The sequence below is a fragment of the Pinus tabuliformis genome, chromosome 4_1, assembly GCF_031772625.1.
Source record: "Pinus tabuliformis cultivar Carrire ecotype Pingquan chromosome 4_1, CPIR1, whole genome shotgun sequence".
Lineage (NCBI taxonomy): Eukaryota > Viridiplantae > Streptophyta > Pinopsida > Pinales > Pinaceae > Pinus > Pinus tabuliformis.
Window position 1 is genome coordinate 464,534,641 of NC_142303.1, and position 144,179 is coordinate 464,678,819.

A 144,179-nucleotide genomic window follows, 5' to 3' on the forward strand; every position below is an offset into this window, starting at 1 on the left:
TATAAACTGCACCTCTTTTTCCATGTTCACCAACATGTCTGGTCCAATCAACACCCTTTTAACTAGATCGCTCCAACTAATGGGAGTATTACAACTTCACTGATACAATGCCTCGAAAGGACTCATCCCCAATTACTCATGATAACCATTTTTGTATGCGAATTCAACCAAGGGAAGATACTCCTCCCACTTCCATTGCTGATGCATCACATACATTCTCAACATGTCCTCCAATATACTGTTGACCCTCTCTGTCTATCCATCAGTCTGCGGATGCTAAGTTGTATTGAAAGCCAACTTTGTGCCCAAACCTACAAACATCTCCTTCCAAAACTTGGAAGTGAACTTTTCATCCCTGTTAGACACAATCTTCTTTGGAACACCATGCAATTTGACCACATCTCTGATGAATGCATGTTGTCCTCAACAACCCTGTGATGAGTTCCATGGAAATTACCTCTCATTTCGATTCTAGAATCACAATCGGCTGTAGCAGTCCACCTGGGTGCTTACACTCTGCTTTCACACGTTAACAACCAAAACACCTAGCCACAAACTCTACTACATCCCTCTTCAGGTTCAACCAATAATAAAATCTTTCACTAATGTCAGTGTCTTCTGATAACCTAGGTGACCCGAATATGGTTTCGCATGAAACTCCCTCAAAATCACCCTCTTGAGCTCACTGTTGTATGGCACATATATCCTATCTCTAAATCTAACCAGTCCATTTGCTGTAAGGCAATAGTCCACATTCCATGCACCTGCACTTGTACCTGTACCACTAACTGTACCTATACTATCACTTGTACATGTACATGTATATGTACCTGTACTATCACCTATACATGTACTTGTACTATCACATGTACATGTACCAGTACCTGTTATCACTCCAGGAAACTCTCCGAGGTTGTAAATCGGAGATGCCTGGTAACATATGATCTTTAATATTGTTCTCTGAACTATTGGAATAAATGATGGTTTAGATCAAGCTAGATAACCATTTCAACTATGTTTTTACCCAAGACATGCATGAACACCCCCAATAACATAAGGCTTTAGACTGCTAATGCTCAATAGCTGGTAGATTTAATGGATAGATGGAGAACACTGACTATGTCAGCAGATTGCATACATGAACCTATATGAATGGCTAGCTACAGGCAGCAAATGGACTTATTGACTATACTGGCATATGCATATATAATCACACATATAAATGGCTAGCCATAGGCAGCAGAGAAGCTTGCAAATCTAATGTATCAAAGCAGAGATAAGATGACAGTTATCTGGCCTTAAGCACGCAGAAAACTTGAACAAATTGTTCGAGTGCAAGCATAGAATAGGAGAGAAATGGACATTAAACATGTAACATCAAAAGAAACTTGTATTACTAAAAATGAAGATGAGAAGCTTGACTAGCAAAGTCTCATGAGTCTCCAGAAGTTGAACCCTTGTTACATGTAGTTTTCTACCTTTTATAGGCCCTTTACAATGCTCCTGAGCTTTCTAGAAGGCTCAGAGTCTTAGACTTGTCTGATCTGTCCCTTAACTGTTTGATTCCCTCAATAGGTAGGCATGGCTCGGAGGTTTTCCTCTTCTGATAGAGGAATGACCATATTCAGATATTTTGGGCAGCCTGTTGTGATGCCTGGGAGCTCTCTCGTGCCAAATATGCCCCATTATGTTTGTTAGGATGATTGCTGCACTGGCACGACTGTTAATGTTCCATGATTTTGTTTGATTTGGGTTGAGGCATGCAGTGGCCCTTCTCCTTCCCTTTCCGGGCTCTATTTGCCGGTCGCTGTCTTTTTGTCGAATCCTTCTTCTAGTATGTAACATGATTGCAAGACTCCTCTAAGGATGGCTTGTCACCTGAACCCGCAATGGAGTGGCTATCGTGCCTTTGAAATCCCTGTATTGGTCCCTTTTAGATGATAGTCGTGAATGTTTTGCTGTTGTTGTGGCTGTTCGGGTCATAAACAGCGAAAAACACTGCAGTACTGCTGAATCCCGCCCATCGTTGTCCTTTTTAGACTTCAAAGGTCCATAAACATGACCAATTCCTTTATCGAGTCTGCCCTTCACGTCGTTGTCGCATGTCACACTACCCTAAGGTTCCTTCGTATTTTGTTTATATAACGAAAATGCACCGAAAACCATTGAAAACGGCTTTAGCGCGAACCTGAAATAACATGCAATAGAGTGTTATATAACCGTCAGGTCCGGCTATCGCATCGCAAATACGTATGTGCCCTCTAGCCCTTGGTGAAGCACTGCATGCGATCCGTCAATTTGCGATCCTCCGATGCAAGTGGGTGCTCTGAAAGTGATCCTTCATCGTTGATCGCAAATCACAGTCACACTTGATCGATGTTTACCCTGCTAGCTTACCTTTGCCGATGCGATCTGATCGCAATCGCATATCACTATATGTAAAGGGCCTGCCCCCTGGCCTTCTCGATCTGCGATCCGTCGATTAGATCTGGGCCATTGATCGGTGAGATCGAACGACTATCGTGCATCCATTGTTTAAGCCTACGCCTGTGGGTTTTTTTGTGGTTTTAGAGTGTTTTAGGCCTCCCGATAGTGTATTTCCGCCCTTCCAAGGGTTCTCCTCTTGTGATGGTTTTGACTTTGAATGATCCTCAAGAGGATTTTGAAGACTTTTTGGGCATACTTGGATCCTTTTTTATCCCTTTTTCAGCAGAGCTAATACTAGCTCCTTTTGGGGATGAAAGCCTCCCCGTGAGGTTTCAAGAATCACAGATCAATGCCTTTCCTGTGAAAAAAAAATTAAATCTTCACCCTAGTGTTCCATTGGGCATGGAGTCTATTTTGCAAAAGAAAGAGAAAAAATAAAAACTGGAAAAACATATTTACAATGACAAGGCTTTAAAGCCTTAAACGAAAAAAGGTTTTAAGAACCGCCCATTTACTAGGCCATCAAAAATTGCTTCTCCTTCCATGCTCTTCAGCATGAAGGTATTGTTCCCTTGGACCTGAGAAATGATAAAAGGCCCTATCCAGAAAGCATCAAACTTCCCATGGTTTCCTTTCTTTTCTTTTAGTGCATCCCACTTCAGAGCCAAGTCTCCAACCTGAAAATTATCTGTTTTTGTCCTTTTGTCAAAAACTTCTTTGATCTTTTTCTGATGTACTGCAGCCTTCTCAACCAGCTGTTCTCTGATTTGATGTACCTCTGCCAAATCAGTGATCCTTTTTTCCATGTCTTCTTCCTCATTCTGTTCTTGTTGCAGGAACTTTGCCACATGGAGAGTCAACTAAATTGGGAACACGGCCTCAATGCCATATACCAACTTGAATGGAGAATTTCCTGTGGATCTTTTAATGGTCACTCTATCAACCCAAAGTGCATATTTGAGATTAGAATCCCAATTCTTTTAGTTGTCCTCCAACAGCTTCTTAATTATCCTTATAAGACTTTTGTTGGAAGATTCTGCTAGACCATTTCCTTGAGGGTAGTATGAGGTGGAATGAACAATTTTAATGCCCACTGAGTTACACATTTCCACCAATTCTTTTGCTTTGAAGGCTGCTACATTATCTGTGACTAATTTATGTAGACAACCAAATCTGGTGAAGATATGCTCAACAAAAAAACTTCATGACCACATTATGATCAACCTTTCTAGTAGGGATTGCTTCAATCCACTTAGTAAAATAATCAGTGGCTACTAATATCCATCTGTGCTGGCCACTGGAATGTGGATTGATTTCTCCAATGAAATCCAAGCCCCACTGCTGAAAAGGTCCTTTTTCATGTACTGGTTTTAAGGGCAGGGACTTCAATTGCTATTTCCCTTCGAATCTTTGGCACCTGTCACAAGATTTAACAAATGAAAAGACATTATAAAATAAGGTGGGCCAATAGTACCCAGCTCTGAGGATCTTGTGGGCTATAGTTTTCCAGTAATGATGTCCTCCACACATGCTGGAATGAAACTGCTGCATAACTTCCATTGATTGTTCTTTGTCCAGACACCTCAAAAGCATTCCAGATGGGTCCCTCCAATAGAGTAGATTTTCATGGATGCAATATTTCATTGCCCTGAGTTTAACAGTTCTGGCCTGACTTTGAGTAAGGCCTGGACGGATTTCTAGCTTCAGCAAGAAATTAATTATTGTAGAATACCAATCACAAGAAGCTAGATTCTCTATCAATGACTGCTTTTCTTTTGGTTCAGCTGCTTCCTCTTCTTCTGTTTGGCCATTCTCTGAATTCGAACACATGAGGTTCATGTCCAATGTTTTGCAATTTTCTTCAGCTAATAATCTGGCAAGACCCTGACCTCTGACAAGCTTAGTGGGCTTCAGTTCTATATTAAATTCGATTAACTTCGCGATCCATTTAGCCCTTCTTCCATCAGCATCATGTTGTGTCAAGACATCTTTTATTGCAGCAGAGGGTACATATGCAACTATTTTGGAATGCAGAATATAAACTCTGAAAGCTTTCAAAGACTTGATAAGAGCGTATGCTTGTTTCTCAATAATATCATACCTCAGCGCAACATCCCTTAAGGTTTTACTGAAAAATGCCACTGGATGCTCTGAGCCTTCTTCATCTGCTTGCAATAAGACTGCTGCAAGGGTGTCGTCAGAGGCAAAAGAAAATATGTGGAATTCCTTGCTGTAATATGGACTGATTAAAGTGGGAGCCTCCATAATTGCCTTTTTAATGGACTCAAATGATTTTCTTGCTACACCATTCCATTTGATCTCTGACCCCTTCTTCAACATAGAGGTAATATGCTTCACAAGTTCTGCAAAATTTTGGATAAACCTCCTTACAAAATTAATCTTGCCTAGAAAGGACTGGATGTCCTTCTTCGATCTTGGGACAAACAAGGTCTGTATCGCTTTTACTTTTTCTGGGTCAATTCGGACACCTGCTGCAGAAAAAATATGTCCCAACAACATGCCTTCTTCTAAAGCAAACTGTGACTTCTTAGGATTTACTAATATCCCAAACCTTTTGCACTTCAAAAACACTTTCTTCAAATGTTGCACATGGTCTTGATGGCTGCTGGAGTATACTGTTATATCATCAAGGTAGATAAGGACAAATTTATCCTTCTCTCCCACAAATGCTATATCCATAGCTCTCTGAAAGGTGGCTCTACCATTCATCAACCCAAAAGGCATCTTGGAATACATAAAGGTGCCCCAAGAAGTGGTAAATGCAGTCTTCTCCTGATCATCTAGATGCACATCAACCTGATTATACCCTGAAAATCCATCCAGGAAAGACATCACTTTGGCTCCTGAGAGCTTCTGCAGCAAGTGCTCCATCTTGGGTAGAAGATAATCGTTTTTCTTGGAGCATTTATTTAAGTTTCTGAAATCAACGCAAAGTCTGATTTCTCCACTTTTCTTCCTTACCACTACTAGGTTGGCTACCCACTTGGAATATCTGAGAGGGACTATGATTTTGGTAGCTAGCAACTTTTTTATTTCTTTTTCAATCAGAGGGAGGAGCATAGGATTTATTGGTCTCGGCTTCTGTTTGAAAGGTTTGGTGTCTTTCTCTAGAGGGATTTTATGTTGGATGATCTTCTTGTCATATGTTTTCATGTCGCCATATTCCCAGGAAAAGACGTCAGCAAATTGCTTCATTAAATTACAATACTCAGCACTTTGGTCAGCAGACAGATGGGCAGACAGATTTATGTATCTTGGCTGACCTGGACTCCCTACATCATGCTTACAGACTGCAGACTGATCTTCATTTTGGGCAGCCTTATAGGGTACATCGTTTTGGTCAAACAGTGTTTCTAGAGGAATTAGACCCTTAGGAATATGATTGCTGGGAAGCTGGACAATGCTATCTTTGCCAATTTTGTTTCTAAGTCGGGATTGGGGGGTCTCTTGCAAGGCTTCATTTTCTTGGTCAATTTTCATTTTGGAAAATTCATCAATGACTTGCAGAAACCTATTTATCTCATCATCATCATCAAAAACTTTCCAATGCTGGACATTATTAGGCAAGGATGGTCTATATTTCATATGGACTTCATAAACTAGTCTGGGAGGCATGGGGGGGATAAATAGACTAGCAGACACAGCAAGGGAATCAACAAGCTAATTTTTGGCTCTAGGAATATATGAAATACAGAAATAATCAAAAGAATCTCTGATCCTCCATACCTCATCTTTGTATGCTTTCAGCCTTGGGTGCTTTGCTTGAAATGTTTTATTTACTTGCTGAATGATCAAATCAGCATCTCCAAATACCTTCAGATTCTAGATTCATCTGTCTTTTCTTGCATTAAGGCCCAGTATCAGAGCTTCATACTCTGCTATATTATTGGTGACTTGGAAGGCCAGCTTAAAAAATATTTGTGTGCTTTCTTGTTTTGGAGATATCAGCACCACCCCTGCTCCTGCAGTCTCCCTGGAACATGCTCCATCAAAGGACATCTTCCAAACCTGATTTGCTTGCTCCCCCTCAGCCTGAACAATTTGTTTCTTGAGTTGCAACGAGGCCTTCTGAGATTCTTCAATTTGGAGGATACATGCTCCAAAATCAGTGTCCACCGCATAAATGGGATGATTAGAAGGATTCTTTTCATCACTGATGATATATGCCAGTTGTGCTTCTCTATACAATCTCCTACTTTCTCCTCCGAAAACTGGGACAGTGGCATAAGATAAGCCATTCTGCAACTAGTCTCTTAATCCACCCTCTGGACAACAACATGCCAAACATAGGAGGGACATATGCCACCACAATATCCATCATTATGCTCTTCATGGGCAGCTGGGTTAGGGTAATGGATAAATCTTTAATCGATCCCAGACATTTCACCTTTCTTGAATAAAATGAGAATAGGTCATGATATGGTCTGGTGATGTCAAGGCCTAACTCTTCCATGACAGTTTTAGGCATTAGATTGTGACTGGCACCTGTATCTAGCAGGCAGTTGTGGAGAATTTTGTCATGAATGGTCAAGGAGACATAAAAAGATGGAGAATTATCATTGGTAGGTTCAGTCATTGGACTTAGCACAATTGCAGGCCTATTGTCTTGCAAATTGAAAAAGTCAGTGGAGGTTTCTGTGGCTTTCAGCTCAAGAGCTTCGAGGACAGGCTTTCTAAACACTTCACTCTTTACAAGTTCTAACAAAGGTACATATATTTTCAACTTTTGGACTTCTGATTCAAAACTAAAAGGAGAAGGGGACTTGTCAGGACCTCTAACCTCTTGAGCTGGTGCTTTGAGGATGAGTGGGTCGATTGTTGTTCTTTTCTGTCTGGTATTCAGTGACTCAGTTTGGACAACAACTTTTTGGGCAGGATTCTCCTTGGCATTGTTTGCTTGTGACCTTAAATTATATCTTTGTTGTTCACCAGTTTGCAGAATAGCTTCCCTATCCCACTCTAAATTGTCTTGGTCCTGCAGCAATGATTCTTCATATGCGGCCAATGTCAAAAATGCAGCACTGCCTTTATCTTCCATGCAATGAATTTCATCCTCATCTTCGAACTGCTCCGCCTCCATGACTAAATTTTGGAAAGGAGCCTTAACCTTTTGATCTTCATTTGTTTCTTTACCTCTCTGAATGATTTGCAATTGTTCGTTTTTTCTTCTAAATGGATTCGGATTTCTTGGAGCAAATGTGCCTGGGAGCCTTGTCTTCCCAGAGTTCTGCTCGACCTCCAGCTTAGATAATTTAGTAGCCAATGACTCGATCATCCTAGTCATTTTATCAAATTTGGGATCGGAAGATGAGGCAGAGGAAGAAGAAGCCTCACCTCTCTGCCTCCTTCTGTCAGCATGACTTCTGAGTTTTTCTGCAGCCATAATATTAGATTCTACTTCTAGGGCTGCATCCTGCATGTCAGCCAGAGTAGCGCATCTTCTTTCTCTCAATAGCAAACATAAATCAGAGTCAAAGGCACTGGCATAAGCAAGTTTTGCAGAGGTGGGGGTAGGCTTTACCTCAGCTGGTATCTTACTATACATACGATTGAATCTTTTATTAAAATCAGGCAGTGATTCCCCATTTTCCCTCTTCAGGTTTCCAAACTCAGTATGGTAGTATAGCAAGTCTTTTTTATCTCCCCAGTGTTTCAAAAATGCATCATCTAGGGCTTCAATATCAGCAATAGATCTAGGTGCCAGTTCTCTGAACCATTTTCTAGCCTCTCCATCGAGGCTCTGGACAAAAACTCTCATCCACACATCATTTTCACTAATATCCAGGTTATCAGCATAACTGTAAAAAGATTCAAGGTGTTCTTCAGCTGTTACCCCCTCTGTACCAGTGAACTTAGGCATGTATTTCTGGTACTCTCCTGCAGGCATGGCGTTCAAAGGAACAGGCAAGACCAGGGGTCCATACCTAGCAGCTATGATTCTTTCCATCTTTGTGGGTGCTTGCTGGCCCGCCATGACTGGGGTAGGTGGAAGGATACTGGTAGATTGAATAGTGGGGAACAATGAAATGGATGACAGAGACAAGGGAATATGATGGACTGTATGGGAGACTCTCTTTGGATTGAGATCCAAAGGGGAACTAAAAGATAAAGGAGCTTTATGAATCTCTGAAGGTGATTCTTCACTAGCAATACTAGGCTCTAATTCTTCAAACTGCGTATTCTCGACTATAACCTTCTCTTGCAGAGATGCATAAGATTTCTTAGGCTTACCTGATCCTGATGCTCCTTTCTGTGATGTTTTCTTCGACTTGAAAATCTTCTCAGGGTCAGGCACTGGTTCGGCTGGTGATTTCTGAGGATTTCTTCGAGTATGCCTCACAAACTGAGCCAGGACTATGATGTGGAGTCACCAAAGGTTGGTCTTCCTCCAGTTGAGTCGCCAGATAGATGATTACAATCAGAAATGTACCCAGACTTTGTCTATCATCAAAATCTGGAACTGTGTCATTCTCCCAGGGAAGCTAAGCTTCAATATCGATCCCCGGCAACGGCGCCAATTTTGTTATCACTCTAGGAAACTCTCCGAGGTTGTAAATCAGAGATGCCCGGTAACATATGATCTTTAATATTGTTCTCTGAACTATTGGAATAAATGATGGTTTGGATCAAGCCAGATAACCATTTCAACTATGTTTTTACCCAAGACATGCATGAACACCCCCAATAACACAAGGATTTAGACTGCTAATGCTCAATAGTTGGTAGATTTAATGGATAGATGGAGAACACTGACTATGCCAGCAGATTGCATACATGAACCTATATGAATGGCTAGCTATATGCAGTAATGAACTTACTGACTATACTGGCAGATGCATATATAATCACACATATAAATGGCTAGCCATAGGCAGCAGAGAAGCTTGCAAATCTAATGTATCAAAGCAGAGATAAGATGACAGTTATCTAGCCTTAAGCACGCAGAAAACCCAAACAAATTGTTCAAGTGCAAGCATAGAACAGGAGAGAAATGGGCATTAAACATGTAACAACAAAAGAAGCTTGTATTACTAAAAATGAAGATGAGAATCTTGAGTAGCAAAGTCTCATGAGTCTCTAGAAGTTGAACCCTTGTTACATGTAGTTTTCTACCTTTTATAGGCCCTTTACAATGCTCCTGAGATTTCTAGAAGGCTTGGAGTCTTAGACTTGTCTGATCTGTCCCTTAACCGTTTGATTCACTCAATAGGTAGGCATGGCTCTGAGGTTTTCCTCTTCTGACAGAGGAATGACCATATTCAGATATTTTGGGCAGTCTGTTGTGATGCCTGGGAGCTCTCTCGTGCCAAAGATGCCCCATTGTGTTTGTTAGGATGACTGCTGCACTGGCAAGACTGTTAATGTTCCATGATTTCGTTTGATTTGGGTTGAGGTGTGCAGTGGCCCTTCTCCTTCCCTTTCCGGGCTCTGTTTGCCGGCCACTGTCTTTCTGTTGAATCCTTCTTCTGGTATGTAACATGACTGCAAGACTCCTCTAAGGATGGCTTGCAACCTGAACCTGCAATGGAGTGGCTATCGTGCCTATGAAATCCTTGTACCAGTCCCTTTTAGATGATAGCCGTGAATGTTTTTCTGTTGTTGTGGTTGTTCGGGTCATAAACAACGAAAACGCTGCAGTATTGCTGAATCCCGCCCATTGTTGTCCTTTTCGGACTTCAAAGGTCCATAAACATGACCCATTCCTTATCGGGTCCACCTTTCACGTCGGTGTCGCATGTCGCACTTCCCCAAGGTTCCTTCTTATTTTGTTTATACAACAAAAATGCACCGAAAACCATTGAAAACGGCTTTAGCGCAGACCTGAAATAACATGCAATAGAGTGTTATATAACCGTCGGGTTTGGCTATCACATTGCAAATATGTATGTGCCCTCTAGCCCTTGGTGAAGCGCCACATGAGATCCGCTGATTTGCGATCCTGCGATGCGAAGTGGGCGCTCCGATAGCGATCCTTCATTGCTGGTTGCAAATCGTAGTTGCACTTGATCCATGTTTACCCTGCCAGCTTACCTCTGTCGATGCGATATTGCGATGTGATCTGATCGCAATCGCATATCACTATATGTAAAGGCCGTGCCCCCTGGCCTTCCTGATCTGCGATCCGCCAATTAGATCTGGGCCATTGATCGGTGAGATTGAACAACTGTCGTGCATCCATTGTTTAAGCCTACGCCTGTGGGTTTTTTTGTGGTTTTAGAGTGTTTTAGGCCTCCCGATAGTGTATTTCCGCCCTTCCAAGGGCTATCCTCTTGCGATGGTTTTGACTTTGAATGATCCTCAAGAGGATTTTTAAGACTTTTGGGGCATACTTGGATCCTTTTTTATCCCTTTGTCAGCAGAGCTAACAGCACCCTGCTGCAACCTGTGCATAATCTCCATATATCTGACATCCTACTCACCTGCCTGCAATATCCTATCTTCTAAATATGTCCCATAGGAGCTCATATCTACTAAGTGATTTACCTGTATCTTCCTGCTAAGAGCATCTGCCACCTTGTTCTCCTTTTCTTTGGTGTACCTGATCTCGAAATCAAACTCACTGATCATGGCCAACCATCTAGCCTGCCTGGCATTCAGATTCAACTGATCAAACAAATACCTCATCCCAATATGATCACTCATCGGTACAAACCTCCTGCCAAGAAGATAGTGCCTCCACATCTTCAAGGCATGTATGATCGTTGCTTACTCAAGACCATGCGTCAAGTAGTTATGCTCGTGCTCTTTCAGTTTCCGCGACTCATAGGACACCACCTGTCCATCCTGCATCAGGACCCCACCAAGTCCCCTCTTGCAAGCATTTGTACAAAATACAAACTCCTTGTCTGGATCTGTAATCTTTAACATTGGAGCATGTGTCAACAATTGCTTAAGTTGCTCAAAACTAGCCTCACACTCCTCTGTCCATTCAAACTTCTTACCTTTCCTTTGTAGTGATGTGATAGGATAAGCAATCTGTGAGAAGTTCCTGATGAACTTCCTATAATAGCCTGCCAACCCCATGAAAGATCTCACCTCATCCACATTCTTAAGAGATACCCACTCCATGATGGTCCTTATCTTTTCTTGATCTAGTGCAACTCCCTCCTTGGAAACAACATGTCCCAAGTAGTGCACCTCAGTATGAAAGAAACTACACTTGATGAGCTTAGCATACAACTGATGGTCTCTCAACAACCTCAACGCTGCTGCTAAATACTCGACATACTCTTCCTTATTTTTAGAATATGACAATATGTCATCCATGAACACAATAACAAACTTATCCAAATACGGACGCAACACACTATTCATCAAGCACATAAATGTAGTTGGAGCATTAGTCAAACCGAATGGAACTACAACAAACTCATAATGCCCATATGTGGTTCAGAAAGTTGTCTTGTAAATGTCCTCCTCTTTTATGCGTACCTGATGATATCCGAATACTAGATCAATCTTCAAGAGCACTAATGCTCCCTTCAATTGATCAACCAAGTCATCAATCCTCGGCAAAGGATACCTGTTCTTGATGGTCACTTTGTTCAACTACCTGTAATCAATGCACAATCTGAGAGTACCCTATTTCTTCTTTATAAACAATATCGGTGCGCCCAAGGTGATACACTTAGCCTAATGTATCCCATGTCCAACATTTCCTTTAACTACAACTTCAACTCAACCAAATATGGTGTGTTCATCCTGTAAGGTGCCTTTGATGCTGGAGCTACCCCTGGCACTAACTCAATAGAAAATTCTACCTCCTAATGAGGTGGAAACTCAGTAATGTCCTCAGGAAATACATCCTGGAACTGTTGTAGAACTAGGTACCTTCTCAACAAATCCTCAACTTCCTTAATCTTGTCACTAGAAATGTGTACTATAAATAACATACACCCTTTCCTACAACTACACTTTTCCTGCATAGTTGTCACCATCCTAACTGATGTGGATTATTCTTACCCTGTGTTGACAGCACTGGAAATACTTCAACCAAGGGGATCTCCCTGATATGAAATCCCAACTAGACCTCACAACGTTTGGTGTAGGAGTCCCATCTAGTATAAAGGTCCAGTTTCCATTTACTTAGAGATCTGCCTTGGCTCTGGTTGTCAACACATGAGAGTGTTATGTTGGTATCTTCAAAAATTAAGGTAAGTGTGCTTTGTGACTGCATAATGTAACTTGTGTCTAGGTTCTCTTACTACAAAGGGGGAGAGTAAAGTGAGCCTCTAAATGAGAGGTAGTAGTACCACCCACGAAAAGACACAAGTGAACTAGAAAGGTTTGTCTAGCACCCAGCAGAATAGTCAACAACGGATGCGATGGTCATTAAAACCGAATTGAAGGTGACAAAACATACACCATCCAATAGAGTAGTCCACACAGATGTGACAGTCGTTAAAACTGAAGTGAAGGGGACAACACATACACCACCCAATAGAGTAGTCCACACAGATGTGATGGTCGTTATACCTAGAAAACAAAGATGGTTGACGAGTATCCCGCGGAGTAGTCCACAAGGATGTGACAACGGTGATAACCAATACACAAAGGTGGTATGTCTAGTATCCCACGGAGTAGTCCACAGGGATGAGACAACGGTGATAACCAATACAACACATTCCCAAAAATGTAAGTACTAAAACAACCGAAGTAGTTCAACTATATTAGTATAGGTGAAACAAACATGCATTAAAAATGTCGAAAGAATAGATTTACAAACATCTACAAAACATGCATGAAAATGTGTTGGCCTTAACAGGCTTCTGAGTGAAGAAAAAGTTGCAAGACACAACTGTACACCATACATCACTAGTCCTAGTAGTGGGACATTGGAGCCACTCCTCGCTCCTCAAAGAATTGATTGTCTACTCTCAAGGCTATGTGGGAGGAGCCAAGGTGAAAAGTCCTTGCTCATACAATGGGAGGGGTATATATAGCCAAGGGTGATGCTTGACCCTTGTGACTCTTGGACTACCCTCATGACCGTTGAACTTCCTATGACTTTTCAACTAACATGACTCTTCAACTTCTTGTGTGCATCCATTGGAATTTCACTTTACATTACATTCAGTTACAACAGATATGGCCCATAGTGGTGATGTGGCCTTGACAACTCATGACACAACTTGACACGACACTGTTGACATGTACTAGTTGGCTGTGGTGTCCATGTCAAGTTGTTGTGCTGCTAAGTGATGGATGTACTCTCGGGTGTGCTTTATCTTCTCCTCTGTATGGCTTGAGGCTATGGGGTATTGATGGTCTTGGTATTTCAATATGGTTCCATGCATGTGTTCCTTTCACCTGCTGCTTCTTTCGTTCATCTAGATGTAGGTAAGTCTTATAGCATGTGCGCTCCTTCTTCATATCGTTCGTCATCTTACCATGATCTATCAGTGTACCCGTTCCTGCGATTCACTCATGATGGGACGACATCAAATCCAAAACCTCATAGTCTAACATGATGCATAGTATTTTCTGTGTTCCAAGCCCAAGACAGATAACAAGTTGGGAAGAGGGCCCAATAACCACGCACTGTGCAGTTCCAGGTGACAAGGAAGGGGGACTAGTCACTGAGACTGCGTAGAGCATAACTTAGGCTTGCACGGTCTTCATTGTTCGGGAAAACTGTGCAGAGGCCATTGGGAGGCATAATTGTGCAGTTAAGGACACCAATGGCAGTTGTAAGGTGGGAACTTGAGAGACACCTCTGCATAGTTTCCAGAGGGAAGACAAGGCAGGACAACAAAGGGACCAGAGGACAGTTCTACGCATTTTTTGAGAGCAGTGAGTCCCAACTTAAGGAAGTCACTAGGAGGACATCTTTGCACAATTTTTGGGATCAGTGCAGGCTCAAGTCTCTGTGCAATGCGGGGTTCCAACAAGCATGAGGGAGGCTCGATGACTTCTCATGCGAGTGCGTAGTTCAGATAGGTAATGAGGCAGCTTCTGCACAGTTTTGGGAAGGAAGACAAGTTGCTCACCTCTGGGATTGCACAGTGCAACTGACTGGGAGGACAAATTCAATAATTTCGCAGTTCCATACAATAGACCAGCACCATTTAGGGCTAATACTACACAGTGTAGCTTAGTCAAGGTTCGGGGAAGTGAAGTTGTTCCGTCGATATATTTTCAAGAAAATGGCTAAGTGTGAGAGACAAGTGAACTTGTGATGACTCGACATTGTGATCACACACTTAGTGTACTTCGACAACATGACAACACTGACCACCATGAAAACATGGCAAAGCATGACCCTCTGTGGGACTGTCTAGATCTGAAAGCGACAAGTGCCAGTCTTGAGATAGACCTTTGAACGACTATGACAACACTTGTGTGACAGTGCTTACAACTTTGTGTGTGAGTGCGACGGGTCTTCACATAGCTAAGACAACCCAAACACACAAAGGCAAACCTTAGAAATCACTAGAACAAGATCGTAAGCATGGAAAAGCAATCAACATGCCAAAAGACAACAGTTGGTTAAGCAAGCAACAGGGAGCAAGACATGTAGAGGAAACACATGGAATGACATCTAGTGCTTGAAACTATGCACAACATTGAAGACATAATGATATGAAGGTGATAATAAGTCCTTCAAGCTACACTAAGAGGTGTATTTCAAAATATGTGCTTTGTTTTTCATACCTGCCCTCCAAGGGTTGTGCATCAGATGGAGTCTTCATGCGATCCTAATATTCTATCATAACTTGGGTTCCTTGGTCTTCTTATCTTCCCCCTCAGCTCGTTAAGAGTCCTCTAGCATTTCATCCTTCTTATGATCACTGAAAGACACATCTGCGTATTTTCAGTGGGCAGTGACTACTGCGGGATGAGGCCCTGGGAGGAAACATCTGCACAGTTTTAAGATGCAAGGCAAACTAGGCAGTTGAGATGTCTGAGGGAAAAAATGTGTAGTTCATGGAGACAATGGGTTCTGGATGAGGGAAGGACACTGGAGGAAACCACTGCGTAGTTTTGAATGATAAGGGAGGTTGGGCAGATTTCCCCTTGAAGCAAAACAAACTTCCCTTTGCATGACAAGCAATAACCCCCATGCCCGAATATGACACATACTATGTAAAGATAAAAGTGTGAGTGACTCTTAAGATCGAAAAGGGGAGCTTGAGATCATCAGCTTACCAAATAAGTGACTAAGGAGCGAAAGATAACAAGATCCACAGTAGGTTCTAAAATTTGAGTACATACCAAAATTTTGGAGGGTGTTGCAGCCACTACAACACCCTATAAGACTCTTGGTTCCCCATTGCCATCAACACACTCAATGGCTTTGTCATAACAATCCACTTTGGTCCTATGAAGATACAACTAATCAATGCCCAAAAACATATTGTATGATCCCAATGGTAATACCTTCAGATGTGTTGCGATAGGAATACCATTCAAATCAAATGTATAATCTCTTACCCAATGATGAAGTAGCTTTTTTGTACCTGTAGCCAATTGCACTAACCGAGATTCCGCATGTAATTCCTTACTCAAGCCACACTTATCCACCAATTTAGGACTAAAATAGATATAAATAGATCCAAGGTCAATCAAAATAGGAAAAACTTGATCACAAAACTTACTGTCCCTCTCAATGATAGATGCATGATGCTCTGCCCGTCTGTTGTCCACAACTGCATAAATACAAGGAATACTCTGCCCCACATCGCCAACAATTTGTGCCTCCTGTGCACTGTACATCTTAGGCCTACCACCTTGATTCCGCGGACAATCTCTCCTAAGGTGTTCCTCACCACATTTCCAACACTCCAACTTTCTAGTACCATTACCTCTATGTTGTTGCTGTGATCCATGTCCTAGTCTAGCTACATTAAACTTCTTTTGAGGTGCCACATTTTCCTTCTCCTCTATATTTTGAGGTCTTGCTCTCTTTGGCTACCATTTACCTTTACCTTTTTCTTTTACTTTCCATACTTGCTGAGATTCATTCTTACACTTTGACTGTTCATAACAATGCTTCAATTTCCCAATAACTTCCTCAAGTGATCGAGGCTCATCGTACTCAATCTGATCTCTAAATGCTAATGGAAAACCACTGATAAATCGCTGAAATTTAGCCTTCTCATCTGTGAGATACGATGCATACCTCAATAGCTCCAAAAACTTGGTTGTGTACTCTTCATCTGTCATTGACCCCATCTTGAGCTCAAATAACTCTTTGGCCTTACTGTCGTAGTACCTTTTTGACAAGTATTTCTTCCTGAAAATACTCTTGAACTCATGACAACTCAAGTCATCCATCCTGATGTCTCTGAAGCGCTTCATGTCTTCCCACCAAATGTCGGCTTTACCTTTCAAGCTGAAGATAACGATTCTGACCTTCATGTTATTTGTGTACTCATGCAAATCAAAGAATTTTTTCATCCCAAGTATCAAGGCCTCTACATCTTCCAACTTCTTCACATCTCCATCAAAATTAGGTGGTTTTGATTTCTTAAATTCATCTGGAAAGTATCCCCTATCACTCATCCTGTAAGGATGATAACGACGACGATCATGATGCCTGTCAGAAACAGAACTAGAATAGTACCTGTACTCATCACCCCTCCGATCCGGAGTGTCCAACAACCTACCATCTCTCAGTGTGTTACCTCTATTCAACCTATGTCTACTAGGAGACCTACTGCCATATGCCCCATTAGTTCTATCCTCCGTCCCATGGATGATTTGAAGTGGCCCTTTTCACTGCAGTTCTGAAAAACTTTGAAGGAGTATTGCATTAACCTCTACTTGTTTCTCTTGTGCTTGTATGATCCTGTCATTGTCTACCTTACAACTCATTATCCCTTCCTTCAGACTTCTCAACATGTCTTCCAAATCAAAAGAGTGCCTACCACACTGCTCATCTGATTCATAAGGATATTCTTTGTAGTCTACCATCTTGCGTTTAATTTTGACCTTTTTCCTACAAAGCTTAATGTGTCAGATAAACGAAATCATAACAAACCAACTTACCTTAGTATAATTTGGGGAGGTTACCTCATCTGCAAGATCATTCAAATCAGTGTGATACATGTATAACATAATCATGACAACATATATACATATACAAAAAAGTGCATCAACATATAAACATCATTCTAGTTAGAGTCTAGTCATCAATGCATGACCATATCGACTACACATACCATGACCTCATGCATGACAATAAAAACCATTGCGCCATTGCACACATGGCCACATGCAAACATCAACATGCATAAGCAATGCATAATCAACCATACACATGCATGAATGCATGTAATCAAGCATAAGCGAACAATACTTGTAGCCAAACCTACAGGCTACAAGAATGATACATGTAAACAAACATATGAGAATGTAACCAAGCATGCAAAATGATACATGTAAGCAACATCTAGCAACATGTAACCATTCATACACTCATGATGATGCACTTCACAATGAAAACATCAACTTCCACATGACTACATCACCACAACCATGATTAACATTATGCAATGCAACAAGCTCATGGAATGCAAGTGTAAGAGACACACATGCAACTGACATGCATGCATGACCAACACACAACCCATGCAGTCTGAGGGGTGAACCATGCTCTGATACCACTCTCTAACACCATCCTCCCACATCTACCTAAGTAACCGGCCAACCGGGGTAAACATGTGATGATAGGCTTCTGTGATTGGATTAAACCTCCTATGTGACCTTAAGGAAATGGAATAGATCAAAACGCAACATAAAAAATTTCCACATCAACTATAAGGCCCCTAAGAACCATGCCAACACTTCAGGCAGCTTGCCCTTGGGTCCCACTGAATTTTTTGATCACTTGAGCTCTGAACACTCTCATGTTATGGGCATGCCAGTGTCTGGGGACCTTTGGACGCTCTCATGCTATGGGCATGCCAACATCTAGGGACCTATGGATGCTCTCATAGGCTTACAATCCAATGTCCAGGGACATTTTTGTCTAGTTTTGTGCCAGTGTCCCCGGGATTTGAGCCACTTTTTCAGACCCAAATCCCAGTCACTGACCATAATGAAATGACATCTTCAAAGTAGTAGAATAACATGGAAACAGTGATGCAAAATAAATTAGTTGAACAAGCCCTGAACCGGACCCCTACTAACCATGACAGGCATTTTTTCAAACATATCACAAATATGTAATCTACAGGTGTAAATAAAAAATTTAAGCATAGGGATCTCGTACTTATCTTAGAATCGCTAAGAACCATTGTTCCCTCATGTCATTTGTTGCATTATCATCTAATAGGTCATAGATACATTTTCCATTCATTTAAAAGTAAAAACATGATGAGATCCATATATAGTTGTGGTCATAAAACATATACATAACCAACATAGTAACAACATAAATACCATAAATATATCAGCCATAGAATCCACATATAAACCAATACATTTACACATGAAAACCAAAGGGATGAATTTCTCATTAATGAATGTAGAAACCAATTGGGGATGGGACTACCACGTTCCACTCGACCATAGATTGGCTAAGCCAAATCTCTCTTCAGCCAATCACCCCCGTGCCATATTCCAAGCATGAATGTGGGACTCATAACCAACTGAAAAGAACCAAACAAGCATGGATGCTACCAGAGTTCTCCACCTACATTGTGAGGAATTTGAGTGCCTCCTAGTCTCTCAGGCTTTACCGTAATCCATAGTCTGATCCAGGGATCAGTAGGCCCTCGAGATCCACTCTCTAGGCTTTACCATACATCCCATCCCCAGATTACTAGGCCCAACAGAGAGAAATCCACCTCTTGGATTTACCGTATATCCTGTCATTCACAAGAAAGGATTATTAGGCTCACTGAGGCACACAATCCTGGATTTACAGCAACCCACAATATGGCTCAGGGGTTACTAGGCCAGTGGCTTTACCATGATCCATAGTCCGGTTTAGGGACCACTAGGCCGTGTGTTTATCATTTCGAAGATCCACCACACTCGACTTCGAATCCATCTGACAATACAACTCAACCGAAGTATGAGGACCTATCTCATCAAGGCTATCAGGAAATGGCAAGGTTAGGCTGAAAAACATTGTCACACTTGGCAAAACCCATTCCATGACAAAAAAAAAACCACATGCAACGCCATGCATGCCAAATCTAGCAAGGAAAATACACATGCAAATCAATACCTGCAAAGAATCATGTTGTAGCTGCTTGATCATGCTTTCCTTGCTTGATCTTCACTTCCTCTTGCCTTCTTTACCTTTCTTGATCCAATGCCCAAGTGCACCAAGAAAACTCTAAGTGTCTAAGAGAGAGAGAGAGAGAGAGAGAGAGAGAGAGAGAGAGAGCTCCAAAATTGAACTAACAAAAGGTTCCTAATTGATCTAGAGAAGTATTTTCATTAATGAGGCCTATGTTTCCTTCATTTTACATTATGTTCCTTCATTTTCCTCCTCACATGCAACCTGTGACCTTTCACCTCCCTTTTCTCATAATTTCCATTATTCTCATAAATAAATGTGCCAAAAATGCCATTTTTCCTTTCCAAAGTCTTATCCATTAGTTTTGCATTCTGAGGAATGGAAGCCTATGTAATTACATATTTGAGCACATAATTGAAGAGGCCCAACATTGGAAGATGGACCCAGAGACATAGCCCACGAGGGGTGAACTTCGTTATCAATTATTGTTCTGTGTTGTTGTGTATGGTTTATTTGTCTCTATTTATTTTCTACAAATTGAGTATTGAACACTAAAATTTATGTACTTTTGCAACTTGAATAAATTTACTTGCAAATTTTCAATAAACCTTCAAAATTTTAAATTCAAATCAATATTTGTTTAGGGCCTAGTGATCTAGTGGGAATTGTGATATCTCTTGAAGAAACCTGGTTTGGTTTGATTTTGAGTCCCACATTCATGCTTGGAATATGGCACGGGGGTGATTGATTGAAAGAAATATTTGGTTTAGCTAATCTATGGTTGGGTGGTTCTTGGAAGTCCAAAACCTGGTTGGTTTTTGTACTCATTAGTAAGAGCTCCTTCTCTTTGGTATTTCATGTGTTAATGTACTGGCTTATATGTGGATTATATGATTGTGATATCCTTGTTATTTTTGTTGGTTATATGCAAGTTATGAGTATGTTTTATGACAAACTTGATATACGACTCTCCTCATGTTTTGATTAGTAATTGAAATTACAATGAATATATGACCTAATAGATGATAATGTAGCTATTGTGATATGACAACAATGCTCCTTTGCGAATCTCGGATAAGTATGAGACCCCAATGCTTAGATATGTTGTTATGACCTATAGATTGCATATTTGTGACATGTTTGATGAAATGTCTATCATGGCTAGTAGGGGTCTAGTCAAATCATTGATCAAGTGTTTGCATTAGTACATTTTCTCCAATGTTAGTTATCATTTCTAAAATTTTCATGAAGTTCTGGGCAGTGGCCTCAGTCTTGGCCTAGAAAACGTGGCACATAATTCGGGGTCGATGGCATGCCCTTGCTATGGTAGTGACTGGAAGGCTTTGGTTGCATGCATGCCTTTCCATGGGAGCATCTGAGGCTCTAAGACAATGAAAAGCTAAGTTGTCTCAAGGGTTAAGCACCTTGAGGGGTTGGTTACTTCCTGAAGGGTTTGTAGCTCCCGAGAAAGGTCGGTTTGGTTGTGTTTGTTGGTTCCACCTCCTTAACTATACTTGGGGAGTTGAATCACATAATAGTAGCCTCTCGTCACATGTTTACCCCAGTGGACCGGTTAGCTTAGGTAAATGTGGGAGGAGGGTGTTACACTTGGTTATCCAGATTTTCTTCCAAAGGGGCTCGTGAGGTATTCCTAAGAAATGCCTACTGATTTATAAACCCACCTTAATTTGCCATCATCTTCAGTAAATGAGATTCTTTTATCTTGCAAATGTTGTTGAAGAGTAGGTCAGTTACGAGTCGTGCTATCTGTAGGCTAATTATTCTTAGTTTTCCATTATTGCCACTAGGATTGAGGATTGGTTTCTCTCCAAAAATCTGCAACTATCACCGCTCCTTTATATGTGGTATAATCTCTAAGGTAATGAATCCCTACTTCCCGGTCTAAACGTGGCAGTTGTTGTTGTGATTCATCCCAAATTCTAGCAGTGTTTCCATTCTGGATCTCCCAAAAAATATGATTTTGCACTAAAGCCTTGTTTTCCTTGGCCAAATTCCAAATGGATGAGCATGTGGGGAACATAGATGAATGGATTATCACCACTTGAAAGTTGCCATCGCCATACTTTTGGTCCCAAATTTTCTTCCAAAGTTCTGGTCGTCCTTGCACCCATCTCTACCAAAGCATTAATCCCATTACTTTGTTTTTAAAGTTTTATTGCAATTTTTATTTTTTTTTATAATTTTTCTATTTTATAGGCTATTTTTGTTTTTTTTTTCAAATCTTTATGCTTGGTTTTTCTTTTTTGCTTTATGTTTTTATAATTATTTTATGTTTGAATTTTTTTATTTTTTTTTAATTTCTTTGCCCTTTTTTATTTTACAATTTTTTAATGATTTGTTTTATTTTATTTTCTATTTAATTTTAATTCTTTTAATTCTTGTTTTGTTTTGCTTTAATTTTTATTTATTTTGTTATTTTTTTATTTTTTTGTTGTTGCACGGGTTGTGTCGATGGTTGACTAGTAACCCGACCCCACTATGTGTCAATTTGGTAGTTAATTTTTAAGTGTTTGTTACAAAGATTGAGTCCGCCCGCATTGTACATCAATTTGATGGTTGATTTTTAAGTTTTCATTGCAACGGGTCAAGTTTGCCCCCACTGCGTGTCAATTTATTGGTTGATTTTTACGTTTTTTTGCAATTTGTCAAGTTTTATTTGATTAAGATTTTAAAAGAACTATATGTTTAACATTTAAAAAAATTACTCTTGGTATAACAACTATTTGATTAATATATTCATTTTAAAGATTTTTTTTAATCATGATATTTGGTTTTGAAATATGTTGAAAATTTAAGGTTTTTTATGATCATGATATTCGTTTTTAATTCCATGGTTGAAAATTGTTGAAATTTTAAGGTTTTTCAAAGTCATGATAATTTATCTTTAACGCCACGGTTGAAAAATATTAAAATTTTAAGGTTTTCCGGAGTCATGATATATATATATATATATATATATATATATATTTTAACTCTATGGTTGAAAATTGTTGGAATTTTTTGGTTTTCTGGAGTCATGATATTTTTTCTTCGTTACCATAAAAAACTATTAGAACTTTAAGGTTTTTCGATGTCATGATAATTTACTTTTAATGTCAATGCTTAAAAATTTGGAATTTTAACAGACAAAAAAATCCGTTGATGCAACATCAACACTTTTCAATTTCAGGGTGCTTTTTCATGTTTATTACTAAAAAAATTAAATTTTAATGCCATTATAAAAAAAATGAATTTTAATCCAGGAAAAAATAAGTGTTGATGCAACATCAACACTTTTAGTTTTTGGGGTATTTTTTCATATTTATTGCACAAAAGATTTGGTTTTTAATGTCATTGCTAAAAAAAGTTTGGAATTTTAATCGGGAGAAAAAGTACTGATGCAACATTAACACTTTTTATTTTTGGGGTATTCTCTTATGTTTTTTGTGCAAAAATAGGGATATTTTGGGCTGGAGTTCTCGTTTTGAGGTTACAATCCTCATTAATTTGGTAACTTTGCTTTCAATATTCACATTCTCAACTTCACACCTCATTGCTACAAGGTGGTAACATATATTGTATGAACGTTTTAAGCACTCATATATTCTCCACATTTTGAGATTCAGATCTCATTGCTACAAAGTTGTAACATATATTGTGTAAATAATCTAAACACTCACATACATAAAGGAGGCACCACTTACCTAACAAATATTTTACACATTTTGCGCCTGCATTCAAAATGAGCTTATCTGCCAACACCTTATGCTCACACCTAGTACATAGTTGGTAGAAGCTTCTACACCATCCTCGCTCTAGGAGACACCGTGAACAAACTGTGTAATATGCCACCATACAACTCCGAGAAAAAATCACACACATCATGCAACTAGTAGAACGACCACTGTATAGCTTAGAGAAGAAGTTGTTGACATGATGCAAATAACAAAACGATCACCCAAGACAACAATATGAACAAAATTGTTTTATAACGAGCTCCCCCAAAAAGTAATCAAACATGCATTGACAATGTGCATGGTAAACACTGTAATGCCCCACTTAAATCTTATCCTACAAATTTTGTTAATATTTACATTATCTGAAGATATTGAGAAATATTGGTTTAATATAAATTTATGATTTCCATTATTCAAATTCCCCACTTACCTTCTCAAATTGAATATTATGTAGGATATGGTCTCCTTCCATTATTTCAAAATATATGTAATCATGTCACATTCCCCAATGTACCCTCACATTTACTTGGGAGAAGACATAGTCCTCTCCATCTTATCATCAATATATATTTATTCATTTCACATTCCCCAATGTACCCTCACATTTACTAAGGAGAAGACATAGTCCTCTCCATGTAAGTACATTTCACATTCCCCAATGTACCCTCACATTTACTTGGGAGAAGACATAGTCCTCTCCATCTTATCATCAATATATATTTATTCATTTCACATTCCCCAATGTACCCTCACATTTACTAAGGAGAAGACATGGTCCTCTCCATGTAATTACACTTCACATTCCCAAATGTACTTTTCAGGTTTACTTGGGAGAAGACATGATCATTTCCCATTAAATTCTCAATTTTATATTCATGTCACAATTCCAAATGTACTCCTAACTTACTTGGGAGAAGAGAAGTCAACTAAGGATGGATGAGAAGTTAATAACATTAATGAGAGGTGGTTGAGGAAAGAGGGTATAAAAGGGAAGGGGGAAGGAAGAAAAGGGGGGGTTGGAGTCTTGCTTAGGATTGTGGGGGGTTGGTTGTGATTGTTTGGCCTTGTTATGATTTTGGGAGACCTTGGAAACCTGTGGAGGTTTCTTGGGTTTGAGAGGAGGAAAGTATCATTATCTAGTTTTGCACATTCTTATTGAGGACACACTATATCTGGTTGGACTTGGGCACGGAGGGCTAGGGAACCTGTGGAGGTTTCCTGGGCTAGGAATTTGTTTCCTAGTTGGCTGGGAGGCAAATCCGGTTGGGTCGGTCAGAAGGAGCGTTCAACTGGAGCTATAAGACAAAGGTATCATCATCAACCGTCGGAACAGGTATTTTTCATGGACTACTCTTGTCAAGTTGATATCAATGGAATGCTCACCTTAACCTATGTTGCTTACGATAAAATGATAAGATGTTAAATGTTTAAAGCTATGTGAGAAGACCAACAAGTTCTTTTATTTTTAACTTTTAAACCAGCGGGAAAATAGATATATTAGTGTATAATAGGTTGAGGCTCTCATAATAGAAAACATGCCTTTACACATGGTATCAGAGCTTTGGTTCAAAATCTGGACCCAAAGCCCACTAAACCCCAATTAAGAGTGTTGTTAAGTATTGCTCCAATATAAATTTCTCTAATTTTACCATTCTCCTCTCCTTGTAAGAAGAAAAACTCTAGCTATTCTCGCTTCCAATGTAACATTTCTGAAATTTTATGTATTCTCCTCTCCCGATAAAAATAAAAACTCTAGCTATTCTCGCTTTCTACATGTAACATTTCTTGCATTAAGGGTTCCCTGTATTATGAGTGCAAATAAGTTTACCGTATAATAATTACTAATTTGGAAATAAATACATGGGGTGTCTTTCTCGTCCCCTCAGTTGAAGAATGGAATTGGCATAGACAATCCTACCTTGTGCAACCTCCAACTTAGCAGAATTTCATCACATACTTAAAAAGGAAGAGCATGTAAATATTCATGCACACTCTAACATCAACATCAATGGCGATGCCTATCTCATCCATTGTCGTAGCCCAACTGTAGCTTCCACTACCATTAAATGCAAAACCACTGACAAACAGAAACAGAAACAGAAGCCAAACGCCGTTATTGATACTTACGAAGGTGTGGCTTCATATTTGCAAGCTTGTACACATATTCAGATTTGGGTTTCATGGAAATATTTTCTTGCTAAGCAAACTAATAAACCTCTATACAAAGTCGACCGCATGAATTATGCACGACTGGTTTTTGAAAATTCCCCTAAACGGGACTGTGTTTTATGGAATGTGCCCATCAGAGGGTACGCCATGAATGGACCCTGTGAGGAAGCCCTCCTACTCTATTCCCAAATGCGGCAGAAAGGCATACAACCCGATGAACTCATTCTTCCCTTTATTCTGAAGGGGATGAAGGTTCATCATTTTATAATAAGAGCCGGATTGGATTGCAATCTATTTGTGGGGAATGCCCTTCTTGCTCTATATGCAAAATGTGGAAGTATAGAGAACGCACGCCAAGTGTTTAACAAAATGTGTGAGAGAGATTTGGTGTCATGGAACTCTATGATTGTTGGATATTCTCAGAATGGACATGCCTATGAGGCATTGACGCTTTTCCATCAAATGCTGCTAGAGGAGGTGGTACCGTGTCCCGTTACTATGGTTAGTGTTCTCCGAGCATGTACATAGGTCGAAGCTCTTCAACGAGGTAAGTGTGTGCATAGTTACATGATTAGAAATGAGATTGAGATCAACATCTTTGTAGATACCTCCCTCACAGATCTCTATTCAAAATGTGGTCATATTGCTTCACATGTTAAATCCTGAAATGCTTCAAGGAAATTATACTCTAGGTGCTTTTTTTAATATTTACATTTAGCATAGGCTAAACTATACTGATTGTCAGCTTTGACATTGCAGAAAGCATTACTTTGTTTGACTCCTTCCCACAGATTACTTTTATTTTTTTCTTGCAACTGTTCTCCCCATCTTTCAGCTGCCAAAGATGGTTCCTTCTGTCCTGTTATCATGCCATGTAAATCTGTAAGGTTGAGGACTTTATTCAGGATATAATACAAAAGAATTCAAGTTTCACTCCAGCCGCTGGACATCGGAAATATTCAACAGAAAGGTTTAGGATTGTTACCAAAATTAGTATAAAAACAATGATGGATATCTCCTGCTTTAAATCTGATAGACATCATTCCGAAATTACAGCTTTGGAAAAACTTTAGAGTGTTTTGTTTCATAGCAGTGAAATCAATTTTCTGTTTTCACAATAATCCTCATATTTTTCCTTTACCTTTCATGTTATTATCATATCTTGTTATCGAGTACCGTTTGTATCTTGGGTAGTTTGATAAGATTCATGGGTCAACCAAGCTTAGGTATTCTGTTCTTAGCTTTGTAAAAAATTGCAATATGTTATGCCATTCACCCTTTATTTGATTTGTCCTAAAAATGGGCAAAACTTGATATTTTGAATCCATATTACGATTGATTCGGGAGGTAACTTTAAATATAGCCAATACATATTCAGTTCTTTTCATTTGTCATTTACAGTGGATATAAACTTTCCCATTTGTTTGAGGGTAAGTGCACATATGTATCAGAAAATACCCATTGTTGCATTTTCCAGGGGAAAAGGGTTCTAGGCTTCATATTTATCTTAACCAAGATTTTGCCATCCCATATTTTGATTTCTGAGGGTTTCCTCCAAACGCTTTTATGAAATTTATTGTTTATGTGCTACAGAATCTCCTCTGCATTACTCGGTTTATTTCATGCTTTTGTGTCTCTGCAGCTTGTCTGAATCTCTTCATTAACATTTCTGCTTTAGTTGAGAATTCCTGTTATGTTATCACTTATAACTACTTCTGTAATTCCATTCAAAATTAAATGCCATACATTTTACAATTTAGAATTTAAATGCCTTCATTATTGCCTGGGTCTCTGCCCAACATTTAAGATGTTTACATTACGAAATCTTTTCTAACACTTTTTGAAACGTGATTTTTGACAGCTAATGAACATAATTTTTGCTGCTAAGAGTTGAGCCTTGTGACATTTTTTTGAAAAAAAATTGAGATTACTAAATATGTTTTCTAACCACACTGGTAATCTGACAACCATCAAAAGGATACTCATGATGTCATCTACCTATATGTTTATACTGATAGGCTTTATAGTATCAATTTTGTCAAAATATATTATGTTCAAGATATGCCTGTTTTGTTGTTTTGGTAAAGGGGAGGATTTCAGTTACTTCATTGTAAGATAGGACAATTTCAGTGTTGTCAGTTCAGTTATTGATTTCCTTAGTCTGACAGATTGGCAGTCTTGCTCCTCATGTTATTTCAGGGTGCTGCATTTTTTAATTCAACAGGACATGTAAGGTCCAATTTTTTTTACTAATCTATTGTCCAGGACTTATTGAGGATGTGTGACTACCACATAGCTTGGTTTCCCTCTGTGGATAGATAGCATTTGAGCGATATGGTTTATAATTTTTGTTTGATTATGTGATATCATCGGATTAGGGATGGTAGTACTTTAAAGTGAAAAATGATATTCTTCCAATTTTGAATCTAATGTAGTTGACAAAGACAAGTGAAAGATGCAATGGTTGATTTCCATTTGACACGAGGGGTAGTCTTTCCAAGTTAATTTTTTCAAAGCTACCATGGCCACGACTGGGGTCAGAGTATTATCAGTTCTATTGAAGTGGGGTCCTGTAGTGGTTTTATTAGAATTGAACTGGTATCCTGACAATATTTTCTTCGTGCAACAATGGAGACATCTGACTAAACCACATCTGTTTCTTTAGGATTTGAATTGTAACATCATTTTGATTGGCATGCTTGTGAGTGCTGTAAGCAGTACCTTGCAGATTCACAACATGAATGGACAACTAAACATATAATGGTGTGTGCACTTTTTGTTGTCGTGAGTACTAAATTACATGGTGGAACATGGAGTAAAAGGGAAAGGAGAAAAATAAAAAAATTATTCTTGTTTTTTTTTATCCTGCTAGCATGTCAGTGACTTGTGGGGATTAGCCTGTCTAAGAAACCAAACCCAAGGGCATCTAAGCTGTCAAAATCACCCAGGGATTGCACATGATCTGGTTGATGCCAACTTTTGACATGACTAGATTTTAGGTGTCTCCTCCCAGCTACCGCAGAGTTTTGAACCTGAGTCACGTTACAAAATTTCTAAAATTGTCTATGGACATTTGGCAGCATTTGTGGCAAGAAAAGGTTTAGAGGGAATTCTCGGTACTGCATTTTTCAGGCCATTTTATCTTTTCTTAAACTAATGTAGAAGAATATAAAGTTGAAAATCCATATATTTTAAAGAAAGGTTCAAGTCTAGTTAGTGCATTGCTTTGCTTTTGTATAGTAAAAGGCTAAAAAGGGTATTGAATGCATCCCCAAGTAAGAAGCAAAGAAGGCAGAGGGACTACAGGTCACTTTCCTTGTTGCGCTGGGCAGTCTAGTAAGTTTTTGGAGTCCTAAAGCTTGTTTATGCACTATAGGCTGCCAGCTAATAGGACTTGATCTTTCTTGGCAGATACCAACACTTGGGCACAACCAGAATTCTCTGCATGTACCCAGAGTTTAAATTGGGTACCATAAAATAGCATAGACCTTTTTGCTTTGAGCTGGAGTTCAAACAGAATCTTTTATTCAGTGGGCAAACTTTAGGCAAAATTCTCTGTTGTGATATGTCGAGGTTATTATAACCTTAGCAATGGCAGCAGTAGTCTAAGTAATATTAATGATGGTTGAAAGTTCTTAGAGTGTTTGAAAATGAGTGTCTTAGTTTAATAAAATATGAAGATATTTATGTTGAAAGATTTAGTTCGTTATTCTGATGGGTTGGAAGCTACTTTTGAAAAATACATGGGGTATAAAGTTATAAACTACCTCTTAAGAAGGTAAAATTTACATTGGGCATGGAAAATTAATAGCATAATGGTTTCCCTCGGAAGAGGAAAGAAGAATGACCAAGCTGGAGAATGGAGCAAAGGAATCACTTTCTCTGAACATGAATTTCAACAAGTAAATATGGAATGGGGGCCATGCAAGTTAAGAGCACAGAGTAAACATTCATGATCGATTCCGGATAATTTGTATTTGTTCCTATGTAAATCTGGGCACAGTACGAATTAGGCTTCGGTAGGCATCCCTTAGTTATTTGGCATGTTGTCATGGAGATGTGGGGTAATGTGTGCTTATGAGATACTTCTTCTGGTTTTATGTGGAATGATAATATCACTTTTAGCATTCTTTATTAAATCATTTTTATTGGCAGGCAACCAATTCTGCGTATGAGAGGTTTATAGATTTAGGGTAAATATAATACGAGATGTGGCTCTGTGAAATGAACTATTTTGTCTCATAATCCCTTCATGATTCAACACCTTCATTTTGCTCTCTTATGGCTATTACAGTGGTCATTGCTCTCTTGCACTTTGGAAACTTCTAATTATAACTGGAGATTTGCCATGACGATTGAAGGATTGCAATGCCTTAAAGGTTGTTCCTAACATGTGGCACCATAGTATGGGAAATTTATTTTCTTTGGTTGTTAAAATATATCTGGTTCAAATATGGTAGGTGCCTAGATTTCAAGGGCTGGCAAATTGGTCAGTCTGTTTATACATTGTATATAGCCTAAGATATATGCTTCTCACGTAGTTTTCAAGAGGGGTGGCAAATCACTCAAGAAATCAATGGTGTTTCACTGTGAAAGACTATCTAGGATTTTATTTAGTTCTTTTGTGGGCAACCTGTGCTTTTGTTCAAATTTGAATGTATGTTGTGGCTTCAACATTAGAGCATATATGATCTAGTCACTAGGCTTCTTGGCTAACTTGATTTGGATAGAAGTATTATTTTCTTTTTAACGGAAATAAAGATTCATAACGATAATTTAAAAACAGCCTCAGCTTTAGGCATATAATTTACAGAGCGATATGGGTTACTCAAAATTCCTTGAGATTATTAAACAAATCCAAGTTGCAGGAAATGTGTAGTATAGGGTTGTATCATTCATTAAACACATGTCGTATAGCCCTGAAATGTGTTTTCAGCTGAACAAACATGACTAGGAAATGCATTTCGTACAATTGGAAATGCTCACTATCAGAAACGCATTTGCAGATTGTATTGGCATTATTATAACCAAAATGGTTTTGCTGATTTTTTTTTTACTCAATTTTCACCCTGATAACAAATAATTTTAAATTTTTAAAATAAAATTGATAGAAGGGAAAGAGAGAAAATGTCAATTTTTACTCAAATTTTTATCACTATTGTTCATTGAATCCCAGATTATTGGACAATTGAAGTTAGCACAACTTATTTATTGCATCGTAATTGAAATATATTAGCACTAAAAATTAAAATTATTAAACTAAGTCTCGGATTACTTTATGAAACTGTACAACTTAACCAAAGATGGTCAAATTTAGACTTACCAGAACCTTTAAAAATGACTGACATTGATTTGAAGGCAAATGCTTCCTCTATGAATTTTAAGCGATGAGCATCCACAACCTATCAAGAGTTGGGACAACATTTACAGTGTATATTGTTCGCATATACCACCCCTCCTAAGAGAATGACCTTGAGGCTCAACCACTGAACAAACAATTGCCTCCTTGTGGGGTGAACTGAACCCTTTGGGAAACAACCACATGATGTAGGAGGGATCTCGAGCCCAAGTCTCCACTGCCCCACTCTCAGTGTCCCAGCTCACCTCTCATGGTTATTGACGGAAACCTTAATACAATGCAGTTGGCGATAACTACAAACTTATGGATATATGATAAATTAGCTCCATTTTCATGGATATATGATAAGATCTAAATTTATTAGAGGATGAACCTGTGGGGAGCTATTTCTCTGTTGCCTATGTTAATGATTTTGTAATTGTCTAATAGTAGAGGCTAAATTTGCAATTAGACTTCTAATATTCACTCTTAAAGGTATTTTACTTGTCATCGAGGATATAAGGTTTGCCCTTCAAAACAAAAGAGTGCCATATTTAAGTTATGGAAATATTATTTCTTGATAAACACAGGGTTTGGTGATTAATGTATGTTTCTATCTGGCATAAGTTCATCTTTATAGTTCTCTAAGCACTAATGATATTGATGGTGGCGTTTGTGATGTTCTCTGTTTCGTATAGCTCAGATGTTATCTCTGAACTTTTGAATGTTGCATTAGATTGTAATGCTTGTAAAATTTGGAATTCTTATGGTGCCATTAGAATTTGATCTTGGACAAATTTTCATAGATGTTGAAATTAATGATATAGGATTTGGCTTTTATTTTCTTATATTGGGAATTAACCAATATAATTGGAATGGAAGTTTCTGTTCTGTTTTCCTACTGCTGTCCTACATTTTATATCTCTGTTGTTCCCATAATGCACCCATTTCAATGTTCCTAAACATCACTAGTTGGGTAGAGGAGCATTTTTCTATATGTGGATCTACGAAGACCAAGTTTGTGGATTTTTCTATTTGACAAATGCTGATGCAAAAAAAAAAAAAAAAAAGAGAAAAAAAAAAGAAAAACAAACAAACAAACAAACTCTTCATGCAGACGCAACTTCACATAGACCAATATATCTCTGATTTTTTTAAAAGAAAAATTATCTTATGTAAACTAGATTTTAATATCTCCCAAAAGAAAATAAAAAAATAAAAATCCTCTGGTGCCTAATAAGCTACTCCAAGAGTCATTCAGAAACCCTGGAATGCAGTCAATGAAACTTAAAGTTAGCCCTAACAAAAAATGTTAACGGGCTTCTTTGCCAATCCAGTCAATCTATAAATTTGATATTTGTTTTACATGTTGTAGCCGTCATTACAAAGTGGTATTAAGTTTAGATTCCATGCTATTCTTTTCCTTTATTTTTAAGAAAGGCCTGTTATTGCAACTCATTCCATAACAGTGCATCTCTATTTAGTAATAATTTTTTTTGTTTGTTTGTTGGACACCCTGGAAATCTGACACTACAAAGTGATGTTTATGAAATTGGAGTAGTTCTTCTCGAGCTACTAATCGGTCGCAGACCTCTAGACTTAAACCAATCCCTGACTAATAAGAACCTTGTATCATAGGTACATTGTTACAATTCTCTGTTTATAAGCAGTTTGTTTCCCTTCCCTGTTTGAACTGATGGAAGACATTGCCTATAGTGTCGAGAAACCCTAGATTATATGTATGCCTGTGGTGTTAGGAAAACCTAGATGGCCTAAAAGATCTTTTTATTTTGATCTTCCTATATTAACACATGTGCTCTTATAACAACTTGTGCAGACTTCCCAACCATTGGCAAGAATGTGGGTATCTAATAAGCGGAGTTACCTTTAAGCCTTGAGCATTGCCAACCCAAAATTAACATATTGAATCAGTAGATGAATGATGAATCCAATGCAGAGCATAGACACAAATTTTTAATGTATTGAAAAAAAAAAGTAGTCCTTGCTAATTATTGTGCAGTACTTCTTTGATTTAGGAATCTAGGATCTTTGTCATTAACAATAGCATAATCCTTCTCAATTATTTTGTTTTTGTTCATTTGATCTAGGATCTCTGCTAGTAACTTTCCTTAGTTTCCTACTCTCTGTATCCTAGCATTGCGACTAGCTAGCATAGCAAAATATCTCTTGGTCCATTCAAATTTAGATTATGTGATTTTCATTGGATGGCAATTTCTTAGGTCAGGAACAAATTGAAGGAAAAGAGAAAGCTAAAAAAAAAAAGTTATAGATTCAGGGGTGAATAAAGATTCATATAGCATGGAATCTATGTCATAGATCTTGACGTATTAAAGAAATTATATGCATGAAACTTATACTAGCGCCTTCTAGTGGAATTGATAGTGCACTAATCTGTTGCTTGCCAATATTTTGGTTGGTACCACCTTATAGCATATCTGAGTTCAAATGCTATTTTCCATGGTGGACAGTTGAATCTGTTTCAACTCTAAATGTTATCAAGGGGTTTCACAAGGTTGTCACATGATAATCTGTGATGCCCATTTTGACTTAGATAGCTACCCATGCTAGGGCTCTACTTTGTAGTTCCATGTTATCATTTATGAACATTATGTAATATTGATGCATTGGTTGGACACGTGAAACTACTTATATGAATTAGTTGATAGATTGATATTAATGATAGAAATGGTTGATGTATGGACTACATGTATGACTCACTTAGTGATGGACTATCTAGTGCGTAACTTATCAGAATTACTTTGGTTCATATATAGCTCAAGTGGATATGATTTATTTAAATGAATGACTTAGCGAGAATTCTTAGATTGACACATGGATACTAGACTTAGTAATGTGATGATTATATGTCTTGTTGTTATATAAATGCACGAATGAGAGGCTAACCCGCAGGGGAAAAGAACTATGTGATAGCCAAGAGGGAAGGATGAGACCTCTCATGAGGAAGGTATAATGTACATTATTTTACTTCATTGGTATCTACTTGATATGCACTTTTATGACACGAGAAAAAAAAATGCAAATGACAGGTGGCAAGACGACCTGACTAGATTATTCGATGACAAGTCCAACCAGCTCTGTAGTGTGGTCCATGCTCTGAAGGAGGGGTGGAGGTGTTTCCCACCGTGTATCCTCCGAAACCTGGAATCGTGGGGAGGACAGCTGAACGCTCCCCCTAGACGTGTGATGACGATTGCCAGATTCCTGCTGGGGAAAGTTTGGTCGAGGTATTCGACGCTTCCACCATGTCGGTTTTATCAGTGGTCAGTACGACTTTTGCCACTGATAAGGCAACAGAGGACGGATAGGGCGGGAACGGAAGTAGGCCAGGGTGGATAGGAAGATATAGATCAGTTGGAGACTCTTGATGGGAAGTAATGTCATTGTCTGACTTATCGAATTTTAATGCTATAACTCTCTCTGGTTTGCTATGCTTTCAAACTCCTTGTATCTTTTCATTCTAACTTCGGGACGAAGTTTTCTGAAGGAGGGGTGTATGTAATGCCCCACTTAAATCTTATCCTACAAATTTTGTTAATATTTACATTATCTGAAGATATTGAGGAATATTGGTTTAATATAAATTTATGATTTCCATTATTCAAATTCCCCACTTACCTTCTCAAATTGAATATTATGTAGGATATGGTCTCCTTCCATTATTTCAAAATATATGTAATCATGTCACATTCCCCAATGTACCCTCACATTTACTTGGGAGAAGACATAGTCCTCTCCATCTTATCATCAATATATATTTATTCATTTCACATTCCCCAATGTACCCTCACATTTACTAAGGAGAAGACATGGTCCTCTCCATGTAAGTACATTTCACATTCCCCAATGTACCCTCACATTTACTTGGGAGAAGACATAGTACTCTCCATCTTATCATCAATATATATTTATTCGTTTCACATTCCCCAATGTACCCTCACATTTACTAAGGAGAAGACATGGTCCTCTCCATGTAATTACACTTCACATTCCCAAATGCACTTTTCAGATTTACTTGGGAGAAGACATGATCCTTTCCCATTAAATTCTCAATTTTATATTCATGTCACAATTCCAAATGTACTCCTAGCTTACTTGGGAGAAGAGAAGTCAACTAAGGATGGATGAGAAGTTAATAACATTAATGAGAGGTGGTTGAGGAAAGAGGGTATAAAAGGGAAGGGGGAAGGAAGAAAAGGGGCGGTTGGAGCCTTGCTTAGGATTGTGGGGGGTTGGTTGTGATTGTTTGGCCTTGTTATGATTTTGGGAGACCTTGGAAACCTGTGGAGGTTTCTTGGGTTTGAGAGGAGGAAAGTATCATTATCTAGTTTTGCACATTCTTCTTGAGGACACACTATATCTGGTTGGACTTGGGCACGGAGGGCTAGGGAACATGTGGAGGTTTCCTGGGCTAGGAATTTGTTTCCTAGTTGGCTGGGAGGCAAATCCGGTTGGGTCGGTCAGAAGGAGCGTTCAGCTGGAGCTATAAGACAAAGGTATCATCATCAACCGCCAGAACATGTATTTTTCATGGACTACTCTTGTCAAGTTGATATCAATGGAATGCTCACCTTAACTTATGTTGCTTATGATAAAATGATAAGATGTTAAATGTTTAAAGCTATGTGAGAAGACCAACAAGTTCTTTTATTTTTAACTTTTAAACCAACGGGAAAATAGATCTATTAGTGTATAATAGGTTGAGGCTCTCATAATAGAAAACAGGCCCTTACAAACACTTGGCCAATGCACCTACGAGCAAAATAAGTAGAATTAATGGTTGCAATTATCACATTACCTTTTAAAATTTCATAATATGTATTACATACTAACTAACGATGATATCTTATTTTGAACACCTGACCAATGCACCTACAGAGAAAATAAATAAAATTAATGCTTACAATCATCACATTACCTTTTAAAATTTCATGATATGTTTTAGATACTAACTAATAACTATAGTTAATGATATGTTGTAAATAATAAGTAATCATGTATAATGATCACGATTATACTTTCCTTTTAAAAGTCCCGTACATTATAGCTATTGTCTACTTGTATCTTTTGTTAATGACATCTATATGTATTTCAAACAAAATGTACAATGAAATCATACAACATCGTCTGTAGATGTAATTCCAGTTCATGATAGATCATTCAAAAATCATGGGTCAAATTTTCAACTAATGTCGTTTCAAAAAGAAAAAAGTCACAAAAGCTTGACAAATTAATCCATAATCAAGGTCTATTGGCTGTGAGGCAATTGCTATAGTCTCTGACAAAGGCATGGACTATTTATTTTAATAGCCACTGCTAAGCAACCATGAGAAGTTATGATCCAAAGTTCCCGCTTAAAGTTCAAACACTTTCATGTATCCATTTTTTTTTTTTGTTATTGCTCCACAAACGCATTCCCTCTACACACCTGTTCTCCCGCGCATACCCCTTGTTCCACAAATCCTTTACTCCACACACATTCCTGACTCCATATACTTGTTGTTCTTCATAGCTGAATGTGTAAAAGTTTAAAATGAAAAAATATGTTAACTATTGCAACAACTTTTGATTTCCCAATTATTTGTGTAGTTTTTTATTTTAAAGTTTCTGACTAAAGTTAAAATAATTTCATGTGTGTGGGAACAAGTTTTCGTTCTTGCTCCGCACACACATACCCATTGTACATTTGTTCTCCTGCACATACCCCTTGTTCCACATATCCTGTACTCAACACACATCCATGGTGCCATACACCTATTATTCCGCATAGCTGAATGTGAAAGTTTAAAATGAAAAAAATTATGTTAACTCTTGCAACAAATTTGGATTTCCTAATTATTTGTGTAGTTTTATTTATTTATTTTAAAGTTAATATAATTTCATGTATGCATAAAAAAAATATGTTCTTGTTCCACACACACATTCTCTTGCACATACCCCGCCCCCCCACGTTCCACACATCCTTTACTATGCACGCATCGTTATCTTCATACACCTGTTGTTCCGCATAGCTACATGTGTAAAAGTTTAATTGAAAAAAAATGTTAACTATCACAACAATTTTTTGATTTCCCAATTATTTGTGTAGTTTTATATTTTAGAGTTTTAGCTTAGAGTTAAAATAATTTCTTGTGTGCAGAACAAAAGTTTATATTCTTGTTCCATATATGCATTCCCTCTACACACCCATTCTCCCACACATAGCCCCATGTTTCGCACACATCTTTGACTCCATACACATGTTGTTCCACATAACTGAATGTGTACAAGTTAAAATAAAAAAGAAGATGTTAATTGTTTCAACTTTTGATTTCCCAAATAATTATGCAATATTTTATTTTTAAGGTTCTGCATAAAGTTAAAATAATTTCATGTGTGTGGAAAAAGTTTTTTTTCTTGCTCCACATACACATTCCCTTTGCTCACCCGTTCTCCCGCACATATCCCTTGTTCCATATATCATTTACTTTGCACACATCACCAACTCCATACACTTGTTGTTCTACATAGTTGAATGTGTAAAAGTTTAAAATGAAAAAACATGTTAATTGTTACAACAAATTTTGATTTCCTAATTATTTGTAAGGCTTTTTATTTAAAACTTTCAGCTTAAAGTTAAAATAATTTCATGTGTGCGGAAAATAGTTTGTGTTCTTGCTCCGCACACGCATTCCCTCTACACATTCGTTCTCCTACACATCACCACCTCCATACATCTGTTGTTCCACAACTAAATGTGTAAAAGTTTAAAATGAAAAAATATGTTAACTGCAACAACAAATTTTGATTTTCCAATTATTTGTGCAGTTTTTTTTTTTTGCTTAAAATTAAAATAATTTCATGTGTGTGGAAAAAAAATATGTTCTTGTTCCACACAAGCATTCCCTCTATACACTCGTTCTCCCACACGTTCCGCATATCCTTTACTCCACACACATGTCCGACTCCATACACTTGTTCTTCCACATAGCTCAATGTGTAAAAGTTTAAAATGAAAATTAAAGTTTCTACTTAAAGTTGAAATAATTTCTTGTGTGCCTAAAAAAATATTTATTCTTGCTCAGTACACACATTTCGTTTGCACACTCATTCACTTGCATAACTAACCATGATTACAGAGGCCTGCTCCAACTTCCCTTCCCCCCTCGCTTGTGTTAGTGTGAGTGTCAGTGTCAGAGCACTCAAACAGAATGGCTATTTAGAAAATCATTTTTTTTTTAATTATTTGTCAAGCATTGAAAAGAACATAAATTAATCACCCTCCACCAAGGGAATTATGTCACATTAAGATTCTTTCAACCCATGGAAAGTTAGAAATAAAATTTTCAAAAACTAGGAAAATATTTTTTAATTTATAGAAAAATGCACATGTTCAACATTTTCCAAAAATTTTGATTAAAATTTCAAAAACTTAAAAAAGTAATCCACAATCAAGAGACTAATGACCACAAGGTGATCGCTGCACAAACACAACTAAAGACATAAGAATTATATTACAAACATACAAACCATCTTTGTAGCAATAATATTCCTTACTTCAACATTTCTTATAGCTTTAAGATTCTACAATTCTTCTTTATTTTAATTGTGTAACTTATCAAGTATAGTAATTTATAAGTTGATTAATCTTCAAGGTAATATAATAACATGTTTATTCACTTTAATATTAACATTAAAATAACATGTTTATTCACTTTAATATTAACATTATTGAATGTTTGTTGTGTAATATCACATTATTATAATTGGTTTTGGATATTTTTTTAATTATATTTTATTAAAAGTGTAATGTACATATTATCAAATTGCTAATTAACAATAATAACAAAATAAATAAAATAATAAAAAATAAAAATAAGAATATAACTAATTAATAAATAATAAAAATAAAATAATAAAGTAAAATTTATAATAAATACACAAAATTATCTAATAAAAGTAATAATAGCAAAAATAAATTTATGGAAGAAAATCAAAATAATAAAAAATTAAAAAATAAAATAATTAAAATATATTATATGAATAATAACAAAATAAATAAAATAATAAAAAATAAAAATAAGAATAATAACTAATTAATAAATAATAAAAATAAAATAATAAAGTAAAATTTATAATAAATACACAAAATTATCTAATAAAAGTAATAATAGCAAAAATAAATTTATGGAAGAAAATCAAAATAATTAAAAATTAAAAAATAAAATAATTAAAATATATGGTAGGAATAATAACAAAATAAATAAAATAATAAAAAATAAAAATAAGAATAATAACTAATTAATCAATAATAAAAATAAAATAATAAAGTAAAATTTATAATAAATACACAAAATTATCTAATAAAAGTAATAATAGCAAAAATAAATTTATGGAAGAAAATCAAAATAATAAAAAATTAAAAAATAAAATAATTAAAATATATTATAGGAAAAAAAACAGCCTAGTGAAGAAAAAGTAAAAAAAATATATATTATCAAATAAAAAATAATAACAATAGTAAAATAAATAAAACAATAGATAATATAAATGAGAATAATAATTAATTAATCAATAAAGTAATAAATAATAAAGTGAAATTAATGATAAATAAATTTTTAAAAAAACTATTTTATAAAAATAAATAAAAGAATAAAAATAATAAGAATAAATTTAGGAAAAAAAATCAAAATAATAAATAACAAAAAAATAAAATAAGCAAGAAAAAGGAAAATAATAGTTAAATTAGGAGAAACTTTACAAAAATAGAAATTGATGATGACATGGATTATGTGCATGAAAATTTCTTTTTAGAATAAGTTGTTCTATTCACTTAATGCATGATAAGGAAAATTAATGATAAAGAAATTAAAAAAACTATTTTATAAAAATAAATAAAAGAGTAAAAACAATAGGAATAAATTTAGGGACAACAATTAAAATAATAAGTAACAAAAAAGTAAAATAAGTAACAGTAAATTATGAGAACAAAAGCCAATAATGGTTAAATTAGGAGAAACTTTACATTAAATAGAAATTGATGATGACATGGATTATATGCATGAAAATTTCTTTTTAATTTTGGAATAAATTGTTCTATTTATTTAATGCATGATAAGGAGTCCCTCAAACATTATTTTCCTAAGATAATTCTAGGATAATTGAGATTTATTAGCAACAGTAGTTGATTAAAGGTTCAAGATGGTTAGTTGTAAAAACACAGTGCAACTTAACTTACTAGGCACAAAGTTATCCCCAACAAGTTATCCTAGTTGTAAAAAGACATAGGGCAACTCAACTTACTGTTATGCACAAAGTTATCCCAACACATTGGTTGAGCTCAAATAGATCAAAGTAACACAAGAATTTGGAAATTTCTGGTAAGCCAAATTCTTTATTATCAAGATAAGATTTTATTACTCATTACTCTAGTAAATTATATACTAATTAATTGGAAATTTTCTTATATTTAATATTTATTGGTCTTAAGCTTTTATAAATAATTTATTAAATGAAATTACTATTTTAATATTCGACTCTTACTAGCACAATCTGTTGAGAAAAAGTTTTGTTCGTAAAACAACTTGTGTTCAAATAAATACGGAAAATATATCTAACTTAAAAAAAAATTAATATTTTTAGGATTTAAAAAAATGTAATATCAATTTATTTTGAATTTATCACAAAATGGGTGGTATCAAAATAATCAAATAACTTCACATGAGTCCATGACGCGCTGGTGGGGGCGGTAGGCTTTCGCTCCCCCAGCCATGATGGATTCCTGCCGATGCCGATGCCGCGTGCTGCTGCAACATTTGATTCTATGATGACGTATATGTTCTGATGTGTTCCGATGTTAACGTATTCTGCTGGCTTCGGCGATATTGTATGATGAAATCTGTGTAATTGTTCAGCGAAAATTAGCTCCCCAAAGAGAAAAAAAAAAAAAAAAAAAAAACTATTTCTCAATATTATTTTGATTAAGATATTTACTCCCCTTTACTCAAATTTTTACACCAAATTAATTTACACTTTGGAAGTAATCTTACCAATATTATTTTGATTAAGATATTTACTCCCCTTTACTCAAATTTTTACACCAAATTAATTTACACTTTGGAAGTAATCTTACACGTAGACGCTACCACGTACATTGTCAACGTCAACGAGCTTTCCGGGTAACCTAACAAAATAATTTGATCGACACCATTCAACTTGCACAATAATATCCAACCTAAATAATAATATTCTTGAGGGGATATTCGTGTCCAAATTATGACAGGGTGAGGTTCGATCCGTGGTCCGCCCGATGCCAAATAACATGCTTCATCGGTTTTTCATCAGACAAAATAACTTCAAATTGAATTAAACACGTAGTTTCAAGCACAAGAATCACGTTCTTGGCTTATCAATATCTATAAGTGCAGTGTGGGCAGAGTGGGGAGTGTGCAAAGCAGATCCACTTCCGGAAAATCCACTTGCCTATTCTTTCAGTCTTTCAGGTAACCCATTGCTGTCTAGATTGGGCATTGCGTTATGATTTGAACTTATTAATTTGCACATTTAATTTGGAATTCGGTGCGTGACACTCAGATCTTAATGTACATTATGATTAGAACTTATTAGTATGCAATTTTGATATGGACTTCAGTGCATGACATTCAGATCTGAATGTACAATCTTGTGACTGCACAGTATCTGTATTAGATATGCCATTCAATGAAACAGACCAGAAAGGAAAACTATAGAAAGGGCCTATATGTATTATAATTGGAATGAAGCTATTTCAGCAGAGGATTTGCTGGTGTATTCTTGTATTGTGATGCTGCTTTAATTAATTTATCATCCATTTTGAGCTCTGACAATGCTTCTATTCGACACTTCTTCTGAGATTTTTTGAAGATGGGAGTTTGGCATAATAGGTGGCTTTTGCCAATTGATGTTTATAAGTTGAATTTTTGTATTCTTTTCTTCATAATAAAATAGATGTCTGGCACAAATGACTGGCACAAATGGCTAGTACAAGAATGTGTTTTTTGCTACTGGAAATGTATTCAGTTAACAAGGGGATACTTTTTATTTTTTAACCTAATTTTGATTTTGTGCTGACGAAGTTCAGGGCTCACAGCTTAATTCTGTGTTTATAAGGCTTTCCATTCTCACATTGGCTTAGGAGATCTGATCTGGAAGCTTATGAATCTCGCATCATGGTTATTCATTCGGTTATCCATTTAGACTTATACCTTGGCTTAGGAGTTCGGATCTGGAGGTTTATAAATTTGGCATCATGGTGATTCATTTAAATTTATAATATGCTTTGTTAGTAGATTTCTGGAGCTGAATTGTGTAAATAGGGTGAAAAATCCAACGTTTTGGACAGACGCTTTCTGTCCATCCTCAGAGACCAAAAAGCTTCACAATTCAGCTCTAGAAAACTATTTAAGCTTCTTTTGTCCTGAGAATGGGTAGAATGTTTGCAAGAAACTTAACACTTTTCAGCTCAGCTCCAAAAACCTATCTATAATATAAATAGCTGTGAATCTGCATTCAAACATTTTTCTTTCGTCTTCAGATAAGATAAGATAATTATATTTATGTCCAATTAATGACCACAAAGTAGGTCAAAGAGACTGTTGAGTACACTGATGTATATACAAAGTGGGAGAACTAAACAGTCTCCTATAAAAGATACAATGCATGAAGTAAATCAAAGATACAATGCATGAAGTAAATCAACATCTGGCCCTAGTGGAGAAGATCTGGGAGCTAATAGGTCTAATGATCAGATCCATCTCTCCTAACATCTGAGGCTGAATGAATAACACCGAAGAAACTCAACAAACTCTGTTGGCCTGATGAAGATCCGATGGCAAGTGCAGACTGTCCACTAAATCATATCTTGGAGGGGTTCACACGCTGCTGAACGCTGGAGGACCTAGTCTGTTTCCTAGGAACGGATCTGAGACGGAGCTGCAGCTGAGATCTCGTGTGGCAGGGTGAGGTGTCACGGATCCTCACTGATCTGGAGTCTGGATACGTACTGGTATCAATCGATCTCTTGGTGCCCCTGTCTGAAGGTAGTACCCTGAAAAATGTCGTGATCCTCTGTGTGGGGTCTGGTTTGATTGGACGCTGAAGAATATGCGCTCGGAACCTAAGAGCCCCTACATATATAGGGCCAAACATCTCAGATCCAGGTACCTAAAAAAGTCAGTGAGGGTTCGAGAATCTCTGAACAAGCAATGAAACCTTCCTCTGATCTTGTAGTACACAGGGCATCCAACGATGAAGTGCACCTTGGTCTCCACTTCCGGTAAATGACATCCCTCGCAGAGTCTGTCTAGTCTATCCACCTATTAGTCTGTCTCTACCCGAAGTCTATGAGAACCTACTCTGAACTGGCCTAGAAGAATGTGAAGAGCATGTATCGAGTGGTGAAACGTATACTAGGATCGAAAAATGAACCCGTCTCTCAACTCCAAAAAGTGCTCAGCATAGAAGGCCATCTTTGAGCGCAACCCTCGTGGAGGACTGAACCAGGGAATTGAGTTAGTGTAAATGTCAAACCCATTCTATGAGGCTATTATCCACTGAGATCGAGTTACTTCAGGGAAGCTGATGATACAATTAATACATGGTTCATTCTAAAAGGCAACGCCACTGAGATCGAGTTACTTCATGGGCGCTGATGATACAATTAATACATGGTTCATTCTAAAAGGCAACGCCACTGAGATCGAGTTACTTCATGGGCGCTGATGATACAATTAATACATGGTTCATTCTAAAAGGCAATGCCCTATGCTGGAGGATCTCTAATGAGATTTCTATTATTTGTTGGTATTTTGACTGCGTTAGCCTTTGGATGTTATCTCGTCACAGATGACGGATTTTTCTAATTAGCATGTAGTTCAACAATGCGTATGCATCATCTTTCAAATAATTGGTTTTTTGTTTTTTTAAATAGCATTTTCAAATCCTAACTTTTCATATAACTCGGAGGTTAGGCGTTGTTTTTAAGTAGTTTGTTTTGATTTTTAATTATTTAATTTTAAATTATCATGAGATTCTATGAAAATTTGTTTCATTTGTTTTAGTCATGATGCTTTTGACATTATTGAAATGATAAATTAAATTATAAATTTTGCTGTTTAAATTATCATAAAGACACATATTTTATATATAGACACACACAGAGGCACAGTCCTCTACCTTGGGCACACATCTTTTATATATATAGACACACAGAGGCACACGGAGGCACAGTCCTCTACCTTGGGCACAGTGACGCCCCTTGTGATTCCCCTGAAATTTGGGGCTCTCTCGATTCCCATGTCACAGCATCCACGAAACTTGGAGCATTGGTACATGGTATTTCCATACTCTCTTACTCTACTTGTATATTTTTCAACTTTAGAGGGAGATGGCTGAAGCATCATCTCCTCAGGTCAAGAATTCAAGGGCTTTGTGTAAGGACACAATTTTGCCTGGACTGTCAATTTATCGTTGGAATCTAGCCAGATTTTTTTTAAGAAATCTGACTGTGGGAGTGACTGTGGGAGTGTTTAAATCGTTTTTGACAGCGAAAATAGATTAGCACAATCAAGAAATCCTGAATTTGACAGATCTGACCTGGATTTTCAAAGATTTCTGCCCAATTTTCTCGAAATCAGGTAGGAATTTCTATTGTTTTCTGAACTAACAAAAACGTGGCCTGTTTAGACTACGCGTTTGTGAATGGGGTCAAATCTCAAGAACAATCACCCATAGCTTGGAGGGAGGAATGGGTGGTTTTTCCAGATTATGTAGGAGGAATGGGTTGTTTTTGCAGGTTATGTAGGGATGAACTCCTATATTTGACTAGTCAGTAGCATGCCCTAACGCGACTTGCTTCATTCCGGTTTTAAATATGATTGAAAATTCTATGTTGTCAATATGAAATTTTACTAAGTCATGCAGAATTTGTAGGGATCATTGTGGTTCTAGAGATAATTAAAAATTCTATGTTGTCAATATGAAATTTTACTAAGTCATGCAGAATTTGTAGGGATCACTGTGGTTCTAGAGATAATTAAAACTTCTATGTTGTCAATACGAAATTCTACATAAGTCATGAAGAGTTTGCAGGGTTCCCTATGAATATCGGAATATCCATGACAAAAATAGGAGGTTATTAAATAACACATCATTCTATTGATATCTCGCGGAAGCTTTAGTTTTCACTTTTCCCTCCCTGAAGTTTCCATTAAATGGACCTTTTTTAATAATAATAGTCGCTTTGAAGCCTGAAATGAAAATCGTTTTCTTCACATACAACAGACCCTGAGAGATAGAGCATTGCTTTGGTGTTTTCAATATCAAATCGAAAATGCTATCGCATGGCTTAGGTGTAAACAATCAAATGAGATAGCCGAATTACCGGATCGGACCCCTTTTTTGTACAGCTAGTTCAGGGTCAGTTCGGGTAAAATTGCCACAGATAAGTTATAACCATGTAAGTAAAGCTCCTTTTGTCCAGGTACTGTTTAGCCTTGGTGATAGGTTTTATGCCGTGTGTGCATGGTTGACGTTAGAGGTCTGGTCTCATTTCCATTGGTTGGTGAACATGATATACTTGGATCAACCCTGCTTTCTCATAGTTTATTTAGAATAAAGTTGTTGGGGTTTTCTTATCAGTGGCAGTGAGTTGTGTTCACAGTTGACATACTCACTTTGCAAAAATTGTTGATAAATTTAGGAGTGGCAACTACTTGCTGATTTTTGCTTCAGTTTGCAACTCAGGTTCCTTCAAGATCCTAACACCCGTTGTAACAGTGCAGGGTTTTTTAAACCTCTACTGAGATGGATTGTAGAAAGCCAGGCGTGCTTGCTTTGTTTGATGTTGATGGCACACTCACCCCTGCAAGAAAGGTATTTCTGTTTACAGTATTGTTTTATTATTTTAGTATGTGATTCAAGACTAAATTCGATGTAAAATATTGCTAGTTAAAGGGTGTCTACATCAACTAATTCAAATAATCAAATTCAACCAAATGGTAAAAGGTCGATGTTCAATCTTGATTACGTCTTGCAAAATAAATGTTTTATAACACAATTTGGCTAAGAATGTTTTTCACAGCCAGAGCTAGGGTCAGAATCCTCCAACTCAGAACTCTTCATAGATAATGACATCAAAGCATTCAAAATAAAAACAAAAAGCACACACGCAATCCTTAATATTTGGAATCTGATAATCTGAATAATAAACAGGCTTTGTAAGTTTATGCTGATTTAAGAACACCACAAAATCAGATATCTGGTTCGCAATTGTGCATACCCAAGGCCTTTGAAGTTATTTTGTCAAAATGTCTGCAACATATGAAGAATAACGAGACACTATGAAATGCCATACTAATTCTAATTATCTATTTACCTCAGAGCCTATTTCAAATTCACATATCTAGTATTTGATTGCGTTTCCACTATTGAGCAAATAGTAAGATGATTTGTTCAAAATGGTAAAGTTAAGGAATCATCAATGCTGGAAAAGTTTTATTGGGATTTGTCTTGTAGAATGCCAGTATTGAGATGCAGAAGGGAAACAAGCCTTTAATCCACATATTGCTGGCGTCAACCATCTTTTCATCATGTATGGATTTTGCATGGATGAATTTAAAATTGCAGAAAATCTTTTCCAATCATGATTAGAATTTTGCAGGTCATAGGAAATAACAGACATAAATAGGTGAAATTTCATATGCTGGTAACATCAAGTAGTGAAATTTCAAATGGTGATAAGAGAGCTCATTCATCATGCATTCATGAACCGTTGTGAAGGAGTTTTTTAATTATTTGAATGGGAGGTAGTGATACTGCCATCATTCCAAGTTCCAACTCTTGTTTGAGTTTCTTGAAGATAAACCAATTGACTGGCATAAACGGAAGAAAGGTTGAGAAATTTGCTTATTATCCTATTCTAGTATGCTATCTGCAAAGATTACATCCGGGTTGGTGTAAGACTTTCCTCTTCTGAGCACGTCTCTTGCACTTGATTTTATTTTGTTCTAGAGAGGCAGTCTTTCTAGCATTCTTTTTTTTTGAGAAACTGAATTCGGATATTCCACAGTGTTCATCTTTTATTTGTCGACGTTTCGAGTCTAGACCAAGACTCATCATCAGGACTCGAAACGTCGACAAATAAAAGATGAACACTGTGGAATATCCGAATTCAGTTTCTCAAAAACCACACCACAGAAATCTACAAACCATTCGTTTTTTTTATTGACTTGCATAATCTAATTTATGTCTTTCAGTTAAAATTACTCTCTGAGTTCTTGCTTTTACTGCTGAGGCAATTCTCTTCCCATCTATTCCATTTTTACACCTAATCCAGGCCTCCAATGCCTTTATCTCACGTGCTTGAAGCTTCTGAATTGTTGTGACTTGTTAGGGGAATCTTTATTCTTCAGTTTTTCCCACCCAATTAACTTTATGAATTACTGAATCTGCCAAGGGATTACATGAACTGATTTACTGAAATGTAGGCTCTGACTCCATAGTCTAGACATATGAAAGTGTACACACACACACATGCACATGAGAAAATGTGAAAAATGGCAGAAATTCTAAGCTACACTTTCCATGCATTTTATCATTGTTATATTTATTATGGTTCTAATTAGTCTTTGATGTATTCATTTTTTGAACAGGGTGTTTCCCAAGAAATGTTAGAATTTATGCAAGAATTACGTAAGGTACATCATTATAAATTTATAATTCGTTATTATGTTAAGCCTTCTCTTTTTGGCACTGGACCAACAAATATCGACGCATTGTAAATTTTCTGAAGTTGCAAAATCTAGAAGGCAATAACATGAGTATACTGACTACTGTTATAATTTAACATATATTGAACTATACTACACTTTTATGGTGATCAGGTTGTAGCAGTGGGAGTTGTAGGTGGCTCAGATCTTGCAAAAATAACTGAGCAGCTTGGAAAAACTGGTTTGTTTTGTTATTCCTGGATCTCTCAAAAATAAGAAAACAACGGGAAAAGAGATTATGGAGAATAAGAAGCATAAGAAATAAATGCAACTTCTTACCATATGAAAGAACACATTTATGAAAGCATTGACAATTTGCACTTTCTATGTTCATGTTTCTCTTATCCCGGCCAGGAGATAACAAATTTATATTTTTATTGGTTGAGACCGAAAGGGAGGACAGGAATTTCATTGTATCCAACACTTAAGGTTCCCTGTTCCCCGTCTGTAACAAATCTGCAAGACCAAAATGACTGTAGAACCACAAACATTACATTTTTATTAAGCTCATCCAACCGAAGCTCATGAACTAGAGCTGCAGATACGATTGAGAAAAGCATTCAGCATATTAACGTTGTGATATCATATGGATAGATATATCTCCTTGGTTAGATGGATAGTCGAAGATTAAGTGGATATTCATTATACTGTATGGAAAGATTAATCTTGATTGTTCAATTGAGCAGCCTGTTCTTAACATAGATGTATTTGTCTTCTTTAATTGTTAGTTTTTGAACTTTCCTGAGTCAAAGTATTCCCATTGTTAATTGATGTTGCCTATGACGACACCTAGGGTTTATTTTCTTCAGGAGATGTTTTCTGGAATATAATCGCTTTACAAGATTTATGGGTGCTATTTTGGCCTTGGCAGTTATCTCCGACTATGATTATGTATTTTCAGAGAATGGCCTTGTTGCTCACAAAGGTAGCAAAATGATTGGTAATCAGGTATTTTTCCTGTGGCCCACTATCAGGTTTATGTTATGACAGTACAAAAACATAATCGAAGAGTATATCTGTTATCGTTTATAAGTTTGAATTAGAAGATATCTGGAACATTAGACATCTATATTTATGTCTGTTCAAACTTCATCCTTCTTTCTTAGCACTGCAGATATTTTTAGTGTGAGATCATCAGTAGTTGTAAACTTTGGTGCTTTATTTCTCTATAGTCATTGACAAAGCATGTAAGTCTTTCTGTTTTCATATGATAGATTGCATCTCTGCAAAATTGCGCGATGCATATCTCTTCACAAACTTTTCCATGAATACTAATTTGTGTAGGAAATTTAGAGTCAAATGAACTAAAAGGCTGTAGCAATTTGTACTACAATGTTATGAAGACAAATTTGAGAGCTTCAAAGACTGAATGACATGATTTTTTTTTCTTTGTAGTTAATATGTCTTATCCTAATTAGAATATATGTAGAACAGCAAAATTATGAAAATATGTCAAAAACGAAAGTAAAGGTATCTTCCTTGGTGCTACTAAATCTGAGAGAAGATTCTGAGTATGCAAAGACATCAACATTCTTGGCCTAGTCCCTTAGCCTGAAGCTGAAGATTACTCCTTCCTGCCAAATCTAAGTAAGAAAGGAGCAGAGCTTGTGAAAGATACACTTACATCTTAGCTTCAGAGAGGGTACAAGGGAGAAACTCTGGAGGCAACTCCAAAAGTCCATGAAAACTGAAATAAATTGTTTAGAGTCACCCAAAAATGCAGCCCACCAGTGGATATTCCCCTCGAAGATAGAAGGAGCCTGTCGCCAAACCTGCTGCCAACAACCTCTGGCAACTCGGCACTCCCAAAAAATGTGCTTAGGAGACTCTATTTTGCCACATATTTGACACTGGTCAGAAACCTATACCTGTGCTGCAGAGTCAAAGATGATTCCAGTACTGTCTTTCTAGCACACTGTTGTAAATTGGTGGACCTTATAATAGTTATAAATAGGCAATGAATGTGGGTGGCTAAAATTACAATGGACTTAAGACAAGAGCATTAATGAAACTGAGAACAGATAAGATAAGCTAGTAAATGAGGGACTTATTTGAAGTTCAATTTATTGCAAGGCTTGACGAGACAGAATGTCTAGCCTAAACATATAAACATGTTGATGTGGTGTTCATTGTTAGCGGAAACAGAATACTCAGAGCAAAACATATGGAATGTAGCTGCAGAAGCAAATAAACAGAGCAATATAGATGAAAATATAGCTGCAAAAAGTAACTTAACCGAACCAGAATTGGAAATTAACAGCAGTAAACAAAACTTTAGTGATATTCAGAACTAGATGCAATGTCCACTAGCCTCTTCAAGGGGGAAACCTCCTACATGAGCAGAGCTCCAAATACAAAAATATTTACTTAACTGATGAGTGTTGAATCTTGATACATCAGCATCAGCAAAAACATGGCGAGGCTCCAGAAAACATCTTCTTGGAAACATCGGTGGAAAAATTCGCAAACTGCAACAAACATTGAAAAATACAAAATATATTCGTTAAAATAAAATTTAAACATATAAAGCAACAACAACATCATATAAACACATTGGCATTGAAATATGGAGAAAGGACTGATATAGTGGATGCCAAATTAAAATGATACATCAAAGTCGATATTGAATCATGAAACCTGATAGCTGTCATATCAAGGACTCAAAAGTGGAGAACCAATACAAAATGACATCACATATATAAATTGTTAAATTTCCATGAAACTTTGCAACTACTTAGATGAATAACTGAAAACTGAAAGTAGTTAACTTTCACCAAGATATAGAGCCTCTTAACAACTTATATGCAAAGGTTGCTTGGGAGTGGGAGCGGGGAGCGACATTTTCAAAAGCTCCCGGGTCGGGAGCGAATTTTATATAATATATATTTTATATATTTTGATGCATATATGTAAACAAAAGCATGTAGAATGATGAATTAGTTATGGAAAGCATAAAAATATGGATTAAACCATATAACATCAATCATCTGGTAGTTACAATTGTTGACACCTAATCTTCATGATTGGGGGAATTTTGTGTAAATAAATAAATTAGGAATGTGAACAGTCATCGGGAGATGAACTGAACAATCACTCCTATTGTATATAACAGTGACCTACCTATGGAATAATAGACGAATCAGTTTTACTGCATTTGGAGAGTTACTGCCTGGTCTGACATGGTATCAGAGCCAGCTCCATTTTTGGCATAGTCTTGTAACTCCCTTCTGCTAGTTTCATGTAGTCTGTCCACTGTTGGGCTCTCTGTCCCTCTGTTCCCTCCACAGTGACTGCCACTGTCTAAACGCTGCACATAGACCAGTCCGCCCAGTCCGCCCTCTAACAGTTCGCACGATTTTTTTTTTTGCATGATTGTAACGTCTCTCAGTCTTCCAGAAGTGGAGCAGGAGTCGCCCATTCGACTCTGAAATGTTTCTTTTGCAACTTCATCTTCTTACTTTTGAGATTTTTTCATATCCGCTGGTGCTTTCATAGCTGCTCTGTATCATAGACGCTGTGACAACTTTTGGAGGTATTGGAGCAGTTAGCCGGATTCAGCTCGCCTCTGTCTTACCAAGAAATTTTCTTTGCCCCGCGTTGTGGTATCGTGACCATCCCAGGCTTTCAACTGGGAGGAGGAACCCACGCAGGATCTTCAATACCGACCTGCTTTCTTATCTCCATAAGCCCTGCCGGCTCAAGCCAGTATTCCATGGCCCCTTCGGCATTATGACGCGCCTGATACCCACCACTGGAATACTCTGGGAGTAAGGGACGTCAAACATCGGAGGGCGTTTTCTTTTCCTTTGCGTGTTGAAGCTTACTGCCCGTCCTGCATTGAATACTCCCATGTCTCCAATATGCTTTCGAACTTCTTCTCTTAGCACAGGCCGTAAGATTGGCTTGCCCGGAGCTGCTTTCTTTTCATGACCAGTGCCTTATAATCCACGCTCACCACCCCTTATTGATCGTGAGAAGACTTGTCCATTGTTAATAGAGCCTATGGAGGCGTTTTATCTGGTTCAGCTGTACGTGACCGAATTATTAGAGCATTTTTGGTCGAAGAATAGAAGATTGTCAAGAAGGTTTTGAAGATGCAAAAGTCTAGAAGCTGTTCACATATTTACGCAGTTGTAATAAGGCTGTTTGGTGTGGTATTTACGCTGATTGTATTAATGCTATTTTGGAACGCTGATATGATTAATACCATATGTATTTTTAACGCTGTCCCATAAGTTTTTAAGGCTGTTCCATATTTTTTAAAGCTGCCATATGTTCTAACGCTGTCAAGCACTTTGGAAGGAAGTCTTGCTGTGTGGCCTAAGCAACAACTATAGAATATAGATGTTTAATGTTTTGTTTAAAACATTCTCAGATTACATGAGATGTCTGCCATCAGAGCTTGAAATTGTAATGCCGTTGCTGCTCCAACTTTGTAGAGCTCGTGGTGAATGATGGATTATTGACTGTGATATGAATTAAACAACCAAAATTGTTTCCCACAGAAATTTTTGAGTACAATTTCACTGTATATAAGCAGAAGTATTTTTTTTTTATCAGCAGAAGTATTTTTTTACAGAATGCATTCAATCATCTCTATGGTAGGAATAGTTCTTACTGGCAAGGAGAACTATCCTGAATGGTCCCGGATGATAAAACACACCCTCATCTTCAATGAATTGTGGAAAGGAGTGTGTGTCGAAGAAGGAGACAATGACCCAGTACAACCTACCTCAGACAAAGATCTCGTCATTTGGGAAAACAAGAACAGCAAAGCCTATGCATTAATCGCAACATCTGTGAATGAAGAGGTGAGTCGCCATATTTCATCATATTCAACTGCCTTTGAAGGTTTACAAAAGCTGAAAGAACTCTATGACTCACATTTTGCACTTGAAGTTGTTTAGCTCATGATTAAACTCTTCACTCTTGAACTGAAAAATAATGATCCTCTTGCTCTTGCATCTGAAGTAAAATCTATAATGCATGATATCAAATCCACTAAGGTTGAGCTGGATATCCCTCTTATTGCTTTTCTCAAGGCACTCTATCCTACTTACTCCAATTATCTTGAATCTTTACAAGCAAATGGAAATCTTAAAGATATAACCTTTGACTCTCTTGTGAAAAGGTTTGCTGAAAGAGAGAAAGCCTTTGGAAAGAAGACAACCCTTGAATCTTCTGAAGAGACTGTGTGCCTTGCTCATAAAGAAAAGCATCCTGCTCAAGATTCTACAAGAGGAAGAGGTGGACGAAGAGGAAGAGGAAGATACTTCAGAGGCAGGGGGGGCAGACATTCTCAAGGAGAAAAGGCAGACTTACATTGCATTCGCTGCAAAAGAAATGGATCACATGATGCCTCTACATGCAAGCTACCATGGGACAAAATTGAGCAGAAAAGAAACCAACAGAAAAGTAAAACTGATGATATAGACAAAGGTAAAGCACCTGAATCCGCTCACTATATTGAGGCACAATGTAACATTGGAGTAAATGAAGATTTGTTTAATGCTTCACTTGCTTCTTCGAAAAATGATTGGTTGCTTGATTCAGGAGCAACCTGTCATATGACTCATAGAAAAGAATTTTTTGAAGATTTCACTGATAATGTTGACGGAGCAGTATACTTTGCAGATCAGTCAAAAATCAAGCCATCAGGGCTTGGCAAAATCAGGCTTAAACTGCCTGGTCTTCCAGACTTTCTTCAGGATCATGTTCTATATCTCCCACAGCTCAAGAGAAACTTGTTGTCCTTGGTCCACATCCGCCAGCAAGGTCACTCCATTCATATGTTTGATGGCAAACTTGAGGTAAGAAAAGCTTCTGACCACTCACTTGTCATGAGGGGAATAGAAGAAGAAAGGCTTCTCAAACTGCAAGGAACCTCTGCTCATGCACAACATTTCTCATATATTTCTCATCATGAAGAAGGTACACTTCCATCAAGTTTATTATGGCATGTTAGATTTGGACATTTAAACTATGACAGTCTCTGCTTATTGAAGAAAAATGGTGTTGTTGGTTTGCCTACAATTCCTAGGAAACATAAGCAACGTGATGCTTGCATTCTAGGAAAGCATAGCAAACAGTCTTTTCATGATTCACATTCAAGAGCACATAGGAAGCTTGAACTCATTCATTCAGATTTATGTGGTCCAATGCCTGTTCCTTCTGCAAATGGAAATAAATATATCATGACATTTATTGATGATTACACCAGAATGTGTTGGGTTTATTTATTGAAGAACAAATCTGATGCTTTTCAAACATTCAAGAATTTTCATAAATGGATTGAAAATGATGCACAATCTCATATTGGGTCTATTTTCACTGATAATGGAAAAGAATATACATCAAATGAATTTGAAAACTATCTTCGCCAACATGGGATCAAACATCAAACAACTGTGCCTTATAATCCTCAACAGAATGGTGTAGCTGAAAGAATGAATAGAACAATCTTGAATATGGTACGATCCATGCTTTTCTTAAAAAATGTAAAGATAATGTTTTGGGCTGATGCTGTTCTATGTGCTGCATATATAAAGAATAGATGTCCATCTAATGCTATAAGAAACAAGACTCCTTATTAATTGTGGTATGGACATGTTCCTTCGGTAAAACATCTCAGGATCTTTGGTTCCACCTGTTATGCTTTAATACCAAAGGTACATAGAAACAAACTTGGTGCTAGAAGTCGTAAGTGTATCTTCCTGGGGTATTCAAACACCTCTAAAGCATACTGCCTTTACGATGAAGTAAATAAAAAGTTTGTTGTATCTAGAGATGTAATTTTTCTTGAATCATCCAAATCTGACAATGTTGTTGAGCGGCAACTTGATCACTTGGATAGATTTGCTAAAACAAAAATCATTTCAAGAATTTGATAATCAGATTCCACATCTTGAAGGGGGGATTCCTATTCTAGATCAACATATGGAATCTTCTTCTGAAGAACTCTCTCCCCCAGATGAAACTCCAACAATGGATGATGCTTTAAGTGATGTAATTGATAGAATTGGGAGACTCAATCTTGATTCAGTCCTAACTCAATCAACAGAGCAGCCTGGACCATCTCAGAAAGGTCCCCCAAAGTGGCTGACAAAGACACTTGAAAGTGTTCATCCTGATGAAATTGGAAAAACAGGAACCAGAAATTCAAACCGACAAAATGGAGGTGATGTAGATGACTCTAATTCACCTGTTGATATGGATGTTTCTTATGATTGTGAATTGAACTTGTCTACAGATTTTGAACCAACTTCCTTCAAAGAAGCTGCTTCTCATGATAAATGGAAAGAAGCGATGCAAAAGGAGTATGATGCCCTCATAAAGAACGACACTTGGAAGCTGGTTGATCCTCCATTTGGAACCAAACCAATTGGCTGCAAGTGGGTCTACAAGAACAAGTACAAAGCTGACGGCTCACTTGACAAACACAAAGCTAGGCTTGTGGCAAAAGGTTTTGCACAGAAGGAAGGGGTCGATTATGATGAAACTTTTGCCCCCACAACAAAATGGGCCACCATCCGGACACTCTTTGCACTAGCAGCTCAGAATGGTTGGAAAGTCCATCAAATGGATGTAAAAACTACCTTCTTGAATGGAGATCTAAAAGAGAATGTTTTTATGTCCCAGCCTGAAGGATTTGCTGTGAAAGGACATGAACATAAAGTATGCAAACTTGTGAAGTCCTTGTATGGCCTCAAACAAGCACCGCGAGCCTGGTATGAAAAACTAACTGAGCATCTTCTGAAACTCAACTTCAATCATTTTGATCTTGATGATGCAACTTTATTTGTCAAGAAAGTTGGAAAAACAGTTGTATATCTTGTGGTATATGTAGATGATCTTTTAATGACAGGGAACAATGAAAACTACATTGCATCCATAAAGAAGGAATCGGGGAAAAGTTTTGAAATGATTGATTTGGGCTATGTTCATTACTATCTTGGCATTGAAGTAACCCAACATCCAAAATCCATATTTCTTTCTCAAAAGAAATACATTGGAGATTTGTTAAACAGATTTGGCATGATAGAGTGCAATCCTCTTTCTACTCCAATGGAACAAAACTTAAAGCTCACATCTATTGAAGGAAAGGAATTTGAGGATGCAACAAAGTATAGACAACTTGTAGGAAGTCTCATCTACCTCACTACTACCAGACCAGACATTTCATTTGCTGTTGGAATCCTCTCCAAGTTTATGCAAAAGCCTTGTGAGGGACATTGGTCTGCTGCAAAAAGAGTTCTAAGGTACTTGAAGGGAACTCAAGACCTTGGAATCAAGCATACACAGGTGGATGACTTTAGCTTGATTGAATACTCTTATTCAGACTTCGATGGAGACAAAGAAACTGGGGTATCTACTTCAGGATATGCTATGAGTCTTGGATCAGGAGCTGTCTCATGGAGATCACGCAAACAATCAGTTCCAGCAAATTCCACAACAGAAGCAGAATACGTGGCAACAGCTGAAGCAATGAAAGAAATTGTGTGGCTCAGGAAAATTCTTGAAGATTTGCAGGTAAAACAAGTACAATCAACTCCACTCATGATTGACAACACCTCTGCAATAAAGTTGGCCAAGAACCCAAAGTTCCATGATCGAACAAAGCATATCAATACTAAATATCATCTGATTCGACATCATGTTGAGGCCAAAACAATCCATCTCCATCATTGTTCCACAAATGAGCAAATTGCAGACATCTTCACCAAAGCACTTGGAAGGGAAAAGCTTGAACGATTCAGAATGATGCTTGGACTCACCAACATCCCTTCAGATTAAGGGGGGGAATGTTGACACCTAATCTTCATGATTGGGAGAATTTTGTGTAAATAAATAAATTAGGAATGTGAACAGTCATCGGGAGATGAACTGAACAATCACTCCTATTGTATATAACAGTGACCTACCTATGGAATAACAGACGAATCAACTTCACTGCATTTGGAGAGTTACTGCCTGGTCTGACAACAATCCTCATCAACCACAGGTCCACAAGTTACAAGTTTCATTTATATAGCATGTAAGGGTGCACATAACCAAAATAGCATCACGTGCAATTCATCTCTGAATTGAAAATACACCAACAAACAGGCTCTAGATGGCCTCTAGCATCCAAAAAAATCATGCTACAACACATACCTACATATCATCAAAATCATTGCCTATCTTGGGATATTTGTCATTAGTATTACCCTCTAAGCATTAACATGAGATAGAAAAAACGTAGCATGTCAACTCAAAATTTTGTTTGAGTGATAGTTACATTTTTTGTAGGTTCATGATAGAGGATTCGAAAAACAATGTCACTAACATCGAGGCATATAGAGGGATTGACGCTTTTGATTAAATATGAGTTCCATACCCTAGTACATGACAAAATCCAATGGAAACATTGCAATTCCCCCAATCCTAAAATCCTGAACACTGATAAGTCTACTGGATTTTGAGTGAGATCTAAAAATCTACTTTCTCCATATGAAATCTAATGAGTTCAGAACCACTGTCAAATATCTTGAGTCATTTCATGGTAATGTTAAAAATTTAAGTAAAAGAGAATGTCACTTTTACTTTAAGAATTTAACATTACCATGAATTGCATATCAATACTAGGGCCATAGGCTTGATCATTAGGCAGGTCCCGCGGATGTGGTCCAATGGTTAGGTGGGGAGATTTAGTCCCTACTCGTCTCATGGTCCAATCTCAGGCAAGACTATGTATGCCTGAGAGCTGCTCCAGGCACGATTTCTTCAATTGAAAAAAGAAGGCTTGATCATTAGGCTGCCCCACTCAAAATTTCTTGTTTCTTTGAAAAAGATTGCATTTGGAAAGTTTGTAAAAAAATTATTTTGCGAAAAAAGCTAGGGAGCAATTTTTTTTAGGGAGCGCTTGGGAGCGGATTCGATGGGGGAAGGGGGGGCGCGGTGCACTCCTCCGCAACCTTGCTTATAAGCAGTGGAATAAAGACACGTAGATAAAAACACATCACACAAATTGACACATTTTTTTTACAAGAGACCCAACAGGGAAAAACCTACTTGGTTGATGTGGCTATTTTATTGATTGTCCTTGGAGAAATTGAATCTATTACAAAGAAATCTGTCTCTCTTATGAAAGTGTTCTGCTTCTCACACAAATATCAGCTAATACAATTGATCTTGGCCTTCCTTGATCATAACTTGATCTCGGTTCCTGCACACAATTGACTCTATGCTTCCTCCTTGACTTGCTTTGCAAAGCCTGCTATCTTGCTTCAATTTGCTTCTCTTTCCTTGTGCACTTGAGCCTCCTTATTCGTTCCGCTAATCTCCTATTCTCTAGTGCACCTCTGGCCTAATTTCTTAGCACACTTGGGCCTACAAAATAGGAGATCTTGTAGCGCACTTGGCCCCTATTTCTATGTGCACTTCAAATCCTATTATTTAGGACCTCGACTCCACACACCTGTGCACAATCAATTCCCCTAAATTCTAGCACACTTGTGCTCCTATTTTTTTAGGACATAATTCCTGTGCTCCACAATCAGGACTTTCTCTCTCACAATCTCCTGAGCTTGCTTTGTCTCACAACCTTGTGCACAAAATAGTGTAAATTACTTGCGCCTTTGTCTTTCCTTTATAGATTCGATCCATGCTAAGTTAGGCAAATACAGATTTAGAACTTGAGTTGTGCTAGCGAGTTAATTGAGAGTGTTACTCGCTCTCTTTCCAATCAACATTGGAGTTGTTAACTTGTGCTCTCCCCAATCAACACTGGAGATTAACTCGTTCTTCCTTCAATCAAGACTGAAGACTAACTTGCTCTAACTAAACTTGTAACTACAGTCTATTTCTCTGGAGAAAGTGTTTTGCTTTTCACACAAATATCAACTAATACAATTGATCTTGGCCTTCCTTGATCACAACTTGATCTCAGTTCCTGCACACAATTGACCCTCTGCTTCCTCCTTGACTTGCTCTGCAAAGCCTGCTATCTTGCTTCAATTTTCTCCTCTTTCCTTGCACACTTGAGCCTCCTTATTCATTCTGCTAATCTCCTATTCTCTAGTGCACCTCTGGCCCTATTTCTTAGCACACTTGGGCCTATATCCTTGCGTTACAAAAACTCCTATTTTGTAGCGCACTTGGCCCCTATTTCTATGCGTGCTTCAAATCCTATTATTTAGGACCCCAATTCCACACACCTGTGCACAATCAATGCCCCTAAATTCTAGCACACTTGTGCTCCTATTCTTTAGGACATAATTCCTGTGCTCCACAATCCATGACTTTCTCTCTCTCAATCTCCTGAGCTTGCTTTGTCTCACAACTTTGTGCACAAAACAATGTAAATTACTTGTGCCTTTGTCTTCCCTTTATAGATTTAGTCCATGCTAAGTTAGGAAAGTACACATTTAGAACTTGAGTTGTGATAGCGAGTTAATTGAGAGTGTTACTCGCTCTCTTTCCAATCAACATTGGAGTTGTTAACTCGTGCTCTCTTCAATCAACATTGGAGATTAACTCGTTCTTCCTTCAATCAAGACTAAAGACTAACTCGCTCTAACTGAACTTGTAACTGCAGTTTGTCTCTCTTAAGAAAGTGTTCTGCTTCTCACACAAATATCATTTAATACAATTGATCTTGGCCTTCCTTAATCACAACTTGATCTCGGTTCCCGCACACAATTGACCCTCTACTTACTCCTTGACTTGCTCTGCAAAGCTTGCTGTCTTGCTTCAATTTTCTCCTCTTTCCTTGCGCACTTGAGCCTCCTTATTCCTTCCGCTAATCTCCTATTCTCTAGTGTACCTCTTGCCCAATTTCTTAGAACACTTGGGCCTATATCCTTGCGCACAAAATCTCCTATTTTGTAGCGCACTTGGCCCCTATTTCTATGCGCATTTCAACTCCTATTATTTGGGACCCCAACTCCACACACCTGCGCACAATCAATGCCCCTAAATTCTAGCACACTTGTGCTCCTATTCTTTAGGACATAATCCCTGTGCTCCATTATCAAGACTTTCTCTCTAACAATCTCCTAAGCTTGCTTTGTCTCACAACCTTGTGCACAAAACAATGTAAATTACTTGTGCCTTTGTCTTTCCTTTATAGATTCGATCCATGCTAAGTTAGGCAAGTACAAATTTAGAACTTGAGTTGTGATTGCGAGTTAATTAAGAGTGTTACTCGCTCTCTTTCCAATCAACATTGGAGTTGTTAACTCGTGCTCTCTCCAATCAACACTGGAGATTAATTCGTTCTTCCTTCAATCAAGACTAAAGACTAACTCGCTCTAACTGAACTTGTAACTGCCAACCAATCCTGTAGTCAAATTGATGAAGACTTCCACTTAACTGAAGCTCCAACTCTATGCATGCTAACTTGATGATTATTGTCGTAAACTAGAAATAAACTCACCATCACTTAAGTCTAACTCATGGGGACAATTTGTGGTCTTCACTACCTAAGGCACAAGCTAGAGGACCTTGTTTGCTACATTTTCAACATAAATGTATCTCACCATCATGAGGTAGATGTACAATGACAAAGAAACAAAACTAGCAGCTAACTACCTAATATCAATGCCTTCTCCCCCTTTTATGGGAAAAGGTCATGGGCTATTTGTCAAGCCTGCCCCTAACAATAGAAAGTTGTGGCCCTGGACCAAATGTCTAATGGTGACTTATGGGTGTAGAACTATGTTCATCAATTTGTGTAGTAGGTGGTGTTGATGCTAGCACATCACCCTCCATGATGTCTTTAAGGTCCACCTCTTTCTCTTATCGTTGTTCCTCCTCTAACTATGTGTGTGCCTCTCAAATGATAGGCACCTTAGAATCCATACTCCACTTAGAAAATACATCAATATTGTCTAAGGAGATGACATCCAAATCTGGTGTTCTCCCATTTGCCTCATGCATAGTCAGAGACTGTAATGGACATGCACGAAGTCGTTGAGACATGAGAACTCCAACTTGTAACAGGGTCATAAAAAATTTAGAGCCTTGAGGGTCATAATATAGAGTCATAAATTACAATAAATGTAATTGCTTTGTTGAAGTTCTAAGTTCTAACCTATTGCATTTATTTGAGTGTATTTTATATTTTTCAAATACATTCCAATTGCACTCACATCCCAAAGTGCTACAGGATTGACTAAATATTCTAATGGCAAATTTCTATAAATTTCATGCTCTTGCACCATATTTTCACCACCAAACCTACAACAAATAAGAAAGAAAGAGAACTAAATTACATTTGATTACAATGGAAAGAGAAAAGTAAATAAACATAATTAAACTTTCAAATAAACAGATAATTGAATTTCAAAAATCTAAAGTTTTAAGTTAGAATGACTTACGTGGTATCAAATTGGTCCTTTCACGAACACCATCATCAAGGCCCAATAGTTCAGTGTGTTGATTTTTGTAGCATCGGTTGTGTTCTAGGCTCTAGCCACGAAATTTGGTGGAGAGGCTAGAATACATGTATTCTCTAAAACCCAGAAATCATTTTTGGAAATTGCACCTAGAGACGACTTAATTAAAATAATTAATCTTTTTTTAATGGTGCCTAAATCTAAACATAGGACAACTGATTAATTAAAGGGTATTAATTAAGTCATGGTGAAAATCTTCTAGAAGAAGACATGGATCGATTTCTAGTTAATCTTAGCCATCGGTTATGTTTCAATCTTGGCTATTGAAGCCTCAACGAGAGATGGAGGTTTGAGAACACACTTGAGAGGCAAGGAATTTGATTTTGCTAGGAAATCAAACTCCAGAGTAGCAGAAGTCATTTGCTGGAGGTGATTTAGTAAAGTCGAAGCAGTGAGAGAGGGGCAGGGATAGTAAGGTTGGAAGGAAGTTTCTCTAGTTCGGTGAGTGGATAGCAGAGACTAAGGAGAATTCAAAATTCAGTGCCAAAAGCCGGAATGGGAGCCCGGAGGCCAGAAGGATCTATTTTCCAGATAATAGCTGATCAATTAGCAAGAGGGACGCTAGTCCAAGTTGTGGGACGCAGATCTGCGTAGGTTGATGCAGAGGCAACAAGGGGCAGCTCATCTTGAGCCAAGGTCAGTGCCAGATCATTGGTGGGAGTGAGATTTTTCTCACTAGATATTCTATTAGTCATTTCTCTGTATGGATTGCTAGGTTTGAGCATACGTAGATTTGTACTTAGATTTACTACTGCATAATAATAAAACCCTTAGCTGCTGCACCGGATTCCCAAATTGGGTTTTCCGGGGACATTGGTCCAAAAATAACAGTGTTATTTATGTGTGTGTGATTCTATTCTTCCAGCATCATTTTTCTTCTGCTGTAATGTATTTGTGAAGGTTGCAGTGTATTAGTTTCGATATTTTCTTTTGACAAGGTCGGATAGTGATTATATTTCCAAAAAAGGATGAGATGGAGCGTGGTCCTATTACATTTGGTGAAGATAATATTCAAGCTGTAAAAGTGTACTGGGAATGCAGTCCCTACTTCTATGTTTGAAATCCAAAATTCTATATATTCCTATATCTATCTTGGCATACTGCCTTACATACTGGCCTGCAAGTAATATAAATTTACAAAAAATTTTGTGATTTGTTGTTTTTCATGGTTTATGAACTGACTGTTCCTGGGAGGAATGCTGCTTCTTGCCTTGATGGATTGAGTTTTCTCCATCCTGGCTCAGGGTAGTGGATTTAATATATGCTACTGCTTCCTCCAAGTGCAAACATTTGTTCTTGAGTGCTAATATCTCCGCTTTGTGGCTTTCCATGCTTCTCTTTTGATGACTCAACTCCATTTTCATTCCGTCTTGATGTCTTGCAGAGCATCTAGGAATCTATTGATCATAAATTTATTTTCCTTACATGTTACACATCCGTCGTTCCTTGCAACTTTCTCGATGGGATTGAATTCCATCTTAATCACTTCCTTCTCTGAGTTCATGAGGTAGTTGTTTTTCCTTTTGCTGTTGCGAATCCTGTGACTTCTGTTACTTAGAGTGTTCCTTCTAATACCTTTGCTTTGCGCTGTTCTATTGAGTTTCGGGATTGGAATGGCTACTGTATTTGAGGTATGCTGCCCTTTCTGTGAAGAATAATAGAAAACAGAGTAGAGGCTAACTGACAATGCTTTGATGGGTAGGGAGTTCAGAGATGCACGATGTGTGTGGCACAGGGAGCTATGAAACCGCTTGGAAGAGCCTACAATGTGCCTACTGATAACTGTGAGAAATGGAGTATATTGAGTGTAATGGTGTAAGAGAGGACGATGGAGGAGCGGGTATGGCGAGCTTTTCGAATGCTTTTTTGACTGTGATTTGATGCAAGTCTTCTGATGGGGGTTATTCAGAAAGAGGATGCTGGGAGAAGAGTTCGGATGTTGGCTCAGGAGGGGAGATTTCACAGGAGGGATTTCAAATGCACTGTGCGATAACTTGGACATAGCTATTACGATTCAATTCGTACTAACACAGCGAGAAGTAGTGTTGCAAGGCTTAGACTTTAAGGGAGGGGAGATGCTTCGGTACCTGTTTAGGATGAGACATTTTACTGCGCGATTCATGGGAGTTGGATCACAATCGTCCTTGGTCTTCGAACTGGATAAGGATTCTGATTTCCCCTAGATTTTTTGATTGATATCCCGTGAATTCCATTTGATGTTTCCTGCAAAGATATCTTCTTGTTGATTTTTTGTTGTCCTTTTGAGAGTGTTTTGGGATTTTTCACTCTTTTTTTTAATGAGAAAATATTGCCTCATGAAATTGATTTGGTCTATGGAATTGAACTGTGGTATATCTCTTTATTTTCCCGAGTGGTTCCTTCTGTTCTTTCCACTGTTTTGTTTGCAAATTTGTCAGCTAATTGATTATGTTCTCTCAGAACATGTTTAAAAGTCACCACCCTTGAGCCTTCCAGATTTGTTCTTAGCCTCTTATATATTCTGTTTATGGCTAAATTGTTGGAGCTTCTATTCCTAGCCATTGCCTCTATAATAATAGTTGAATCTCTTATTATGATTGGGTCTCGAATAACTCTCTTTTTAATTATTCTTGATCCCATTAACAAATTGTATGCTTCAGCTTTGTTGTTTGATGTTTTTCCTAGGCCCCATTCATATGTGACTATTTCTTTTCCATCAGGATCGATTATAATTACTTCTGCCCCTGCTTTCCCAGGATTGTTTTTAGATGCCCCATCAAAGAAGAGACTGTATCTTTTTTGTTTTTTTTCCAATTTGCTAATTCTTCTTCATTTAGCCTAATTTTCCAACTCTGAGCTGAAGGAGTTTTCTTATGTCCTTTTTTCCAATTGTTTTTTGTTATTAATTTCCTGATCCAGTCCTTCTCCTCTTGCTGAAGGATGTTATAGTCCATTGCTGTAGTCCCTTTTGTGTTTAAGATTTCAGATGTTAAACCCCAAGTTTTGGATAAAATTTTCCCTATTCTTGGGGTCTGGTCTTTGAAGATACTTTTGTTTCTTGTTAACCATATTTGCCAGCACAAGATTGCTAGAAGGCATTTCCAGAACCTCTTAATTGTCACCTTGTTCTTTGTTGAATAGGGGTATGCTTTTTCCCAAGCTTGATAAAAGTCCAAAAAGAGATTTGCAAAATTTAAGTTGATTTCCAAAGGGCTTGAGAGCTGTTTCCAGCATTCTTTTGCTATCTTGCAGTCCTGGAATAGGTGCTGGATGGTCTCTTCTTCCTTCAGGCACATAGGACACCTAGATGGACCATGGAAGTCTTTTTTTTGGAGATTTTCAGAGGTTAGGATTTTACCTTTTAGGAGAGTCCAGATAAATATTTTAATTTTAGGTAGACTTTCAGTCTTTCATACTATTTTCCAAAGGCCCCAATCCTGATGGCTTTGATGATATTGAAGAGCCTTGTAACTTGTTTTGACCACTGTTGATAATATCGGCGATATTCAGAAATATCGCGATATTTTCGGCAAAACGATATATCGCCGAGAAAATATCGCGATATTTTCTGTTTTGAAAATATCGGCAAATATCGGCAAATATCGGCAAATATCGGAAAATATCGGCAAAATATCGCGATATTTTGAAAATATCGGCAAAATATCGGCTATATTTAAAAATTTGAAAAAATTATTTTTTATGCTTGCCGATATTTGCCGATATTTTGCCGATATTTTTGCCGATATTGCCGATAAGATATTTTCTGGACCCTCGCCGATATTTTCCCGATACCGATATTATCAACATTGGTTTTGACTATGTATCCTCCTCTGCTTGGATCTCATACAAATGCATCTTCTTCCTCAATGCTTGTGGGCGCTGCTCCTTTGAGGTGCCACCATAATCTATCCCATTGACCTTTCAGATTTGGAGGGATTATTATATTTTTCCATTCTTGCCATTCTCGCTGTTCCCAAGTGGAGATTGAGTGTAGTGTGTTTAGGCCTCTTTCTGTCATCCAGTTTTGAATGCCTTCAATTTCCGGTTGAAACTTTAAAGGTTCTTTTCCCATAATTCTATCCTCCCATATCGATACCGTTTTCCCGTTGCCTGGAGTTTTGGAGATATGATTTCTGAGTAATGGAATTGTCTTTCTCACAAGCTTCCATACTTGAGGTGCATGGCCTTATGGGGACATTTCATTCAATAATTTTGTTCTAGATTTGTCCATGTATTTTGTAGCGAGAGGTTTTTTCCACCAACTCTCTTTTCCTGTTATCATTCTCCATATTATTTTCATTCCTAATGCAACATTCATTAAGCCAGGGAGTCTTATTGATAAGCCTCCTTGTTCATATGGTTAAGTGACTTGCTCCCACTTGACCAAGATGAATTTTTTGTTCTCTTGTTTCCCTTCTTGCCATAAGAAGCTTCTTATTATTAATTCCATTTGTTTGTGTGCACTTGCAGGTGCCAGAATTATTGCATATTGATAGATTGGGAGCACCGAGAGTAATGCCTTAATCAAAGTCACCCTGCCTGCCATATTAAGTCACATCATTCCCCATTTTTGGATTTTATCTTTCATTTTTTCAATTTGTTTGTGCCATAATTCTGCCTTCATATTCTCTTTGGAGATAGGGATCCCAAGATAGAAGAAATGAGTCCATTTTTCTTGAGTGGAGATTTCTAGAATTTGCGAGATCCTTCGCATGATTCTGGAGGGGGTGTTCCAACCATATATTCTGCACTTTGAATTGTTTAATTCCCCTAGGAAACTTGAAGAAAGTCTTCCATGACTTTTTAAAATCTTCTTGCTATTATAGCTGAAGCACCTCCCAACAAGAGGGTGTCATCCGCAAAAAGTGAGTGGTTAATGCTTTTGACTCCTCTTGCTATTAGGAGACCTGTGGTGTTTCTCTCTCTCCTTTGTTTTTATAGGGCTCTGCTTAAAGTTTCAGCCATTATGATATAGAGAAAAGGGGAGAGTGGACACCCTTGTCTCAGACCTCTCGTACTCTGGAAATTCACTTGACCTTTCATTTATAAGAGGTGCAATCCATGGAGCCGAAATGCAGGCCTGGATGACCTCTATTATTCCTTGAGAGAACCTGAATTTTTGGAGTGCTGCCATTAGATATGGAAGGCTGACCCTATCAAAGGCGTTGGCCATATCTAATTTTATGATGATTCCTTTCTCTTTCCTTTGCATACTTGTATGGATGGTTTCTTGTACAATAATTATGTTGTCAATAATTTGCCTGCTAGGCACAAAGCCTCCCCGATTTTCAGATATTATTTCCGGAAGTACATTCTTGATTTTGTCAACTATTATTTTAGTAATAATCTTGTAAGAGGAGTTACAGAGGGAGATAGGACGGAATCTATTAAAGGAGGAGGGATTGGGTTCTTTTGGAACTAGAGCCAGATAAGATGATTTTGTATTGCTTCCCTTTTTTTTTTGAATACATTTTTAACCATTCTTAAGAAATCATTTTTTATAATATTCCAATGCTGCCTGTAAAATGCTATTGTGAAACTGTCTGGCCCAAGGGCCTTGTCTGGGTGGAGGCTACATATGGCTGCAACTACTTCCTCTTCTGCGATTTCTTTATTTATTTCTGAATTATGCTCCTCTCTTATATTTTATTTTGTGTGCTGAAGGAAGCTCTTATAATCTGCTGTGTCTTCACTAGCTGTGAGGAGGTTTTTGAAATGGTTGTGAGCTGCTTTTTTTAGCTCCTTTTCTCCTTTGATCTCTTGCCCATCAACTTGGATTTTATCTATCTGATTTCTTGCTCTTCTTATTTTCATTGTGTTGTGGAAGAAGGCTGTGTTTTTGTCCCCTGCATTCAGCCAAAGGCTTCTAAATTTCAATCTTGCCTCTTCTTCCTCTTTTCTATCTTCCCTATATATTTCCCAAAAAATCTCATTTTCTTTTAAATAATCTTGTTTTTCCTCTTCTTTGTTTTCCTTTTTTTTTTTTGCACGCTGTCCATTTTAATTTGCAGCTCCGTTTTTTTTTTGTATTTCATTCTCTTTTGCCCATGCCTTGAGCTTAATATTCAGATTTTTAGTTTTTTTCCCAAACATAATGAGGTGATCCTATGATTCTTGGTGCCCAAGCATCCATGATTTGGTTCTTGAAGTCTTCGTTGCTGTCCCATATTGGGCTGTATTTAAATGGGAGAGGTCCTTGATTATCCATTTTCCCCAATATAATTGCCACTGGCTTGTGGTCGGATGCCGTTGTGTGAAGAATTTTGGATCTTATTGAGTTGTAGCCTGATGCGATGTTTTCTTGTACCAATATTCTATCCAGCCTTTCCTTTATGTTACTTTTGCCAGTTCTCTTATTGCTCCATGTATATTTCTCATTTCTTGGAGGGATATCAATTAATTTATGATGTTCCATTATTGTTTCCAAAGCTTCCCTGGATGGATCGACATGATATACCCCTCCAAACTTCTCTTCTATATTTCGGACCAAGTTTAGATCCCCTCCAAGGATCATTTTCCCATTTTGGATTTCAGTTAGAGTTTCTTTTAAAGTACTCCAACATTGCTCTTTTTCCTTGTAATGATTTGGAGCATATATATTGATGAAGCTATACTGCTCCTTTGTGCTTGTTTGCCTTAGATCTGTTTGAATCCAATGTTGTTGTTGTTGTTGTTTTTTTTTTTTTTTTTTTTTTTTTGTTTTTCTGTTGTATCATTTCCCATTCTCCTTTTTCCAGAGTGTACAGATTCCTCCTGAGGCTCCTGTAGTTTGTATTGCTGCTCTTTCATAATTTTTTAATTTTTTTTATCATTTTTCAAGATTCCTGGTTGTTTATTTTGGTCTCCTGAATCATGAATATGTCTGGGGCTTCTTTTGCTAATATGTCCCTTGCTGCATTTATTTTGAAAGTTGATCCCAATCCACGACAATTCCAGGAAACCACTATCATTACTTGTTTGTTTGGTGATGCGCGGGACCTTTCCCTCTTTGCTGGCTTTCTTCATTGTTTCCTGAACTTTTCCCGGAAAAAGAATCCATTGGTTGTTGTGTACCTAAAGCTATCTCCTTAGCTGCTGCTTCATCCCTCGGCTCCTTATTAGATTTCCTTTCAACTTTTTTTGATGTTCAAAGGTTTGAAGGGATTCCTTGGACTGGTTTCTGGTTAATATTCTATCCACTGATGGGGGCGAGGGAGAGCGAGTGCCTGTAGGTGGAGGGGTAATGATGGGGGAGCTATTTGGATGATGAGGGATCGGGGAGAGGGAGGAGCTGAAGGCTCTTCCAAGGGCCCAAAGGAGTTTAGGTTAATGAGAGAGGAGGAGATGTTAGCATTTGGTGATGAAGGAGAGGGATTTGAGGTGACAAGGGGTTGAGTTGAAGTAGGAGGGGGCTGTTTATAGGATGATTTCTTTCGTTTAGCTGGTTCCCATTTGTTTTCTGAATCTTCTACATTTTCATTTTCATTTTTTTTTTTGAGCATCTATTAGCAAAGTGACCATATTCATGACATATGTTGCATTTGAATGGGATTTTCTCATAGTCCAGCTGCTAGATGTGCGTCCATTGATCCACTTTGATCTTTATTGCCTCCGGGAGCCTTTTCCCTAAATCCTCTTCTACGCATATTCTGGCGCAGGCATGCATGTTCTCCTTTGGTTCGCATCTGTCTCTGTATTTCTCAACTGCGTTCCCGATGGCCTTTACTGATTCATCTCCCTAGCAGTGTAGAGGGAGGTGTGGCAGCCTGACCCATACTGGAACAGCACTGGGAATATCCATTTCAGGGTCCAAATCTGGAGTCCATCGGTTTAAATACAGTCCTATTGTGTCCATGAAGTATGGGCCGTTCTTGAATATTAGATCTCGATCTTCCTTGGTTTCGAAATGGAAGGTATAATACCCTCTTCCACAGAGCCTTATTGATATTTTCCCATTGATCGTAGAGGTCCAGTTTTTTTCAATCCATTTCTGAACCATCTTGGGTGAAGGCCATAGACCAGTAAACTGTCCAACTAGTACTCGTTCAGCAAGAGACAACGCTGCTCTACGTGGGAGAGCAGGAGGGAGGGAGATTTCAGGAATGTCTTCTAGTCTTTTGAAAAACTTGCTTATAGATGCCCTGTTTTTGGGAGGTCCCCAAACATGAAAGAGGCAAAATCATTTGTGGTGTCTGCAAGTTCTTGATGGTGATCTGGTGGAGGTTCTCCATCATCTGGAGGGTCCATTTGTTCCAAGGTCTTAGTAGCAAGGGGCCGCTGAGAGGCAGCTACGGGCTTGGCATTTCCAGGCTAGGTCACACAGAGCAGCAGCAAAAAAATGATTCTTGTAAAGTTTTCAATATTTACCATAAGATGCAGTGAATAATTTGTTCAAGTTTATTTAACAAATAGAAGAAACTTAATCAGTTGCTGCAGTAGGATTCGGGGTTTCTGAATTTTCACACAGTGCCATCCCGACACCTCTCTATCTTGTGATTAATTGTGTTGCAAATTTCGACATCAGGTGCCATACTTGAAGAAAAATATGGAGCCCTTCCATCACCTCACCATCAAAGTCAAAGTTGCATTTGTAGGAAAATGTGGGGTTGAGGAAAAGTGTTGTTGAATGAATGGGTTGATGGAGCATCTCATTCCACTAACTATCAATCAAATCCCATGATATCATATGTCTACTAAACCTAGGAGTTCCCTTTCCCACATAATAATCCCCAATAGTTTCTTTGGCTATATCCATGGCCTCATACAAATGGGCCGTGTGGTCTTATCACTATCAACCAATCTCAAAACTTTTACCAAAGGTTCACCAACTGAGCACACTTTTTCCACTCTTTCGTAGGAGTTGATGTACACCAATCTAGCAATGGCTCTCCCATCCTCTCTCTTGCGATATGTAAAATCACGCCACTTATCACAAACAAGCATTTGCTTCTACACAAATTGACATTGAAGCAAAGACCAAAGAGTAATGAAGTTGCTAGTAGATTGTGTGGTTGCAGGATGTTGCAACTCCCTGTTGCTGGTGCATATCCTCATGAGGCTAAGAATGAAAGCATGGTTATATATGAACTTGGGATACTCCTAGCTTGATTAGGAAAATTTCCCCATATCCTTGAGCATCAAGGCAATACAATGTGCAGTGCATGGAGTCAAAAAAATGAGTAGTGGCTCTCCATAAGCATCCTACTTAGTACTAGTAGCCACATAATTTGTTGCGTTGTCTGTTACAAATTGCATCACATTATGCAATTCGACCTCCTGGAGGAACCCATCCATCAACACATATATCAATGTTGCATCTTTTACATGTGTTGATGCATCCACTGTTTTGATAAACATGGTACCTCTAGGACAATGTACCAAGAAATTTGGAAGGGTCCTACCCTTCCTATTTGTCCAACCATTAGACATCATTGTGCATCTAGAGGTCTCCCATGATTACTTCAACTCCGCCAATCTAGAGTTGATGTCCCTCTTTTATGCTTGAAGAATTGGCCTGTGCAACTCCTCATCAATAACTCTTTTATACCTTGGGCCAACAACAACAATGGCATCACACATTGATTGCCAAAATGAATTGTTTTTGGTGATGCTGAGAGGTAAATCACTTCAAAAAAGACACTTCCCATTAACCCTATCTATTTTTGCCTTCCTTTTTTTAACACTGACATGATGCAAGTTTATGCTCCAACTCTAGTTCATGGAACCAAAAAATATGAGGACCTTCTGGTAGGTGAATATGCAAACCCCCTCCCACTACCCTCAGTGGTAGATATTCCTAGACTTCTAACTGCACTCTTGACCTTGTTTGTGGTTGCCTCTTTTTTCTTTCTATCGTTTGCATGAATTGAATCATGTGTAGCTTTCATAACCTCTGGGCCAAATTGAAGACAAATCCCAACATCATGCCCAAATATTTTAGCCAAATGGTATTTCAACCCGCTAATCCCTCCCATCATATGTTGACCACACAATTCACAATTCAATCATTGCTGGTTTGTCCTGTCTTTAGGTTCCCTAGAGTGCCAAGATCCAAAGCTAAGGCACTAAAAGGTAAAAACACAAGCAAATGGCATTAAACCCCCACTTTTTATGAAAAAACAGCCTATTGGTTTAGAAAATCAAACCTCTAGATTATATTATTAGCAATGACAAAAGATAATAATAGGGTGGATAAAAAATTAAAATCAAGTTGGCTGTCACATTTAAAAAAAAAACCTTACATTGTTTTATGGGCATGAAAATCGTGGAAAAATTACAAAAAAAAGAAACAAAATGTAGGTAAGCAAAGAAGCTAGCAAACAAATCTATAAAAAATAGCATTAACATGGTGGGATTTAAATACATACCTATGAATAGAAGATTCAACACCGGTTGGCAAATGAAATTGAACCCTTGCTCCACTAAAAAATCCTTGATGGTGATGATGATGGTTGTTTAGCTATGTCCACAATGAGTGACGATGACCACAAGCCCTCCTCCTTCCTTCTCTAACAAACAAGAAACAAAGATGGAGAAAATAAAATTGAAAATCACTTTAAGACTCACGGGTTCTGTCAACAAATGATTTTTTTGGTTGTGGTGAGACATTTTTGTGAAAATCATAATGTCAAGTTTGAGGAAAAGATTGTGATTTATTCGGGCCAAAAAATCATCTAGCCAAAAAATCGTGCATTTTTTGGCATATCGCCGATTTTTTGGTGATGTTATCAACAATGCAACTAATTACATAGGTTCTACTACTATATATAGTTTCTAATTGATGAAAGCACTAACTACCTAGTGCACCTCCATAAACGGGACTTCAAGACCTTCTTTAATGATGGCACTTACATTTATTGATTTCATAGTCTACTATCTCATGGGGCTTTTTCAATAATGATGGCACTGAATACATTAGGTAACGATATATTCCATTAACTAGGGAAGTTAGGGTGAGACCTTAACATGCCATCCCCCTTACAAAGCATCCTTCTCCTAAAGGTTGGAGATGAGGAAATTTGTGAAGAATCTGTGTTGCTTCCCATCTAGCATATTCAGGATGTGTATCCTTCTGTTGGATTAGAGCTTCCTAGATAATGTGTTAATAATAAGTTAACGCTTATTTTTGTCCAAAACTGCCTTAGGCTACAGCCAAATGGAACCCTTCTTGTGTAATTTGTGAAGGTTGGTTTGAAGTTTGTAATGGGACCCTAACTCTTTCTTCAACTAGAACACATGAAAGACTAGGTGGAGATTGGAATGTTTGGGCAAAGCTAATTTGTAAGCCACTAGACATATACATTTGAGTATAGTATAAGGTACATAAAGCTTAGGAGCTAAATTTTGGTGACTCTTCTCCTTGAGTGATGTTTGTTGATAAGGTTGGAGATGCAAGAACATCAGATTCCCTTTTTTCAAATGACATTCTAAGTGATGTTGATTAATGTATTGTTTCATGCCATTTTGAGCCAATACCAAATTATCTTTGAGGGTACGAAGAATGTTAGCATGGGTTGTTAAGGTGTTATACTCCCCTTGCACCTTAGAGAGGCCTAGTAAGTATGAAATCATCAATGGGGGGAGGGGGGTTGTCCATAGACCACCTAAAAGGGGGTCATTTTAGTAGCATTGTGATAGGTAGTATTGCACCACCATTTAGCTAGGGGTAAGCATTCAACTCATTGGACTTGTTGTTCTAAAGAAAAATAATGTAAATAAATTTCCAAATGTTTGTTGACTACTTTCATTTGGCCATCTATTTGGGGGTGATATGCAGTGCTAAGATTCAATTGGGTACCTTGAAGCTGAAATAACTCTTGTCAGAAATTTCTAGTGAAGTTAGGATCAATCACAATGGCTTCAGACATGCCACATAGTTTCAGAATATTGCCTATGAAGACTTGTGCTGTTATGGAGGCCTTGAATGGGTGTTGTAAGGCAAAGAAGTCAACATAGTTAGAAAGGTGATCAACAACTATCATTATCACTGATTTCTTGCCAAATTTTGGTAACCCCACAATGAAATCCATAAAAATGTTAGCCCTGATGGTGGTAGGCATGGATAAGGGTTATAATGTTCTTGGAGGCCTTACTATTTCCCCTTTGCGCCATTGGCAAGTATCAGATTGCACCACAAAGGTGCAAATGTCCTTCATCATGCCTTCCCAAAGAATGAAAGCTTAATCTCGTCATATGTTTTCTAAAACCCAAAATTAACTACTACGGGATAGTAGTGTAATTTAGATAACACTTTGGATTTAAATGAGGAGTTCAAAAAAAATAAATATGGCCTTTATAGTGAGAAGCTCATCATCTCGCCAAATGCAACCTAGGTGGGCTTGTGGGTCATCCTGTAGCTAGTGGACCATGTTGATGATCTTGGCTTATGTTGGTCGTTATCAATGTATCGCGTGTAGCTAGTCAAGCACTAGGAAAGATAAGGCAAATATGGACCCTTCCTCATACTTCCTAGAGAGAGCATCAACCATTACATATTCCTTGCCCTTCTTGTGGATAATCTCATTGTCATAGCCTAACATTTTTGTGATCCACTTTTGTTGCTATGGGGAGGGAAACCTCTATTCCAGGAAATATTTCAAGTAATGAAAACCTCTTTTAATTTGGAAATGACACCCAAGCAAGGGTGCCACGTATCAATTGCATGAAGAATGGCTAATGTTTTCTTCTCATAGGTGAATTTGCTCAAATTCTATCACATAATTGCCTATTGGTGAAGGTGAGTGGGCATCAAGGGTGCCACGTATCAATTGCATGAAGAATGGCTAACGTTTCCTTCTCATAGGTGAATTTGCTCAAATTCTATCACATAATTGCCTATTGGTGAAGGTGAGTGGGCATCCCTCTTGCATTAACACAATTGCAATCCCTTTTCTTGAGGCATCATGTTCCAAAACCAAAGTATTATTGAAGTTAGGGGGGGCGACGATTGGTGTGGTACACACAACTTCTGTTAGAGCTTGAAAAGCCTGTTTAGTTACCTTATTCCAATTGAAGGCATTCTTTTTGAGCAGGTGGTGAGAGGAGCAAAAATTTTACCAAAGTTTTGGACAAACTTCCTCTAGTAACCTGTGAGGCTAAGAACATTGTGCAGAGTTTTTAGGTTCTTGGGATGATGAGGCCAATCTTTCATTACCTCGATTTTCCTAGGATTAACACACACACCCTCTCCACTAACAATGTGTTCCAAATGTTCAACTTTTGAAGCACCAAAATCGGATTCATAATGCTTGAGAAACAACTGGTGATTATGGAGGTGTTGTAATACCTGATCCACATGTGCCACCCAAGTTTTTTTGTAGACCAAAATGTCATCAAAGAAAACCAAGGCAAAACGATTTAAAGGGGCTTAAAAGTGGTGGTTCATGAGAATTTGAAAGGTGGAAGGTGCTTTGTAAAGACCAAAAGGCATCACCAAAATCTCATAATGACCTTCATGAGTGTGGAAACCAGTGTTTAGAATATCGGCTTCCTTCTTGCAAATTTGGTGATAACCATAGTGAAGATCAAGTTTGGTAAAGAATTGTGCTCCATTTAACTCATCTAAAGATCATCAATGACTAAAATGGGAAATTTATCTTTAATTGTCAACTTGTAAAGAGCTTGAAAATCAAGAGACGTGCCAAGTAAGAACCCTAACAATTGGAGAAGAGTAGTGGTTGGTACTAGGAAAGATAATACCAATAGCTAATAGCTCATGTTCAATCTTCTCATTTCATTCTTTTGGGCAAAAGGATGATGATATGGATGCACATTGAGTCATAGGCTACTAGGAAGCAGTGAGGTGTTGTGATCATGTTCTCATGTGAGGGTGTTAATCCTTGGAGATGTTAAAAGATATGTTGGTGGTTGTCTAATACTAACTGCAAATTTGGATGAACTGGATAAGAAGTGTCTTGAAAGGCTTGAATAGCATGGAATTGTGCAATAATGCCAACATGACCCTCTTTCAAAAGCTTTTCCATATGGTGGGAACTTATGCCTTTTGGAGAACCTATGTTGAGACCTTTGAGCATGTAGGATTTTTCATCCTTTTGAAAACTCATCTATAATTCCAGGAAATCCATGGTGGTCGGGTCTAATGTTCTTAACCATGCAACACCCAAAAAAAATATTGTAGTTCCCCATTTCAATGGCCAACATGTGAGATTTCAAGGAATACTCACCCATTTGAAGTTTCACATTTTCACTCCAATTACCACATTTCATAGATCCCCCATTAGCAATCATAATCCGAAAGTTGTTAATGACACAAATATAAAAATGTGTTTCTTGGTTGGTGTGGTGATGAATGAAATTACAGGTGGTAACTTTATCCGCTAAGACAATCACCCTCTTCTCCTTGATAAATCCAACAAAATTAACATTCAATAAGAAGAAATACTTGTCAAAGCAAAGGGAGGTTTGGGGTTCTTCATTAGATTGGTTAGGAAGAGGAACTTCCTTATTAATGGTTCCTCCTAGGTCTTTCCATCAGCCTCATCAATAGATGTGTCCTTATAAATGACCATAAAAAAATTTGGTTCCTTATGCTTTATACCCTAGAGAATTATTTTTGTCATAATTGTAGCAAAGACCCTTCAATTGATGTTTTTCCATTTTAGTTTGTGTTGGCTTGTGGAATTTAAGGGGTTGGGTAGGTTGTTGAGGAGCCAACATATTTGGGTGAGGGCATGGAGCAAAATTGGGGTGTTTGGACTAAGCATAGGATATAACTTAGGCATGATGAGAAAATTGAGTGGCCTACAACCAAACAACAATGTAGTTCGTCTTTATGTGGGCTCAAATTTCCTCAATCATTGATCAAACATTGCTTAAAAGAAAAATCTTCAGTTAAATTTTTTATTTCAATAACCAAACATTCAAAAGGGTCAACATAGCCAAACATTCCACTAGGTTGATTTGGCGCAATTTGATAAGACGACATAGAAAGTTTGTATGCCAAATATAGTAGGCAAACGAGACTTTCACAAATTGCTTGCATGTAGTGGCTCCTAGAGATGCGTTCTTATGCTATTTCCGCCACTTCCAACATTCCATTTGGTCAACCCAATTGGTTGGATTCAACCCTAAAACTTATTTAGATTAATTTTAGGGAAGTGAGGCATCAGATTGCGGGAGTAGTCAAAAAATGAGAAGTCATAATTGGGACCATCTTCCCCCCTTTAATGTAGTTATCCTTGTTGGATCCTTCATCATAGACGTTGTCACCCTTCTCTAGTTGACCCTTCAATGTAGCAGTCTGATCAAAACAAAGGCCAACTTGCATAGTGAGGGAAGATATAATAGTTTCCATTTTTTGGGAGAGACTCTCAACCATTTGTTTTACTTCATCCATGGTTGGCATGTTGTGGGCGTTTTTCATGGGTTCACTAGGTCCATTGAAAAGGTTAGCCAAGAGTTATCCCAACATAATTAATGTCTTGAGAGGAATATTTTAAGAAGGGCCATTAGTAGTGATACTAGTGGGTCCACGAGACTCGACCATTTGCTTTACTTCATCCATGGTTGGCATGGTGCAGGTGTTTTTCATGGGTTCACTGGGTCCATTGAAGAGGTTAGCCAAGAGTTATCCCAACACAATTGTCTTGAGAGGAATTTTTTAAGAAGGGCCATTAGCAATGATACTAGTGGGTCCACAAATAAATGGGTTACTGCAAAGTGACACCATGGAAATCAACATTGCGTGATGATTCTTTTGAGCTAGGTCACCTGCAATAGTGTGGGTGGGTCCCATGTTTTTAATTTATGGGGAGTATTACTTGCTTTTGAGTATTAATACACTGATGAAATTCAAATTCTTGATATTGCAAATTGTATAGGAATTTTGTTGCCTATGCTATAGAGGCTAAGGTTTTTGTATGAAGAGGTTATGGTCTGCAAGATCCAAAGGACATAGGAGTGCCAAGTGCTATAGCTCTTTGATATGCTGGAGGGTTTCCAACAATAATAATTGGACAAATGTTTCATAGCACCGACTAATGATGATAGACCATACCCTTAACCATACTACTTGATTTCATAGTACATGAGAGTCATCTCCTTAAATGTTGTTTTCAATGTACTATAGCAACATGATGGTTGACAAAATTATGTGATGCTGGTTTTGCATTTGATATACTCAAAGGCAAGTGGAAGACATTTGTTAAGATTTGGTATGTTCTATGCTAGAGCAATTTATTTAAATTTTCACAATTAGCAATCACATCAGCATTACGATAAACTGCAGATAGAACATAAATATAAAACGCAGAAGACAAGCCAAGACAAGAGGACACAAGATATGGCGCGAGCCAGGGACAAACCCCACAATGTGTGGGGAAACCCTTTGGTCAAATCTTCTTTTATCTTCAAAGTTCAGCAGAGAAGGAGAGAGAGAGAGTACATTTACAACTGAAGTCAATACTTTGACTTATCTGGATCTAGCATAGATCATTTCGTATGATGAGATCAGTTGAAGACATTTTGCTTCAACTGATTCTCAAGGTGACTCCTTCACCTATCATCGTGCTGCATCTCGTCCATTTGCTGCACCTTACTATGTAGCACCATCATGCTGCCCATGATCATCATGCTGCTCATGCTCTCATACATCACTGTGCTGCCCATGATCTTCATCATGTTGCCCATACATCATGCTGCCCATGATTACTTCGCCCACAGTGTCACATTTTTCATCATCATTCATCACTGCTTCATTGAGACCTTGACCTTGCTATGAATGTAATTATGCCCAGACTTCCAGCGCTGAGATTGAGGTTGTCCTCATTGATGCATCATTATTACATCATCATGGAGACCCTCACTGTTGCTTCTTTATCATATCCATGAAGTCTACCTGAAGGTTAGATCTCCATGTGTGTCTAAACTATAATTGCAACCGTGGAACTTTATTTCGAATACCCATCGAGAGATATCAAATTACAGTTCACACTGAGGTATGCAGGTTAATATAAATTGTATGCTGAGATCCTTGATCATAGGACAGATCCTTCAACTTCATCTGTTTGATGAAAACACATGCAGATTGACGAGATGTTGTTCATATATATTCCTAGATTTATACATCCGTAGATATTTCCTTTAATCACAAGTATACTGAGTATCACATATATTCGTTGTGATATGTCTAGACAGATCTGAATATAGAGCCGAGATGTAACCCTTGTTCTTTATGCAATATATATACACAGTCTTCTTTGTCCATCCGGGATACTGCGTTTCAGATATGCCGAGATTGTAATTGCTTCAGTGATGATGGAGATCACCGAGACTGGTAGAATATTGAAACTGAGTCTTCATGACTGCGTACATGTCTTGACTGCGGTTCCACATACCTGGACTGCGGCTCTTCTATCCTTGTGGATATATCGTGGCTCTCTGCGGCTAGAGCATCACTGCGACTGCAGCTTCGTTACCTTTTACAGCGTATAGAGAGCTGTGCGTATATATTTTCCATTGCCAACGGATATAGAGAGCTGTGCGTATATTGCCAACGAATATAGAGAGCTGTGCATATATTGCCAACGAATATAGAGAGCTGTGCGTATATTGCCAACGAATATAGAGAGCTGTGCATATATATAACTCTCATGCCCAGCGTATATAGTTTCCATTGCCAACGAATATAGAGAGCTGTGCGTATATAGAGAGCTGTGCGTATATATGACTCTCGTGCCCAGCGTATATAATTTCCATTGCCTGTGTATATCAGTCTCTATGAACAACGTATGTATGTCTCCATGACTAGCGTAGATAAGGGCATCATCTGTGGCTCATCTTCCACCTTTGACTGCGGCTGAGGTTAGCAGATTAGGGCATCATCAAACTAGGCCAGCGTATTCCTTTTGTGACTCTCCTTTTCCAAAAACCCAAGACGTGGAGAGGAGATCACATTAAGAATAAGTGTGTAAATGATATCAAATCCTCATCTATTTATACCACAACGAGGATGATGAATAGACACGTCGGTTGGGCTTCTAGAGCCTACATAAGAGCTGGTCGGCTTGATAATAATTACATAAACAAAATAAATTCATATCTCCATAATTACTTATCGGAATCGGATGATCTTTGGATCAATCCTACACCTCTCGACAAGAGGGATCCAATAAAAATATCAGCTGTCATAAATAAGCTAAACCACATGGAGTTTGGCCCTAGTTGCCAATTTAACAACATTTTATATATAGAGCAAGATATAAAGAAATACAACTATGAAAATAAATTAACAAAATTAAAATTGGAAATTATTTGTAGTAAAGAAACCTTTCTTGATCATAGAATTGGATGCAATGTTCACTTTGCCTCTTCTAGCGGGAAACCTCCCACATGAGTAGAGCTCCAAATACAATAATATTCACTTGACAACTAATTATATAACTTCTACTACTATTGTTGGGTGTGGTTTATATTCTTTCCATGCGTCATGGTGTGTTTTATGCGGACCCAATAATAATTCGGTGGACCCAAGGATGGGGGGTAGACCCAAAGATGGTCGACGAACCTACCCATGGTTTTGCGCATGGTTTTCGCACATGGTTTTTGGGCATTGTGGTTTTTGCCCATGGTATTTGTAGATCTGGTCAAGGGAACTATGGTTATGTTTTAATACAGGGTTAGTGAATTGGGGTGTATGAATGCTTCGACATGTATATATATGTATTTTAACATTGAAAGGAATATAATGAAAAATCAATCTGGTATTCCTGGTTTTGGGATCCAAGGGAAAATCTGTGTATATTTGTTTTATCTTCTCGCCATTGTATGTGTATATATATATATATATATATATATATAGTGTATATATATATATATATATATATATATTTTAAGAATTCGTTTGCAGGTAATTTCTGTACAGGGTTAAAACCTTCATTGGTATCATAGTTGTTTTCGCTTCAAGGGGACACCTTTGCTGCTGAGGGGTTTTGCTTGGGCTTGTGGTAGACCATGTTACAGTGGGAGATTTGCGAGATCAATTCTTGTGGTGAAAGAAGATGACGAAGTGGAAAGATAGAGATCGAGAAATTCAATGGACAAAGTTTTGAGCTGTGGAAGCTCAAGATGGAGGATCTATTGGTGGGTAGAGATCAATGGATCGCTATAGATCTAGGTACGACACCAACAAAATGTCAGTAGAGGATTGGGTGAAGTTAGATCGGCAGGCAAAGAGCACAATACGATTGTGTCTCTCAGATTCAATATCGTTGAATGTATTAGGGGAAGCTACGACAAAGGCTTTGTGGGACAAGTTAGGGAATTTGTATCAATTTAAGTCTCTAATGAACAAATTGTTCCTGCGGAAAAGGTTGTATACCCTGAGGATGAAGGATGGAGACTTAGTGACAAAGCATCTAAACTCCTTTAATACTGTGGTAAGCCAATTGTTATTTGTTGATATTCAAATTTCAGATGAAGATGAGTGCATCAGTTTGTTGTGTTCTCTACCAGACTGGTGGGATAGTCTGGTTGTTGCAACAGGTAGCAATACAACTACTTTGAAGTTTAATGAAATAGTCTCATCCTTGTTGTCAGAGGAAATGAGACGGAAAAATATGGAGAGCCAAAATGGAGATTCCTTGTTTGTGAGGAGATGGTTCCAAAACAAAAACAAAAATAAGTCCCCAAGTGGGAGATCTAAATCTCCAGGAAAATCTATAAAGGTAAGATGGAAACACGGAAAGGAGGATCACTACAAAAATGATTGTAGATTTAAAACTCCTGAGAAAGGAAAGGGATCTGTTGATGCTCCTTCTGCAGAGTCGAAAACCACCTCAGACAAAGGCGGGGATGTGTATTTGGCTTCTTTTTCAAGTGACACATAAATCATGAGGCATGGTTGATTGACTTAGGTGCATCCTTTCACTTCACTCCCCATAGGGAGTGGTTCCACGAGTACGAGAAATATGATGGTGGTGATGTCTTCCTAAGGGATGACAGGAAGGCTAGAATCATAGAATGTGGAAAAATCAAGATGAAGTTGCAAGGTGGAAGGATTATAACACTTTCTGGTGTTCTGCATATTCCTACATTGGCCATAAATCTGATTTCTGTAAGCAAGATGGATGATGTAGGTGTAAAAACAATGTTCGAGAAACATACCTACAAGATGGTTCGGGAGCACTGGTGTTGATGCAGGGAGTTCATATTGGAACTTTGTACAAGCTTCTGGGTAGCATTGTTATTGACAGGTGCAATAGTTCTGTGGTTCCTGAAGGTAGAGCAGAAAATCTAGTGGTCTATGGAGAAAAGATCATGTTATGGCATCAAAAATTGGGACACATCAGAGAGAAGGGCCTTCAAATACTACATGGTAATGGTATGGTAGAAGGTATGTCTAATTACTCTTTGGATTTCAATATTTGTGAACATTGTGTATATGGGAAGCATAATCGGGTGAGCTTCCCCTTTGGTGCTGAGGGCGAAAGGGATTTTAGATATTGTGCACAGTGATGTGTTTGGACCTGTGTCGGCTCCATCACTGGGTAAGTTTGTGTACTATGTCTCATTTATAGTTGACTTCTCGATGAAGACATGGATATACTTCCTTAGGAAGGAATCTGAAGTCTTTGACAGGTTTAAAGAATTTAAGGCTATGATGGAAAATCAAACAAAGAAGAAGATCAAGGTGTTTAGGACAAATAATGGTGGAGAGTTCTGCAAGAAGGAATTTGAAGAGTTCTATAAGAAGTGTGGTATAGCACAACAAAAGACTACTCCATACACACCTCAGCAAAATGGAGTTGCAAAAAGAATGAACACGACGTCGATGGAAAAGGCAAGAAGCATGCTTAGTGGTGCTGGATTAGGGCAAAAATTCTGGGCAGATACAGTGGATACTGCATGTTACCTGTTTAACAAATCACCTTCATCAGCATTGGAGGATAAGATTCCACATGAGGTATGGAATGGTAAGAAACCCTCTCTTTCACATCTAAGGGTATTTGGTTGTGATGCATATGTACATGTTCCAAAGGAGAAAATAACCAAGCTGGATAGTAAATTTGAAAGGTACATTATTTATGGGTATAAGGATGGTTTAAAATGTTATAAGCTTTGGAACGCAGAAATAAGGAAGGTTGTGTACAATCGAGATGTAGTCTTTAGAGAGGTGAAAGATGTTATTAAACATGAAATCCTACCAAAGGAACTGGAGAAGATAAAGTTTGAATTGAAGGAGGAAGAATCAGTGTCTATAGCAGAACATGAATTAGAAGAGGAAAAGCCACAAACTCCAATTTTGAGAAGATCAGTTTGAGAGAGAAGGCAGCGAAAGACGCATAGTCCATCTGCTTTTTGTTAAAATTTTGCTTTATATATTACTGATGATGATCACAAAACTGCCAGGGAGGCAGTGGATTCAAAAGATGGAAAACTCTGGAAGGAGGCCATGGTTGATGAAATGACATGTTTGGACAAAAATGAGGCTTGGGATCTTGTGGAGTTGTCGGCTAGAAGGAAACCAATTGACAACAAATGGGTGTTTAAGAAGAAGATGAATGCAAAAGGCAAAGGTGGAGAAATATAAAGCTCAGTTGGTAGCAAAAGGTTAATCCCAGGTGTCAAGAATTGATTTTGGTGATATTTTTTCTCTTGTTGCCAAGTTAGCTTCTATTAGATTACTTTTATATGTTGTTGTTGCTTTTGATTTTGAAGTAGAACAGATGGATGTGAAGACAACATTTCTTCACAGGGATCTGGAAGAAGAGATCTACATGAAGCAACCAGAAGGCTTTGTAGTGAAGGGTAAGAAAGAACTCGTATGCAAGCTAAAAAAATCTCTATATGGATTAAAGCAGTCACAAAGGATGTGGTATCAAAAATTTGATACATATATATATGGAGGCTTGGCTTCACAGGGAGCAAAGATGATCACTATGTGTATTTTAAATTAATTGGTCACTGTGTTATTTATTTGGTCTTGTATGTAGATGATATGTTGTTGATTGGAAATGACAAAGAAATTATCTAGGATTTGAAGACCCAGTTGTCCTTTGAATTTGACATGAAGGATCTTGGTGCTGCAAGCTATATCTTGGGCATGGAAATTAAACGAGATCGGACAAAGAGGAAGCTATGGTTAAACCAGAGAAACTATGTTGAGACAATATTACAGAGGTTTAATATGCAGGATAGCAAACCGGTGAAGGTTCCTATTCCTATAGGTATAAAGTTATTTGTTGAACAATGTCCCAAGACATAAGAAGAGGAAGAGGACATGTCTTGTGTTTCATATGCGAGTGCAGTTGGTAGCCTGATGTATGCAATGGTCTATACCAGACTGGACATTGCACATGCAGTGGGAGTATTGAGCAGGTTTATGTCAAAACCAGGGAAGGAACATTGGATAACAGTGAAGCGGGTTTTCTAGTATTTGCGTGGCACTAGTGATTATGGTCTGTGCTACCAAGGAAGACTAGGATTGGATAGAGTTTTGGACATACATGGTTTTGTTGATGCAATCTGGGTTGAAAATTTGGTTCAGAGAAGATCTACAAGTGGGTACGTGTTTAACCTATTTGGAGGAGCAGTTAGTTGGATGAGCAGGAGACACTTTGTAGTGGCACTTTCAACTATAGAGGCTGAATACATGGCAGCCACTCATGCAAGCAAGGAAGCAGTTTGGTTGCAAAGATTGTGTTCAAGTATGGAGTTGGTACAACAAGCTATAAGGATAGATTATGACAACCAAAGTGCACTTTTCTTGGCAAATAACCCTTTTTATCATTCAAAGACAAAACACATTGATGTTCAGTATCACTTTGTGAGGGATATGGTTAAAGATAAAAAAATGTTGTTGGTTAAGGTGGACACTCTGAAGAATGTTACATATGCATTAGCAAAGTCTGTGAGCACTGAGAAGTTTTCTTGATGTAGAGAAACAATGGGCATTGCAGCTCTGAACCAATAACTAAGCTCTCCTGTGATCTCTTGTGTGGAAAGAAAACAACAAGCGACAGAATGTTGGGCGTGTGTTATATTCTTTCCACATGTCATAGGGTATGGGCAGTGCCTTGGAAAAAAATTATTTTATGTGGACCCAATAATAGTTGGGCAAACCCAAGGATGGGGGGCGAACCCAAAGATGGTGGGTAGACCTACCTATGGTCTTGCACATGGTTCACGCATGATTTTTGGGCACGGTGGTTTTTAGCCATGGTATTTGTAAATCTGGTCAAAGGCACTACGATTATGTTCTAATCCAAGGATAGTGGATTGGGGTTTATGAATGCTTCGACATGTATATTTATGTATTGTAACATTGAAAAGAATATAATGAAAAATTAATTTGGTATTCCCGAAATTGGGATCCAGGAAAAATTTCTATGTATATTTGTTTTATGTTCTCGGTATTGTATATTTTTTCTATTTTACGAATTCGTCTGCAGGTAATTTCTATACATGGTTAAAACCGTCAACTATGTATAATTTCTAATTGACCAAAACCCTAACTACCTAGTGGACCTCCATAAATGAGGCCTAAACCACTAACTAGTGAACCTTCTTTAATGATGCCAATTACATTTATTGATTTCACACTCTATATTGTGGGGCCTTATTTAATAAAGATAGCCCTTGATGCATCAAGCAACATTTTGTTCTACCAACTAGGGAATTTAGGGTGGGACCCTAACAACTGAGCTAAAAGGAATGCCAAACAACAAGACAAATTGGAATTCAACTAAATTTCAGATAAACGTTATATAAATATATATAAGTTGTCCCTTAAGGAGGGAGTTGGACACACTGTGTGGTGCTAACTTGAAACTTCGATATTTGTCTTGCTAAAGAATATCACATCAAAAGAGTCCACAACAACATTGTCTGGAAATGGTTAGATGGTTTACTTGAACATGATTGTGAATGGAATTTGAATTAATGTGGAAGAAAAATAACCATTGTTGATTTTTGGTAGCATCAGATGTGCTCGAAGTCTCAAATTTTGCAGAGAGGCCTGGGCACATGTATTCCAAAGAACCCATAAAGCGTTTTGAGAAATTCCACCCAGAAACAGTTTTATTAAAATAATTAATTATTTATAATGGGTCCCTAAGTCTAAACTTAGGAAAATAAAATAATTAATGGGTATTAACTGTGGATGTAACTTCTAAAAGAAGACGAGGATCAAGCAGAAATGATCTTAACCATTGATTAGCTTCTAATCTGAGTCGTTGAATGTCAATGAGGAGATTATTTAAGGAGGCTTGAGGGTCATTTGGAAACACACACCGAGAGATCAAGAGATCGAATTTCTAAAGTGAGAAGTTCTCAGGAGGAAATTCTGATTGAGTAGATTTCTTGCAATTGAGGGGCAGAGATAGCCTCTGGAGAGAGAGAGATTTTTTCAGTAGGAGAATCATCAGTAGCGAGAGGCAGAGAGTGATCCAACAACTCTCACGCAGAGGTTGACACAGGGCCATGCAGAGGCAGCGCAGAGGGTGAGAGAGAGTCCGAAATTTTGCAGCAAAGTCAGTTTTAGAAGCTAGAAGTTGGGGTGTGAGATCGGGGCACTGCGAGAAGTGACTCCGGGCAGCAAATTGATCAGCTGGCTGGGTGATGCAGTGCCTAGAGGGGCTGATGCAGGGATTGCATAAGGACTGCGTAGAGGCAGCGCAGGGCCTGCCAGAGGCACCTCATACAGTGACCGGATCAGCAAAGATTTTTCTCAGTGATTGTGTGAGGTAATCTCACAAATCTTTCTGCCAATATTTCTCTCTATAACTGAATAATCCTTGAGGTATTCAAAGATGTATTCAAAATTTGCTACTGCTTAATAATAATAAACCCTCAAATCTGCCACACTGGTTTTCCCGTATTGGGTTTTTTCGAGGACATTTGTCCAAAAATAACGGTGTTATTGTGTTGTATTTTCTTTCTTGCTCAGTCTCTTGTTTCCGCATATAAATTAATTAAGTGAAGGCTGCATTGTATGTATTTCAATATTTGCCGTAGGAAACGGTGAATAACTTGTTCATGTAAATCTAACAAGGAGGAGAAATATCATTAGTTGCTGCAGTAGGGATTCCGGTTTAGGAATTTTCACAACCACTAGGAAAAACAAATTTACATTGCCATTTACTAGATTACATTGGAATGTGAACATTGCTTACATCCACAATGAAGAAAGCACATTAAGAGTATGACTACCCAAGAAAATGAAAGAAACAGTTGGAAGGAAAGGAGTCAAACCATTCTAGCCACAAGGAATTTACACTTTAGGTAAAATCCCTATATATATATATATATATCCTTCGAAGAAATATCTTTATATTCCATATGAGGAATATGCATGTTTCTTTCCTCGAGGGACTCTCAGACAACAAGGATGGAAGCCATTACACGAATATACTCATTGTGAGCTCAAACATGTCACATGTGGGAATAGAACTTGGGTGGGAAGGATAACAACATTTCTCCCAACCACCCAAGCTACATCCAATTGACAAAATCCATATGTATGTATTTGTGTATATTCTAAATGTATGAATGCCCTCATAGTGTATGTTGACCTTAATGGTGCCTTGCATGCAGATCTACACATGTAACAAAAATCATGAAACATATTTATCATGACTTCACCATATCAAGAAGGACAAAGACATGATACTGGACAAGAAAATGAAACTATTTTAATAAAAAACAAGTTGTAGATGAATTCACATTATCTGAGTCCTGTACAAAACTGAAAATTACAAAAAATATGCAAAAGAAGCCTTTTAATCTAAATGACAATCTTCAAATGTAAGTCATTGCTTAGAGGAGTTGATCTGCAAATTCTGATGAGATATACAACTTATTGCCCATAAATATACGCCGCTATCTTTTAGGAGCTAAGTTGTAGCCAAAGTTCCTCTTCGATGGTTTGAAATTTGAATAGAATGTGATTTGTCGTCTCTTGCTGCAAAGATGCCTGAATTGAAAACTAGCAACGAGAAAGTGTAGAGAAGTGGTTAAGCACCCAACGTCGCATAATACACGGTGTTCTTCCTATTAGAAATTGATGCCAATTTTGTATATTGGTCAGCACATCAGCAATGCATAAACATTGCCATGCCACTTATTGCCGCATAATTCCATATCATCACTGGCATATAAGCATCTAACATTTAACTGAATATTTATTTCTAGCCACATATTATCAACGTGGGTATTTGCTTATTCATAGCATTGTCGTTAAATTCAAAGATGCATAAATTGAAAACTAGCAACGAGAAAGTGTAGATAAGTGGTTAAACACCCAAAGTTGAATAATACACGGTCTTTTTCCTATTAGAAATTGATTCCAATTTTTTATATTGGTCAGCACATCAGCAATGCATAAGCATTGCCGTGCCACTGATTACCACATAATTCCATATCATCACTGGCATATCAGCATCTAACATTTAACTGAATGTATGTTTCTAGCCACATATTATCAACGTGGGTATTTACTTATTCATTGCATTGTCGTTAAATTCAATTTATTTATCCTCGAGTATAACTGGTGTAATTTTTGTGTTTATTGCAGAGCTTTAAAGCATTCCTTGGAGATGAAAAACTGAAGGTAAATACTGTTCAATATAAACTTTGACCTCTTAATGTGTTTTCATGCCTAGGTATGCTACCTCAAGTAACTCAACCTGGAAACTGTTGTGCAGGAGTTCATCAATTTTACACTTCATTACATTGCTGACTTGGATATCCCTGTAAAAAGGTAAGCAGAACACCTCACATGTGTTTACGATGAAAGTCATATGGACTTGCACACTTACTTGTTTTCTTGCTTATATTCAGGGGAACATTCATAGAGTTCAGGAGCGGAATGCTTAATGTGTCACCCATTGGGCGAAACTGTAGTCAAGAAGAAAGAGAGGAGTTTGAGCGTTATGATAAGGTGCACTGCAATAAAATTTGTCTTGCAAATATTCAATATACAAAAGGGCCCAACAGTAGTCAGTACTCTGTTCTATATGGTTAATTATTTATTAATGTTGCATGAAAGAAAGTTTGTCTGAGCTAACAATTGGTCCAGTTTAAGCATGATCTACCCAAGTACAAGTTTTTTAAACAGATCGAAAATGTTGGCAGGTTCATGGCATACGTACAAAAATGGTTGAGGTGCTTCGTGAAAAGTTTGCATCTCTGAATCTGACCTATTCGATTGGAGGACAAATCAGTTTTGATGTGGGTTTAATGGCCTCGTATGGTTCTTCTCTTTTAATAGTAAAATGCAAGACTATACAGTCTGATAAAATGTGCAATGTCTTTTATTCTTAAATTATTAGGATGGTTTTGCAGGTTTTTCCTCAGGGCTGGGATAAAACATACTGCTTGAGATATGTAGAGAATGACTTTCAAGAGATCCATTTCTTTGGAGACAAAACCTACAAGGTATCAATCTCGAGAGTTTGGGTTAGTGGTAGACAGATAATATACCAATTATATACAATAGCGATTGTTATTACAAATATTATAAGAAAAAAATGCGAAGGGACATAGGACTGCAATGTATATTGTCTGTGGGACATTGATGTTTATTCTTGGACATATCAAATTATATAATTTCTCTTGTTTTAATAGGGGGGCAATGACCACGAAATCTTTGAATCTTCAAAGACAATCGGGCATACAGGTCAGTCAAGTGCAACCGAAATAATGTGAACTTTAAAGAGGCTTAATGGTGTCATATCAGGAAAACTTTGTTTCTTGCGTTTTTTCTAGTACTTTAGCTAGTAGTTACTGTATAGATCTATTTTTAGGGAGAATATGTTCGTGCCAATATGTTCAGTTCTTGGTTACAAAGAATTTTCAAATGATAACTACTTCCGTGTCATTGAATTGTCAACTATGGAAGCTACCCTTTTGACCCTTTTCAGCCACTGCAACTTTATTACAGAGAAATCTTTATCTATATTTAGCCTCTACATTCCTCGTTTATTGCCATTTCCCCTCTTTGAAGGACTCATTAAAAGTTAGGAACTATTTTAATATCTTTGGGATCTTTTGTGACTTTGCTAATATTGTATTTGATTTGTTTTTTCTTTTGCAGTAACAAGTCCAGAGGATACGCGCAGACAGTGCAGAGAGTTTTTTTTCCAGTGAGCCTGGTTTAATCCCCAACTGGCATAGAGCTTTGACGAGATTCATATGCGGCATTAAATCAATTAAAAAAATAATAACTATTATCATTATTATGATGATGACTAGAGGGTGAAATTGGAAATTTCTTCCTATCTGAAATATATTTATGGCCCAGAGGGCGAAGTTGGAATTTTCTTCCTACCTGAAATATAGATTTATATCTGCGTTGATCGAGATTGGCTTCAAATCAATTCATGAACTTTGCTTCTCTATTTTGTATCCCAAAATGTTTCTATTTGTAGACAATTAATGTCACCCACCATTTTCTTTGCACTAAGAGTTCTTAAAACAATGGAAATAATTAGGCTCAGAAGCAATTCTTTAATTTTTTGAAGTAAACTCAATTTGGCACTCTTGAGTTTCTATTTCTAGGTATTTATTTTTGTTCAAATGCCAACAAGGCATGGATCTTATTTGGTCCACCATTATCTGTTCATCAGCATTTAAGAACTATAGCTTCACATTTCGGATGGTATATAGTATTAATTTGTAAACCGAGGCCTATGTTAACATTTGCTTTAGGCTTCTTAAATTTTTGAGTTTGATTTTTGTCTAGAGTGCGAAGATTTGTTCACTTGCACGTCATAATACCCATTTGAGTATTTCATAATATTTAATTTCCTTGTAATATAAATGAAGGACATGAGCCTACTATTTAATGGTGGGATAAGGGACACTCAAACGGTCCCTCTTTCTGATGGTTTTTTTTACAAGGATTCACTTTGAATCCAGTCGCGAAAATCTCAGTAACAGAAATTTGCAATCCCTGCAACTGTAAACCACAATCTAATGGTATAACGGTGTCTTCGAATCGAACTGAAATGATCAAACTGTGAATTGAACAATGGATTACGGATTTCAACAATTTCTGGTTTGCCGGATCCCATGGGAAGTTGTCAGAAACGGGGCAACTTTGAATCCTGTATCAAGCGTCTATGTATACACAAAACTTTCTAGAAACATCCACTAAGATATAGTATTCTGGGTTTACAAAAATATTTTTTTAATAATACTTCTGCAAAGCTACAAAAAGGATCATTGTGGTGAAATACTTATTCTAACAACATTTCAAAGGTGTTATCAAGGTTTACATTTATGTAGATTTATCTTAATCTTAAACCCTTGAGAATGTAAAAGGGTCAAATCTTTTAAAGCATAAATATTTTATAATTTAAGATAGATTTTTTTTTTTTTTTTTTTTTTTAAAGATAGATTTAGGTTGGTTGCAGTTTCATTCAATTTTGTAAAATTCAAAACTCACCATTTATATGATATGGACTCACCATTTATATGATATGGATATGGAAAAATAGGACTTTTGATTATTGTTAGGATATTTATGTTTGCATGGTAAGAATATCTTTGTGTAATTATCATATTTATAATTTTTCTCTTTATAATTTTTTTTCCCTTTCTTTCTATATAACAGTTTTTATATTGTATACATATCCAATCTCTTATTTTTATACATATAGATATATTTTTATTGTTGAAAATTTGAAATTATGAAGTTTGATGTTGTAGCAATCGCTTATCACAAAACTTTTTTATGCTGCAATATTAGTTAAGCAATTGTAGAGAGAACATAAACCATATAAATTATATGCATAATAGAAGACAACCAAGAACATAATGAGACAAAATTTAGGTCAAATGACCAAGGCAAAATCCACAAGGAGAAAACCCAACCGAATTATTTTTCTATTAGATATCAATTGTTCAACAAAGATACAAAGTACAATGAGAGATGAAGAGAATGAGAAAGTGCACCCAAATCCAAACAAGTTGTAGAATGAAGATCATTGGTGGCAGTGGTTGAAGCAAATATTGAATCAACCTTGGCTCACCAAGTTCTGCTCTCACTCTCCAAGTCTCTCTCCCTCTCTCTCTCACAATCTCCTTCAAGTCTTTCCAACTCTCTCTCAAGTTCGAATTCACAATGCACAAGTGTGTAGTAGAGAGGACGAGAGACAAATATATTGGAAGAGCAAGGGGGTCAAATTCATTTAGGAGTAACTACCATGCCTTGAGGAGAAGTTACATATCCCAAAATATGAGTGTAACTTATGCCATAAAGGAGGTACGCTTGCCTTCGTAATTCATGCCATCAAGAGGGAGTATGCATGCCTTAGTGACTTGTGCCATAAAGAAGGAGAACGTATGCCTTAGTAATTTGAGCCATTAAGGAGAAATATAGCATATGCATTAAAGAGGTGTAAGAGGAATCCTTTTATGACGAGCCATTAAAGTGTGTAAGGGAGTGTAAGAGGTGTGTAAGAGGAATATGCCATGCCAACAATGAGAGTGTAAGAGAATAGTATTGAGAGTCATGATTTAGAGTCTTGAATTTCTTTTTAATAATAATAGTAATATCATAATAATAATAATAATATTGATGGTAAGATATTAAGTTGAGATTGAACTATTAGGATTGATTGATGATAAGTTAAATGATTTTCCATCAACTATTTTTTATTACCAATTGATGCAAGGTGATTTACTATTTTTGGAAAGTCATGTTTAAGATGCTAGGCATGACTTTTTATTTTAGAAAGTCACTCCAGAATGGTTAGACATGAGATTTTAGACTTTCTATTTTTAGAAATTCATCCTTGAGTTGCCAATTTTCAATGCTCTCTCATCTAGGGAGGGGTTTTTTTCTTCATCAAAGATTTATGCTTTCTCTACTCATTTTTGCTCTTTGTTGCTCATCTTTGCTTATCTATGCTCTCTCTCATTTAGAACAAAGATGTCACAATCTAAAGAAGAAGAATCATCATAGGGGAGATTCATCCATCATCCTATATTCACTTGGGTGGATTGCCACTTGCCAACACATGACAAAGATCTCGCAGAACCAAGTCTCATCTTTGCTCGGGGGGATATCCCACTTGACAAGGATCTCACACAACCAAGTATCATCTCTGCTCAGATGGATAATCCACTTGTCAAGGATCTCACACAACCAAGTCTCATCTCTTCCTGGGGGGATAACCCACTTGATAAGGATCTCACATAACCAAGTCTCGTCTCTGCTTGGGGGGATAGCCCACTTGTCAAGGATCTCAAGCAACCAAGTCTCATCTCTGTTTGGGGGGATCCACTTGTCAATAATTGACAAGGATCTCGCACAACCTAGTCTCATCTATGATTGGGGGGATCCACTTGTCAACACATGACAAGGATCTCACATAACCAAGGCTCATCATCGATGACCACCCTCTCTAGGAATGGTCACATCTGCCAGTCCAAGCAACTCTCTAAAAACCAAGAACTTCACATCCGCCAGTCCAAGCAACTCTCTGAAAACCAAAAGCTTCCCTTTCGATAAAGGCTTGGTATGAATGTCGGCGATCTGGTCATCAGTTGCTATATGATGGAATCTTATTGCTCCTCTGCACCATATCCCATATATAATGATATTTGATCTCAATATGTTTGGACTTGACATGAAACACGAGATTTTCAGCAAGTTGAATCCCTCTGCTATTGTCATTGTAAATCACTGTTGTATCCAATACATGCTCAAACAAATCTCCAAAGAGCTTCCTCAACCATACTGCTTCATAGCTGGCCATTCTAGCAACAATGTACTCAACTTCAATTGTGTCAAGGGCTATAAAATTTTGCTTTATGCTCATCCACGATATCATGGCAGATCTTAAGCTGAAGCGACACCCATATGTGTTTTTGTTTTTTCAGAAGTGTTACCAACCTAATCAACATCAAAGTACCCATGTAACTTTATGACTCCGACAATATATCTCAATTCAAGATTGATGGTCCCATGCAAGTAACTCAACACATGCTTTGCAACAATCCATTGTGCATGAGATGGCTTAATCATATATTGACTTTGAGTATTGATCACAAAACATATGTTTGGTCTAGTGTTCACTAAGAACATTTAACCAAATTAGGTCCCGCAGCTTCACCTCGACTTCTTGAAATTCATTTCCATTGGAGTATTCATGGACTTAAATTCTGTGATGCCAAATCTTTCCAATAGCTTGACAACACATTTTCCTTGAGAAAGAAAAATCTCACTAGGTCTCTACCATACTTCTAGGCCTAGAAAGTAGTGCATAAAATGAGATCTTTCATTTCACACTCAGAAGCTAACTCCCTCTTACACTTGAGGATAAGATGTTCTCCACCTGTCAAGAATAAGTCACCAACATATAATACCATTTGGACTGTTTTGAAGTAGAGATTTGAATCAACATTGCTTTTGGTAAAACTAAGTTTCATCAAGAAGCTACCAATGCAGGCATACCAAGCTCTTGGGGCTTGCTTCAATCTATAGAGAGTTTTCTTCAATCTACACACATGAGTTTTCTTGTCATGTTTTTCAAATATTTGTGGTTGCTCCACAAATACTTCTTCCTTGAGGAAGCCATGTAGAAAAGTAGTTTTCACATCCAATTGGTGAAGTGTCCATCCCTGGCTAGCAACTAGAGCCACAATAGATCATATGGTAGTCTAACAAGCAATAGGTGCAAAATTCTCATCATAGTCTATTCCCTCTTTCTAAGAGAAACCTCTGGCCATAAATGTGGCTTTATATTTTTCAATACTGCGATCAACACCATGTTTAATTATGAACAACCATTTAGAAGTCACAACAAACTTACCCATACATCATTATGTATGATGGATTCATATTCTTTGACCATTGCATCTTTTCATGCTTGATATTTTACTGCTTCTTCAAAAGTGCATGGTTCAACTTGAATAATGTGGCTCATAGCTGCAACTTATCCCTGGAATTGACATGGCTTCTTGATTTCTCTAAATGATCTTCTGGGGGCTGCATGTCCATGAGCATCCTATCAAGTGTCATGAAGCCATAATGATCTCTTTCTAGCACATGGAGAAGAATCCAAGGAGTCCATGGGATCCATCAGGCTCAGGGTCAAGATCTTTTTGTGTATATGTTGTAGCAGCTACAACCACCCTCCAAAATTTTGCCTTAGCTTCGTTTTGGAGCCTCCCTACCAACCATCCTTAGCAGAATGTCTTGCACTGTCAAGTACATAAGCTTCATTGGTTTTTCAGTAGTTTGTCAGCCTGTGCATGTTATTTTTCTTCACTCCCCTCACATGCTACCATTCCGGACTTGGGCCAACTGCTGGCTGAGCAGCGCCCTCAGAAAATTGCACAATTCTGTAGGGGAACCAACCTTCCCTCCAGAAATTGCGCAAATATGTTGGGTAGCCGGTTGGGCCCATAAATTGCACGATTCAGTCAAACAACCTTCTTCAGGAAAATTGCACAATCTGGCCTAGCAGTGAAACTCAACCCAGAAATTGCGCAATTTTGGGCAGCAATTAGCTGCTGCTCCCAGAAATTGCACAATCACTCTAAACAACCAGCCCAACTCCTCCCAGAATTTGCGCAAAAATCCCTCTTAGTCATGTAGGCTGTTGCATGTGCCTTTTGGTTGATCGGTTCCATCCGGGACCCAGAAAACTTGACTTGCATGCATGTGCTGCTTTTTCCCGAAATATAAAAAACCAACATGCAAAAAGCATCCCTAAATTTTAGTGAGCTATTTTTAGCAGCTGGAGGTTACATGCAAGGATCGTTTTAGAAACTTTCCTCCAAGTGTTGCTTTTTCCTAGATTTGTGGCATGCACGTCATAAGCCTCAAAGTTATTTATTCAACACTTCAAAGCTCATTCTTCACATCAATCTTGGAACTCTGACATCCTACAATAGATCCAGGAGTCTTCGACACTTTCTGGGTAAGTCCGCTTTATTTGTTTTTCGCAACATCTGTCGCTTTTTGTGTTTTGGCTTGTGTGAGTGTTGTCTGCTTGATTTCTGTGAATGTTTGTTGTCATTTGCATGCGTTTTACCTATACAAGCACCGTTTCAGTTTTCGTTTGCATCTCCCTGCTATCACATGCATGACACAGTTTTTCATGAATGGTCGCTGATTCAACGACTCGTTTCACACACATGCATGTTTTTCCGTTTTCTGAATCTTGCATTCGCTGTTTGTATGCATGATCATTCACTCCTGCTTACACTCAGTATCACCATGCATTCACATCTTCATATGATTTCAGTTGCTTGTCGGCGGGTTTGGGCAACCTTGGCTCAGAATCTGCCTTGCCCGGACAACATTGCACAATCTGAGAGGGAAGGCTCTACCTTCCTCCCAGAAAATGCGCAAATATGGCTAGTCAGTGCCCTCCAGTCTTGATTTGCACAATTCTGAGAGGCAGTGTCTGCTGGCCCAGAAAATTGCACAATGCAGTCCCTGGGCCTGCATCACTTGCCAACTGAAATTGTGCATTGTGCAATCTCAGCACCCAGCAGGCTAGTCTGGATTGCGCATTGCGCAATTCCTGCAGTCAAACAACGTCCTGACAGTTTGTATTTCGTTTTGCGCAGTTCCGGCAGTTAGTCTCCCGGCCTCCCAGTGAAAATTGTGTAATCCTTGCCAACAATTCCCCGGGTATGTTGCATGTCAATCCTCAAGTTTGCTTTGGTTTTAACTAAAAGATGTCTTGCCATGCATGTCGCCATGTCTCCAGATATAATAGGTGTTCGTCTGTCTCTTAGCAGTTAAGGATCAACGGCCTCCAAGAGAGCTGGGTCAAAGGACACCTACAGAAGCGCAACTGGAGAAGCAGTTGGGAAAGTGTCTATGAGTTTGCCAATATACAAAGACACCAAGCTGATCATACATAAAGACATCAAGCTGACATAACAGGAGGTCAATGATGCATTTTCAGGCACATTTGGGGAAGATCTCGAAGACCGCAAAGTCTATGTGAACATTCACAAGTCCAGCTTGTATCGGATTGCATGCAGGTATCTTGCGTTCCCATGCATGGACATGATATATTGGATCGTCTCACACACTGATCTCGAGACGATGGTGTTAGGCAGTGTCAGCGGCACAAAGATTGCTACCTTTAGGGCACAAGATTATCAGCAGATGTACCACTTGTTGAAGCCAATGATCACCATGGAGACACCCTTCAGCATACCTAACAACAATGCCAACTCCAGGGATATCTTGAAGAACTGGGTGAAGGAGCCAGCCAAATTTAGGATGACACCCAACTAGATTTACAAGACGAAGATACTGTGGAAGGTGTATCAATACTTGGTCATCTTTGCATGTCGCTTGTATGGCCAAGAGAGCACGAAGACCTTCCCACAGAGTTGGGTGATCGCGTTGGACCAACTGGCTAGTGAAGGCAAAGCATGCAACTGGTCCGACATGTTGGCTCACAGGCTGAAGGAACAGGTAACAGGAGCTCGAAATCGCTCAAAGGTCAGCAAGCAGAAATTTGCATGTCCATTTACATCTTGGATGCAATCTATGCCCGACAACAGTTCCCGGGCTTGAAGTGGGTGTGCACACCAGCGGAAGCCTCTATCAACACATTGTAAACTATTTTCCAAATGCAGCTTCCGTGTAGTCATCACACAACAGTCAAATCATTTTGTCACCCCGGTGTACAAGATGATTTTTGCGCAGGATCCACCTTGCATGTCGAAGGTAGCAATGGAGGCACTGATCGATGTAGCGGATTGGTATGCCTCACCATTTTCACCTTCATATGGATGTACAACGCGGAGAAGCCTCCACATGTTTTGCCGAAGTTCGCCACGGACAAGCTTATCATGCAAGAAGTGTCATACTACATCATGGTAGAACTATCAATTAGGCTGCATCGGAAGAAGAAGACACCTTGGCCCACTTTTCTGTTGTGGATCAGGTTGTACGAAATACAAAATCTCAAGCATGCGGATGTCGAAACAGAAGAGTTCAAGAAGTTTACTTTCGACACCAAAAAATTCAATTCGTATGACCCGCATTGCTTTGTGAATGATCACTGCGCGACAGTACAGTGTCCCTGGATCCATGAGGCATGTCATTGGGCTGAGGAAGACCCATGGAGATATTGTCACAGCTTCTCCAAGCCCAATGAACTGGTCGACATCATTGTGGAATGGTTATCGAAGCAACGTGAGGCAGCATCTAGGAGAGCAGAAACAACAGAGGTAAACATACAGGCGCACGAAAAAGGTAAGAGAAAGATTGTCAACAACACAGAGGTAAAACAAAGTTGCAAGTTCAGAGCAGACCCACTTGTGTAGAAAACAACTTTGGAAATAGAGGCAAAGAGGCAACAACACGACAAGAGGACCGCTTAAAGTCAAAGAGAAAAACAGAGGATGGAGGAAACAATGAAGGAGTTGCAAGAGTTGAAGGAGCAACTCTGGAAGGAACAAGAGTTGCGTAGACAGGAGAAGGAAGCACAGCAAGAACAGATACAACACGGGGCACAACATGCATAGATTGATGAAATTGCGCCCATACAGGTAGTAGACTCATCCGAACAGCTTGCCCATACCACCAAGAGGCTAATCCGCCAGCTTCACCGGATCCAAGAGCAGAGCAGGTCTAAGCGACCAAGGAGATACTGAGATCCTTGGAGACAATACAAAATAAGAGATGCACAACATATCATTCGACGAGTCACAACATAGAGTTGTACAATCACACAGAGTGTCTACTCTGGATGACCACACATCTTTTGCGCAGTTTGAGGAATGAGTGATTGTATCTGATGTGTGCAAGCATCCAACATCATTGGCTGATGCTACCAGAGCATATGCCGAATCCACTAGCTCAAGTGTTCGCTTCTTTATAGAATAGAATGAGCGAATGGCTAAGGAGTTACAGACGACAAAGTAGGGAGGAGAACTGGTTATAACATCCGCTCAAGTAGAGTTGAAGAAGGGTATACTAGATGAAGTATCGTCTCTTGAGACAACCATGTGGGCGTTGTATTCCAGATTTGGTACCGTGCATAAGGCAGTTGTCCATCTCAACGGTTAGAAATAGAACTATGCTAGGAGAGCATGTAGCTTATCAAACTTGCATGTTGCTGTCGAGTACATGAAAACATGGACAATGAGATATAAGGGAGCCCCGTTACACTTGTCCAAGATGATGAATCCCAGGGCAGTTGGGTTGAAGGCACGCATCTGGAGTCAAATTTGAAACTATGAAGAACTTCCGCAGCTCATCACTAGTTTGCAGGCTTCCCATGCATGGGTATTCAGAAGCATGGATGTTGTTATGCACGCACATGCGATCCCATCTATTGGGACACTAACCAAGGCAAATACAAAGGCACAAGTCTGACTGGAGCTAGACTTGTACTTTGATGAGTTGATACGCATAGCCACCAGCGCAAACTTGGTGATTAATGCAAAAACTATGCATCAATATGTCATTGGTTCGACCGCACTCAAGACAATGGTGCACATGTTATCAGAGGAGTTGGATAGAGGAGCCAAATCAGTGTACCCAGATGCAATAGAGGAAAGAGTTCGTTTCTAGAAAGATGTTACCACAGAATACACAGACACCACGGCAAATTACCGAGCTTGGCATCAGTTCGCCATTGTGGACCATCATGAGGATGTCGAAGAATTGGTCTTCCCACAGTTTTCCGATTCATAGTGATGTCTTTCATGGCTTGCTCAAGCCTATTTTGTCTCACATGGGTACATGTGCAGATTGTATGTAACGTCTTGTCAAGTGGAAGTTCAAGTGTTGATAGTTGAATGTAACAATCATAGACTAGTTGAAGAGTCATGATGGTAGATGAACAGTCACAAAGGGGAATGTCAAGGGTCACCCCACCCTTTTCTATATATAGTACCTCATAACTCATTGTATAGGCTTTTGGTTAGCCAAGCTTCTGATAGGAGTATCTTAGAGAAAGCTTGGAGAGTATTGTAACAAGCCTTGGCTTTTCCATAGTGCAGAGCTAGTACATCTCTTTGGAGAAGCAGGTGGCAGTGACTGTAACATTCCGCTACCGGGACTAGTGGTTGGTCATGGTTGTATTGTATGATTGGAACTGTCACTTTTAATATAACATAGCCAACACGTTTCATGCATATGTTGTTATTGTATTTCAGCTATCTTGGTTACTCTAATGATATATGTATCTGTTTGCTTACACATGCATGTATGGACTCTTTCTGTATAAGTATGTATGAATACTACTGAGATGTGTTGCTGGTTTAACCGTCACTTTGGATTGTTAGCTTACTTGCTTTCCATTTTTTGATGCATCTTTGCTTGTGTGTTCCCTTCCAAGACGCGTGCTTTCACAGGTTTCCAAGGAGCGCACTCACCCCACTTTCCGTGTGTTAGAACCGTTCATGCACCTTCCTTGGCTTGTTGCGCATGTAACACCCTTGTTACCAACAAGGGCATCTTGCTTGCCTCTGCGCGAAACCATGGTCAAGGCGATACCATACGACCCACTGCTGGGACTCCTACACCAAACGGTCTAAGGTCTAGTTGGGACTTCTTACCGGGGAGATCCCCTGACATGTTGGCGGGTCCAGCACGTCAACAGTATCCAAGGCATCATCCTGTTTTCAACATTCGCAGGAGGAGTGTCTCTTGCTTGTCCAAGCGCTGCATCTAAAGCTTCCAGCTTGGTCCTCTACTCTTTTGGCACGTGGAAGTAGACGAGGCAACCAAAGATCTTCAAGTGCCCACTTTATTCTAGGTTATATGGTATGGTGGTCTCTTCTTGATTTCAACTTCCTTGCAGAATCCTCGAGCTCTTATCCATTTCATGTGCCACTTAAATCATGGGATGGTTTGACATCTTCCTCAATATTGATACAGTGGACTTGGTTCTCACATTCATCAAATGTACCTATTAATCCTAGAACAAGAGAAAGAGCAGTAGTTAACAAAGTAAATAAACATAAGGAAAGTATATATGGTGATGAGACAAAGTCTTTCTTTCTTTTCTAGAGGTGAGTGGCTTCTTCATTATCCCGCACCAACTTTCTATTGGATTTTACTCTTCCTGCACTATTTGCAACTAGATAAAATTTAGGATCTTCTTTTCTTGATTGCATCCTCATCAAGAAGTTAGTGAAAGAATCATTCAAATACTCGTGCGGGAAGAATAACCAATGGTCTAAAAAATAAATCTTAACAAGAGAAGTGACACAAAGAAACAACATAAGAGGATTTGATGGAAGTTGTCAGCGCCCTCTTGATTTGGCCTCCATTAGTTACCACTTTCCATCAGTCGTATGTCATCGACAAAAGAAATGCATCTTCTTGAGCATCACTTGGCAAGCTCCATCATGATCCACTCTAATCTTAGGCATCTCAGAAACTATCTTTCTCAAATGAGGTAATGATTTATAGTGAAGATGAGCAAACTTTCAGTGGCACAATTTACATTGATGATTACTTATCATGAATCAATGCATGGACAAGTCTTCCATTGATTTTATAAAGATCTTCAAATCTTGATCCCAGAGTGAAGGAACACACACACACACACACACACACACACACACACACACATATATATATTTCATTGTTTTCAATCATATCCATCTTTGATTGATACAAAAGAGGCTAGTTTAGAAAGCTACCATTCTATCTTTTGCAAAAGTCATGATCCTTACTTGCAACCACTATTGCTAGTAAACTCTAATATCAAAATTACCAAAACCCACAAGATTATGTCCTTTCTCATATAATGTGGGAGAATCAAAATCAACCTATCTTTAACATTCAATTTCTATAAGTTATTCTTTCATAACCTTCTAAGCATATATATATATATATATATATATATATATATATATATATTAAGACAACACTTCCTTGCACATGCAAACAAAATTAAAACTATTCTTTACTTTTACATCCATCCACAAATACTAAAACCATAATTATCAAACACATGCATCACCTTAATTTTAAACCAGACACATACAAAACTTCTTGAAGAGATATAGTTTCACCTTGATCTAGATAAAAAGAAATAAGCCATGATCCCTTTATAGGATATGTAGAATTATCTCCAAGTATATTTTTTAGATCCGTCTCCCTTTCAACCAGATTTGAGAGAACTTATTCATAACCAGTAAAGTGCCTTGAAGCACCACTATCAACCAACCAATTGTCACAAGAATCTACAAGAGAGGAACTAGAAAGAGAAAAAAAGAAAGAAAGTAATTTGATTTTGGTTATGCTAAAAGTAGAAAATAGGATAACAAATAAGTTCTTATTTCAGCAGTAAGTAAGAAGAAACAAATAAAACTTCAGTAGTAAGAAAGATGGGACAACAAGTGATATTTCAGTAGCAAAAGAGGAGATATTTCAACAGAAAATGAGTAACAAGTAGAAGGAACAACAAGAGATATTTCAACAGAAAATGGTTTGCAAATAGAGTGGACAACACTTGATATTTCAACAGAAAATGGGTTGTACATAAAGTGGACAACACTTGAATTTTCAGTAGAAAATGGGTTGTAACAACATTTGTCCTCACCAAATCTCTGATACCATGTTGAAAGCGTGAATTTCTATGTTGTAACAATCACTTATCACAAAAATTCTTTACGCTGCAATATTAGTTAATAATTTGTAGATAGAATATAAGGCATATAAACCATATGCACAATAGAAGACAACCAAGAACATAATGAGACATAAAGAATTTAGGTCTAATGACTAGGGAAAAACCCATAAGGGGAAAACCCAACCAGATTTTTCTTCTATTAGATATCAATTGTTCAACAGAGATACAAAGTACAATGGGAGATCAAGAGAATGAGAAATTTCACTCAAATCTGAACAAGTTGTAGCATGAAGATCATTGGTAGCAGTAGTCGAAGCAAACAATGAATCAACCTTGCTCATCAAGTTCTACTCTCACTTTTGAATTTCCACGACCATGGTGTTTAGGATAGAATCTTAAATCTATGATGCTATCAAACTAAGAATCTCAACAAAGTTACTTTGCACATCTGAACAATATAATGCAGTAAATCAGTTACATGCACAATAGAAACAATAACAAAAATATGTGTAACCCAACTTTGCTATATTATCAGCATATAATAAAACAGTCTAGGGCGACCGTACAAGGGATAATGGCCCTCAAATATCCATAAGTGCAAGAATACACGATACAAAGACAATCTCGCTGCTATAGTGCACAATCACAACCTCTATGTCATATCTCGTCCTCCCAGTCCTTCGCTTTCGATCTGCTCTCTAGATTCCCCTTAGTCCATCAAGAAACAACACATAAAGACTTCAAGTGGGATACCACCTATCATTGTTGCAAGTCACTTCTGCTACAATGAACATAGGCTAATCCAATCTGCTCTTCTAGGTTGGCCAATACTTGAGCTATCCAACTGCCTTCTAGTAGTCTCCTTTTTCCATCAAGGAGATACTAAGGCCTCCAAAAAATTCATCCACCTTCAGTTGTAAAAATCACTTTATGACTTCTTTTTAAGAGATAATTTGCACACTGTCATGTTGTCCTCCAACAACTCTCCAAATGCCCAATACAATCTCCAATCCTCACTGTAGAATCTGCCCACTGGTTAGGGCATCTTAACACAAAGTCCGCCCTCCTCTTTGGCTTCCATAGGCTGCAAACTGTCCAAATACTAGGACTGATCCACTAGCATTCAATATCAACATAAATATATCACATACCTTACATCTTTAAGGACTGGTGTAGCTGTTGCACATCTGGTGGTTTGGTTAGGGTTGTTGACAAACCGCTACAACTGCTTTTCTCCACCTCTAGACCCTCTCCAAGGTTGCGACCTACCTTCAAACTAATCGACCCACCTTCCTTTGTTGTTCTGGGTTGATTTCACCTTCCAACAAGCCTCACATGCATCCTATTTCAAGGAACACAGGCCTGTGGCCTTCCTACTAGCCACTCGACCCCTTGTTCAAGGATAATTAGGCCTATGACTTACTCATAGCAAGCACCTAGGGCTGTGGCCAACTGATGGAGAGAAGTTCTGCCCAAAAACATGCCACAACACCACTTCAATATGTCCCTTAAGGTTGTGGCTGCCTCCTATAGCTACTCGACCTTGCAAGATACATAAAAAACCATACAAATAGTCCCAAGCAAGCTTCTTTTGCCTCCTTTGTTAACTCGGTTGCTTCAGATGTATATTCTATGTGATGAATGCACACTTGGATGTGAAAATGACTCTAACTCACCTCATATTTATATGAAATATGAGGGCTCCACGAATGCTCCAAGAGACAGGTCTTTTGGACACATTCACCTCAAGCCTACATGACTTGTATGTCAAAAAAACTCATAATTAACTTAAAAAATTCATAACTCATTGTAGACAACTCAAAATTTGATAATTTTCATTGCATTGGATTCTCCTCACCATCCTCTATCATCTCCACCCATCACATGTCCAAAATGCTCCATGTTTTTGACCCAAACATCAATGGGTGCAAAACCCCAACCTTGGGTTCCAAGCCCACAAGTGACTTTTGTGGTGCTCCAACCTCCAAACCCTGAACCCTAGGGCTTGGAGTATCTCCCAAGCTATCAAAAATCAACAACTCTCCAAATATCTCTCTCACACAATCTCCTTCAAGTCTCTCCAACTCTCTTTCAAGTTTGAATTCACAATGCATAAGTGTGTAGTAGAGAGGATGAGAGACACAAATATATAGGAAGATCAAGGAGGTCATTTCATGAAGGAGTAACTCCCATGCCTTGACAAGAAGTTACATATGCCAAAATATAAGTGTAAATTATTCCAAAAAGAAGGTATGCTTGCCTTAGTAACTCATGTCATCAAGAGGGAGTACACATGCCTTAGTAATTCGAGGCATTAAGGAGAAGTGTAACATATGCATTAAATAGGTGTAAGGGGAATATTTTTATGATGAGTCATTGAAGTGTGTAAGAGATTTAAAGAGAGTGTAATAGGAATATGCTATGCCAACAATGAGAGTGTAAGAGAACATTATTGAGAGTCATGATTGAGAGACTTGGATTTCTTTGTAATAATAATAGTAATATCATAAAGAGGATAATAATTATATTATTATTATTGATGGTAAGATATTAAGTCGAGATTGAAATATTAGGATTGATTGATGATAAGTTAATTGATTTTCCATCAACTATACTTAATTACCAATTGATGCAAGGTGATTTACTATTTTTGGAAAGTCATGCTTGAGATGTTAGACATGACTTTCTATTTTTAGAAATTAATCCCTAAACTTCCAATTTTCAACATTTATACCTGCCATTATATTTATATTTGACTAACATTATATATATATATGATGATGATGATGCTGATGATAATGATGATGATGATATCGTTACTCATGTGAAAACATCTCTATAACACTGGGTTGCAGCAACAACTTTTGATGGAATTACAAGTTACATTATGTATATTGATATTAGGCAATATTACATATTGACATTCCCACTAAATAACCACTATGTCTATTCTTAGATAGGGTGTTACCATGTAAACAAGTGGAGGGAGGGGAGCCTCAGATTTCACATGTTAGGGGTGAATGTGATGGAAAGGGCGGGGAGAGGGTGGAGGGAGACTCCCCTCCCACTCACCACTACGATCGCTCATAATCCTTGTTTGTGTAGGGATTTGCAAACTGGTTTTATGATGAAATGGAAGTACTCACAAATGGGATGCCTTGGAGGTTGTTTGGTAAAAGTGTGCATGATAAGGACCCTATTTATTATCTATTTTGGGAGTATTGCTTCAAATTTTTGTTGTGTATGGCTTAACAAATGACATTGTTCTATGGCTACATTTTCTAAAAGAACCATAAGAAAATGAGGAGACATTTTGGTTAATGGTTATGACATGCCTTGAATACTAGAATATATTTGTAGATGAGTATGTTGAGGACATAGAGGAGCTAAATCATGTCATGGAGGGCGGTATCAACTTAGAGCCCAAACTCAAGGGATGTTGTGGGTATCCATGAACTGAAAATCTTATATCCAATACTTAGAATAATGAATTATTGGCATGTAATTACGATTATATGTTTTTTTTTCTTCTATCTCATTTGGTAGAGTTTATGTGGTACACTCAAGCTAAGATTGTTAACTAGGCAATCCCTTCAACAGATAGAAGTGATCCCTCTAGTCCAATGAGTGGATCTAGTAACAACTGAAACAAATACATGCAAAACTCTCCTAGTTTAATTCAGAATGACATGAGAGAGGAAAGATGGCCTACCTCACTCCAATTTGGTTGATTTTTTATGTTGATCTCAATCGACTCACTTCCAATCTTGATCCTCGCTATTCTGTTGTGAACGAATACCTACAAGAGATATCAAACAAAGACAATAAATGAAAAACATAGCATATGCATTATAATGTAAACCACATGAGATATCAAGGAGCATCATACTAAGCAAGTAGTCATTTAAACACTTAATGAAAGTAAACATGCATTGTATTAATAATAAACACAAGAGGGATGCATACAACCACTGCCTTGATGTTGGAAGCCTCCTTCCGGATGGATTTCCAAGTCCAAGCCAAGATTTCTCAAGCTCTCCTTTCTCCTTCACGAATTGGTAGCAATTAGGCACAATTTAGTAGCAACATGACCAATCTAGTCTGACCCACCATTTGAGGGTGTAAGGGAATGCATTTATAGGGAAGGAGAGGGAGTTAGGGATCCACAAAAAGGGCGAAGAAGGTCCACATATTAAGGGGAATATCCCTAAAGGTAGGATCAAGGATTGAAAATAGGAGAACTCAACCATATCCTTATTCAACAATAACTAGCTCAACGTTCTTAAGGCTTCTAATAAGATAAGCTTTTGCTCCATTTTTGGAGAAACTGTCTGAAGAGGATCAACACAGATTTTCCTATCCAAAGTCGCGCTACCAGAACTAGTCACTAGTTAGAACAAAGGGTACGAGCATGGGTTTGTCTGCTAAAATTAGCACTTGGCTTACAAATAGGTTTTTTTGACAAGCTCTTCCAGAATTACTTCAAGGCATTTCTTCTTCTTTTCTTTAGGGATGCTCTAATCAATGTTTTTCATGGTGAATTCATTGACATCTTTTGTCACTTTGCGACATTTTTGGAAAAGTTTGACAGCTCAGGGTATGAGACAGGGAGTGTGACAAATTACTGTATAACAGATCCCCCCTAAAGCATGAAGTTAGAACATGAAGTGATGGCTGAAGTGATTTACAAGTTAAGGCAAGGACTTTGGAGAACTACCATCAGGAGACCTGCAAATCAAACATAATACAATATATATGACATCTCTGAGTAGGAATTTAACAATACATGAATCCACGACATGGGCACAACCATCTGACTAGAAAGGATCATGTGTATGGATCCATGGCATGAACACAACCATCTGACTAAAAAATATCATATGTATGGATCCACAACATAGATGCAACCATCCAACTAGAAAGGATCATATGTATGGATCCATGGCATGGACACAACCATCCGACTAGAAAGGATCATGTATACAATCATGAATACTATATAACTCCATGCAACCTAGATTTATTAGATGAAATTTAGGGTCTTCATCTCTGTCCATGTCCAACCAAAGTATGAATCTAACCATGTGAATAAACGTCTTAGATTTGAACATGGTAGAAACCACCTGATTATCGGTCAATGATGTAAACCATTAACATGTATGAGAGAAACCACCAATAATGACAATGGCTCTCAAGGTACAAAAACACAATCCACAAGTGTGAACAAGGAAGCTGAACTCAAACACTTGCAAAATCATTCGATCGAAGGCTAGTGATATGAACCTATCGTCAAATGCGAAGAACTTGCCATTGAGGCATGCAAGCTCCAAGGTACTGAAAGGGAGTTTCTAGATCATCTTCCTAGATAATGAGCTGAAGTCGACAGGAAGTGATCTGTTGAAGGAGGGCCATAATGTTTCCCACATCATCGAAACAAAACAAAGGACTTTGTAAATTTGGTGAGAGTGATTCAGGATTGTAGCAGAGAAGGTAAAATGGGGTATAAGAGGTTTGAATTTGCAGACGAAACTTCTCTTGAACATATCGACAACACGACTCTGGAGTTTGGTAGAATTTGACTCAAAATGGGATCAATGGTCATGATGACGATAGGTAACGATCAAATGAGAAGAAAATGGATTTACCAAACCCAGGAAAGCAAGTGACTAAGTGAGGATATCCCAAACCCAACATGAAATGTCATGTTCAAGAGCGATATGCTGATTTTCATACATAATACAAGAAACATTTACTTCCATTCCCCCCCCCCCCCCCCCGCTATTTCTAATGGGCACCTCTTTATTTTTAATCATAAGCTTGAAGAGGATACCATATGATTTTCGTGTAAGTTCATCCTTCAGATGAATCCATGCTATTAAGTTTAACGAGCCCTAGGAAGGAGTAGCTCGGTCTCGTCATGGTGACAAGTCATGTGTCGTTTAAGTTTTACAAGTCCGACGGAGGGGTAACTCGACATCTTTTTCATGTTTAGAGAGTTTGAAAAAGAGGCGAAAAGGAAAATTCAGAGGTTCCTTTTTGTAGATAGTCTCTTGAAGCCTAAAAGGTAGAAAAAATATATTCAAGAGAACCTCTTAGCCATGTGTGAACAAGGTATTTCTTTTTCTTACATTAGTCTATCTCAGTCCGAAAAAGGGTTAAACTTATACGGAGTAGACGTATTTTCATTTACTTTTACGAGTTCAAAAATACAAATGCTCGACAATATTTTCATATTTTTGGAGTCTGAAAATAGCTGAAAGAGAGACTCCTCCTAGAGGAACGAGTGGTATAAAAGGATAGCAAGTAGTTCTAGTCATGATGGAACCGCTTAAAACATGTAAAGGTTAAGAGGCTGGCTAATAAGACCACTCATTGCAGATGTTCCTCAGGAAAAGGTAAAACAATCAAGTGAAAGCGTATTATCGGCCAAAGAGATGGTGACGATGGAATGAAAAAACCAAGGCTCATCTGGAAAAAATAGGCTGATAAAAATGGCAATCATGAGAGGTAAACAGGGAAATGGTTTCATTTTTACACAATATTGAAACACGGGAAACTATTCTTGAGGATACTTGAAAATGGCTTCATTTTTTCACAAGCTTGAAACATGAGAAAAAACTATGCTTGGATTTGGTTTCATTTTTACACATGCTTGAAATAGAGACAAACCATGCTTGGATTTGGTTTCATTTTTACACAAGCTTGAAACAATGATAAACTATGCTTGAGATGAGTTTTCATGCCCCCAACATAATGACTCAATTCGAGGTACATGCCCCCCAAGCTTCATTCATTCACCTAAGAATACTACTGGTTACTAACAGGTGGATGGAATTAAGGTTCACTTATGAGATCAAGTGAAAGACTAGACCGGGATTTTACGAGGTCTAATCAAAGAATCGAATTGGAAGGGGGTTTGTTTCATTTTTTAATGAGATTGACATAGGAAAAGAACCATGCTCATGACACCTTGTTTCATTGTTTAATGAGCTTTACACAAGTAAAGGAACTCTACTATGACACCTTGTTTCATTTTTTAATGAGGTTGACGTAGTAAAAGAACTATCCTCATGGGGACCTATTTCATTTTTTAATGAGGTTGACATAGTAAAATAACTATACTCTTGGTACCTTGATTACGGCCTATAAAAGGTCATAGCTTTCAAGAGGTCCTCATCATATGGGAGAACAATGCTCTGGAGGGAATACATGTCAAGTGATCTAATGGAAAGATCAGGTTCCAGTTCCCCCAGTACTTGACACACTATATCATTGACTAGATCATCAGTAGATGTGGGCACAAAACAGGTGGCCACATAATTAACCTATGGCAGGGGTGCTACCACTTGCATACAAGGACCATTTAGGGAATATGGTTGATTGGGAGTCAAATTAGGACTAGCAAATGAAATCTTATCAATGGCCACAATTCTTCCTTCATGTGGGAAACATATGCCATGAAAGAGAGAAGAGACAAGAGCTCCCATAACATAAACATAGTCATGACTGAGGAGTAAATTAAAATCCAAAAGGCCTTTGACAACCATCACGTCGAGATAGATGATTTTTCCTCCCAAAGTAATAGGCAACTTCGGAAGGATCCCTAAGGGTTGACTGGTTCCTCTGTTAAAAGCTAACATATTCTAGGTAATGGGCACAAGCTGCGGAGAACCTAAAGCTTTCCAAGTAGTTGAGGAAAAAATACTAATAGATGCACCTTCATCTATGATTGTGCCAGGTACAGGTATATTATAAGCCTGTACTGTGATCTGAAAAGGCACATAAGAAGGAAGACGATATCCTTCCAGTCGACTCCAATCAAAGAAAGTGACTAAACTACTTGGAGAGGGAGCCATCGAAATGGGAGGACTACCCTCTTGCATTACGAGAATAGGAGGATCACCCCCCTGTACCATGGGAATAGGAGGATCGCCCCCCTGTACCATGGGAATAAGAGGATTGCCCCCTAATTCTTTGGAATCTGAAGAAACCAGAAGAATTTAAGCGGTATGAATTTCACTCTCTATAGGATCGATATGATCAACTGAAAGCGGAATCAGGTCAACCATTTTTTCGACCAATGGTTGGTCAGAAATGGACTCATGGGATTCACTTTCAGAGAGAGTGGGATTGACCAGACATTAGTTTTGATCAATCACTTGATAAACTAGTGGAGGATCAAGGGAAAGCTTCTGATAACCATTTGGAAGACAAGGTTTTAGAAGCGGTAAGGCTATCCAACACGTTAGAGGTTTCATCCATATAAGGAAAAAGGTGAATAGGATGATGCCCTTCACATAACCTACAGGGGAATTTGGCTTTTCTATTTTTCCCATAGGCTTTACTATCACTAGTTGAAGGTTTATCGCTAGCATGATCTCTAGAGGTTGATGACAAAGGTCGTTGTGAGCCTATGGACCACACTTCTAAGACTTTGGGAATACCATGACAATCTCTAAAAAGGTGGTCGCCATTACAAAGCTTGCAAGGGAGCTTCACTTTACGAGGTTGATTGGAAGGTTTATCAACATCAACTGAATCAATAGCATCGAGTTCCTGGTTGTCCCCTTGCTTATTTTTCTTTGTATTAATCTTCCTTTTGTTTTTCTTCTTATCCACTTGGTTACTAACTTGCATGGTTTCACCAGATGAAGAAGAAGAAGAGGAAGAAGACCGAACGAGCAAAGAAGGCAAAGGGTCAACATTGAGATCAAATGGAGGTTGACATGGTTCAGGTGGAGGAGAGCCAAATTTAGGAGAAGTTTGGACATTGAGAACTATAGGGTTTGAAAATAACCAAACCGACAAACCAATGGTAAATCTAGGAAGGGACAACATTGCCATATAGGGAGCACCAACATTTCCAAAAGAAGGAAAAGGACTAGGATTCTCGTCAAAAGGGTTTACTTGGTTAGTAGACTTAGGAACTGTTTCCATTAGTCTCAACCTAATATATACTAAGGAGTTGATCCAGGTGGATATTGGTGGCCACTCGTCTATTCCACTTGGACCCTCACCATTGTTCTTTCAGTTTCCTTAATTGTAGCAATTTTTTCTATTTTTTGACAGTTTTTCGGGTCCTGAACTTCTAAAGCTGCTTTGAGGCCCTAAAAAAAAGTGCTAGAAGAATTTTGCCAAAAAAAACATTGTTTAGGGCCTCAAAACGGCTCTGGAAGTTCAAGACCCGAAAAACTACCAAAAATAGTAAACTGTACTACAATTAAGGAAACTCAAAAAACTGAAAGAACAATGGTGAGGGTCCCAAGCCCACCTGAAAAAGAATGTGGCCAATCGAGCTATGGAGAGTCGGGTTGTAGATGTTATGGACATAGGGGAGGCTCTCGTCCCAAGTGCGTGGATGCTTTGAGTTGTACATGCGCAGAATGTGTACGATCATCCTGTTGACGATCTCTGTCAAGCCATCAATTTGGGGATAGAAAGCTGTGGACTTAGTGAGCTTGGTGTCCAACATCGATCAGAGGCTAGATCAAAATATATTGAGGAACCTACTGTCCTAATATGAGATGATAGACTGTGGGATCCCAAAGTGTACCCACACTCGTTCAAAGAAGAGTTTAGCAGTGGCTTCTGCTGTGATATTCTTCTTGCAGGCCGCCATGATGGCCATCTTTGAGAATATTTTGATGACCACAAAAACACAATTGTTGCCATGCTTAGTAGAAGGAAGGCCCAACATGTAATCCATGGAGATGGATTCCCAAGGTCGACTAGGGGTAGGCAGTAGAGTATATAGGCCTTGATTCTTGATGGTCGATTTGGCAATGGCACAAGTAGTGCATGATTTGATGTGCTTCCCGACATCTTGTCAAATATTTAGCCAATAGAAATACTTCTATAGTACTGCTACCATTTTCTTGACGCCAAAATGCCAAGTGGCCCAACTGTAGTGCGCTTCCCAAATCATCTTGGAACGCTCTCTTCAAGGAACACAAAGGTGTCCTAGGTGGCATAACAGAGCATCCTGGAGGTGAAATATGGAACTTGCTGACCCTCCAAGAGCATATGGTATGTGTGGCCAAATTCTTGGTCGCTTTTGTAGAGAAGTGGCTAATCAAAAGTCTCGTGCCCACAAGAGTTGAGCAAGGTGGTTAATGCCATGATTGGTGGTTGGCTGAGGCAGTCTGCAACATTATTGGTGCTGCCCTTCTTGTACTTGATATTCAAATAGAAATGTTGCAAGTATGTGGACCACTTATGATGGCGATCATTCTGCAATTCCCTTGCATCTGTATGAACTACAGGGGTCAGTGGTCTGTGTGGATGACCGTTTCCTTCCCCAAAATGTAATGCTTCCATTGTTAGAAGGCCTACATAATGGAATACATCTCTTTGTCATAAGTGGGATACTTCCAGATTGTGTCTGAAAGTGTCTCACTATGATATGCCACTAGATTCCCTTGTTGAGTAAGGACTTCCCCAACAGCATAGTCAGAGGCATCTGTATCGATATGAAATGGTTGTTGAGTCTGGTAATGTGAGCACTGGTGTAGAGTAGAGGCAACATTTCAAATCTGTGAATGCCTTCTATTGAGATTCAAAACAAAAGAAATTTTCTTTCACTCCTCCCTTGGTGACTTGACTCAAGGGCCAAGTGATATGAGATAACCCCAACACGAACCTGCAGTAGAAATTGGTAAGACCCAGAAAGTTGCGGAGCTCTGTCAGAGTGGTTGGGGCTGGCCAATCCTAAATGTCTTGGATTTTGGCTGGATCCACATGCACCCCCTGTTCATCAATAATGTATCTCAGATACTGAACCTGGGTCATGCCAAAAGTGCATTTCTCCAAATTTTCACACAGCTTGTGTTTCCGCAGTGTTTGGAGAACCTATCGGATGTGATGGAGGTGCTCTTCCCAACTCTAGCTGAAGATCAGGATGTTGTTCGAGTATACCACTACAAATGAGTTGGTGAATGGCCACAATATGTCATCCATCAACCTCATGAAGGTTGTAGGAGAATTCTTTAACCCGAAAGGCATAACCAACCATTCGAACAGTCCCTCCTTGGCTTTGAAGGCAATCTTGCACACACTGGAGGGTTCGATTGGTCCCTTGTGATATCCAAAATTCAATTCGACCTTGCTGAAATATTCCCCCCCCCCTTGAGTTGGTCTAGAAGGCCATCAATCTGTGGGATTAGGTACCTATTCTAGATAGCGATCTTGTTCAACGCCCAATAGTCAATACAAAGTCTCCAAGTCCCATCCTTCTTCTATACCAACACGATTGGGATCCCATAGGGTGATGAACTCGGCCGAATGTGACCTTTCTGTAGCAGATTCTAAATCTTCCTCTTGATTTCATCATTCTCTAGAATAGAGCATCGATAGATTGGTCAATTGGGAAATGATGCACCTGGGGTCAGATCGATGGAGTGCTTGACCTAACAGTGCATAAGCACCCCTGTGGGGGAGGTGAATGTTTCCTCTTACTCCTCCACGACCTTATCCACCTATATCTGTTGTGTGGAGGGGCCCTGTTTCGAGGTCGTGGCCATCGTCTTCTTCTTTCCCTGAGGGCATATCATCAGGAAAACAAATTTCCTAGTTTTGGAAATGAGCTTACTTTATTGTTTTGCAGTAACCAGAGAGATGACGGTAGGCGGTGCTACCTCCGATATCCTGTACAACATATTTCCCAAGGTAACAATTATAGTGTGAGGCCTTGAGTCATACACAACATGTCGCTTCCACAAGTATGGTTGGCCTAATAATACATCAAAAACATCAAGGGGAGGAATGTCACATAATACCTCATCCATCAAGGGCTTGATGCTATATGGAAGGCGACACTGTTGGCTCACGCGAAGATCGCATCCTTGGTGAAGCCTCCTGATAGTGTATGGTTGTAGGTGTGTTGTGGTTGTTATCCCAATCACTTTGCGACCTCTATTGCAATGAGGTTATTTTGTCTCCCGCTGTCAACAATGAACTGTAGCGGGGAACCCTTTACCCACATCTGGGAGTGGAAGAGACGTTCCTCCTCGTCTGGATCTTCAGGTTCCTCCTTCTGGATATTCGTGGTGGAAATGGTGGTGTTGGGCTCCGCGTCGATATTCTGCTTCCATTTTTCATTCCCCCTGTCAGGTTCTCACTCAGTGTCAAAACATGCATTTGATTCTGAAGCCTTCAACGCGGCCACCAGTGACTGCTTGGCCTAACACTCACTTGTGTTGTGAGTGGAGCTCTTATGGAACTCACACCACTTTCCCGTGTCCTTCTTTGGCTTCGTAGTGTTGTCCTTTGCTTGTGGCTTTGGCAGGTTTTCCTAGGTCGTCCTACCTTTGCTTTATACTTTGTTCTGGATTTTAGGGGCACATTTCCCTTGCTTCGGATTCACAGATCCAAAGTCTCGCTTCTTCTGTTTAAAATTATGCTCGATCTTGACGGCGTATTGGTATGACGTGTCGAGCGAGGAGATGTCCAGGAATTCCATCTCATCCTGAATGTATCTATGTAGGCAGCTGCGGTACTTGAGTACCAAATGTTTCTCAGAATACTTGATACCCAACTTCGTACGAAGGGTACGAAAAACATTGGTAAAATTTGAGACATCTTTGTCCCTTCCCTACCACAGTGTGGTCCACTTTATGTATTTCTCCTCATAGCTCTTGACAGGTGATGAGCCTCATCATTGTGTAACTATATGGACCTTAATATACCTCCTAGATTATATAAATCAACTCTTCGCATAATTTCTTACATATTTTGATTATATTTTGCTTAATGAGATAAGTAAAATTGAGATATTATGCCTAGTGGATTAATGTGCATTGATTGCAGGTTTTTGAGAGAAAATCATGGAAATTTTGGCTAATTAAGGGCAGAAAATCGAATGAGACAAGGAGGAGAGATTGTAGGAGATAGATCCTCCTCAGTTACTCCTCACTCATTTGAATATTCCTCCATCAAATCACACTAGCTCGGAGTTACAATTAGCCAAGTCATGAAGAGCAAAAGGCAACCGATCCAGTGATAGTTAAAGAGCCAGTTCATCTTGCATTTGGGATCCGAGCCTCCCTAGATTTAAGGAAGTCGCTAGAGACTTCAATGGTATAAATAAGAAGGCCTAGATCCTCATTAGGATTCAAATTTTTTGATGTAAAATCACTAAGATTTTTTCGAGTTCAAGACTTGTGGAAGACAATGTTATGTAATTTTCTGATTTGATAATGGGAATGAGCATTTCCTTGATCCAACACTGAGTTGACTCAGAGGGTTGAAACTCTTGGGTTAGGGCCCAACCCTAGAAGCAAAGGCTCCTATTCTTGTATTTGTATGCTTAGTTAATTTCATAGATTAATGGTTGAATTGTCTTTAGCATTATTTCATTACAAGTAGTTGTGGATTTGATTAGTTTGCTTCCATTTGTGCATTGCTTCAACAGTAGCTTAGGAAGATAAACGAATATCAAAAAGCTATTATTAGGTGGATTTGGCCTCACTCCTCCCTTCAGGGATCATGGTTTGAGAAAAGAACTTCTATCTAGCCCCAAAAAGACAAAATTCTGATTTCTCATGGAATTTAGGGTTTTCTGTTACTTAGACCAACATTTTACGAGTTTTAAAGAATAGGATTTAATTGCCATTTCTAATGTCTTCAGCCTTGCATTAGATATCATAAAGGTTTCACATTATTCTGCAAGTTTTCCCATGCATAGGTAATTAGATAATAAAATTATGTTTTTCCTTAGTTAATTAAAAAGCTGTCTTATTTAACATGATTCTTGGATAAAATGTCTGTGATTGATGCATTGCAGGAGTTTCAGCAGTGCAGAGAGATTTCATGGCCGAAAACCCCATCCTAACCTCATGCATCCATGGTTATCACTTTCTTTCACTAAATCCCTCACCAAATCCATCATTCCATAAGAATATTTCTTTAAGCTTGTTGAGCAAATCCAAATATATCACAACTGTGTTTTGAGCTTTGAAGGAGTCCTAGGCACTCACTTGCCTCATTTCACCACCATTCGCCTTCCCTAAGCCTTACATTACCTTCCAAATCCATCCTCTTTCTCTCCGCTGTATCTTGTAGGAATGCAGGGGATCCTGTAGGAGCATTAGGACATCCTGCAAATGTTGCTAGATGCAGGATTCATTTACCCTATCTCGGATAGTGAGTGGGTCTCTCCTTTGGTGTTGGTTCCAAAGAAAAATGGGAAGTGGAGGGTTTGTGTCGATTACAAAGAGTTAAACAAAGCAACAAGGAAGGACCATTTTCCTCTACCTTTCATTGACCAAGTGCTAGATGGCTTGGCAGGGAAGAAGTTTTTCTCTTTCCTAAATGGGTTCAGTGGGTACAAGCAAATCCAGATCAGCCCAGAAGACTAGGATAAAACCACCTTCACTTTTCCTAGGGGTACTTTCACCTATAGGGTCCTTCCTTTTGGCCTATGAAATGCCCCTGCCACTTTCCAGAGAGCAGTGCTAAGTATATTTTCTGAGCTAATCCATGATGCAGTAGAAATTTATATGGATGATTTTACACCCTATGGGTGTGATTTCCGGGAGGCTCTATCCAACTTAGGTAAGGTTATGAACAAATGCACTAACATGAAACTATCCCTTAGTCCTGAAAAATGTGAGTTCTTGATGACTGCAGGGGCTATTCTAGGTCATTCAATATCCCAGAAAGGACTGCAGGTGGACCCAAATAAGATAACCATCATCCAAAGGGTCCCACCTCTGCAAAAATAGAGAGATGTCAGAAGCTTTCTAGGTTTAGATGGATACTATCAGAATTTTGATAAAACACTTGAGCATGTTAGCTTCAACTTTATTTCGTTTAATGGCCAAAGACTTTGAATTTTTATGGTCAAAAAGCTGTCAAGAGGCCCTGGACACCCTGAAGGACAAGTTAACCACTGCACCTATTCTCTGAGGCCCAAATTGGGCCCTTCCTTTCCATATACATGCTGATGTCTCTCACAAAGCCATAGGAGCAGCTCTAGACCAGGTAGATCAAAAGTTACCTTATGCCATTTACTTCATTAGTATGAATCTGTCAAAGGCCGAATTGAACTACACAATGACTGAAAATGAGCTCCTTGCTATTGTGCATTCATTGAACAAATTTAGGCATTACATTACAGGCTACCAAACAATTGTACATATTGACCATGCTGCAATTAAATACTTGATGAATAAACCTGATGGGAATACCCATATTATCAGATGGTTACTTTTATTACAAAAGTTTGATATAACTATTATTGATAAGCTTGGAAAGGAAAGTGTTGTTGCAGATTTTTTATCCAGATTAACATTGCCTGCAGGGCAAGAAGGCCCCACTGTCCATTGAATTTGAGTACAACACATTAAGAATGGCAGCAAAAGTAGATCTAGATCTCACCAATGCACAATAAGAGAGATTTCTCCAGTTGAATGGGTTAGATGAGTTTATAATGCAAGCCCTCTTGCACACAAAGGTGACTCAAGTTCAAAGGAATATCTGACATGACAAGAATATAAAGGACAAACAATTTCAAGAAGGTGATTGGGCTTTGTTGTGTGATTCCAGATACACAGATTTTAAAGAAAATTTAAGGACTAAATGATTAGTGTCGTATGTCATAGAGAAATGTCATGATAATTGTTCAATACAGATAAGAAAAATTGATAAAGAGGCTATTCCTTTACTTGTCAATGGGCACAAATTGAAGGTCTACAAGAAGCCCTTGTCAAAGCAAGAATTCATTAATGGCATAAGCAAGATAGTGATGGTGGTGGAACAAGTCTCAGCTTTACCCCATCAAGTCACTAAAAAAAGAAAAGAGGAAAAAAAAGAGAAAAAAGAAGAAAAAAAGAGAAAAAAGAGAAAAAATAAGGAGACTCAGTTGAAAACCTCCATGAGGCACCTGAGTCCCACTGTTGGGTTGAAAACCTCTTGAGGTGGCCCAATGGTGTCAAAACAAAAAAGAGATAAAAATATCTCTGGGTAAAAACCTCTTTTGGGGCACCCAAGGCAAGCAGCTAGGATGAAAACCTCTTGGAGGTAGACTAGTTGTTTTCAAAAAATAGAAAAAAAACACAAAAAAAAGATTAAAAAAAAGAGAGAAAAGAAAACTTTGAAAATGTTGTTTGCAAGTCAACAGGAGGAGGATGAGAGCAATAAGAGAGGATCAAGAGGACCTATACAGTGCATTTTTTCATTCCTCCATTCCATATCCTTCATCATCCCATCATTCCCTCCATTTATGGACTCATCTAGCTCAGTTTGCAAGGGTTATGTGTTTTCTACAGGATTCCCTGAAAACCTACAGGATGATCTTGTAGGAATTACAATGGCTTGGGAATCCCAAGGAAAGTGACCCTAGAGCAAGGGGATGACCTGCTTGTGTCAAAAAAAATAAATCTTTACCTCACCACCTCATCACCATGCCTCTCTCCACCATGATTACCCCTGCATTCATCCAATAAGTCAGTTTCAAAAAATTACAGTTTTCAGAGAAAAAAAACAAATAAAAGAGGATAAAGACAGAGAACAAGGGGACAACACCTGAAGGCTATACCTCTCATTCACCAATCCTTATACCCCTTCTCTACCCATGACAACCATCCTCATGCTCCAGAAGTGAAGGAATGAATAAAAATTTAGGGGAGAGGCAGCTACAGGACATCCTATAGGAAATCCTGTAGCAACCTATCCCACAAAACAAAAATTCACAGGTTGCAGTCATCTTCAGCATGGAGATCCAAATGTCAAATAATCTCCTCCAGAGCTTAGCAACAGCAACAGGATCATCAACATCACAATCCAGTACCTGCACATCAAAGAAAAAAACATCAAAGGAGGACAATAAAAAAGAGAAAAACACATGCAGCAAATACAAAACAACGACATCGCTCTCCAACACGTAGCATCAAGGCATCTTACCACATGTATGTTATCCCTCTTAAGCTCTCTTGTTAGCATAATATGATCAAACATGTAGATTTGTGAAAGAGTTGGTTTTATAAGCATAGGTGGCAAGTTAACTTGGCCACCTTCGTTCAGTTAACAAGGAGAATACAATTAGTTCATTACACACGTGGTACTAGTCAAATCAGGAGAAAGAAGAGATGAGGTCGAAAATGGTTAAGTTATGGATGCCTGAAATGGGAGTTGATTACGAGGTAAGGAGAATGATGATGTGGTAGCGGGACCAACTGTCCAAAAATGGGTACTCGTACCTCAGTTTCCAGCACACCATCCCACTTAAATCACCCATATGAGGAAATAAAACACTGATTCCCATGCATAGGAGGCATTCACAATCTCGAGGCTACATTGAAGCAAGATTGCTCTCGGCCCCTGAAGCAGTCTACAGGAAAGATAGTGAGCGTTTTTTTCAGCGCAGGAGCACCTACATGATCCTATAGGAAAACCTATAGGATCCTACAGGATATAGAACAGTCATCTACAGGATTGGCAGAGAGAATTTAAGAAGGGAAAAACCAAAGGTTGGCTTCATCAAGCAGTGACAAGGAGGTAGGAGCTATACCTTCCCACATTTTCCAAGTAAAAAGAAATATAGAAAAGCCTTCTATTTTGTTAAAGAGATTGCAATCTAGGGGAATTGTACACATAATTTTCATTTAAATTCTCTCATCCATTATAATTTGGACTTAGGCCTATACAACCCTCCAAATCCATCAGAAAAATAATAGGGGGATTTAACAAGAGGGAACCCACCAACACAGTGAGAATTCATCAACACCCTCCTGTAGTAGAGATATTCACAAGGCACAATTGGATGGGTTTCTTTAAAAAAATGAAGGGATATGATGATGAAGTGGCCAAAGACTTTTCTTTCTCCCTCATACCACTAACTAGGACCCATTCCACTGTTGTGGTGAAAGGCCTCTCTGTAGAACTCACCCCTAAAGTCATAGGCAGAATCACCACACTTTCTTAAGGGTTGCCTTGGAGAAAGGAAGATAAGGGTAACGACTAAATTGCAAAGAAGAATTCTTTTTGGAATGAGAGGAAGCAATGGAAGACAAAAATGGGGTCAGAAGAGAAAGCCTACCATATCCTTGGAATGAAATATCTACCACCTCATTAAGTATATATCATGTGAAGGTAGGTACAATGTGGTATATGGGTACCATTTTAGGCTTCTCCAAGAGCTGAGGTTTGGAGGAGACAAACCTCCTCAAAACAAACTAAGCATACCCTAATTTCTTCGTTAATCAGTGATAGATATGAGCATCAAGTTGTAGGAAGGAAACCATCAACAACTAGCCCATCATGGGTTAATTAAACTTATCCTAAAAGATACCCTCCAAAACCTAAGACTCCCTATTACATGGACAACTTTCAGAGACATGCAGACAGAGGAAGACATAAAAGCTCTTGATTATGACAAAAGCCCCATTGCTAGTGAAAGGGATGAAGAAGAAACAAAGAGGGATGATGAAGAAACGAAAGAGGAAGAAGAGGAAGAAAAGGAGAAGGAAAGTGATGAAGAGACAGAAGAAGATGCAAAGGAAGAAACTGATGAATAGAGTGAGGAACTAGAGGGAGAAGAAGAGGAGAAAGACAAGGATGAGAAGGAGAATGGAAAAGAGGAAACAAAAGCCAAGGAAGAAAAAAGGTCTACAATGCAAGGCAAAGAAGGGGAGGACTCACCCAGGGTATCTCCAGAACCCACTGAGAAAGAGGCAGCAACTACCCTCACTTCCCTAACTACCCTTATCAAGAAAAAAGGGAAGAGACAAATACAAACTCCATTGTACTTTAGGACAAGAAGTATCATGCAAGGAAAATGTCAAACACCCATCAGAGTTCCTATTTTCATTGAAGACTCACTAAAACAACAAGAAAATATAGCTGCTCTTGTGAAAAATCAAGGAGAAGGATCATCAAGACAAGCCTCTTCCAAATATCCTATCACTTATGTTAGGAGGCCTGTCACCAGATCTGCCTCATCCAAAGGAAAAGGTCTCCTACAGGAGACACATAAGGACCTACAGGAAGCACAAGCCATCCCATAGGAAACTATGCTAAACCTACATGAAACTCAGAAATTGGACAAAGAAGGGATCATGCAGCAAGAAACAAAGAAGAAGGATCCAAAACTGAGGGAACCTAGTCCTCAACCCAACCTTGACTCCTACTACAGGTTCATTGAAGGAGATAGGGTCATTCCGCATAAATTTTCCATCCCCTTATTCTTTGAGCTTGATAAAGAAAGGGCAAGAAAACATAGGTGGATGCAAATTGCCAAATCTAAAGGAGTAGAGGATATAGGCCACATGCAGGAGAAAGTAAAGGATATGGGTAGAGAACTGAGCAGCTTGAGGGACATAGAGGCAATGATGAAATCTCAGTTGGAAGTGGAGAATGCATGGCTAAGGGGACAGTTACAAGAAAGAGAAAGTCAATTGGTATCCATGGGCAGTCTATCCTTAGAGGAAATCCAGTGTAGGATGCCAACAAAGTCCTATGCATTGTATCTTAAGGAACAATGACTACTGCTCCAAATCAATAATTTAGAACAGATAGGCACTATTCCCTTCCAATAATACAGACAATTCATTGATCTCTGTGATCAAAGTACCTTGGAGGATAGAGCTAAAATGTCTGAGTTTTACCTACATAACTTGGCCTTGACATATCTGAATGTGTGGGACCCTAAGTCAAAACTAGGGGACTTGTAATTGATGGCTTTGGCATCATTGATGAATCATGAGGAGGAAAGAGCTACAGAAATGAAGAAAGTAATGGCAAGAGAAGAGATAGAACCCCTCATGATAAGAGCTGAGAAATCAAATCCAATGGCTGTCATCAACACCCACAATCTGATTGAAAATGACCCTAAACTTGCACCTAGGTACCTTGCTGCCCAAGAGAAAGCAATCACACACTTTGAGGACATGTTCAGGTTGTTAGGGGATGACAACATGCAAGCTTGCCAAAGGATATGGAACACTTTTCCCTACAACTTGAAAATCAGAGAGTACCATTCTCCTCAGAGATTGAGAGAGGCACTAAACAGAACACCCATGTACAAGCAAGCTCTCCAAAGACTCAAAGTCAATTGGATTGGCTTGAGACTTAGTCCACCATTTCTCTTAGGAATGTTGGAAGGAAGGAAGGAAGAGGAAGAAAGAAAGCAGTGGGAGGAGATAGAGGGGAAGGCATGATTCTATGCACAGGAAGAGGAAACTACAATAGAAGCATGGGATGTCAGGGAGGCCACTAGAGCAATGAAAGACATGGATATAGATTGAGTTGCTCAGAGGATGAGCAACACTTTCAGTATGGGGGTGATGATGAGCCTCATCATTGGGTAACTATATGGAACTTAATACACCTCCTAGCTTATTTAAATCAACTCTCCTCATAATTTCTTACATATTTTGATTATATTTTTCTTAATGAGATGTGTAAAAGTGAGATATTATGCCTAGTGGACTAATGTGCATTGATTGTAGGTTTTTGAGAGAAAAACATGGATATTTTGGCTAATTAAGGGTAGAAACTCGAATGAGACAAGGAGGAGAGATTTTAGGGGATAGATCCTCCTCATTTATTCCTCACTCATTCAAATATTCCTCCATCAAATCACACTAGCTCGGAGTTACAAGCAGCCAAGTCATGAAGATCAAAAGGCAACAGAGCCAGTGACAGTTAAAGAGCTAGTTCATCTTGAGTTTGGGAGCCGAGCCTCCCTAGATTTAAGGAAGTCGTTGGAGACTTCAATGCTATAAATAAGGAGGCCTAGAGCCTCATTAGGATTCAAATTTTTGATGTAAAAGCACTAAGCATTTTTCGAGTTCAAGACTTGTGGAAGACATTGTTATGTAATTTTCTGATTTGATAATGAGAATGAGCATTTCCTTGATCCAACACTGAGTTGACTCAGAGGGTTGAAGCTCTTGGGTTAGGGCCCAACCCTAGCAGCAAAGGCTCCTCTTCTTGTATTTGTATTCTTAGTTGATTTCATAGATTAATGGTTGAATTTTCTTTAGCATTATTTCATTGCAAGTAGTTGTGGATTTGATTAGTTTGCTTCCATTTGTGTATTGCTTCAACAATAGCTTAGGAAGATAAAGGAATATCCAAAACCTGTTAGTAGGTGGATTTGGTCTCACTCCTCCCTTCAGGGATCACGGTTTGAGGAAAGAACTCCTATGCAGCCCCAAAAAGATAGAATTTTGATTTCTCATGGAATTTAGGGTTTTCTATTACTTAGGCTATCATTTTACTAGTTTTCAAGAATAGGATTTAATTTCCATTTCTGATGTCTTCAACCTTTCATTAGATCTCATAAAGGTTTCATATTATTCTTCAATTTTTCCCATGCATAGGTAACTAGATAATAAAATTATGTTTTTCCTTAGTTAATTGAAAAGCTTTCTTATTTAACATGATTCATGGATAAAATGTTAGTGATTGATGCAATGCAAGAGTTTCATCAGTGAAGAGAGATTTCATGACCAACAACCCCATCCTAACCTCATCCATCCATGGTTATCACTTTCTTTCACTAAATCCCTCACCAAATCCATCATTCCATAAGAATACTTCTTCAAGCTTGTTAAGCAAATCAAACCATCTCACTACTCTGGTTTGAGATCTGAAGGAGTCCTAGGCACTCCCTTGCCTCATTTCACCCACCATTCACCTTCCCTAAGCCTTATATCACCTTCCAAATCCCTCCTCTTTCTATTGGTTGTATCTTGTAGGAATACAGGGGATCCTGTAGGAGAATTAGGACATCCTGTAGGATGCATTAGGAAATCCTGTAGGTTGACCTGTAGTGGCATGTTTTCTGGTTGAATTGCGAAAAATCCCCTAGGAAGATAGGAGAAGACCTCTACTTGCATCCAAAGCCAACTGACCATTCACCATCATCCCTAATCCACCTGCCACACGACAAAGAGAAGTTAGCTTTCACATTTTCACACAAAAAATACAAAAAGGAAAAATAGTTATTTTGTTCATTTAGATGCACAACAGTAGAATGTTTGGATGTTTCAAATTGCATGCCTAGGATAGTAGGATTGAAAATATGTTAACTTAGAATTCTTTTGAAGAAAATCCTCTTAGTAGTTAGTTAGATGAATGGCATGTTTAACATTTGATTTCATTCTTTTCCTTACTACAATAGACAAGATTTCCTTTAGTGCAAATTTCCCTTTTTTTTCTCATTGGTAATCAAGCTTCTTCTGAATCAATAGAAGTCTAGTTTGAAAAACTATAAGTGGTCTATGGCCAACTTAATAGTGACAAGGAGCAGACCCATCACATCTACTTGTGTATACAACACTTTCACCTCCAAGTTTGTAAGAACCCCAGGTTGATAAATTGAAGTTAGTATCCCTAGGAGTTGCAACATTCTTGTTGCAATACTGGTGCTCATCAACAGGGTAGTACTACTCCTTGATGGCGTCCCAAAATGAATTTCAAGTGGGAGTGGTTGAAAATAGTGAGGTCATACTTTCATCCTTCTGCTCACAATAGGTTTCCCACCAGTCCTTGACGTGGGGGGCAGATTTGAGAAGAGAAAATGTAATATTTTCCCGGATGGAAAAATCATGAAAAAAATATGCTTCTATAAGATTTAACCATTTATCTACGACATATGCATCTATTCGGACCTCAAATATGGGAGTGTCAAAGTTTACTTGTACCTTAAAAGGTGTGGAGCCTCCAGAGTAGCTGCTAGATATGGATGCGTCGCCGGTGGGTAATTGTTGAATGATCTGGGCAAAGTTATCCATCATCGCATTCCTTTGTTTCTCGAGGGCCTCCTCGAGCAATATTTTGATAGTATCTCCTGCTCCCTTGTCTTTCTTTTCTTCCCCCATGGGTGGCCATTTGGGTTTGTGAGGATGATCTTGCAAAGGTTCAACTAGATCAAGCCCTAACTCCTTATATCCTGACCTCGTTGGGGAAATGAAAAGAAAAACAAAGAAAGAGAATATTGCTCTAAAATTGCTAATCGGATTTAAACAGGAACATAACAATTTATAGATATAACCATAAATATAGAGATGCAACAAAAATAACACTTCATTTCATTAATATCAAATACTGAAATATGCTTACAAACAGAATGGAAATAAGACTAGCTCGGGCGATGGGAGCTTATCTCTAAGAAGAGATGTGGCAACTACATGCCTTTGAATTGAGTTACAATGAAGCTCAAGGGCCTTTTTATTATTGAACAATAAGAGAAAACCCTAAACAACCAAAACCCTAACCCGAGGAGATGTAACACCAAGAGTTTATGGGGCCCCGTTGGGGTTAGTTGGGCAGCCAACTTCTCGGGGTCATCACTTGGTCATATTATCTCCGTTTGATGTGTATGATACCTCGTTGGAAATATCTCTCTCAGGACTACAACTACTAGCACAATTTCCATAGAAATCGTTGGTGATTTCCAGACTGCATGGAACAAGCTACAACTGATCGAATCATGGACATGTAGATAAAGAACACTTGCCAGCAGAAGATCCAACTATATCGAGTTGTCAAAGCTGACCAACTCCTGCACCAAGGAAAATGGCTCACTAGGGACCAAGTTCAGCAGAAGTTTCCTCATCTCAAGGAGGAACTCAATGCAATGGAGACCATTTCTTCCTAAGGGGGGAGAATTGATCCAAGTGGATATTGGTGGCCGTCCGCCTATTCCACTTTGACCCTCACCATTGTTCTTTCAGTTTTTTCAGTTTCCTTAATTGTAGCACCGTTTACTATTTTTGACATTTTTTCGTGTCCTGAACTTCCGGAGCCGTTTTGAGGCCCTAAAAGACATTTGTTTTTTTGGAAAAAATCCTCCATCTATATTGATGAACATCTCTTCAGTAGTTATAATCCTTAGAGAGATATTTCCAACGAGGTATCATACACATCAAACAAAGATAATATGACCAAGTGATGACCCCGAGAAGTTTGCTGCCCAACTAACCCCAACGGGGCCCATAAACTCTTGGTGTTACATCTCCTTGGGTAGGGTTTTCTCTTATTGTTCAATAATAAAAAGGCCCTTGAGCCTCATTGTAACTTTGTTCAGAGGCATGTAGCTGCCACATCTCTTCTCAGAGATAAGCTACATCGACCGAGCTAGTCTTATTTCCATTCTGTTTGTAAGCATATTTCAATATTTGATATTAATGAAATGAAGTGTTATTTCTGCTGCATATCTATATTTTTGGTTATATTTGTATTTGTTGTGTTCTTGTTTAAATCCGAACTAGGATTATTTCCACAGGAAGGATATTTTTCCGCGATCAATTAATAGATTTTAGAACTTAACAAAAAAAAAAGGGGTAACTAGGCATAAACATTTACCAAGCAACCATGAATTGAAATATACAGCTTGACGAACTAATTAATTAACGTATGACAACCAATCTCCTAGAATGATGTATTCGGTGTATCACAGTATACAAGGTCGTAGACTCGGTTACCTTTGGATGGATAAAAACCTATAGGGGACTCCCAAAATATACGTGACGGTACATGGGAGTGCAGTGCGTAGAAGTGTTGTATAATGGGTAACTGTTCGATGAGAGAATTCCCATATACTTACCATGCGTGGAGTGCCTCCGATATACCCGAAAGTATCGGAAAACGGTCCTATACGCTTTCGTACATGGAATGAGATTTCATCCCCAGGATACAATTATGGAAAATAATGACAACTCCTATGTTTAACAACTCCGGAACATGTCTTTAGCCTAGACCTCTAAATGTTTGCGTTAAGTTCAAAATGCTCCTTATTTTAATTGAGGTAAATTTTAAGTTTATCTTCAATTAAGTTTTTGTTTTAAGGCTCAAAACGATGTCATCTGAACACCTATGATGCAACTATCATGAGAAAAGGATTCTTTCTGTTTCGATGAAAGCTAATCTAGTAAGGGAAGAGATTCAAACAACGATGAAACAAAAAAGAATGCAACAAACAAAGCTTTTCTAAGTAGATCTTCCACTTTCATTTTTTAAATGCAACCACCAAAAACGAAATGATTTCAATTTTTCTTTCAATGAATGAGAATGCACTCAATACACTTTTTAGCTTTAAACCACTAAACAATGTAATCATTGTTCAATGATGATCCCAAAAATGATTTTTCAATGCATTGTGATCTAATGCACTTTACGAAAAGTAAACTTTGAAATGAAAACTAAATAAATGAAAAATAAATTTCTTTTATGGTCTCAAAAGAACTAATAATGCTCAAACAACAACAAATCAGTATTCCTTTCAGACATACAAGCAACAAACAACAATTTTAATTGACTCAAAGAATCATAGACTAAACCAAAATTTACTTTCACCACTTCAAACAATGGGAGGGACTTTTTCACACCATAAATAAACTAACACAAATCAAAGAAAATTCAATGCACACAGAGTAGAAGGATGACCTCAGAGATCAGGACACACTAGGATTTTTAGCAGAAACCATAAAAGTTCTCAATTTTAAGGATTAACACTACTTTACATAAAAAAATCCACGCTGACAGGGTCATCGACGCTACTTTACATAGAAAATTTTGTGTTGGCAGTGCTACTATACACAGAAAATCCCATGCTGGATGAGAAACTAGACTAGGACAGGTAGGCAGTGGAAGACAGGGTTGCCAGTGCAATTGTACTGGGAAAAATCAATGCTGTCAATGTGATTATAACTGATAAAAACACACTGAGCGAGGAAATTTTAGGAAAAACAAGTAGATTTTGAGAAAAACCTTAGAAGTGATACCCTAAATGACCGACTACTCAGAGCACAGGCTCAAACAAAATCAATACCAAGGATCATTGAAAGGTGGCCAAACTAATCAAAAAGGCCAAATGCAAATGGAGGGTTGAAAGGGCTATGGGCTCCCGAGTGGAGTCGCCAATTTGTTAACTAGGTAATCCCTTATATGGATAGAAGAGATCCCTCTAGTCTAATGAGTGGATCTAGTAACAACCGAAACAAATACATGCAAAACTCTCCTAGTTTAAATCAGAATGACATGAGATAAGAAATATGACCTACCTCACTTCTATGCGATTGCTTTTTGATGTCGATGTCGATCTCCTCACTTCCAAGCTCGATCCTCGCTATTCTATTGTGAATGAATACCTATAAGTGAGATCAAACACAGACAATAAATGAAAAACATAGCATATGCATTCTAATGTAAACCACATGACAGATCAAGGAGCATCGTATTAAGCAAGTAGTCATTTACACGCTTATGGAAAGTAAACTTGCATTGTATTAATAATAAACAAAATAAGGAAGCATACAACCACTTCCTTGATGTTGGAAGCCTTCTTCAGGATGGGTTTCCAAGTCCAAGCCAAGACTTCTCAAGCTCCCCTTTCTCCTTTACAAATTGGTAGCAGTTAGGCACAATTTAGAAGCAACATGACCAATCTAGTCTGACCCACCATTTGAGGGTGTAAGGGAATGCATTTATAGGGAAGGAGATGGATTTAGGGATCCACAAAAAGGGGGGAGAAGGTCCATGTCTTAAGGGGAAGATCCCTAAAGGTAGGATCAAGGACTCAAAATAGGAGAACTCAACCATACCCTTATTCAACAATAACTAGCTCATCGTTATTGAGGCTTCTAGTAAGAGAAGCTTTTGCTCCATTTTTGGAGAAACTTCCTGAAGAGGATCAATGTGAATTTTCCTATCTAAAGTTGCGTTGCCAGTGCTAGTCACTAGTTAGAACAAAGGGTGCCAACACAAGTTTTCCTGCTAAAAGTAATGTTGGGCTTGTAAATAGGGTTTTTGAAAAGCTCTTCCAGAATTAATTCAAGGCATTTCTTCTTCTTTTCTTTAAAGATGCTATGATCATTTTTTTTCATGGTGAATTCATTGACAACTTTTGTCTCTTTGTGACATTTTGGGAAAAGTTTGACAACTCATGGAATGAGATAGGGAGTGCGACAAATTACCATATAACAAAGATGGGAGTTGGGCCATGTGTGCTTAAATAAATGTCCATGTATGTAAGTGATGTAAATATGGTTTACACATTCTAAGGGTGAATTTCATAGCTGAGGTTTGACTAGTAAATTATTGGGCATGTAATTATTGTTATATTGTTTGTGTGCCTTGTGCAATAGATTTTACATTGTACACTCAATCTATGTAAGTATTATTGTTCAAAATTAATATAAAGGTACATATTGATTGTGAAGAGCATGAGAGGGGCTATGAGTCTACTAGAGGGGAAGAGGAAGTCATTTGAAGAACTCCTACCATTTCATCATGTGTCTTTATTAAAACTCATGGACCAAATTTGAATTTAAAGCCAATTATTGAATGCATGTGGTGGTTGGTGAGGAATTCCTACCTAACATAGTTATAAGGCACAAGGATGGGTGAAACTTGCATGGAAAAAAATTTGATCCATTCCTCATGAGAATTCATTCCTCTCCTCCATTCTTGTGGGAACCATTTCCATTATTCACATATAGATTCACCATTTTTACAATGATCTTGTTCAAACACTACACAAGTCTTGAGTGTGGCATTCCTCATGTTTAGATTGCCATATAAGAATTAAAATGACCAAATTATCTATGGAGAGAGTAATTTGTGGAGGCATGGGGATGGTTACAACTAGCATGGAAAAGCATGTGAGCCACCCCTCATGGAATTATTTCCTCTTTGTTTCCATGGGTTCCACTTCCGTTTCTCACAAATAGATTCACCAATTTAACAATGATCTTGTTCATGCACCACCCAAGTCTTGAGTGCAGAATTCCTCATGTCTGGACCTATATATATAAATTGAAAATGACCAAATTAGTTATGGAAAGAGTAATTTGTGGACCTAGGATGAGATATGAATGGTTGTAGAGGATCATGGACTTTGAGATGTTTAGGTGTCCTTCCCTTTCATTGTTAGTTTCTGCACATCAAATTTCTTAGAGCCAAGGCAATGACTTACTAGGTTAACCCAAAAGTTAATCAATGTAATGGTTTCACCTTGCATACAATGAAGAGCATTGGAATGGAAGGATAGTCCTAAGAGACTATCAACTAGAAAAAGGAAAAATATCCGTGGTGTTATGTAGGGAAAGGGATGAGAATGAAATCAATGATTCATCACTAGATGAGTTATTGAGAGTATTCGAGAGTGAGTAATTTCATTGAGAACGAGAGAAATTAGGTTGGGTTGAGTAAAGTGAGTGTTTCTTGTTTGAATCCTTCACCTTTGTGGTCTCATTTCCATGGCTTGTAGGTGGCATTGACCATAGAAACCTACAACTAGGTGGAAATTTTCTTTTACAAAACCAATTTCATGGTATTCCTTTGGTTAAAAGGTAAGTATTAAATTTCTACTTTTAAACCTACATTTTTATTCTATTTCTATGTTTATGGATGAAATTAGTATGAATTGCCATTTTTGTGTGAGCTATTTTTGATTATTTTTCTACATTATTTATTGGCTTTTAGTTAAATGAATACATGTTTGCATTTGAATGGTTTTGGAATATTATGGGCCTTGAATATATATTAAATTTTCCAACTTGGTTTCATTCTTGTTTAGTTGATCAAGGAATCCTTGTATGGGGACATAAACTTTGTCATGCCTCCCAATCTTGACAAGAACAAACAAATCAAGTCTATGATAAGGAAATTTTTATCTCTAATCTTTCTAATATTGTTATGGAGAATATTGTAACCATTGATGCAATAACTCAAGGGTGGGTAGCACCCACTTTCCATCAATAGGATGTGGATTATATCCTCAAAGATCCTTTGCAAGACTTGGGACACACACTAGGCATGTGGACCCTCTTTTTTCAAACCTCCACCCTATTTTAGACCATAAAGGAATTTGGGGCCATGGCTATGGAGGAAGCCTACAAATAAGTTTCATATTAAGGTATCGTGTGGCAAGATGGGGTATAATTGAGAGGGGGTGACACAGGGGGATGTGAGTTAGATTAAGCTAGATAATCATAAGATAAAGACTATCACGGATGGGCGTAAATTAGAGTTGTGGGTGAAAATGATGAGGATTTAATCATTGTTAGTGCTTAGGCATGCCATTGTCGATTTCATCTTTTGTTTTTTACAATGTTACTCTTTCACTTAATGTTGGATTCTGAACCATAAGTTTTTGTTAATGTTTTATCAACTAGTAATCTATGGGTTTGAATGATGGAGGGCATTCTCACATATAATTTTTTTTATTTGTCATAGCGATAACTCCATCTTCATGTTTGTTTTAGATTATGAGACTTGGTATTGATACCATTAACTCTTTGGTTTCTCCATATCATGTGTCAACATGTAAAAAACATTCATTTTTGGAAAACATGTGAGTTTGGGTGGATTTTGGAAGGTTCATATCTTTATGTGTCTTGTTACCCGCCAAAATTGGGTAACCCCTAGGAGAAAATTTTTCTGCCTATTGGTTAGCTAGCAGCTCTATGGTGATGGACGTATAGATTTACTTTAGATCTCTCCACCTATTATTTGGTTATTTCTCTCTCCCATCTAATATATTTCTTGAAGGAAGGTGGGTCATATATCAAAGGTACACTAACAATTTATGTAATCATGTGCTTTCATTTAATGTTTGGGGCATACTAATATGTATTATAGGGTGGAAAAAGTAGGCCGAGGAAAGGGGTAATTCATACCTCCATAATTGCTCCATCTTCTCATCACTATACTCAAATATGTTGGACCTCCTTTAGCTAGTATCATGGCCCATATTCCTTGAAATCTTCCCCCTTCCATGATCATAGTTATCACATTCATCTATGGATTGATGGGTCTACCTCTGAAAAGCCATTCGCCTTCTAGGTTGGAAGAACCTAATAGGATAATTGCATAAGCATCCCTAACACAAGTGTGGTAGCTTTCTTAGAAATCATGAGCCACAAATACATTTGAAGGCAAGGTTCGTGTGAATTATTTTTTGTGCTTTTATCATTGAATATTGTCCACGATGATACTTTAATGATTTTTTTCCTTATGATGTTAATATCACTTGATCTTGAGAGTATGTTTGAGATGGTTTATCACACATGCAATAGAGATCCCTTGAGGGATGGTTTGACACCTATCCAACACAATAAAGAGAACATATATCCTAGCTTTGAGAGAAGATGTGACACTGTGACCTCACTGTTGCCCCTCCTACGATGAGAATCGGGCTTTGAGGAGCATCCACATGGTTGTATCCCCCTTTCTACACCTCCAAATGATAAAAAATTGAGCTAAGAATCCAAATCATTGGCTTGATTGATGATGTGCCCAGATGGACCTAGGATTTCCTCAAGCTAGACTTGAACTTGTTTGATGGACATTTCCCTTTTCCTTTGCCCAAATGATGATGTAATTTCAGAGGAATAATACCATGGTTTGATGCTAGTGCTTGATCCTATGGTTGTCATGTCACCCAAGCATGCCCTAGTAAGGTGACATGATCCTTATTTATGACGTATTGATCGAGGTGATGTTACATGGAGATGTACCCATGCATTTTTACGATGTCCCTTAGAGTGAGGAGTACTGTTGGACGTACTTTGTTAGTTCCTTGATGGAGATGCCCATTTTTGGAGGATGATGTCATGTTTGAGAGATTTTCCTCCCACATGTGTGGAGGATTCATGTCACTTTCATTATGATTTATCATTTGTAAACCTATCTTAAGGTTGACCTATGACCATTAGCCCTAGTTGAATGCTTCAAGCAAGTTTTCAGGGATTTTTGTTGTAAATTAGTGCAAAATGACTTTGATCTAGGTGGATATTGGTGGTCACCTACCTATTCCACTGGAACCCCCGTCGATGTTTCTTTTCTATTTTCTTAATTGTAGCACAACTTACTATTTTTGGCATTTTTTGGGTCCTAAACTTCCAGAGCCGTTTTGAGGGACTAAAAGATGTTTTTAGGGAAAACAGAGAGATTGAGAAAGTCCCAAACTACTATATATATATATATATAATTTTTTTTTTTAATTTTTAATTTTTAATTTTAATTTTAATTTTAATTTTAATTTTAATTTTATATTTTATTTATTTTTATATTTTATTTATTTATTTTATTTATTATTTATTTTATTTTATTTATTTATTTTTTATTTATTTATTTTTATTATTATTTTATTATTTTATTTATTATTATTATTTATTATTTTTTATTTTTTTTTTATTTTTATTTTTTTTTATTTTATTTATTTTTTTATTTATTTTAATTTAATTAATTAATTAATTTATTTTATTTTATTTTATTTATTTATTTTTATTTTTATTTATTTATTTTATTTTATTTTATTTATTTATTTATTTTTTCGACCTGTTCTTTGAGATCTTCGAAACGAGGTATTATGATAGCCAAACAAAGATCGTATGCCAAAGTTACGACCTCAGGAAGTTGATGTACCAATTTACCCAAATGGGGCCCACAATTTTGGCGCTTCATCTCCTAGGGTTAGGTGTTTGAATGTTTAGGGTTTTCCATTGTTTTTCAATAATAAATAGGCCTTTGAGCCTCATTGTAACATAGTTCATAGGCATGTAGCTGCCGCATCTCTTCTCAGAGATTAGCTACCATCACGCGAGCTAGTTTATTTTTATTTATGTTTGTAAGGATATTTCAGTTCTTTGATATTAATGAATGAAGTTTTATTTCTGCTGCATCTTTGTGTATATGGGTTTTTCTGTATTTTGTTGTATTCTTGCATAAGTCTGGATCAACGATACCAAAGTCGGCACATCTCTTCTCATAAATAATTTACCATCGCCCGGGCTAGTTTATTTTTATTTCTGTGTGTAAGCATATTTCAATTCTTTGTTATTAATGAAATGAAGTTTTATTTTTGCTGCATCTCTGTGTATATGGGTTTTTCTGTATTTTGTTGTGTTCCTGTTAATGAGCCTCAGTATTGCAACAAGAATGCTGCAACTCCCAAGGCTACCAACTTTAATTATCAACTCGAGGTTCATACAAACTTAAGAGAAATCGACGTTATATGTGGAGCATACAATGTGTCATTCCTTTGCTGTCATGATGTAATGGAGTGAATGTAATAAAATCAAATTCTAAACTAATTGCAGAAAATGAAATGCTCGAAATGGAAACCTAAACCTATTGCAAGAAAGAAAATACAAGGAAAGAACCCTATTCTAATTGGATAAAGTAAAAATAATGAACTAAATGTCAACCATTACGTTTCAAAGAGTTTAGATCCATTAACATAGTTCATTGGATGTGGCAATCAAGAAAATCATCATTGTATTATCCAATTCATAAATTTGTCCATTAACTCAGATTGCTGAAATGTTTTGCATGGGTAAAGGGACAAGTACTAAGTGGTTGTTAGTCTTCCCTAACCATTGATTTTGAGCCTAGGGGTCTTGATTCAACCCTAAGGGACAATAAACAAGCTTTTTTAGCAAATATGGGCAAGTATATACACACTGGAAGAGCATTATAGGAAACAACAAATTTATTACAGGAAACTATAATTCAACGAATGACCAAGAAAATCAAATCCAAATTGGATGGAAATTTTTTATTTATTGAATAGGATGCCTTAGGTCTCCATTCCAAGTGGAATCACTCAAAAATACCTCTGTTAACCCATGCTAAAAAATAACAGAAAATTACTAGTCTAAAATCTAGAAATTCGAAAACTAGTGATTTAGTAAATCTATCAAATTCCTAACCTAATCAAGTGAAAATGCAATGGGGAAATTTTTGTTATTAACTAGAATGATTTTGTGATCTAATGGAAGTGGAATCAACTTGATTGAAGCTCATTAGCATGCTCTAAAAAATAACAGAAATTTACTGTTATTTGCCTTAAGGGACTTCTAGAAATCTGGATTTGGGAATAAACAAACTAATCCAAGTAGCTCAAAGATTACTATGACCTTCCAAATTTGTTCCAATGATGAAGGGATGCTTTTGATCTTGTAAAATAATTTACTTCAACCATTTAACCCAATCCTACAACAAGCAATCATTAATACTAAATGCAGAAATAGAGAAATGACAAGAACAAGAGATGCATAGGAATAAGAAATGAAAAGAAGAAAAGTAAATGATACAAAAGGGATCTGAGGCTCCTGGGATGGATGCACCCAAGGAAACTAAGATTCCTATGAAGGAGGCAAATATTTAGAATCTGAACATGTCACCAGTCTTCATTATTTACATCAATACAATTACATCCCTACAGAAAATGAAAGTGGAGCTGCAAAAATATGAGTTATCTCCGCAAGAAGACTAATAAAAATCAACCACTAAAGGAAAAATCGACTTGGTACTTATACAAAATGATTAGGAATCATCCCCCATGAAAGGAAGAAGATATCTCCACCAAAATCCCTTGATTAGTGGATTAGTTCCCAATACTAGGAATCTGCATTAAATGGAAGGGAACACATTCCTAGATTTTCTCAATCATTGGAGCTCCAAAATCTGTGCCATAATTCTAGAATACCTTTTTGATTTATTATTTAATATTGATCCTCTTGTAGTAGGGAGAAAGTCTGTTAAAATTGACAACTAGGGCCAAACTCCATGTGGGTCACCTCATTTATGGCAGCTGCTATTTTACTTGGATTCCTCTCATCGAGAGGTGTAGGATTGATCTAAAGGTCATCTGATTCTGACATGTATTCATGGAGATATGAATTATTTGTATTTCTTGACAATTTTTCAAGGTTGGCCAGCAAGAAAAATAGTTTTTTGCACCCCAGCTTATCCTCAATGTGGCATATAAAAGGAGGATACCTTGAGGCATTATGACACTCATCTCATCTTCTCATCTCTTCTCTCTCCTATCTTGTTTGGGTATGCATAGGAGGAGCCTCTCTCCCTCACGTGGGAAGAAGGAGGACGAAGTTATGTTTTGGCATCATTGACTTGAGTTGATCGAGGTGCTGGAGGTTTGTTTCAGCTGCGTTGACTAGTGTGAGGGTACATTTGACTGTGGATTAGTGTGGGGAGCCTCTTCCATTGAAGCCACAGTTCAAATCATCTAAAATTGACCTCTGTTTGACCATGGATTTGACTAGCGTTAACTGGTTTGGGCTGACCGCAGAGCTGCAGTTGCGTTGACTGCTGTTTGACCATATTTTGAGGACTATTTTAGGCTACCCATCATTGTTGTTGGAGACCGAGTTATCCTAGGTTGACTTGAGGAAATTCCAAAGCTATTTGACTGCCTTGTCATTGTTGGTTAGGGTTTTATTGTTGTTGTTTTAAAATCACAGATTTGTTATATTGTACTATCTCTCTCTCTCTGTGCTGAATTATTGAATAATATAGAAGAATTGATCAAAGGGCTTCCCCGTATTGGGGTTTGTCCCTGGCTGGTGCCACCTCTTGTGTCTCTTGTCTTGGCTTGTCTTCTGTTGTTTACATTTATGTTCTATCTGCATTTTACTATCATGTTAATGTGATTGCTATACTGGAAATTGACATTGGGATAATAAGAAGATTTGAAGTAAATTTCTCTAAATCATAACACATACCATAAATTAACATGGTATCAAAGCTAAGGTGAAGACAAAGCCCAAACAAGAGCAAGAGAAATCATCGAAGATAGTTGGAAAAATAAAAAAGGCTTCATGGGTTCCTCATCACACTTCCCGACTGAAGATAAGCTCCGTGAGAAGGCTGAATATCACGGATGGAAAATGTCTCTTGATCTGACATTGGAAGAACAAGAAGTGTTGGACTATGTGATGGGTAGAATTTCAGAGCCTCCATAAAATGCACCGGATTCTACAAGGAACAAGTACACTAAGGGTGAAGTCAAAGAGAAGAAGATCATCCGAAACTCTAATGACAAGCGCCTGGTGGCATACATTTCCAAGTTGAACACCGCCAAGGAGATCTACGATAGACTGGTAAGCTTGTTTAAAGTTAGTGATGCAAATCAAGTTTTGTTCCTCAAAAACAAGTTGAAGGATATTAAGAAGGGCAAGGATGAAGTTATTCAATCCTACTTCTTAAGGATCATTGAGATCAAGAATGATCTCCTATCAATTGGAGAAGTCATTCCTGATAGGCAACTAACTATCATTACCCTTGGAGGGCTCCCATCCGAATGGTACATATTTAGAACCACTCTTCTCAACAATGATCGAATTCCGGGATTTGAAGAATTAATGTCGAGATGCATTCAAGAAGAGACAAGGATGGTGGAGAAAAAAATTCCTTCAAGCAAAGGCAACCCCACTGCTTTCTCCTCTCGTGCCAAAAGGAGAAATAATTTTGGGTCTAAAGGTCACTTCAAAGGAAAGACCAGATCGAAGGGTGGAAGGAAGGGAAGATGCTTCATTTGGAATAAATTTGGCCGCTATGCGAGGGAGTGTCCAAATAGAAAGGAAACATCACATGATGATGATCAAAATTACTCTAGGGGAAAATCCAACCATAATCAAAGAAATGGCAGGTTCAATGGCAAAGGAAAGAGGAATGCGGGAAATCAAGGAAGTGGTCAACCCTCCAAGAAAGCAAGGAACTCCAGGTATGAATCAAATGTTGTTAACAATAAGAAATTTGAATATAATATGATATCGGCCCTCTCCACTACCTCTCCTTCAGATTCGTTGGGAAATTGACTTATTGATAGTGGTGTTTCAAGGCACTTAACTGGTTACAAGGAAGCTCTCTCTAATCTGATAGAGAAGGAGACAAACTTAGAGATTATTCTTGGAGACAATTCCACCTATCCCGTAAAGGGTGTAGGGAATGTTACTCTTCAATTAAATCAAGGTAACACAATTCATTTGCAAGAAGTCTTATATGTACCTGATCTCAAGAAGAACCTGGTGTCCATTTCGACAATGGAAGACAAAGGCTACAAGGTGGCCTTCATCGAGAAATGTACATGTGTGGAAAATGAATTTTAAAGATTATTTCACTCTTGGGTTCTGGGTTGACTCTTTATATGAAGTTGGAGGAATTCTGTTGGGAGTCATGTCTTGCAATACATCTCTACAGTCTGAGCTATGGCATCGGAGATTTTCCCACCTTCATTATAAATCTCTACCCAATGTGATATAGATGGTGACAAGGATGCTCGAGTTCAAAGTAGAGCATGAAGGTGTATGTCCAAGATGTGTCGAAGGAAATGTTAAAAGGGGACCATTCCCCTCAAGCCATAGCAAGACATCCGAGATTTTGCAGTTGGTTCACTCTGACATACCTGGTACGATGCCCGTGAACTCTTTGGGAGGATATCTATATTATCTCACTTTTACAGATGATTGGATATACTTCTTGAAAAAGAAGGATGAAGTGTTCTCCTGGTTCCCTCACTTCAAAGCCTTGATCGAGAATCAAACCGAGAAGAGGATCAAGATTTTAAGGACTGATAATGGGACCGAGTATGAATCCAATGAGTTTCATGAATTTTGAAAGAGATGGAATTAAGAGGGAGATCACAACACCATACACTCCTAAGCATAATGGTGTGGTTGAAAGGAAGAGTCCTACGATTTTGGAAGTTGTTCGTTCCATGCTCCATGATCAAATGCTTCCAAAATTTCTATGGGCTGAAGCTGCGAATACCACCGTATATGTTCAAAACCGATGCCCTCATCAAGAATTGGATTCCAAGACTCCCGAAGAAATTTTTACTGTTAAGAAACCTGATGTCTCTCATTTTAGAATTTTTGGAAGTCTTGTATATTTTCATGTGCCGAAAGAGAAAAGAAGCAAATTGGGTGCATTTGGTAAGAAGGGAATCTTTGTGGGTTATAATGAAACTTCTAAGAGCTATAGAATCTATGTTGCTGGTCAAAGGGAAGTCGAAATAATTCATAATGTCACCTTTGATGAAGATATGGCTCCTAGCAAGGTTGACAATCTTCCCATTCTTAGGGAAGATAAAGAAGCTGACACCAAGAAGCCGGATGAGAAGGAAGATGAGACGATTCCCAATGTGGAAGAACCTATGGATCCTATTGATCCCCCTTCGCAAGAGCCTTCCTCTTCTAGGAAGAGGCCCTCATGGCTTAAGGGGACTCTTGAAGATGTTGAGAGACATATTGCACCCAGAGGGACTTTCCGTGAAAGTAAGAAGCCGACCAGGTATCAGGGATACTTGACCATTATGAGCACCATCATTCAAAATGAGCCTTCATCGTTCGAAGAAGTTGTGAAGCATCAAGTATGGAAGGATGCTATGAATGAATAATACGAGTCCATCATGAAGAATGATGTCTGGGATGTGGTACCCAGACCCAGGACAAAATAGTTGTCACCTCGAAATGGCTTTACAAAATCAAGCATGAAGATGATGGGAGTGTTGAAAATTACAAGGCTCGCTTTGTTTCTTGAGGCTTCTCTCAGAAGGAAGGTGTAGATTATGATGAGATATTTGCACTTGTTTCCTGATACACCACCATCTGCTTGATCATATCCCTTTCGGCTTCACAAGGATGGAGCCTACATTATATGGATGTCAAGACTACGTTCTTGCATGGTTCGATTAAAGAGGAAGTCTATGTGGAACAACCCAAGGGGTTTGAGACTCATAATCAGGAATATCATGTATGCAGGTTGAAGAAATCTATCTATGGGATAAAGCAAGCACCCCAAGCTTGGTATGAGAGGATCAATAGCTACTTGATGAAGCTAGGATTCACTAGGATTGAAGCCGATCTGAACCTTTATTTTAAGTTTGAAGATGATAATCCTCTCATATTGGTGTTGTATGTTGATGACCTCTTTCTGACAAGTGCACACCCTCTCATTCACAAATGTAAGAGGGAGTTGGCTTCTAAATTTGAGATGAAGGACCTAGGGCTGATGCACTATATTGTAGGGCTAGAGGTCTGGAAAAAGCAAAGAGAAATTTTCCTATCTTAAGGAAAATACATGGTGATGATATTAGAGACATTTGGTATGGTGGACTGCAAGCCCGTGACTACCCCGATGGAGCTTGTCTTCAAGAACTTATGCGGTAGTGCTGCCAGACCTATTTTGGGAAATGCTTCTGAGTATCGTCAAATCATAGGAGCATTGATGTTCTTAGTGAACTCCCATCTGAATATATGTTTTGTAGTCAACACGTTGAGCCAATATATGGTTGAGCCTCATCACTCACATTAGATTGGTGCCAAGAATATACTGAGATATCTCCGGGGCACAATCACTGATGGATTGAGATACACTGCCAGATATGTGAGGCTGCATGGTTATTATGATGCTGATTGGGCAGGCAGTGTGGTGGACCGAAAGAGCACTTCCGGGTGTTGTTTCTCTTTGGGTTCTGCTTCGATATCCTGGATGAGGAGGAAGCAGAAGTTGGTGGCATTGAGCAACGTTGAGGCAGAGTACATTGCTGCGAGTATGGCCTCCTCTGAGGTTGTCAGTTGAGGAAGATCTTCAGTGAGCTATTTGGACATACGCTGGATACTACCATGATCCTCTGCGACAACCAGAGTGGGATTAGTTTATCAAAGAATCTTGTATTTCATGATCGCTCCAAGCACATCGATATCAAGTACCAATTTATCCCAGATATGGTACAACGAGGAGAAATAAGGCTCCATCATATTGGGAATGCTGAGCAGGTTGTCAACATTCTGATGAAGCCCCTGAGAAAGGTCAAATTCTTGACTTTGTGAGAATGACTAGGAGTTGTGGAGAGACCCTCTTATGAGGGTCTTGTATGATGCATACATTAAGCTCTGTGAGCTTCGAGGGGATTGGGGTACTTCTTGGAGCGACGAGCGACCATAGAGTAACTCACCCTCCCTTAGTGGTGTGCTAAGTACAGGGTGAATGATTCAACCTTCACTTGTGATACCCCGTGGTGACATGTAGGCAGGATGAGTGGTTCATCCTTATCCTGTCAAGAAATCCTACCCATGCAGTCTGGGACTCATGGGAAGTACCTCTCATCTAGCCAATGAGTAGGGAAATGAGGATAGGGACCATAGTAGTACCGATGGATGCATCATGTATCTACCATACTCGCTATTCTAGGATGACAATGATCTAGGATCAATTGGAACTGAATTCGGGTCAGTAAGAGTGATATAACTCACTCTCTTTTGGAACTGACTTTGGTTTAGTAAAAGTGGTATGAGACACTCTCTTTATTTGGAACTGATTTCAGATCAATAAGAGTGGTATGACACACTCTCTTCATTGGGACTGACTTTGGGTCAGTAGAGGATGGTATGATACATTCTTGATCATTTATTCTTCTTCATAGTTCAACAGAGCAGAGTAGTGTAGGGCAGTGCATTTGATGGAAGAGATAGTACCAACAGACAGATGGATTAGCAGATGGAGTTCTCCCTAGTTGAGAGGAAGTGTTAAGATTGGAAAATAGGGCCAAACTCCATGTGGATAACCTCATTTATGCACGTTGATATTTTTCTTGGATTCCTCTCATCGAGAGGTGTAGGATTGATCTAACGATCATCTGATTCCTACATTTATTCATGGAGATATGGATTTATTTGTATTTCTTGACAATTTTTCAAGGTCGACCAGCAAGAAAAATAATGTTTTGCACCCCCGACTTATCCTCAACATGGCATATAAAAGGAGGAGACCTTGAGTCATTATGGCACTCATCTCATATTATCATCTCTTCTCTCTTCTAGCTTGTTTGGGTATGCATAGGAGGAGCCTCTCTCTCTCACATGGGAAGAAGGAGGACACAATTCTGTTTTGGCAATGTTGACTTGAGTTGAACGAGGTGCTGGAGGTTTGTTTCAGCTGCGTTGACCAGTGTTAGGGTACATTTGACTGTGGATTAGTGAGGGGAGCCTCTTCCATGCAAGCCGTAGTTCAGATCAACCAACGTTGACCTATTTTTGACCACGGATTTGACTATCGTTGACTGGTTAGGGCTGACCACAGAGCTGCAGTTGCGTTGATCTTTGTTTGACCATATTTTGAGGACTATTTTGGGCTGCCCATCATTGTTGTTGGAGACTAAGTTCTCCTAGGTTGACTTGAGGACATTCCAGAGCTGTTTGACTAGCCTTGTCATTAATGGTTAGGGTTTTATTACTATTGTTGTAAAATCACAGATTTGTGATATTGTACTATCTCTCTCTCTTTGCTAAATTATTGAAGAATATAGAAGAATTGATTAAAGGGTATCCTTGCATTTGAGTTTGTCCCTGGCTAGTGCCACATCTTGTGTCTCTTGTTTTGGCTTGTCTTCTGTTGTTTACATTTATGTTCTATCTGCATTTTACTATGATGTTAATGTTATTTCTATACTGGAAATTGACCTTGGGCTAATAAGAATATTTGAAGTAAATTTCTATTAAGCATAGAACATACCATAAATTAACAAAGTCCCTAAATTATCTCTTCCTCGAAATCTTCATAGTTTGCCCAATATTGTCACAATATTCCACAAAAATAAATAATTTTAGGCACAAATATGAAATTATCTATAAACCTTCCTAATGAAATATTAAATTTAAAAATACATTATCTAATGCAAAAATAGAGGTTTAATGTGCTGAAGGATGGTCAGATGGGCCTTACTTTATGTCTAATTTAGAGGCCCATCATACCCCCCTGCTAGAAGTGTTGCTCATCCTATGAGAAACTTAGTGACCTCATTGTGCCTCATTCATTGCCCTGATGGCCTCTCTCTTGTGCATTCCTTAGTCCTTTCCCTTAAGAATATTGATTGTAAGTTCTACAAGGACAAACACAAAAATGTAGTTTTTCTTTTTATGACTGTTTAACAATATTTCAAGAAAAAAAAAAAACATAACTTTCCTCTTTGCAAGTGAAATTTTTTGGCTTGTAGATCCATTTCATTCATATCCTCTCCCTTGAAACCTTCATTCCATTTTTAGTCATTTTTCCAAAATTGTTTGTGCACAGAAAAAATCACATTGTTTCTTGGTACCATTAGTCTGCCTTCTCCTACTTATTCAAGATGGCTTCTTGAATATTTTTAGTTTGGCAAGGTCTTCCACATCCTTTTCCAACCTCCTGCTACATTTTTCCACCATTTGGACACCTTTGAAACCTTCAACATGCCTTTATACGAGAACTAGGACATCCTGTAGTAATTCTTGTAGTAACTACAGGAAACCCTGTAGTAGCCTGTAGTAACTAAATGAAGCCCTGTAGAAGCCTGTTTATAACAGAAATGATAGTCTGAGCCTAGGGTAGGCCCTCAAAGTGACTTCCATGCCTTTATCCCATTTCTATAACATCTTTTAGGCCCTGGACAAAAGTTAGAAAGAGATTGGAGACCTCTTGGAAAACCTCTTTTCATCACTGCAATTTGAGTTCTATTTTGATAGTGAATGCTTTCTTGCCTTTTGTTACATTCTTCTTCTATCTTGTGGCCTAGATGATTGCCTAATGGCCTTGGATTTCTCTGTTTTGATTAGGTCTCTCTTAGGCATTGCCATTTTTGTTTTTAGCACAATTTGTTCCTTTCCTCCTTCTTGTAGCAGCATTTCACCTTCCTGTAGTAGTCATTCCTCCTCTTTTAAGGTCTTCTAACTATATGGGAGTGATGAGAAATGATGTAGAGGGTTTGGAGGATGATGTTAGGGCTTAGAGGGAGTAGTGTAGGTTTGTGAAAATGGAGAGGATGTGCTCTGTGTGTTTTTTCAAGAAATTTTCAGGGTGAGACAAAGTGTAGGGTTTGTTCTTGAAAAATATTAATTTTTTTCTTATGAAATGTCATGGATGAATGATGGATAGATATTGGATATGAAGTGAATGGAGAGCTTGGAGTGCTATCGTGACTTGGAATTTGCATAAATTTATTCTTTTAACTATTGTCCCCATTCCTCGAAATCATCATCCTTCCCATTTTGGATTTTCCACATTGCATGAGTGAAGGGGTGAACTGCAATCAACTAGTTGAAGGTGGCCGAGACTCCTAACCCATTCTTAGGTTATAAAACCTCATCTCTCATGCATTGACAAAAAATTTCGAACTATAATATGCTCAAGAGAAGAGGTCAAGAATATTGCATACATGTACCAACTTGATGGTTGTCGGAGAGGCATGCATGTTGCTGTTGAGTTGATGATCAATGCATGGTACTTTGGAGGTGATAGTTTCCTTTTTTTTCTTCTGCACAGGTATTCATAGCTTGGTGATTCTAAACCTCTGTCTTCCAGTTACCATGAGAAAGATATCTTAGTCAAATCCGACCTTCTTGGAGTGCTGGTCTTGGGTATGGGTTATGTTCACCTTCCCTATACCTTATTCCACCATTAGACACCTTTCCCACACTTTATTTCACCTTTCATACCTTCCTATAGATTTCAACCTGTTTCTTGTAGTAAACTAGGACATCCTGTAGTACTACAGGAAACCCTGTAATAGCTTGTTTAAACGCATATCTACCAAATGGTAAACTGGATTGACCTGAAGTTTTTTGAGCATGTTTCCATCATTCTTATGCACCTCCCCATATTTTTTTTTTTACCAATGGATGCATGAATCTCGAGAAAAATTAAAAATGGCTGAAGTTGATGGAGGTCAATTTCTTGGAAACCATGCATTGGAATTTACTGAAATTTCTTGGGCATGTTACCATCATCCATATGCATCTCCCCCTGTAACAAATTT

General features: G+C 38.1%; 1 protein-coding gene and 1 pseudogene across 3 annotated transcripts; both read left to right on the forward strand.

Moving 5' to 3' along the window:
- Positions 1–25,614: 25,614 nt before the first annotated feature.
- LOC149176443 (pentatricopeptide repeat-containing protein At4g21065 pseudogene) lies at positions 25,615–26,076 on the forward strand (annotated as a pseudogene).
- Positions 26,077–41,129: 15,053 nt separating this feature from the next.
- Positions 41,130–89,519, forward strand: PMM (phosphomannomutase). 3 transcript variants are annotated; one of them, XM_089419917.1, is made up of 12 exons: positions 41,130–41,406; positions 45,724–45,814; positions 47,593–47,637; positions 47,824–47,890; positions 48,581–48,657; positions 87,634–87,669; positions 87,764–87,819; positions 87,900–87,999; positions 88,194–88,289; positions 88,404–88,496; positions 88,686–88,737; positions 89,155–89,519. In XM_089419917.1, exons 2-12 carry the CDS (start codon positions 45,746–45,748, stop codon positions 89,205–89,207), a joined length of 744 nt encoding a protein of 247 aa, XP_089276043.1. In that variant the 5' UTR covers positions 41,130–41,406; positions 45,724–45,745; the 3' UTR covers positions 89,208–89,519. The 3 variants fall into 3 exon arrangements, with proteins under 3 accessions (XP_089276043.1, XP_089276042.1, XP_089276044.1); XM_089419916.1 differs by having other exon boundaries at positions 41,131–41,406; positions 45,719–45,814; XM_089419918.1 differs by lacking the exon at positions 41,130–41,406 and adding an exon at positions 44,143–44,275 and having other exon boundaries at positions 45,719–45,814.
- The last annotated feature ends 54,660 nt before the right edge of the window (positions 89,520–144,179 follow it).

Excerpts from the sequence above, each read along its gene's own strand:
- PMM (XM_089419917.1), top strand. The coding sequence starts at position 45,746 with ATGGATTGTAGAAAGCCAGGCGTGCTTGCTTTGTTTGATGTTGATGGC. Across the intron at positions 45,815-47,592 it reads CACTCACCCCTGCAAGAAAG|GGTGTTTCCCAAGAAATGTT; the intron begins GTATTTCTGTTT and ends TTTTTTGAACAG. Across the intron at positions 87,820-87,899 it reads TTGGATATCCCTGTAAAAAG|GGGAACATTCATAGAGTTCA; the intron begins GTAAGCAGAACA and ends GCTTATATTCAG.